Source organism: Eublepharis macularius, chromosome 3 (genome assembly GCF_028583425.1).
Source record: "Eublepharis macularius isolate TG4126 chromosome 3, MPM_Emac_v1.0, whole genome shotgun sequence".
NCBI lineage: Eukaryota > Metazoa > Chordata > Lepidosauria > Squamata > Eublepharidae > Eublepharis > Eublepharis macularius.
The window spans coordinates 67016360-67156521 of record NC_072792.1 but is presented as its reverse complement, the minus strand read 5'-3'; the positions used below and the strand labels follow the sequence as shown (position 1 = coordinate 67156521).

The window sequence follows — 140162 nt, the reverse complement described above, 5'->3', positions numbered from 1 at the left end:
GAACCTCATTAGAAGCTTTCACAGGAAAATATTTGGAGGGACGTGTTTTTACAACTAATTGTTTGGCCTCTAATGTCAAGGTGACACACTTTGAAGAAGTTACCAGATTAGCTAACTTGCAAACTGCACCCTTAAATAATTGTAAAACTGTTGCTCAGGCTGGTTGTGCTCTTCAGGGTTGCAAATGGATATTGCAGCTAAACCAGGTTACACTTTACATTGGATGGAATGCTGAATGCTGGAACTCACGTAGAAATATCAGTTCCTTGAGTAAACTACTTCAAATAGATCCACGGTTAGTAGATTCAACTACCATCGATATTGGCTGCCAACGATGTTGGCAGTTAAGAGGGTGCATTTGACTTTTAAACAATTTATTCTCCCCTTAATGTTGCTAAAAATGAAAAACTTTCTATGATCCCACCATATCACTCCTATTCAGGTGTTTCGTGAGATTCAGCCATTTATTGTCAAAAGGAATGTTAAATAGCCCCCTCGGATAGGTAATAAAAGTGAATGGCCTATCAAGAAGCCAATCTCTAACCCTATAAAGGAGTCAATGTTCCCACAACCATCCAAACCCCTTAATGGATGCTGAATGCATTTCTTATTCCCCTCTTTGGACTTTGGCTAGCAATGACTTAGATGGAGTTGTTTGTAGGTTGGAGGAATTTGAGAATGTGTTGACCTGCTTATGTACGTCAGCTAAATGAATTATTTCCCACCCTTTGTTAGCAACAAATAATCCTCAGAAGGGAAACGAAGAAGAAAGGCCACTGATCTATGAGCTAATGGAGCCTCCAGCTATTTCCACCAAGGATTGTGAACCTAAGTTATATGACAATCTTTTAAACTGCAAAACTGAATCGACTTGCCTACTCAAGGTGGATATTATAAATCTTGCAGCAGCAGTCATCGTTGCTATGTTCATAGCACTCTTGATTCCATTATACCTGTAGCTGTAAAGTTGTTGGGTTTATGATAAATGTTTGTTAACTTGAAAACTAATATTTAAGTGTTTTCTTAAACAATTTTTTTTTGTAATTGCTTGCTAAGTCATAAAGGTACAATCATTTATTGACTTGAATCCCTCCTCCCAAACTCTCCAATTTAGAAAATTTAAGAGAAGGATTTCTGTAGCCTTGGTTCTGCTGGATTACAACAGCATTATCTGAACTGAATTGATACACTCAGCTTTGCCCTTCCAATTTCCCCCTTGTCTATTCACTCCTATGGGGGAGGGAGAGCTTTTTAAACTACTAAATTGCCAGTCAAAGTTCATAAGAGGTGTAGTTCTTATTTATTTAAGAAGGGTGTTTAGCCTGTGTAAACAAGTCATACAAATGGTTCTGCTAATGATTTATAAACACTATAATGCACAGAGAGAGACATGTTTGGCAACCATCTTCCTCTGGTCCTATCATTTTCCAATACTTGTTAAAAGACTACTTGGCCTGCTGAATGTTTAGGGTTGAATGTGTGTGTGTGTGTGTGTGTGTGTACATTTCAAGTTGTATATTCAGTTTACAATTAAAGAAGGCATGGTAGTTGGATTTTTGAACAATTACATGGAGTACCTCTCATTAGGACCTACTAGAAGTCCACAAAGTAAATTATTGTATCTTTTTAGTGCTTTTGATTCTTATCTATGGACCTGCAGAGCTACTTGTGATCTTTGTGATTTTGTACACAGTCAATGATCAGTGGATCTTCTAAATCAATGCTACCAAATTTCTATATTGTTACTGTGGTAGTGGTTCAATGTGCTAACTTATGGCGACCTCTGCTGGAATTTTCAAGGCAAGAGACTAACAGAGGTGGTTTGACATTGCCTGCCTCGGCATCGCAACCCTCTGGCCTTCCTTGGAGGTCTCTCATAAAACTACTAACCAAAGTGGCCCCTGCTTCTGACATCTGACAAGATCAGGCTTGCCTGGGTTATCCAAGTTAGGATATTGTTACTTTCGTCTGTGATAAAAGAAAATAATTTACTTTTAAACATAGACTATGTAACTGAATCTCTGCTGCCCTCTGCTGATATGTTCCAAAATCAGTTCAGTTTGAGCTTCCATTGAACTAAGTGGATCTTCAGGCTGCTTTACATGTTCATTTGATATGGTGAAGCCTCTTACTTTATAATAATAATATATTTGCATCTGCCACCACATTATATCAACACAAGATACCATATCATAACAAAAGAATTTTCATTAATTACCATTCAAAATGACTACAGATGCACAGTATTCAAGAGTATGAATATTCAGATGCGTAGGTGAGAAAGTCTCTCACCCCATTCTTCATCTTAAAATTTTAATTCAAATACAACATTGTCATGATGAGCTCTTGAATTTCAAGTGATTCACTATCTCGCCTGCTGTCTATGTGCCATAGAGTGTGTTTAGGAGCTGGATTGTAAGCAAAGTTCATCTGTCAATGATTCAGGAATTGCCATACTGGTAGAGAATCAGCACTGTGGGTTATTCATAGATTTACAAGTCCCACTCAGAATAAACCAGCCAAATTCACTGCCAGCCTTACCTGATTAATTCCCATATGTTTGGAGCCATTTCTGACTCTCTTAGTTTGCCAAAATATGAGCACAGAAGTGTTAAGTTGGTTCCTGTCCCCACCACTTTCCTCAACAAACTCACTGCCTTGCGGAAGTCACACTTTCAGCTTGTGATGAGAACATCTATTTGCTTTTTCAAGATAGCCACTTTGACCTTTTCCCCATTTAAGTTCCTAGCAAAAATGCTACATTGAGAATACTGGATATTGCTTCACTTAAGAAGAACACTAATAATATTTATATAGCACATGTCAGGTGCTCAAATTGCTTTGCCTAACTTATCTAAATTATTACAACAACCTAGTAAAGTAAATGTTGGCAAATCTGGGGAGGGATGCTGATGGTGGCTCTCCTCAGGGTGCCGACAGTGCGTTCTGTGCAGAGCTACTGCTTTCTAAGTCCATAGGTTTCAGTGGGCTCAGACGAATGAGACATTCTGCATGGAGTTGCACGGCTAGCGAATTGGTGCTTGAAGTGGTATTTGAGCCCTGGACTGAGTTCTGTCTCTCACATGCTTAACGTTACTGCTCCAGCGCTTGAAAAATAAAGGTGAACTGAAACCCCATTTTCAACCATCATGAGAAACTTCTGTCAGCAGAAGTGGAGAATATGCACTTCTCCCTATTGCTGCAGACCAGTTACTTTGCCGCTCGTGCTATTCCAGGATCAGCATTTTATGGAGATCTGCAGGCAGCATTGTATGGGAGAGGGATGAAATTCTGTTAGTGGAATTCTGCTAGTTGTACTGTAGATCTAAACCTTTATTTTTAAAGAACTGGTGGAGCAATGACGGGTTGAATCCTAGGTATCATTAGAGGATATCCAGTTAATGAGCAAGACTTCCTTGCTTGCCCTTTCCTACTGCAGCACACTGATCTCCCATCCTGCCCCTGGAAGTTAGGGTTGCCAGCTCCAGGTTGGGAACTTCCTGGAGATTTGGAGGGTGGGATCCAGAGAGGGTGGGGTTTGGGGAAGGGAGGGGCCTAAGCTGGGTATAATGCCATGGAGTCCACCCTTCAAAGCAGCCATTTTCTCCAGGGGAACCGATCTCTGTCAGCTGGAGATCAGTTGCAATTTCAGGAGATCTCCAGGCACTACCTGGAGGCTGGCAACGCTACTGGAGATTGGGGACCTCAGGAACAGCAGGGGGTCTGCAGTGGAAAGGGGAGAATCATCAAAATCACTCTTGCTTACAGTATTTAAAGTGCTTTATACTGATGGGAACAAGGACAGCCAGTGTGGTATAGTGGCTAAGGTAATGGGCTAGGATCTGTGTGACCCAGGTTTGATTCCCCACTTTACTATGGGTGGCCTCGGGCCAGTCAGCCTAACATACCTTGCAGGGTTTGTTCTGAGGAAAAAATGGAGAGGAGAATGACGGAAGCCACAAATTGGATGTTTCAGGCAAATTCATACTCTCTCGTAAAGGGAACTTGGCAATGAGAGGAGCTTTAGGTGTAGCACTAGGACAGTATACACAGCTTCTTGATATGAGGGCATCACTGGGGATGTCAATCATGTCAAACAATAAGAGCAGAAAAGAGTTGGAGAACGGGCATTGAATAATATATTTCTGACCTTGGACTTGAATTCAATAGTTAATTTATATTAATATGATGCAAATCTACTGTGGCTGTAATCAGTATAATTTGGATATAAATTAATAATAAATCAACAGTGATATTATTGCTATTTACATAATTTATTTAGAAACTTGCTATGTCACCTCCCCAGAGACCTGAGGAAGTATCACTGTATCTGACCAATTAGTTTGATGCTCATGCAATATCTGTTGTAAATATAAATGAAAGTGCTATTTACATCACTGACATTGAGAGAAATATATTTAATAACTAACAGTTTTGTAATACAGGCAGAGCAACCATAAGCAGAGTTACATCATTTGAAGTCCTTTGAAGTAAATGGGCTTAGAAGGGTGTATCTCTGCTTATGATTGCACTGGGAATCTCTTAATATTAATTCTTAGGAATTACCTGCCAAAGTTGAAAATAGATGGCAGGTTGGTGGCTTGCATGTGTAAGCTATATGGGCAGCTGCTGTTGGGGGAAAAGATCTGATCAGCTTCTATTTATTTATTTAACAAAAGTTATATCCCACCTTCCTGCTCTCACAAGGCTACCAAGGTGGATAACAAATTTTAACATACATAAAAATTACATTATAATTACATACGAAATTACGTTCTTATATGGTACACTTTTCTCATGAGACTAGACCACATCAAAAGGCATATGAGAGATCAATTTTCTGAATGTACCCCTATGTTAAAATCTATGTGTATTGGAAAGCCTAGAAATATTTTCATTGGAGTTAAGCTTTTCATGTGATAGTGTTTTTCACTTCCCTCTTGTGCATCCTGGAGAAAACGGGACCATTTGCACAGTTATCCATTTGACACCTCTAAGGAAAAAAATCAGATGTGGTGTAGATCTTGCATGCATATTCTTTAAAATGATTGCTAGTGGAAGGGACTAAAAATGTATCTAAATTCAGAAAGTTGATTTTACATTTTTTTTCCTTAAAGTTTGTTACACTAGAATGTCTAGACTAAGAGTGATTCTGCACACGTTGGATAATGCACTTCCAATCCTCTTTATAGATCATTTAGAACAGATTTTTTTGTGTGCGGAACAAAAAATCAACCTCAAATGATTGATAAAGTGCATTGAAAGTGCATTATCCAATGTGTGTGGAATCAGCCTAAATCTCTTTCCTGTGTTATAGTAATGCAAAACTGCAATTTCAATAAATTATATATATTCAATAGAAAAAGTTGGTTGTTCAGCTATCAGCAATTCATATTCCATTTTATAATTCATAAATACATCCTTAAGCCCTCCACCCCCCACAATAGAAAGCAGTGAAGCCAAAGGCTTAATTTGAGTTGGGGCTCCCCAGACCACAGCCTACCTTCTACAGTATACCAATCTGTCTTGATTACATACTCCAAACTGCTAAGAATCCCTTTTATTCTGTGGATGTGCCCTTTTGCATTAGATACTAAGACCCGTGTTCCCGCTAATGTGAGTACATGAGCAATTGCTCACAGATTCTGACTTCTCCACTCGCAGATTCTCAGCTGTAGCTCACAGGTATTAACTCTCAGATGGCCCTGCCCTTCCACTCACCTGGCGCCAGCAGGTGGGCCCAATAGGGATGGAGCCATGTCCCGCTTCTTCCTTCCTGGATGTGGCTGGCTTAGCCCTCAGGGCGGAGCCAGAGGGCGACTCCAGTCACTGCCTACTCTCTAGCTGGGGGACAGAGCAGAGCCAAGCGATGGGGACCAGCCTGATGGGATCCCCTCAGCCTCAGAGAGCAGAGGAGAGGAGGTGGCATCTCAGCCGCTGCCATGGTGAAGGTGTCGTTTAACTTGGCCTTGGTGCAATAGGAGGCTGGTAAGAAGAAGGATGAGGAGGGGAAGGAGGGCAGAGAGCTGGGCCAGGTGCTCATCATGCCCACTGACGGCCACATGAGGAGGAGAAGACCATTGTGGTGCTGAAGGAGGCTGGTTGGACTTTACCGTTGATGAGGCCTCCTTTTCGAGGGCTCTTCCAAAGCGGCTTTTACAGCAGACTTGGCCAAGAACTGGATCTGGCCACCCTGTCTCGGCAAGCCGAGCATCTCCATCTAAAATGCAATCAATGGACGTAGACCAGAGTAACTCTGCATAGGATCGCACTGTTGGGGGTTTATTTTAGCAGGGCCACTTTGAGGCTGGTTCCAGCTTGGCTCTCCCGTTTTCTTTTTTAAGCCGCCGCCTTCTTTGCAGGACCACAGTTTCACAGCCCTTCTTTGCCCCTCACCCCAAATCTGGATCTGAAGCTAAAGAGCACCTCCAAGGGCAGCTGTGCCTGACTTGCCTTCTCTCCTGCAGCAGAAGCTGAGGGAAGGCCTCCTTGTTCACAGAGGAGTCTGTAGGTGCAACATTAAACAGGAAGCCTCAAAGATTCTGCAAGATTTGAGTCCAGTGGCACCTTAGAGTCCAACAGGATTTTCAGGATATGAGCATAGCTTTTCAGGAGAGTCAAAACTGTCTTCTTCCGATACGAATAAAAAGCTTCTCAAAAGCTTATACCTTGAAAATCTTGTTGGTCTCTAAAGTGCTACTGGACTCCGATCCAGCTGTTCTACTGCAGACCAAGATGGCTACCAAACAGAAACTTTTTTGTATTGTCGAAGGCTTTCACGGCCGGAGAACGATGGTTGTTGTGGGTTTTCCGGGCTGTATTGCCGTGGTCTTGGCATTGTAGTTCCTGACGTTTCGCCAGCAGCTGTGGCTGGCATCTTCAGAGGTGTAGCACCAAAAGACAGAGATCAGAGAGATCTCTGACAGAGACACTGAGAGATCTCTGTCTTTTGGTGCTACACCTCTGAAGATGCCAGCCACAGCTGCTGGCGAAACGTCAGGAACTACAATGCCAAGACCACGGCAATACAGCCCGGAAAACCCACAACAACCAGAAACTTTTTTGGTGCCACAAAGTCTCCTCTTTCACTTTGTCCAAAACCAGTGGTTACTGACCAGTTCCAGAAGTTTAAGTTTTGATCCTGTTCACGTTAACTGGCTTGCAGCCTGCTGATGGGCCCAGTTTTAGAGTATCCTAATGATGATAGATCGAAGCATTCTGGAAATGTTTCTTCCTGTCATCCTGACTTCTTAAAAATTTTGTTTTCTGTTTGTGAGCTACCTCAAGCAGCTCTCTGTACAGGTGGTACATAAATATTCTAAAGAAAAATCAAAGCTTGCAATTCTTATTTGCATGTCCTATCCCTCTGAGCTGCAACACTGTGCAGATCTTATTTGCCCAAGAAAACTGGCAAATGGACTTCAGGCTATTGAAGTTGCATGCACAAAATTACTAAGGCGCCAGGTTTGCCATTCCTCAGCTTCTGTCTAAAATGAAAGGGGTAGATGAGCCACATTTTCTTTGTGACATGAAAAAGAGTAGAAGTCTACGAGAGAGATACTGCATTTGGACAGCTTTTATGTATTTTGTAATTGTCTAAAGCACAATTGTTCCAAATGTTGTATGGTGTCAGATTTCCGGGTGCTTGTATAGAGTAATGGCTAATTGCCTGAGCTGAGAAATCCACAGTCAGAATCACACCTGAACCACAAGAAAGCTAGTCAGCATAAATTTCCAGTGGTGCCTTAAAGACTAATTTTTATTTCGGTATACTGAAGATGAGACAGTCAAAGTGCAAATGGTGAAGTGGGCTATAAATTTTAACAAAGAAATAACAATGGAGGCGTGGGAATACTTGTGGAAACATACATTGAAAATCACGACATGTACCAATATTAAAGAGAATATTTACAAAATGATTTACCGTTGGTATCTGACGCCAAAGAAGATTGCGCTAGGGAACTCGAATATGTCTAATAAATGCTGGAAATGTAAAAAACATGAGGGATCAATGTATCATATGTGGTGGACTTGCGAGGTAGCTAGGCAGTACTGGGGGGAAATAATAAGAGTAATGAGTGAGATTTTACAATTTCAAGTTAACAAGAACCCAGAACTCCTGCTACTGAACTTGGGAATGGAAGACATCCCAGCACAACATAGGACATTGATATTCTATATGACGGCAGCAGCCAGACTTTTGTATGCGCAGAAGTGGAAAGTACAAGAAGTGCCAACTACTGAGGACTGGATTTACAAATTGCTGTACATGGTGGAGATGGACAAAATGACAAGAAAACTGAGAGACCTTGATCCAGGGCAGTTTAACACGGACTGGGGAAAGCTGAAACAATATTTGGTGAAAAAATGGGAGGTGGGAGGAGAACTGTGGCAGTTTGAAAATTATTGAGGTACACAGAAGGAGAGAAGTGACTATACCGAGGGGGTGGAGAGTTAATGGAAAAATTCTAAGCAACTTTATATGATTTTTAAGTATTATATTAAGTAACAATAGCGTTGATACTATGAGAATTAATGGGATAGAAATTAACTAATCTATATTTTTTGGAAAGATAACCGTATAACATAGAGTGAATATATACATACATACGTAAATTCAAAGATAGGTCTAATTGTTAGACTTATGGTATATGTATAGATAAAGAACAACATATAGAACAGAAGCCTAAGCAAATGACAATAAGTGTGTATAATATGTATGTGTATAGAAGTATTGGAATTGATGTATAAAGGGGGGCAAATTGTTTGTCCCATATTGAAGAGAATAGAAGGAGTAAGATAAAACACAGGTTATCAAAATGAATATTATTAGTAGTTTTAATGAAGAATATAGATTAAGAGGATTTTATTTATATGACAATTTATATGACAATTTATATGTGAAAGGAAGTGGAAATAGTGCTTAGAAGAATCTGAAAGTATATTATAATAAACAAATAAAATAAATATGAAGGAGTAGAGGGAAAGTGGATAGGGGGTTGGAAAACTGTTGGAAGTCAATAAAAAGGGGGGGGAAGGGAGGGGGTTAGAATTAGAAAAAAAAATTAAAGAATGTGATTATAATTGTTATTATATGTTTCTAATCCAATAAAAATTCTTTTAAAAAAAAGAGACTAATTTTTATTTCAGTATGAGCTTTTGTGAGTCACTGCTCACTTCTTCAGATGTGGAAATCAAACTTAGAATGCATCTTATGGGGCAGGTTGGGCGGGGTGGGGATTAAGATCAAGGATGAATTCTGTCATGAGTCAAGTGCAGATTCATTATGTGGATAAAGAAAATATGAGAATGATTCTCAGGTTGATTTCCATACATATCTGAAGAAGTCAGCAAAAAGCTCATCTTGCAATAAGGTGCCACTGGGTGTCTGCTTTATTTTGCAGCAATGAACTAACACAGCTACCTTTTTGCAATCAGCATAAATATATCCATTTTTATACAGAAGTATACTCTGATTTTTGTGGCCCTTTCACCTAATGGGACTAGATGGTCTTGAACAACTGGTTTTTATTGTTAATTTGTTTTGATTGTAATCAAAATGTATTACATGGTTTTTGGTTTTGGATTCTACGGAGGCTAGAAATCAATGAGTTTAGACTGGAGTAACTTGGTACAGGATTATACTGTAGATCTCTCCACCTACCTGCTGCAATCTTGTTGGAATAGAGGATAACATGGGCCCAGGATGGGATGCAGATCCTACCTAGCACATGTTCTCAGATATATTTATATTTGTATATCAAATAGTTGGGAAGGAGAAGTATTAATAACTTTACCTGCAGAGTAATTTAGTTTGATATTTAGAATCCATGTTTGAATGACTTCTTGAATTGTTGCTTCTAAGTGAGAAACAATACAAATTAGTTTGTAGTTTATGTTTGTATGTTTGTAGACTGATTTTTTTTTTTAAGGAGGAGCACTCAAAACTTTAATGAAAGTTGTTTCGGCTCACAATCTTTAGCTCACAACACTGCACAGCTTAGAGGGAACATTAAAGACACAGTATAGGAGGAATATTGCAGCACCTGAGGTGAAAGACAGAAGCAGCCATTCCTAGGTTGGCTGATTCCACACAACTGCATTTCTGCCTTTTTGCTAAAGTCTTATATGCCTGGGGAACTGTGAATTTAACACCAGTCTCCATTGTAAGTTAGAGCCTGTGAACCAAGTTCACTGAGAATCACTTGTGAAAGTGGTTCTGGCCTACTGAACAGGGGTAAGTAAGCTTGACAGATGTCATTGACCTTCTTGTGCACTAGCAGACAGCTGACAATATGCATATGGGAAAACTGCAAGTTAGCAGTACTTAAAATTAAATATAGAAAGAGGAACTAAGTCTGTGAGAGAATGGTGTGGAAAGATACCCCCCAAAAGTTGTCCTACTTTGTTTCATGATACTAAAAGTTCCCTTTTTATTATGTTTATCAAGGTGCTTTTTTCATGATATTTTGGCAAATGCTTAGATACGTATTTTGGACTTTTGTATATCTGACATAATGTATGTGCAAACAAGGTTTCACTCACTTAGGTAAATAACAAGTACTTGCTGTGTCCAGTGGAGTTCTGGTATAGGCTGCCTGATAGAACTGTGAGGCTTTGCTTCAAATTGACCAGAAAAAGGTCTAAGCCTTGCTTCCAGAAGAGGACAGATAATCCAGTATCTTGAAGGCTGTTTGCTGTTCATGGCTGTGATCAGGGCTGTATTCCTTGATTTCCTGCTGCTTTGTCACCCTGAGTTTAACCCTGAATGTGACCCTGAATTAGGCATGAGATACAGTTATTGTCCAACTGACAGGGTAACAGCAATCTCAGTATTACCAAATTCAACAGATATAAGTGGAAAGTTGGTCAGGAAATCCATTCGTTTTTCACTATGGACAGTATTTGGACACAAACCCACTCCTGAACCTGTTGTTTAAAAAGAGGTGGTATCAGGGCTTTTTTTCTGGGGAAAGAGGTGGGGGAACTATCCCTGGGGGCAACTCCCAGGAGGAGGTGGTAGGACTCTCAAAACGTGCACGCTCCCAAGACTGCACGATGACATCACTTCCAGGAAGTGACATCATCACACAGTCCATGGCTGCCCCGGGAGCGCTCCTGTGCTCCATGGGGGGGGGCGGTCCTATTCAGCCTGAATAAGGCAAAATTTGGCCTGGAATGGGACACTCCACTGCGGGGGAGCACTCCCTCGCCCAGCAGTGATCAGATCCTCAGGCCCAAATTGGGCCAAAATGGGCCCAAAACAGTCTGGATCAGCCTGGAACAGGCTGCTGCCACACCGGAGAGCATTCCTCCACCCGGCAGCGGCCTGAACCTGGCCATTTACAGGCCAATCCAGGCTGTTTTGGGCCCAAATTGGCCTGGAACAACCTGGAATGGGCTGCTGCCACACAGGAGAGTATTCCCATGTCGGGCAGCAGCCCAAACCTAGCAGTTTTGGGCCCGATCCTGGCCATTTTGGTCTGAAGTAGGCCCAATATGGCCAAAAGGGGCCCAAAATGGCCAGGATCAGGTTGCTGCCGAGCAGCGGACTGTTCCCCCGCCCAGCAGAGACCCAATCCTGGCCATTTCGAGCCCAATCCTGGCCACTTTTGGCCTGATCCTGGCCATTTTGGTCCTGAATTGGGCTGAAAACAGCTGAAAGGGACCCAAAATGGCCAGGATTGGGCCGCTGCTGGGTGGAGGAGTGTTCCCTTGCCAGGCAGAGGCCCAATCCTGGCAGTTTCAGCCCTGATTCTGGCAGTTTTGGGCCTGAGATGGACCCCAGAAGGCCAAAATGGTGCCAAAATGACCAGGATCAGGCTGGTGCTGGGTGGTGGAGGTTTTCTCCACCTGGCACCAGCCCAATCCTGGCTGTTTTTGGCCCTAAATAGCCCCAAAATGGCAAAAACTACACCTAAACAGCCAGGCTCAGGGCCAAAATGGCCTGGATCCGGCGGGTGCTGGGCAGGGGAACCTTCTCCCACCTAGCACTGGCCCAATCCGGGCCGTTTCTGCCCCATCCTGGCAATTTTGTAACCTAAATGGCCCAAAACAGGCCTGAAACGGCCCAGATCGGGGCTGAAACTCCCCCATCCGGCACCAGCCTGATCTGGGCCCAAATGGGCTCAAAATGGCCAAAAGAGGCAATTTTTTAAAATACCCACGTGACAACAGTCATGTGGGTATTTTAAAAAGGTGCTGGAATGCTGTTCCAGGGCATTTCGGCTCAAAAAAAGCCCTCGATACCAGTAAATTTTTCCTAATGGAAGCAGAGAATCTTGGAGGAGCCAGTTACTAGTATGCATTATTGTTATGACTGTTCTGAATTGCCTTCAGCAGGCAACCAGTAAAAAATTAAAATAAAGAAATAAATACTTCTGACCTTACTTTCAAATAAAATTTATTGATATACTGCTTGGGATCCAAAGAGCTAATTTAGGTACAGTCAAGGGTATGCCTGGACCCCAATGGCATATCTCAAGATGCTTACAAAATTTCCCTCCGTTCAGATGAGGATCATTATGCAACAGGTGAAGGTTCTTTGGGGGAAACACAAGTTCAAATCTCTCTTGGGTATATAGAACTGTTTACACTGTTCTCTGGATTCAGACATTTTATGAGGAATATAATGAGATTAATTTTGTCATATAATTACCACATTTCTCACAAAGGTTTGGTTTTGTAAAACAGATGGAGCACTGAAGCTAAAAAAAATAATAACAATGCCCTTATCAAGACTTCTTCAGCCGAAACTTGTAGTACAACAGAATTCCTTCCCACCTAAAAATTCTTGGCCTTGAATTCAGTGACATAACTTGAAACAAATTAATTTGCCTCTTAATCTGCCTCTTAAATCCAGCTCTTCTTCCACAGTTGGTGAGCACATAGGTCAAAAGTGATATTAAGTTTTATATCAAGTTTCTGAACTGATGGCCATGCACTGCATAGGAAGGTTGCGTAACTCACTTGTTCAAACAAACCAACTTTAAAAAAAGGTTTTCAGATGGTCTACTGCACAGTCTCCAGCACAGATCTTAATAATCACAACAGTTAATAATAGTAACAGTTAACCATGTGTTCAATTATAGTTTTTAAGGTTTGTTATTAATTATATAAAACTCTTAATAAAAAAATAGTAACAGTTAATCAGTCATCTCCCTCCAGGTTGCAGAACAGCAACTAGAAACAATATAGAACCAATCCAAACCTTCAGATGTGCAACAGCACCATCCACTGGTAGATGGTGCTTATATAACCATTATAGTTGCTTTACAATCACATTTTAACCTTTCCATGCTTTTCAGTGCAGATGTGATTTTGATTAGATTCCCTCAAGCCCAGTGCTCATCAGCTGTAAAAAGTGAAATGGTGATGAACAAGGGATTGTAGATTATACATCAGAATTCTCTACCATTGGGTTTATGTCACAGCTTCAGTGTTCCCTAATTAGATTCCAGTTCTTTCTGTACCAATAACTCCTTGTGTGGTTTAGGCAAGATATTCTCTTTCGATCTTTACCCTCAAGTGTCAGTATTACTGAAATAAATTCTATCAGAGTTCTGAAGGTAAAAGGTGGGAGGTGATAGCTCCCTCTTCCTTTAAGTGGGATCACACTGTGTCTTGAGCCCCAGTACCCTTCTCTCTTTCTCCATCTGTTTTACAAAACCAGTTCTAGACTAAATTATTTCTGTACAGTTACAGCCTGGAGTCAAAACAAAACAAAACTTGTCTAGTTTGTATAATTCACTGCCATCCTAAATGTAGGTATACCCTTCAACGTCCATTGAAGGGAATGGGCTTAAAAGGTTGCAACTCTGTTTAGAAATGCACTGTAAGTAATACAATATTTTACTGATCTGTAATACTCAAGAGAATTATCCTGACCATACCACGTCAGACTGGACCACTGCCACCAAATGTTACGTTAACCTGCTTGAAAATGAAATGTCATTAGCTCGTAATGACATTCTCCTTCAGTAAAAGTTACTCTTATTTCACTTGTGTAATTTCTTTGCTACATAGCTTAAATATACTCCGTCCTGAGAAATATTTTCCTTGAAGAAGCCCAAATAACAGAAAATGATATTTCTAGGACATAGAGATGGATCAAACATATGGGATTGCAGACCTACTCATTGGTATAACAATCTTTTGGATTGAAGGGATAATGTACAATACAATTAGAAAACAAAAGCTGGTGTAGGAATTATTGGGGCACATTTTCCCCCTAATTGATTATGAAGCCTTCTATATCAAAATATCCTTGGCCTCTGTACTTTTCATTGTCCATATTTAATCCCTCCCTGGAAGAGGAAATAGAGAGAGGATACAATTTATTGGCAGAATTATCTGTTTCCCAAATCCAGCAGACACTAGCCAGATAAAAACATCTGTTTGTCTCACAGTCAAAAGAAAAATAAATTGCCAGAAGGAAAATACAATATTTTGTTGCCATCAGCTCAGACTCTCTTGTGAGCTGAAAGCCGTCCTTGATTGCAACATGGTGGCAACAGTGAAATTATTAACAGAATTTCTATATACCAGTTTTAGATTTGCTTTCATCAAAAATTTATCAGTGAGCTCAAAGTTTATGCAAATCAAGTTGAAAGTACAAATGACACCATCTACCAGAGCAGCATTGCTCTTCCAATTGGTATTTTTTCATATTACTGAACTTCAGGTTCCTACAGCAATATGTCCAAAGCTACAAAATGATGTTCCTCTTTATACCTACAGTGGAGATTGAACTGGGTAGGGAGAATTTTTTAAAATCCAATGCAGGAGGGGTGATGTCATCCATAATCCAACTGGTTATCAAATCCTTCTTACAAGAAAGCCCTACTTCATTCTAACAAATAGGCTTTGCAACAGGGTAGAACCATCTTAGTCTACAGATAGGGGGATCATATTTTTGCATACCTACACACACACAAAAACCCTCCCTACAAATTTAAAAAAAACCTATATTCACCAAAAGTTATAGCCTAGCCCTTCACAGGTTGGTGTAATTTTAAAAAATAAATTATGAATCTAAGGGAAGCTAGATGCAGTATGGTTAAGCCCGGCAGCAGAATTGAGAAAAAATTAATTAGAGATTATGTTGCTGGGAGGGGAGCTCATGATCCCACTGCCTCTGGTTAATAAATTGGGACTGTTGCATCTGCACTTAGACCATTGAAACTTATCGGAAAAACAAGATATAAGGTCTAATAGTGCATTTCTAAACAGAGTTACACCCTTCTAAATCCATTGACCTCAGTGGAGTTAGAAGGGCATAACTCTTTCTATGATTACACTGTAAGTGTATCTAGGCATAACCGGGGAAAAAGCAAGAAACACATGCACATACACACAAACTGATTTTTATTATATCAGAAATGTATAGATCCAAAATGTTTTTTGTTATAAAACATAGGAAATCTTTTGACCTTATTTGTAAAATATGAACCTAATTCTAATTAAAAGATGACAGACATGCACATACACCGGTTACCCAAATACACAGAAAGGGGTTTTTTTGTTAAGGCGTAGAAGTCCAAGCTCGTAATTAATACCTTCCCATGCTATTGTAACACTGGGAAATGGCTTGGGAGGCGGGAGAGGAGCCCTTCCTTCCCCCACTGAGAAATGGCTTGGGGGGGGGGGGCTTCCTTCTCATCCGGAAGCATTCTGAGGCCACTTGGGCTCTCTTATTTTTTTAACAGCCATTTACTTTTTTTTAAAAAAAATATTTTTTATTTTTCAATATCTAACATACAAAACTACTACATACATACATACCCTACATAACAGTAACTACAAAAGACTACAATAGCACAAGGGATGGGAAGGAAAGGAGAAAAAAAAGAAAGGGAAGGGGGGGAAGGGGAAGGTAATCTACAAACACTAAACACTACGTTTCATGTTTTCCCTTCATACTGCCATTATTCAAAAGTTAAAGCTTTATATTATATTGATGGAGTGGTTGACCTTACTAAATGCAAATTACAATTTAAATTCAAATTAAATTTTTCTTCCCCTCCTGGGTCCCGGACGCAATTCTCTCTGAGCAGCTGCAGCCGCAGTGCTCATTTCCTCCCCCTCCCCCTCAGACTTCTCCTTTTCGTCTTGCTTGGTGCACTGAAATTCCGGATTTTTATCCTCAAAATCCCTTAGTTGATCTTCTGATAATAACTTGAAAGCTTGATCTTTGTGACTGAACCAGATTCCTTCCGGAAATAACCATTTGTACTTTATTCCACGTTCTCTCAGAAGAGCTGCGAACTTTTTATACTTAAAACGTCTTTTCCGAACTAGAAATGGGACGTCTTTCAATATCTTAACTTTATTACCCAAAAAGTCCAAATCCGCATTGTATGAATTATATAGGATATTGTCCCGGATCCTCTTAGATGAAAAATCAATGATGATCTCGCGAGGCAACTGACGCTTCATTGCATATTTTGAAGTAGCCCGACGGACTTCCAAAATGGCGCTTTTTACTTCTTCTTTAGTTGCCCTCGCGGGTGTCGCCAATAGCTCCGAGAACAGACCCCGTAAATCCTCATTTTCCTCCTCTTTCACATTCTGGAGATGCAAAATTGTCTGTGTTCGTTCCACTTGTAGCCCGATCAGCTGATTCTCCACCAGTTTGAGCTCTTTATTCGTAGCCTTCATGAGTGACGCACTTTCCCGAGCAGACTTCTCTGCCCCCCCCGCTGCTTCCTTAATGGTTTTCACTTCGCTCTCAATTAAGCCCACCCTTTGATCTGTTTCATTCAGTTTGTCAACAAAGGGTTTTATAGCTTCACCAACCGCCCTCCGCACTACCTCCTCCAACGACTCTCCCTTTAGGGCAGCCGAAACTGACTTGCCCAGGGCAGGACTTTGTTTTTTTGTTGCCATTTTAGGGGGGGGGAACCGCCAGCCGGATTCTGAAACTCAGCAAAGGGGGAGAACAAGCCTTCTTAGCTTCAGATCCCACCACTCCTTCACGTACGCTTGTAGTATCAGAAGGGATTCGCTTACTTGCAGGCTCTCGCCTAATTCTGCTCTTTGCCGTTTTCCATGGCCCGGCAGCACTCGAGGCGCCGCGCACGTCCGCCGGCCTCCATAGGGACAAACGGGCAATTAACCCCCCGCATTGATTCCGGGGGGCTCTTCCCGCAGCGTCCCGGACCCAGCCTCCCTCACTGGGAGTTTTGGGGGCTAATCTTCGCAGATCAGCCGCCCGGACAGGGTGCTCGGGCGCTTCCTCTCGAGCCCGCGAAGAGGAGCGTCCGACATGGCTGATAAAACGAAACCGAATCAACAGCCATTTACTTTTTAACTGCTGTATGGCTGTGGAAACCTGAGGTGGGTCTGGGTCTCTTTAAAAATCTCCACATATAGCTTGGCCCTAAGGCACAATAAGAGGATGGAACTGGTGCTATTTTTCTCAGATACATATTTTTTATTTTTTTAAGTTATTTATTGTCTGTCTTTCTCACTGAGACTCAAGATGGATTACTGAATCGAACCGGTTGGGGGCCCCAATCAGCCTGCTGTGAAGCACGCACATGATCCCAGGCCTGTACAATGATGTCACTTCCCATTGTGCCACAAAGTGCATACATGAGGAGCAACAAAAATGTTGCTCAAACAAAAGTTGCTCAACAAAAAAGTTTCCCCTTCATACCAGGAGGGGAAGAAGACCTGACAACCATATGGATTACCCAGTGTAAGTCAATACAATCAACAGCTGGGATGTTCAATAAACAATGCAATAGAGAATCATTGCAGAAATCTGAAAAGAAGCATAAACTCGAATACAGGAATACAGAGATGAAACAATGCTGAACAAAAACTAAATAATTTGACATGACATTAAACAACATGGATATTACCTAGTAGCATATCTACATCAACAGACAGTTGCCACTTAGTACAGTCTACAGGGCCTGTCACTTTACGAAAACATCTCTATGAATCACTTCCTTGCAGCACAGCCCTATCGCCCAAGTAAAATCCTTCCTGAAAATTCAGTTTTGCATAATCGGTAGAAAGTCAAAAGAGTAGGAGCTTTCCTGATCTCTTCAGGCAAGCTATTCCATAAGGTGGGGGCCAACACAGAGAATGCACAAATACAGGGAGCTGTTGAATTTGTCCATTTGCTGAGTAGTATATGTAGAAGGCCCTGTTCAGATGAGTGAAGCTGCTGGGGTGTAGAGCATAGGGGGAGAGGCAGTCCTGCAGATATGAAAGGCCAAAGCCACAAAGAGCTTTGTAGGTGATAACCAGTAACTGATGGGTAGCCAATGAAGTGACAGCAGAATGGGAGTCATATTTATGCTCTGCCTAACTCCTAATAATAATCGAGCTGCGGCATTCTGCACCAACTGGCGTCTCCAAGTTGACTTGAGGGGAGTCCTATGTACTCATTATGGTAGTCTAGTCTAGTCTTGATGTTACCATAGCATAAATCCAGGTGGCTAGATAGGCCATGTCAAGGTAGGGGGCCATCTTCTCAGCTAGACTGAGTTGGCAGAATGCCTCTTGTGCAGCTGCTTTTACTTACTTCTCTAACAGCAGTGCTGGATCCAGTATAACCCTTAGGCTCTTAACTGAGCCTGCAAGGGTAAACTAAACCCCGTCAAAAGTGAAAAGCAACATGAAGTCATGCTTGCTTTAGCACTTTTAATTTGATTTCAAATGGTTTTACCTTGCTTTGGAACTGCAGCATTATTTTTCTGCCATGAACCTGTAAAACTCCAGTGATCTTCATCCAAAGTTCGGTGAGCACTCTGAGTGCCGGCAAAACTCCCACAAAACATGAAACATTCGCTTCAGTGCACTGATTGGATGAGGATTATGAGCACAATAGGAATGCATGCACGGAATAGGAAAGCCCTTGCTCATCCACAGATCTCTTGTGTGTGGAACTGCTGGGCTAGGGCAATTTTCTGTGACCCCATTATGAGCAGCTACAGAAAGAGGAAACGGTCTGTGGGAATCCACAATTCCATTTGTTATGGGAGGCCATTAATGTTCTATGTACCCCTAGCAACCTGAATCCAAGCTATTCTTTTATTTTGGATGGGGTGGTGGTGGTCCCAAGATTTTGTGACACCACTTCTACCAACAAAATCTAAATATTTGGGAAGCAATATGTTCTCCAGACCAGTATAGCACAGCTTTATTTATTTAGAAATATGTATTCTCCCTTCCCCATTTACTCATGGTAGCATTTTCTATATGGGTAGCTGAACTTACAAGGAACAAGAGAAGGAAAGAAAAGAACTTCCTCTTTGACATATTTACATTATATAATTACAAACAGCTGAAAAATGAAACTCATGCAGAATAATGGTCCAAGACTGTTCATATTATTGATTTATTAAGGTCACCTCAATATTTAAATGACATTAATACTTTCTGTGGATGGTTAATGGGCAAACACTCATCAGGCAGATGGCTAGAACTTGCTGATAAGTCTGTGAGTATTGAAGGGCCTGGGCACATGGCAGGTACCAATGTATCAAACACTTAGTGTCAAACTAAGTGTTGTGGTGGCAAATGTCAGAGACAACAACCTATTTTTAGACAATACTTCACACTCTGCAGGGGAACGCTGAGGAATATAAAAACAGGAATATTCCTTAAAATAATTTTATACAAACTAATGCACATTTGTTGCAGAATAGCTCAACAAATATTTTTCACATTATATAGACTCTACTCATACAGCAGAGTTATACATAAAACAAAGTTTAGTACAGTTTATATACAAATTAGTTATCTAAAGACAGACATTTTAGGTATGTCAGCTTATTGCCTGCATTCAAGTTTCACAATGTGATTTTCAGATTTTCATTATATCTAGGTCACAATGTTATAAAAACTTGTTTTAGTACAGTAAATAATATAATAGCCATTCGTGTTACAAACTCAAATATCCAATGTTAAGTGATCTTCAGGGCACAGGCCAGAAACCAGTATAACAGTGTCCACTCCAATTTCTCCTGTTTTACCTTTCCCACGTTCTGCCTCAAAAGTGATCTGATACAAGGGGGAAAAAACACATTGATAAAGCTGTGTCTACCCTAGATAGTTACTGGATGTTCAGAATACTCATTTGTCATGCCATTTGCAAAAAGGCTAGAGTATTATCACAATTTTAAAATATGTGCATTTAAAGCCATTGAATGTCATGGCATGCAATCTCCTTATATAAAAATAGAATACGTTCAACTCTAATATAAGGACTAAGTTAGTTTTCATAGCGGCATCTTCTATTGTCATTATTTCATATATATTTCATGATACTGTTGTTTAGGGTGAAATGGGTTTATTTTTATTTACACTAAAGCCCTTTTACACTGAACAATATTAGGGGAAATGATTGTGCCACTTTGACAGCTTTAAAAACAACTTTCCCATTAATCTTCCCCTCACCATGTTATACAGTTGGCCCCTCCTTTTTTGTTATTTATCTCTGCAAAACCTGCGCCTTCTGTTGCATGAGTATGGGCCTCTAAAGATATATATCCTTCGTGTCCCCTCACCCTGTTATGGTTAGGGGTGTACACCATAAAAAAAATTCTGGGCAATCTGGATCCAGATTTCAGGGATCCCTCCCCCCATGCAGGATTCCTGAAATCTGGAAAAGATTCTCTGATCTGGTTAAGACAGATCAGAGAATCCCAGATGTATTCGGCCATTATTCCCTATGGGGAAAACTATCTGAGGGCTGGGGGAGTCAATTTTCAAGCAACCTCCACTAAATTTGCAAGGAACCTACTTCTAACAATCCTATAAATACCCCTCAAGTTTCAGGAAGCTTGGACTCCAAAGTTCAGTTTTATGGGCCCCTGAAGAAGATGCCCACAGCCACTCTCCATTATTCCCTATGGGGAAAACTATCTGGGAATATCTGGGCAAAGTCCACCAAATCTGCAGGAAACCTACTCCCAACTGTCCTCTAAAGATCACCCAAGTTTCAGGAATATTTGGACCCCAGAATCCAATTCTATGGGTCCCTGAAGAAGGTGCCCCCAGCAATTCTCATTGTTTTCTATGGGGGAAACATTTCCAAGCAGACTCTCAAGCAGAGACACACAGGGGCAAGACTGCCAGTGACCAAAGGCACACTTCCAATTGCAACCTCAACCCAGGGAAAGCCAAACAGAACCAAACTAAAGTCCCCCAAACCCAAGTGCCCCTTGTACAAGCTGCCCAGGCACTCTCCATTGTTTCCTATAGGGAAACATTTCCAAGCAGGCTCTCAGGCAGAAACACACAGGGGCAAGACTGCCAGTGGCCAAAGGCACACTCGCAAATGCAAGAGGAATCCCAACAGAACCAAACTGAAGCAAGGAAATGGATGGAATTCATCCCAGAACCAAAGTGAATCAAGGGAACCAACATCAAACCAGAAAATCATGCCAAAACAGAGAATGCCACCCAAACCAAACCGAAGCAAAGGACACTGTTGCAACTTGGCCCAACTGAACCAGTGTCACTCACAGAAGTCAGGCAGACAAAGAGAGCCCCTGCACAGATTGGCCACTCACCCCCCTTCCTCTACCTTTTTGAAAAAAAGGAGAAGCCCAGAAAGGAGTCAGCCAGAGTCTGAAGCCATGTTTCTTAGCTTTACCTGGATATACCCGAATTTATCTGGAGGCCTGGATCTGGTTTCCTGGATCCAGTTCTGGATTCTCTGATTTGATTCGGGAAAGCCAGAATTAGCCAGATCGACAAAATTCTGGCCTTTTCCCCAAATCCTAGATCTTGATTGCACACCTCTAGTTATGGTCTCTGAACTTAATATCCTGGTTAGCAAATATATTCCAATCTAAATAAATTATGCTGAATTTTCAGGAAGAGAGGGCCCTGCAAGCTTTGTTTTATGCGATGTATTTATAATGTATCTTTCTTCACTGAAACTCAAAGTGGCATATGAGGCTACAGTACTAAGAACATTTCGTAGGAGTAAGGCCCTTTGAATAAAATGGGATTTACTTCAAAGAAGGCCTTCTTAGGATTTTTGCCATAGTTCTCAAATGGGACTCCCATCCCAGATCTACTTTTTTCCAACAAGGCTGCCCCATCATGTGCTTCAGTATCATGTCCCAAACTTTATTATATCTCAGCAGGATTCAAAGTATCTGATTCAGTAGTCAGCAATATGCAGCACACAATTATACGTTACCCTCTTAGCATTTAACTTACATCCATCGATGATTCAACCCCCACAGATACTTCCATCTGTCCAGTCTTCCACTGTTCATCATCTGTCATGCTCTGTTCCCAGGAAGGAGTATGGCTATCATTGCCTGCTATTACTCGTAGTTTCCCCACTTTGTCTCCTGCAAGCCGGTAACTAAAAATGAGACAATAGATGCCCTTTGGCTTAAGGTCTGTAAGAAGAAGTTTCAAACGACCCACGTCCTTCTTGTGTCCCATGAAGGCTGGAACTGCCATGTAATATCCATCACCTGGAGATAAATATGGGGGTTTAGAAAGAAATAATGATACTTTTTAGTGGGTAAAGTGTGCTGCAACACAATATTAATCCCCAAAACATTTCTGTGAACTGAAGCTTTTAAGGGAAACAGAGACAGAAAAGAATAAAAGGCCTGAGGTCATACACTAGGGTGGAAATATTTTTCCTTGTTATTACATGCTTAATTAAATGGAATCATTTCAAATATGACCTGTACTATGCTTACAGTCTTTCTTACATCACATTGGGATCTCATATTTTTGCAATACTTCCACAAGTAAAAAAGAAAAACCTTCAACAGAACAAACCAGGCCATTGGAGAAAAATATAGGTCCCTTATAGGTCTGTACACATGTCAACTTAATTCTTCTTCTTCTTCTTCTTCTTTTTTAAAAAACACAATTCCATTAATCATACTGAACGTCTCATATAATGTGTCCTCCTGCTCATCAGGGTCTTTCTCACACAGCCTTAAACTTCCAAGAGAAAGAACAATGTAGGAACTGATGCTCAAAATACAAAGCCAATTTAGTATTTTAAAAGTATAATATGTAGCCCTCCTTCTCTTTCTGACCTTAGTGTGTCATCTTTCACCTTATTTATATTTTGTGAAAACAGTGGGCTTATATCCTATAAGGTCACCCCAGGTGAAGCCTCTGACCCAATGCCATAGTTCTACAGTTGCAGAAAATCATAATGTTAAAATAAAATATGCAAGAAATATACAGGCCAGAATAAAAAGGCCCATGTGTCTAGGCATGAATACACAGTGGGACTTTTCCACCATCTTGTTTCTTACACACTGAAAAAAAGCTGTTCCTTGAACATTTTTCTGGAGTAAGATTCCATGTAAGGAAAATCAGCAACTCCTTTCCCCTTTCCACATGCAGTTTTTTCAGATAACGTGCAAGATTCTTTGGTTTCCAGCCACAGCTAAATACCATTATCATGATCTGCAGGATTCCAGTCAAAGTCATCACTTGCATCTTGCTGCCAGGCACAAGTCCCTTGACTGAAGCTGCAGTCGACTGAGAAATGAGTTGCGGTTCAGAAAAAGGAGACAGAAAATACTATGTTACATGCAAAGTATGGGTAGCTTTCTTTTTTTTTTTTTACTAGAGCTGTGCCTTTAGAATTCCCAATATGGATATAATCCAAGAAATAAATCCAAAATGCAGCAAACGTTTCAAGAGCTGAAGAAAGCACAATCCAGAACCATGGGTATGCACCAGGCTCTCACAATTATGATATATTGCGCTAAGACAGTGCACAGGGCTGTTTCCCTTAGACTAACATGTAATGGTGCACTTGAGAAATACGAACTTATGCAGGCATGTAAAAGGAGAAAGGAAGGATAAACATGTTCTGTGGAAAGATAAAAGATTTGATAAACAGACTCAGAGATTTTAGTAGTTACCAAGCTTAAAATTTTGTTCCAAAACTTACTATATACCCCAAGTGAATAAGAATTGCCAAGAAAACACATAATATCAGATGAAAACTACTGCTGTAATTTAAAAATTGCTCACCTTCCAGCTCTGTTTTTTCAACTTGAATTTTCCTTTGTATGGGGAGAGGACCAAAAGCAGCAGCTTCTTTGGCTAATTTGTAGATAAAAACTTGATTCGTTAAATAAAGACCCGCCCATGAAATCATAGTTCTGCATATCAAATCACTAAGATTTCACAATACTGTCTAAAAATTCACATGACACAAATTGCAATCCTAATAATTTCCGGAGAGTAAGCTCCACTGAATAAAACAGAACTTGTTCCAGCTGAGCTTGCTCCCCCATTCATACTTGGGTATTTATTTATTTTATTCCCCATCTTTCTCCTCAGTGAGGATCCAAAGCAGCTTATATTCCTTCCTCTTCTCCATTTTATCCTCACGACAATCCTTTGGGCAAGTTAGGCTGAATGTGCATGACTGCCCAAAATCACCCAGCAGAGCAGGTATTCAAACCTGGCTCTCCAGCACTCTAACCACTACTCCACACTGGCTCTCAATTGTAACAGCAATTACAACAAAGGTTTGCATGGCAATATTTTTCAAAAACTACTTGTTCAAAACAAAGAAATGGCTAAATTATCTTCTAATCAACAGTCTATAGTATGAAAGCCACTTATAAGCATGCACTGAAATAAAACCAGTCAAGACAATAGGAACATTCTAAATATAACCAGTCTTTGATTATAAAACGATTCTACATTCAATTAATATTTGAAATCAGTGGTCCGGCAGAAACTGCTGGAGGAGTTTCAACTATGATCTTCATTAATGACTTAAACGTGTTATCTTCCATATATATTGCTGAAGATTCACTTGAATATTTTTATCCATAGGAACTGAAAATTTAAAATACTGAAACATCCATGCTAAAGCAAATGGTATCTTCAGAACAAAATCTAATGCTTCATTGTTATAATGGGCTTGATCTCGGTTTGATTCGGTTTGGTTGGTTCAGTTGGTTTGATTCGGACAGAAAATGCCCCCCCCCAGGCTCCCTGAAAGCCGGGAGAAGGTTTTCTCATTGAAAACAATGGCCGAATCAAGCCAAAAAGCCGAATCTATTACCGAAACGTGAATACCGAAATGGTTTCCTGATTCAGTTAAAACCGAATCAGATTTACCGAAACAGGCAGGCCTTGCACACCCCTACAAGCCACTCAGCGCCAATGCCATAATCCCATTGCCCAGGAAGCACTGAAAAAAAATGCACTCGTGCTCCACACGCATCCCCTTCCCACCGATGGAGTCAATGCTAAGGGCTCTCCTCTATAGAGCTAATTGTTTGTATGTGCCATTAAGGAAAACAATATGCTACCAGACACACCCCTACCCTCCTGCCTGCCTGGCCTTTGCACGGTAATTACCAAAAGAAACACACAAACTTTTTGGTGTGTGTGTGGGGGGGTAGTCATTACAACCTCATTTCCCCCATTTGGTCCAGTGTTCTGGACGCTGCTTTAAGGAGCCAAGCCACCAACTTCTGTGTATAATTTTGGCTCGTTTTTTGTTATGCACACCCCTACTTGCTTGATGCAATCCAAACAATCATCAGCTCACAGTCTAATCATAAGTGTCAAACTGCTGAACAGGTTTGCTGAGAAATTTATGGCATCCACAGTCACAAGTTAGCACAGTGTAATGCACTTGACATGGATCAGTCCCTGAAGACTGAAAGAGATTGGTGTAGAGTTCTGCTGTCTATTTCTTGACCACAGAGGGCTTCAAAGTGCATATAATTCCCATTTTTGCCTTGGCTGCAAAGCTGTAAGTACTGTGGATAAAGGGCAGTATGATTGAATTCTCCTTTGATTGCATTATTTGAAATCTTAAGGCTATCTGACGCAGCCATCTATAGCTACCATCTCTATCTGCTATTATGCTGAGAGAAGAACATCTTTAAAACCAACCCCTGGTGTTTCATTGTATTCATTATTATTTAATTAAGCATTATACTTATTGCCCGCTGTTCATCCAAAGAGCTCAAAGTAACTGATGTATGGTCACCCATCCACGCATTTAGTTAGTTTCAGCACCAAACCTAAATCAAATGCCTTCAGATCACTCTCTGGGTTATTATCTTTATATATGTGGATATGACAAAGAGATGCAATTTTGGTGTGAGTATGCAAAACTAATCTCATCCCTAATTCAACCATAATTTAAATTTATACAAAGCATTAAAAAATTTATTGAGGTAATTTGGTACAGAATAATGTGGGTTAACACTCTGCAAAGCTGAAAACAGGCAGTTCTCTTCCAAGATCATATGCAAAACTTTTGACAGATGTTGCTTATAAAACAAATTCCATAATACCCTTCATTCCTCTGAAAAGACACATTATACAGACACAGAACAGGCCCTCAAGTTATTAAATATGTTAAGCAGAACACGATTCAGGAAATACTATATATGCTATACTCTACTGCCAAAAGCTTGTCTTCTCTAGTAACGCTGCAAGATTCAAGTCACTTAAGCCTGTAGCTTGAATCACTTACATTGCAATCCTGAGCAGTTATTCAAGTTTAAGTCCATTGGTTTCATTAAGTTTAGAGTGGAACAGCTCTTGTACAGATTGTGGTGTTAGATAATAAAAAGACATGAATCTGATTATTGATTCAGGGGCAAAAGAGTGTGTGTATAAGGCTTGAATTTTGGTGGTGTGTGTTTGTGTGTGTGTGTGTGTGTGTGTGAAAGAGAGCGAGAGATAAATGAACTAAATAATTTACTAAATTACAGAATGCTTTCAGATAAAAGAAAAACTGCCTTGAAAATACTTTACCTTAAAGGAAAATTATTTTGTATTCAAATCCTTCATTGACAAGTACTTTTCAGGGCTATATTTTAAAAAAACCATGGCTTTACCAATGTCTTATGAAAAATGTCATTAATGAAAATCTGCTTTAACTCAGTGATTCTTAACACAGGCCAGCAGGTGATCCACACATTTAGAAGTTTTGTGGGCACACGGGGGAGACTGCAGATTTTAGACAGCCCCCTTTCCCCACTTGCGATGGCTTCTGAAAGACTCATAATGTGATGAGAAAAAAAATCTTGGTCTAAAATTACCAGACATTCACTGAATGCTCAACCCACTAATACCCAGTAAGAGTATCATCGTGTTTCCAACACCTAATTGCCAGCTTTCTAGAATGAAACTGAATTTAGTCCAACTAGAACTGCTTCTACTACACCTGCAAGCTACCTACAATTACACATTTCAAACTCTGATAAAATCTTGCCTAGAATTCTTTTTAAAAGACAAAAACATATTTTTCTCTAGTTCTTAGCATATCTGTTCCTTTTCCAAGAGGATGTCTGACATTGCTCATTATATATTTAGCAAATTTAGCAAGAATCTAACTATTCACATGGATTTCACATGCCCAGTGAGGGCATACTGACATTTTAAAAATGAAAGTCAGTGTATTATCTGAATTTTACTTGAGCAAGAATGCTACAGTTGTTTTACACTTAGCAGGTCAAATTACAAAAACTGTAATTTGCTCTACCCTGCATCCTACAACTCTGTGTACAGAAGGCGTAGCTCTCCCCCATTCCTTTCCATTGCTATAGTTCTTTCTGAACCCTAGAGAGATCAGTCTTGTGGGTGCAGAACCCACGTGGAAGAATGGCCATGCTGGTTGGGAGGGCTGGAATGAGGAGGAACATGGAGCTGAAGTTGTACCTCCTCCCTGTTGCTCTAGTCCCTTCTTGTTCCATGGCTATTCCTTGGCATGGATCCTGCAAACTAGGGATTGGACTTTCTAGGAACAGGAGAAAGCTGCAACAATGGAAGGGAATGTGGGAGATTTCCATGTACCTTCCACATGCAGATGGTAGGGTACTGCCCATTGTTTTCAGATTTTGACAAAGCCTGCAACCCTAAGAATGCTTCCATGGGAGTAAGTCTCAGTGAATAAAATTACTTCTTTGTGGACTTTCTTTGGATTGTTTCCAAAATGTGTGACAAGAAAGATTCCCCTGAATTCTTCATTGCTTATTTCTTACTGAGATTTAAAGAGCCTATGTGCACAACTGAAGTGTAGTTCATAGAAACTATGGAAACAAGGAACAGAATCTCATGAGTAGCAACCTGCCAACAATCCTTTAGACTTACTCTCTTTGAAAAGCAGTCCTACCCCATCCTGCTATGGCAAATGGGTTTGAAGCTCCAGAAGCTTCTGCAACAATTTGTGATATTATATGGGATCCATTGGATTGTATCCTACCACTCTACTTAATTTCCTGAAGAAGAGTTAGTTAAATTAGAGGAAGGTTTCTTAAGCTAGAGGCACATAAGACTAAAGTGCATCCTAACTCTTGGGATTTGGAGTGCAATCTTAAACAGATGCCCTACTAAGGCCACTGGAGTCAATGGGATTAGGAAGAGTGTAACTCTACTTAGGACTGCATTGTTAGTAGCAATATTCAGTGCAGTAGTACATGTGAGACATATGTGGGAGTGAAGTCAGAAGAGATGGTCAGAAACAGATCAATTGCGTCGATGAGCCTAGTAATTATTAATAATCTCTGGGGATGATTTGTTTCTATTGGAATAATTCCCACCGTTCTCATTTCTGTGGGTTCTTGGCATCCGCAAAAGAGAAGGCATTTTGGCGAGACATCTGAGGGGCAATGAGATTAAGATGACAAACACAGTACAGCATAAATATTCAGGGTACCATCTGGAAAAGCTTTTGTCGTATTACTTTGCAATACTCTCTGGCCTCTGAACAGGTAAATAAATATAGACATTTCAATAGATTATGATGCAGGACTCATAAAGAAACATTTTAGTGAACAATAACCAGACCACCAAGTCATCACAGAACAAAAAGCTCTAATCTATACCATTAAATGCACCCACACCAGCTACTACTGCATACAAGCCAGTATTCAGTACATATTTTCCTTAAAGAAACACCATTTTCCTAAAACGTAGAGAGTGGAACTAGGCATTACAAAAGACACATGGCAGCCAACAAAACTGGCAGCTTTGCACCACTTTCACCCTTTCCTATGTGACATTTAGTAGTAAAAATGCAATACTTGATATCCTCGTGGTTTAAATGTCCCCATTTCCAAAAACAGCAGCTAATGAAATTAAGGCCGTTTCCATACATCCTTATAGGCACGGCCCACCCACAGAACTCTGGTGGCTTTTCCGCAGGCTTCCTCATGTCTACATTTGCAAAATGTATGCATACAGTTTTATTACTGCCTTTTCCATGTGTTTACTGGGAACGCCGTTTCTCTAGTGTTTTCTTCTGCTGCAGGTTGATGGAGCAGCTCTTTCCCCATTCTTTGGCATATGAATGCTTATAGGGCTCTGAAGAATCAACCCATCTACACCCAACTCCTCTCCCAAATCTCTTTCCCTTTCAGTTCAGCCACAGAAGCCTCCTTGCAAAATAAGCTGAATGTAATCTCGCATGTGCCAAGTAAAAAAACATTTGAAAGGGAGGCAGGCGACTTCAGGCTACGATGATGAAAGTGCCCAACCTCCCCTCCAAAACCACTTTTGTAAGGGGCTGTTTGGAGGCTGTCCTACGACCTCACCGCTCAAGGTAAGTGCTTGTGGGGAGTTTCTGTGGAGGATGAGTTGTTGGAGTGACTCAGCAAAACATGCACCTAAGGTGGAAAAAGGGCGGGAACAACTGGCTGTATGGAAACAGCCAAAGTGAAGAAGTTCAAAGCACTATGTTATCACATTGTATATTTTATGAACTAGACATTAGGGATGAGAAACAGACACAGGGTTACTATTTTGGGCAGCAGCCACCATACATCTCTTGTAACATCTAGTTCTGTTCACAGTTGGGATAACTTTACTTGATGGCAAATTATTACTTTGTCACTGTAGTAGATAGTTTATCTTCAAATGTTCTACAAACTGAAGCATAGGAAAAGGAAAAGGTTAGAAACAATGTCATAAATACTACTGGCCAAGTCCCCTCCCCGGTGTGGATACTTAATCCTGTTGTTTGAGGGCACTTGGTTACAAATCAGATGCTTTTGCAATCGCCCACTGTTGCAGAAAAATGTGAAAACCAAGAAAAATGGAGGGGAGGGGATTAAGCCCTGTGAAAAACGAGATTACACTGTCTCTGCATGTGCAAACAATTACCTCCTCTTCCAGATGCTGTGGTCATGAAGGAAGGCGCTGATGTATTAAGCCTGGGAGGAGGCTACTTCTACTGAGATGCAAAGAAGACTGGGAGGCCCTCTCAGTGGCAAAATTCCCCTTTGCCACTATAGGAAGGGGCCAAATGCCGCAGATGCTGTATGCAAGCTGCCTGGAAGGTGCAGGAGACTTCTGCCATTGTCATCCCAACAGCAAAGCTGCACTCTACCAGGCTGGGGGGGGGGATGCTGTTGCCGGGGGCGGGACCTAGCTGGGGCAGGGAGCCTAGCATGGGAGGTGGTGGAACTTGTGATGGAGAACACGGAGTGGCAGGGAAGGGGGAAGATGCCACTGCCACTACCAATGTGCAGTCTCCAGGGCAGTTAAACTGCAGGCAGGTGGGGAGAGCTAGGCTGGGGGGCAAGCCAGAGCTGCCATGAAGCCATAAGTTAGTGGGAGAAATGGAGCCACCATTGCCAAAGCAATAAAGCATCAGGAGGCAGCCAAAGACCCAACAAGATGGGGAGGGGGCTGGAAACATAAGGCTACAAAATCAAAGCAGGAGGCAGCTGAGGGGGGAAAGGAAGCAGCCATAGTCACTGTGACAGTAATGCTGAAGCTGGTGGGGGCGTTAGCCCAGTGTGGCTCCCTGCACACACGCACGCACGCGATTCTCACACCTGACTAGTAAGTCAGTTGTCCAAGCTAGCCAGGCTGTGGAGTTTTCTGGACTTAATTCCCCTGAATTGGTCACAGTTCTGGGAGAGTGTCCTGAACCCTTGTTAGAGAGTCCACATGTGTCTAAAGTTATACATAAAAGGGAGTCCATGTGGTAACATTGTCTTACTAAGCCATAAGCATAGGAAATTCTCTGGGAACAGATATGAACATCTTTCTTTCAAGGACATTATCATTGCTCACATCTAGAAGCCCACCACATAGTTTGTATTACCCATGATGCTACAGAAGTACATGTCACTCCCCCACCCGTCCTTGCCCATGACGGTTGTGAAATCCATGTTTAAATTGATTAAATGAGCATTGCATGCACATACTCTTTGGGGACCACAGAAAAGGGGATTAGACTTGCATTCAGTGAGCAAAGGACCTGATACTCAGATATCGAGAGGCAATGGAATACCACTGCTAAATTGGGGTATTAAGACTGGGCACAAATGGGGATAGGGTGCCACCACAAAAAGCTGTCCATGTGGTGCTGGACCAATCAGAATATTAAACTCTTACAATGGAGGCTGCTATATTTGAATAGATTCTGAAGAATCTTCTACCCAGTGGGGGTGGGGGGAGCCAAGATTGGGTCTTTGTTGTTGGAGAAAAAGGCTTTGTTGAAGAAGCAAATGGATGCCAGCAAAAGTCATCATCAGACACCATGGCACCCACAGGCACCACATTGGTGATTTTGAGCTAAGATTTTGATCAAAGGTTCTCACGTTCTACAGACTTACAGAAGTAGGACCTCCAGTGGCATCAAAAGAAGTCCAGCTGAATATCTACACTTTGAAGGATTGCTATTTTTGTTTTAAAGTTCACTGTGAGAGCAAGTGTGATGTGATGATAGAAACTATCAAACCAGGAGCAAGGAGACTTGGCTAAAATCAACTTTCTGCTTATGAAACTTACTCCGTGACCTAACCTATCTTATAGGTTGTTATAAGGACTGAGTACAACTACATGCTCTATTCTGAGTTCTACCGAGGAAGGATCGAATAAAAACCCAAAACATAAAATACAAGTTTAAATAATCTTTCTGCACATATATGGGAAATCTTAGCTGTGAACGAGGAAGCAATTGATTCAAATCTTACCTCTCCCATGAATTCACTATGTGGTTACTGGTAAACCATTATGTCTTCGTTTCAGCTGCTCATTTGCAGCATAATAATAATTACCTACTTTATAGAATTGTGGGAAAGATTGCTAAGATAATGTATGTGAAGCAGCTGAAAACTCAAAAAGTACTGCTATAAATGCTGTATTTTTAATATTACTAATTTTGATTTCTTATTGTTCAATGCAGGTAAATTCAAAGATCAGTACTAACAAACCTATTCAGAGTTAATGCTCAAAATCCAACATAAACTTACACACTTGAAAGAAATATTAATTTGAAACTTACAAAAAACATCTCCTCGAAGTTTCTTCTCAGGGTTACTCTGGTTTTCAAAGTCTTCTCTTTCTCCTTCCCCTTCTCCTTCTACTCTCTTACCTCTTCCAGCATCTTCAGAGCCTTTCCCCCGTTCACTATAGGTACTTTCTATGTAGATGCCATCGTCATAGTCTAAAGGCCTTATGTGAGCCTTAGAAGCTGGAGTCACAGGAGCTTCTGGAATCACATTTTTTATGTCTTCCTGTTTTTTCACACTGTTCTTCTGCATAAGAAGTTTCTTGAATTTCTCTTTGGCAAGTTCAGAAATCCTAGGAATCTCTTTCACAGAATTTTCATGAATAACTAGAACAACCAATGAAATGTAAAATATGCCTGATTTAGTTGATGCTTTATATCTATTGAATTTATAAACAATATTTTGATGTTATGACATGCCCATTACTAATAAATTGTTGAAGAGATGCCAATGAATGCCTACTAAATGTAAGGGTGTCTCCACAAAAATACACGTATAGTACAAAACTTGAATCATAAAGGATGTTGTTTTCCTATACAATTCAGTTATCAGTCAGGCAAAAGTAGCATCAGACTACAGTGGACAGGATAGTTACTTGCATTTGTTTACTAAGGAGAGGAGAAGAAAGTGCTGGGAATAATCCTCCACTAGTGCCTCCAGCACTGGCCCTCGAAAGATGTCCCATAATCACAAGTGGTGGTAGACATGATTCAATACATTCCTTCATTAAGTAGTATAAGATGTGAATCAGCTCCGAGTCTCTCTGTCTTTGAAATATCTGGATAAAATTAATACTGGCCTCATTCTGGCACAGTTCCTAGTTCTAGTGGTGAAGTTTCTCATACCCTGGGGTATCCAAGGAAGCTGAAAAGCAATTATTAACTTTAACATAAATGTGCTTAATACAAAGGATGAAACAAAGCTGAAATGAAGTTATTCCAGGTGCTGATGGACACATCTGTCCTCACCCCAACAATTAATAGCTGTAGCCCATCTGTTCCTAGAAAAACCTGACATCATAATTTTTTAACTCGGGGGAATGCAACTGAAAACAGAACAGGGGCATTCAGTATAACATACAGTGATAATCTGGGTAAATCAGTAACACAGGGCATATCTTTGAAAAAAAATCTTTTTAACATGTTGCAGTGATTAATGTCTCCTGAACTTTTGCTGCTTCCACATGAGGATTTTTCACTCATGGACAGCAGGAGGCTCCCACAGTCAAGGGCACAAATTGTCCTGGGCACTAACTGCCTGGCTTCCATGTTTTCCTTTTTCACTCCAGAGAAAATATAAGACTATTTTTTTTTCAGAAGTAAAAGGGAAACTGCAGGATGGCTGCAGGATTCTTCCATCTGGAAACTCCCCCATATCTATCATGGGAGGGGGGCAGACATATACTCTGCCTTCTGATTGACAGAGCAGACCTCTGCATTCTCCCCACTCCCTTTAAAGCCCTGAAAAGGGCTTTTGTGTTTCTTTACCAAAATGTTACAGCACAGCAGGAAGAAAGAAAGGAAAAAGCACTTTAAAGGGCTTTAAAGGGGAGGGTGTGGTTGAGGGAAGGGCTCTGTGAAGTGCAAGTGTAACAAGGAGGAGCAGCAAGTGGGGGAGGCAACGCAGCAAGCATCACTGTAACTGGGCGCTTTGGGTGCTGTTCCTGCTTGCCAGCATGCCACTTGCTGTAGTTGACATAGCAAGGGTGTGTTTTTTGTGCGCTCATCTGGAAGCAGCCTGATAGAAACTAAGCTTATTTTTCTAGAGAACTCTTCTAGAACTCTATTAGAATGGTGCACATTCTAATTGCACAGTTTCTTGCGGATTGAGCTGCAGGTCTTTAAGCAAGCAAAAGAAAATTGCAGGTTCAGTCTTCCCTATGGATAATGCTTTTGGTCAAATTTTACTCAGATGTATTCATGTCAAAGCTTTGTTAATTGCCTGCTCAGTGTAATGTTAAAAAGGATGCACTGCACAATTTAGCTAGCGTGGTTCGCTGAATCTTTATTCCGAGTATGGCAAGGAAAAATTAACAGGAAACCCCCAATTCCCAACAAAGTTCCTCTCAGCCATTGGTAAGACAAACCCCCACTGTTTCAATAAAAAGTCTGTGGAGATTTTCAAGCCAAGGATGACTGCCGAGCACACTCAAACATCTGCTTGCAGTTCCCGCTTCGAAGTCTTCCTACAGGAATGAGATTTTCTTATAAACTCCACATAACTGATCTGGTTTCAGAAAGCAAACAAGGCATTGCTGTGGTGCCCCATGGGGGTGGTTTTCAGTGCAAGCCTGCACATGCCACATTCCTTAGCCAGACATAGACACGTTTGAGGTGTCACAGTCCACATGCTGAGACCAAACCAGGTCCAGAGTTCCCCCCACCTCCTCAGCCCAAAATATTTTCATTCTTGGGTCCTAGCAAGATAAATCAGTTCAAAATGGGAAAAATGTTCATTCCTCAGGCTATCATGTATGCAGTGTCTAGACCAAATTGATGGAAAGGTATGCAAGAAGGTGGCAATATAGCAAAGATCCACATAGTGTAATTTTAATCCCCCCTCGGGTGTTAATTACATGAATGTGTCATTAGATGTGTGCTAGTGCACTGTTCAGTGAAACTGAAAGGTTTCTCTACAGTTTTGAAATCATCCTGTGAAAACACTTCTTCCACAGAAAGTGATTGATTCATGGAGTTATTAATGCTTTCAAGGACAATGTTTTATCAAGATGATAATTACCAAGGGACAGGAGTTTTCATACATTAATGATAGCTGCCAACCAGACATGGGAGAGCACTCAGGGCTTGTGATCACAGCTGATTTTCTGAGCAAACCAGCAGGACCAAGCAGCCTCCAGTCCACAAGTATAGCTGGCGTTTACTGGGGATGAAGTGATCCAAGTGCATTTGTGTTGTAGTGCTGAACAATACAGCAGTGTTATTGATTGACCCTTGAGCTGATTTTTTGATGTGATGATGACTTGATAAACACTTGACAACATGGTTTGGTTTTACCTGAGCAAGCCTGAGGTTTGCATATCACTATGTCCTGGCGAGAATTATACTGTGGGGTCCCACAGGGATCGATCTTGTCCCTGATGCTTTTTAATATATATATATATAGGAGGTTTGGGATTGGATGCCACCAGTATGCTGATGGACACCCAATTCTATCTTTTACTTGATAAGCAACCAGAAGCAGGCATCTCTTCTTTTACCCAATGTCTGGATGCGAGAGTGGAATGGCTACGGGGTAGTTGGCCAAAATTAAATCCTTTGAAAATTGAGGTCCTATGACTGGGAAGGACTTCAGCTGTGGGGAATTTGTTACTCCCATTTCTCAATGGAGCCCAGCTTTCTGCTGCGGACTCTGTGAAGAGTTTAGGGGTTTGGCTTGATTCGAAGCTTTCCATGGACAACAGGTGACCATGGTGGCTAGAACAGCATTTTTCCATCTTTGCCAAGCCCGATAACTTTCCCCATATTTATCTCAATCTGACCTTGCCACATTGATCCATACAACGGTCACTTCTTGTTTAGACTACTGCAAGTCACTATGTAGGGCTACCCTTGAAGACACTGAAGACTTCAGGTGGTGCAGAATGCGGCTGCTAGGTTGCTAACCAATTTTGAAGCATCTGCACTGGTTACCAATTAGCCTCCAATTATGTTATTCACAGGGTTTTACAGGCTAGGGTTGGGACTAGAGCATTTTAAATTATTTATGAGGTAGTTTTATTGTGATTTTATTGAATATTATATTTTTGTATTGTTTTTAACCATTGTAATTGCTGTGAACCACTTTGAGATCTTAACTGAAGAGAAGTGGTATAAAAATTGAATGAATGAATGAATGAATGAATGAATGAATGAATGAATGAATGAATGAATGAAATGTCCCATGTCTCCTTTTGCTTGTTGTGATTCCTTATCTTAAACAGAAAACCATGATTCTACATCACATTCTGACGCCTTCCAAACCACAATATAAAGCCACCATTAGATCACAATTTGTAATTCATATAAAGAGATTAAGGGTGGTACCCCACAGTCAAAATTTGGGCCATTTTTGCCAATTTCTCCTGTCACAGCCTAGCCCTCACCCAGGGCTGTTCCTGTGGTTCCCTCTCTCCCAAGTGCAGCATTTAAGGGGGCATTCTAGGCTAGAGCAGGAGGAGGGAAGCAAGGAATTCATGTTCCACAGTTGGAAATTCCATTCTGCAGAAATATGTGGGATCTAACCCCGAATGTATATTATAGTTTGCTGGTTTGGATGTAACCAAAAACTATGGTTTACTGCATAACAGGAGAAAACACAAAGGAAAGAAAACACAACGGATCACATCTTGATTATGTAATACCAAGCCACAGTTTGACTTTGCAACTGAACTGGCCCACCGATTATTGAAGCCATGAAATAGAGAAAAGAAAATAATACCATGGACTAGGGTTGCCAGGCCCCCTTGATCTCCCAGCGGGAGACTGGGGCCTGGCTCTTACCTTGGAGGAGCTCGTTTGCGCGCGCACACACTCCTGCAAGCGTGATGATGTCACTTCTGGGAGTGATGTCATCACACAGCTCCCGTTTGGGCGCTGATCGGGCCCGTTGTGGGCCCCTGCGGAGCGCAGGAATGCTCCCATGCCCCCACAGGGGCCCACAACGGGCCCAATCCGCACCAAAACAGGCCCAATCCGTGCCCGTTTTGGCATGGATTGGGCCCGTTTTGGCACGGATTGGGCCCGTTGTGGGCCCCTGCGGAGCGCAGGAATGCTCCTGCGCTCCACAGGGGCCTCGATCCAGGCCAAAACAGGCCTGATCCTGGGGCTGCTGTGCGCGGGGGTGCGCAGCACTGCAGGGGGGCACGCATGGAAGGTGCATGCTCCCCCGCTGGCCAGGTAAGTGGGACCGGGGGTCTGGCAGCCCTACCATGGACAGCAATAATTATATAGTCAACTGCAAAGCAAAATCATGCCAATACTCACTAAAGTAAATTAAAAAGTTAAATATTTCATTTGTAGAGGAACAGATTTTTTTTTCAAATCACCTTTGAGGAATTTTTTTGTTATAAATAAGAAGTTTCTCATGTACACAGCTTTTGTAGGGCATCAAGATCTGAAAATATTTGTTGGATATGGTCCAAATGTCTGTCTTTTTTGGTTAAACTATCATCAGGGTTACATTACAGGGTCAACCTTGCTCAGCTTCTGTAATCTGATGGGCTTGGGCTACCTGGACCATCCGGGTCAGGGCAAAATTTACATAAGGAACAGAAAACAAACTCATACAGGCCAGCAGCAGACTATTCTTTAAAATTCATTTCTATGTCTGCCAACCTCCCAGAATTACAGCTGATCTCCAGATAACATAGATCAGCACCTCTGGAGAAAATGGCTGCTTTGGATTCTAAGGCATTATACCTGGCTGAAGTCCCTCACCATCCAAACCCCACCTTCCCTGGCTCTTACCACCGTATCTCCAGGAATTTCCCAACTTGGAGTTGGCAATCCTATTCATTTCACTAGGGAGTCAAAACAAACCTTTATCAAAAGCTTTTGAGAAGGTCCGTAAGTGAAAATACTCACATTCTATTAAACCCACATTCTCTAGATATCTGTTGGACTGTAAATTGGCCCTTTAGGAATTCAGCATGAAACTAAGCAAGAAAGGAAGGATATTTCCATAATGACAGATCAAAGCTTGCTTCCTGTTTTATTGAAGAATGGGCACCTATGTTACTGTATAAAGTTTTTGGTGATGTTCATGTGTCCTGTTTACTATGAAACTAAAGGCTTTCCCCCCCACTCCTCTGTTAGTCTATTACTGGATATACATTTCTAGACTGACTCTTAATGAAGCTGATCCTTAAAATAAACAGCAGAATTAATAACGTCCTGCTTCCCAATCATACTGTCTGGGTCATAGAACAGGACAGAGTACAGTGCCAAAGACAAAGACACAGAACAGTCCCTCCCCATCCTTCAAGGAGAGTGGGCCCAACCAATGGGACTTTTCTTGCAATGCACTGCTTACTTACCAGAGCACTCAGATCCATTTCCTCTGTAGCCCAATTTACATTTGCATTTGAAGGAGCCCTGAGTATTGAGACACTCTGCATGGAGGTCACACTTCTGTGTATTTGCTGTACATTCATTTATATCTATAGAGACATTTGTTATAAAAATAAATAAAAAAGGAGAGATATTAAAGTCATAGATTCATAAATGTCACCTGCATGCTAGGAAAAAGTTGCACCTGTGTATTCTTGCCTGTCATACATTTGTTAAAGGATCAGGAACCTTGTTGAAAAGTCAGGTCCCAATAAGTCCCTGCCAATCCTGAGATAGCTGATTATTCATTTGATATTCAGTTTGATGTAACCGGCCTACATTTTACATTCTAAGCTGTATATCAAAAGTACTTTTAATACTGTGGTGTGCTACAATGAGGTCATACTACTCCACTGGAATTTCCACATAATCCTGAATCCCCTTAGGTACAGAAGAAGGTCTGCGGAAGAGAAAAAAAACCTCTTACGGCTTCTCCTCCACTGACTGTGAAAGCAGGAAGAGGGCCCTCTCTTCATACTACTCATTAGGACTCCAGTTAATATTTATTTGGGAAGGTTTATAATCTGCCTTTCAATATAAAACATATCGAAGGGGAAAAGAAGTAAAAATAAAATACTATCAAAGGCAAGAGTAAATAAAAAACCTTCAAAAAGAACAGTAAGCCCAACAACAGCTAATAAAAAATTAAGTACATTATAGCAGAATCTTTCAATGTCTCCTGCCTCAGGATAGCTGAGGATCTAGATGCCTCTCCCACCCTCCTGCAAGATTACAGCCCCCTCATCGGCCTCCTCAACCTGCAAGAAGGACAAATAAGGGAAAGTGGAGCTGAGCACAGATGTAATAATTCCCTTTTCTACCTCTACTTATTAATATTAGACAACAGATACTTTGCAAACTCTCAAAGTCTTTTAAACAAGCTACATGCACAATGGCCTCAACACTTCAAAACTCTGTAAAAAGACAAACTGAAGTTTTGGTGGCAGGTGTAAAATAAGCAGACGCAAAATCCAGTTCTTACCTACACAATTATATCGGCCATTCACATACTTCATTTCATACCCAATCTGGCACTTGCAGTAGTAGCTTCCAAATGTGTTGATGCACCTACGGTTGAAAGAGCACATAGCTTTGCCAGTAGAGCACTCATCAATATCTAGGGCATGAAAATGAAATCTGGTAAGGCCAAGAAAAAAAGTATCAGGAGAGATGCAATTAGAATGCAACAGACATCACTTTGAATAAAATGGGATAATGCGATTTGCTGGAATCACATCAGTTATTCTAGTAGCGGTATCCAAAATCTATAAATTGAATGTTGTCTTGATCCTGCTTATCTTTGTGCTAGATCAATGAAGAGAAGAATAAAACAATAGTGCAGTAAGAAATTTTATTCTACTCAATTTTATTTCCCTTGAGCCATCTCTTAAGTATTCCTAATGCCTTGTTACAGTGAGAACACTCTATGGGCCAAGCTACAAGTGACGAATGACACTTGAACGGCAAGTGAACAGACTCACATATATTCCTCCCTGTTCACTTGCATTCCACTTGCCCTCCACTCGATCACTACCAGGGCAAGTGGAGCACAAGTGAACAGAGAGGAATACATGTGAGTCTGTTCACTTGCCGTTCAAGTGTCATTCGTCACTTGTAGCTTAGCCCTATGACAGTGTTTTCCAACCTGTGAGTTGGGACCCAAAAGTGGTTTGCGAAGTCAGTGAAAGTGGGTCTCAGGCCAGCTGTCCATAATGGCTGCTCCTGTCCTTTGCACTGCATTCTTTTTCTCCTCTCCCTCCTTGCCAACTTCTCACATTCTCACCTCCTCCTCCCTTTGTGACAATAAGGAGGTAGAAAAGCTGTCTAGTAACTTATAACTTTACAGTAGTAAATGGAAGGAGGAGGAAAAGGCTTGAGAGCAGACAGGAGCTGTTCAGCACTCTGTGGGAAAATCAGAGGAGAAAAAGCAGTGTGTGCATACGTGGACTCTGTCTTGGTGCTGCTCCTTCAGCAGCATAGCCTTTTGCCCAGCCCCCTGTATTACTCTGAGGGCCAAGCTAGAAGTGACGAATTACACTTGAACAGCAAGTGTATTTCTCCCTGTTCACTTGCCCTCCACTCAATCCACTTGCTGTTCAAGTGTCATTCGTCACTTGTAGCTTGGCCCTCTCTCCTCTTCCTGCTCTGGGAGATGTCCCAAACTAAACCCCTCATCACCAGCCCCTCTACCACCACCTGTTCATCTCTACCTCTCCGCCCCACAAGCTACTTTAAACTCTGGCTCTGGCCTGGCTGGCAGAGGAGGAGAAGAAGACAACAGAGAAGCCCCTGCTCTCAGGTACTTGACCTCAGGAGGAGCCTTAGGAACTCTTTACTTAGAAGAAGACTCTTTATTATAACTCATTGTGGTGCAATGGTTAGCGTGTCAGACCACTACTCACTTTGCCATGAAAGCTTGACAGGTGACCTTGGGCTGGTCACATGCTCTCTGCCTGACCTACTTCATAAGGCTGTTGTGAGGGGAAAATGGAGAAGAGAATGATGTAAGCCACTTTGAGTCCCTAGTAAGGATAAAGGTGTGGTGTAAATGATGTAAACAGCTAAAGAAATACACTAGACCCCTTCTCCCCATGCGTGGAAGCAAAGACCTTTTTCTTCACTGCACATGCATGTTGATTGGTAACAAATCAAGTAAAACAAGTCCTGATGGTTACTAGAGTGAGGTTCTTAGAATCTTGAGGGACTTACAAGGATTAATGGAGAAGGAGGTGGGTGGGTCAAAAGCTGGAATGTAATCTCCTTATGCAAAGACTGCATACTTCAGAATATGGGGTGTGCAGTGCCAGTAATATTCGGGTTTCCCGCTTCAATGGTGATAGTCTTGCAATGGGGGAATGAATGTTTTTGGTTTCTGCTTTTTTTAAAAAAAATGCTTAACGAGGAAAAAAGTGCATGTTAGCACTGGAGAGAAGGAGTGCACAGCTGTCAAAGAGCTGAAAAAACTCAACCTCTTCTGCTCTAGAAGACACAGGCTGTCCTGTGGTATGTTAATTATCAGTCCTATTGGAGGTGTAGCTAAGATACAATGAGATTGTCTCTTGCTATTTCATGCTTGTAAGGCACATTTGTGAGACAATGAGAGACAAACTAAGTTGGTCCCACCAGTACAAAGCTTCCCGCAATGATCTGCAAATGACAGAAGTTGTTCTAAAAAAGTTCTAAAGAAAGCTGGCTCAAGCATAATGAACTGTGTCTTGGGAAGTTCTTGTTTCCCATCTCACCTCAGCCAGATGGTCTTAAGCAAATCACCATCTTCCCACCTTGGCTCCACTTCTGCAATATGGGAAGAATGGGAACCTACTTGGGATTCCTGAGATAATTACTCAAAAATGCCTTATAAATAGCACCATCTATCCATCTGTTCAATGTAATGCTTGGGGTAGTTAAATCTTTGGAACTTTGCACGAGTAGGCACTGTAAACCAAGGGACATTAGTACTGCTAGGCAGTTAAACCCACAACAGTGTTGCTGAACCCTTATAAACTGTACAGTGCAAGAACTATGAACACTCATGGGGAGGGGAAATCCCCATCCCCCCTGCTCCTGTTTCCTCCTGTCATGATCTGCCTAATTGCCCATTCCTCCCTTGTCCTTCTTATGTCTACCCAATCTATTACTAATTGTCTTCCTTCTCAACCTGCCCAAGCACCTGTTTTCCTTTTTCTTGCCCACCTCACCTGTTCACCAGTCCTCCCTCCCTTTGGCCATTCCCTACCCCCCCCCCCCCATTTTCACACAATTTGTTTGCACAGTGTCTGCACTTGTGCAAACATTACAAGTTATGGGGAGTGGGATTTTAACCTGATCAGTTCTCCTGCCACAGTGGGAAAACAATAAAGAAGAGGAAACCCACCACTACCTATTAATTAGTCACAAGATCAAAGCTATAATCATTCCCCTTAGACAAATTGTCTAGTGTTGTACAATTTGCCTAAGATGTTTTATGGACTTATCTGATGATTGAATCACCTAGGGTGACTATACAAAGGCTATTTATTACAGATAAATTTTGTACTGATTGTAATTTATATTTGTATATTCTGTATTTACTGTTCTAACTACCACAGTAATTTCCAAATCTTCTGTCTAGAATTATAGTCACTCTTTAGTCCATTGTGTCTATGAAGCACCAGTCAATTCAGGCTGTTATGAGCAGTTTATGATGAGTACAATAAGGGCATAAAAACATCCAGAAGTACCTGTGCATGTTTTTCCATTTGGTGCCAACTGCAGTCCACTGGATGGACACAAACATCGTACATCATCTTTCACCTCTTCACAACCATACTGGCAATTCACCACAGCACATGTCCTAGAATCTTTAAAAGCATATTATTTATCAAAAGCCAGACTGGCAACAAGGAACAATGAATCAGAGGACAGCATTAATAAAAGAAATTATCTTAATAGCTGTTCCTCAGAATATGAACATTAGTGCATAGCAGAATGCTATATATGCAGCTGGAAATTTTCTTGCTGTTTTGCTTGCTGTTGTTCTCTCTGACGAAGAGACAGGCCTGTTCAATTTTAAAAGTGACTTGTTTCTTTGGCAAAAGGAATTGCTGGGGCAAAAATAGCTAATAAAGTTGCTGTTTCGTGCACATCTTCCATGCATCACCCTTTTTGACAGTGGCTATAAAATATTTTTACTTAGATGCTATCAGCCTTGCACCTTCTTTGCCTGCACAATTTTTTTTCATTCTAAAACTCTGAACCCACACCTGATAACTCATCAGAAAGAACCATTTCTATCTGTTTATATCTTGCTTTTCAAACTATGCAGTTCCATTATCAGATGACAGAAAGATCATACTCTTATAAGTGTATACTAAATTATGCCATTCCCCCCCCCCCCTCAATGTATATCTTTGAACATCTTCAACAATCTTTCTTTGGTTAGAAACTTCTCCATTACTCCGTCTAAAATCAATACTGTTCCACTGGGAAACAACAGTTTTCAAAAGATTTGTAAATGTCAAATGAATCTCTGCAAAGGAAACCATTAAAAATAGTTAATGACTTCAAGTCATTAGGGTTTTTTCTAACCCCCAAAGCTAGTGGGCTGAATTTGTAGGGAAGTGCTAATGTTTCATTGTTTGGTTTTTGATTTATCAGTAAAGAGTATCTAATTACTGTTTCCCAATGTATGCAAAAACAATTGAGACTCATTGGTCAAGATCTAAAACTAAAGGCTCTCAATTAACCTGGCAAATATTTTTTTCAGGGAATGGCCATGGCTGTGCAAAACAGCTCATTCTCTGTAAGCAAAAAATCCCAGGTTCATTCCAGACATTTCCAGATAAAGGATCTTGGGACTGAAAAAAATCTTTTGGTACTTGAGACCCTGAAGAACAGCTTCAAATGTTTATATTTCTATTTAAAAATATCAACAGTGGTAATATTCTTTAATGATAGACTTTAGTGGGCTGAAAAATTCATCTGGTATAAATAAATCAGCTGCTTTCCTCGGGTGTAGAATAGGTTACCTTGAGATTAGCTAGAACAGTGAAAAACAGTGAAATCTGGAATAACTCTGTTTAAGATTGCACTGTTAATCTTGTCTTGTGTCCTATTTACTGGCTCTTGAATACTATTTGTCACTTACTTGTGCAGGTGCCATCAGGCCTGAGCGTATACCCATTGAGACAATAGCACTTGTAACTGCCGTGAGTGTTCATACATCTGTGTTTGCAGGGGGGTGGTTTCAATCCACATTCATTTATATCTGCAGAAATCATTAAAATAAAATGAGTTTAGGAATCTGGGCACAATGGGAATACATCACTGGATTTTATTTCATGCCTTCAGTTTCTTATAGGAAAAGTAAATATCGGCAGGATATATCTGCGCTTGACTCTTCAAAGAAGGGAATTAAGCAGACTATCTGGTGATGTACGTGCAGGCACTAGGAACACAAATGTGAAGTTCCTGGAACACCTGACAGAATCCAGGAAAATGTCTTCTATCTGTAGACAGATTGGAACAGCTGTTTTCTTTCTTCCCTTCCTTATGCACCTTATGCAATGTTGGTTATCATAGACTTGTCATCACAGTTAAGAGGTTCTCAGACTTGGCCATGGTAAGTCTCTATAGCTCAACATTTTTACTGTATAATTCCTTGTGAATATATACAAGTTTGCTGGGCTATAAATCACATTTTTCTGCAACCTAGGATGGCCAACCCATAGAACAATAGAACTGAATGATCAATATGGGTTCATAATATGTTTTGAGTTTGCTAAAAGACAATTTCAAAACCAGAAGATAACTCACATTCATTCCTAGAATTTTCAATTAGGATACAAGGCAATTCCCACAGTAGTCTATGGGAGGGATCCTACAGTCATTCTTTTGGTGGAAATGGATTTTTTCTTGCCTTCCCCTTCCCCTCAGCAGCCTTCTGTGATCCTAGAAAATGCACTGATGGGAATCTAGGAGTCAAAGCAAACAAATCATTGTGATTTGGTGAGGAGGGAATGTAGTGAAAAGACCTGAGCAAGATTACCCATCTTCCACCAGTGGAATGTTTCTAGGATCCAGTTCAGAATTACAGAGGTTGCTAAGGCTGATGAATACACATTACAAATCAACTGGAAGAAGTGTGTGTTAACAGCAGGAAAATGGCAGCACCTCCTTCTGCAATTTGGGAATCACTATTTGAGCCGTAAATGCCTTCGTCATATGGTGGATATTTATTTAATCAAACTTTTATGGCAAGTTTTGTCTAACAGACATCCAAGGAGGCTTGCATCAATGATAAATACAGGATTACAATGATTAAAATGCTAATTAAAACAATATTATTCATAACGTTTATTTATTTGCTTTATTTACACCCTGCCTTTCTTCCCAATGGGGACCTAAAGTGGCTCATATCCCTCGTCTCTTCTCCACTTTATCCTCATAACAAATCTGTGAGGTAGATTAGGCTGAAAGGGTGCGACTGGCCCAAGGTCACCCAACAAGCTTCCATGGCAATGTGGGGATTCAAACCTGGATCTTCAAGATCCTAATCCAAAACTCTAACCATGTTGACTATCTAGCAGGTTTTTATCCTGCCCATCTTCCAAGGAGCTCAGGATGATGAGCATTGTTCTCTTCAATTGAATTTGTCAGGTTCCGCCAGGGGCGCCGCCCTGTGAGGTGCCGGCCTGCTTGACCTCAGCCTTAAAGGACCTTCAGGGAATAGGTGGGATCCTGCTCTTTGGAAGGAAGGGGGGTATACCTCACCCTCACACCCTCTCAGTCCCCTCGCAGGTCCCTTCAACCTGACCTTGTCCCAGCTGCCTTCCATGACAGCTGTCCTCCTACAGCTGTCGGTCTTACTGCTCCTCTTCCTCCTCTTCATCTCCTTCCCTCCACCTCCTCTCTGCTGTGCTCTCATTCCTTCTTTCTCTCTCCTCCACTCCATCACACTCCTACACAACCCACCCTGCCCTCTGGGTAGACTCCCCTTTCATCCTTTCAGCCTTTCCCTGCTCCACCTGTCAACCATGCCCTCCTCCTGCCCTCTAACCATGGCTCTGGCTGGCCCAGGCAGCTGCACCTGTGTTTGCTTGGCTGGAAGCACTGGGCCAGTCCACCTGTGTCTTGTTGGCTGGCTGCCAAGCCTCTCCTGGTGAGCTGACTGCTGGAGGCAAGCTTCTCCTGCAGAGTGCCTCAGGCAGCTCCACCTGGAGTTGTTTTGTTTCTGGCATCCCCTGGACCAGGCTATTGTCTTCTAGCTGGGCTGCAGGCTGTGGATGCTTCTCCCCTCTGGCTGGTAAGGTTTCTGCTTGGTTAGCTGCTGGCTGCTTCTCCCTGCTGCCTTTGCCCTCTCCCTCTGTCCTGCCCCCTCTGGGTTGCCCCCACTCTCCTTGCCTGGCCTCCTAGACTCCCACTGGAGGGTGGGACTAGCTGGCCTCTATCTGCCCCTTCTAACCCTCTGGCGCTTGGGTGCTTTTTTCCCTCCCTCCTGTGTAGGTAGGCTCTTGTCCTGGGCATCTGCTGGGGTGGCTAGGCGGCTGTCCCCCAGCTGCCTCCCGTCCCCTTCTCCTGGCAAGTCCAGGGGCTGCGCCTCAGACCCCAGACAGGATACAACAATTCTGTGAGGTAGGTTAGGCAAAGAAGAGCAACGGAGCTGAAGGACACCCAATGAGCTTTAAGACAGAGTGGAAATCTGAAACCAAGTCTCCCTGGTCCTTTCTGCTAGCCACTCTACCACAATAGCTTTCTAAAAGTTTAAATACTGGAAATGAGGTTTTGTTGACTAGACTGATAGCACTAAAACCTAATGGGATATCTCTACTATATTCCCACATGGGAGATTTCTTATAGTTTTTGTTTTGAGAACCAGTTTGGTTTAGTGGTTAAGAGCAGCAGGACTCTAAGCTGAAGAACCAAGTTTGATTCCGCACTCCTCAGCTTGAAGCCAGCTGGGTGACCTTGGGTCAGTCACAGCTTTTAGGAGCTCTCTCGGCCCCACCCACCTCACAGGGTGATTGTCATGAGGATAATAATAATACACTTTGTAAACCATTCTGAGTATGGCATTAAGTTGTCCTGAAGGGCAGTATATAAGTTGAACATTATTATTGTTTAATTATTTCCCAGGTCTCTTTCCCCATATTAATAATGTCAGCACAGGCTGTTTAGGAGGAGAGAGAACATACATTATGCTGTTCGCCCGTATTTTGGAAGGAGTTGGGAAATGGGGTGGGGGGAGTTGCATTTTGGAACAGCGAAGGAGGAACACACAACCTCCAAAGAATAACACGTTTTAAAAATGAAATAAAATATTCATAAAATAGCAGGCGCAGCTGCTAAGGGTTAGCCTCACTGCTGTTCAGCACTTGAGAAAGCACTCCTGTTTCTGAACTGTATATTGGGAGACAGAAGCAAACAGTTTTCTGAGAAACACTGTAATAAATGGGGGAAATACTGCAGAAATGCTGGGGGATCGTCACTCACGTACCAAATTCCACAAAAGCAATCACTGTAGCACAGGATGTGTTATAGTAGGATAGCTGCATTTCCCACAAACCCAACATTGGGTTTGAATGCTCAAGAAAGGCAAAATCTTTGCAGCTGAAGCATACTTCTCAAGGACTCTCAGCAACACACATGAAACAAAAGCACATTCAGGGCACTGAGCAGATGTCATAGAGAGACCCTTAAGAGGGCTTTGCACTGTGTAGCTTGCATTGCTTTACAATGCAAAGGGCTCTTGGGCTTCGAAATAATTGGTTACTATTGGTTTTTCTTATGTAGAGAGGTGCTTGAAGAGAAAATCCAGGAATAAAAATGGTTTCCTTCCCTTCTTCCTCATAAATTAAATTTGAACCACAAACAGGAGGTTTGAAAACCATTAAACAATTAGATGTTCCCATCTACAGAAAAAGTGCTGAACTTTGCATATGAAATCAATAGTATTTCTGCCTTTTCTTCTTTGGAAAAAATCTTAATATGTTGCTAATTTAAGATCTGACATCAAACATAGACAGTTTTTTTAAAAGATTATTTGTCTATTTATTTTCCCTCACAGAGAAAAAAATAACATCAACCCAGACTGCAATGAGAGAGTTTCCAACAAACACTCAGCCCTCATGGTCTCTCAGATTCTCAAAAAGGCCTGCCCCATGGATGTACCTTTCTACTGAAAACATTCAGGGTAAATTCTTAATGTGATACCCATCAATGTGTTTTTTAACATCCAACTGCTTTCCTGACTTCTTCTCGTTGGATAGGATTGCCAATTCTGGAGTGGTGAATTTTTGGAGATTTGGGGACATAGCCTGGGAAGGTGGGTTTTGGGGAAGGCAGGGAGCTGTCAGAGGGATGTGATGCCATAGAAAGCTGCCATTTTCTCTAGGGAAACTGATACTATAGCCTGGAGGTACGTTATACATACAAAACTCCAGCTGTGCACAACTATCAAACTACCCAGTTACTAGATAGGATTTATTCTCTGGAGTGTGATAAGTCTATTCTTAATTAGTGGATGGCAGTTAAGTAGATTGAATTAGAGAAAAAACAGTAATTAGACAAAAGCATTGATTTTAAATTTTACAAGGTAAGTTGTACACACCTTGACTACAGGTTTTCCCTACAAATCCAGGAAAACATTTACATTTGTTTGGCATCACACATTCTCCATACTTGCACCCATGTTCACAGGTGGCTGTAGAAAGCAAGAGAGAAACAGAATGTTACATTGGGACAGCAGCAAAAGATATTCTTTAGTTATTTTATTAAAATGTATTCATAAAAAAGACATTATTTTTTTACTAGTGAAGTGAGAAAAGATACTTTGCTTTGTCTGAAAAGTACCATGTTTATTCAAAAGGGAAATGATGTAGAATGTAAGATAATCCCCCTAAAAAAAGATTATACGCAAACTTTTAAAAACTGTATATGCTTGTAATTTGTATGCAGATTTAAGATTCCCCACACCTTGTTTTTCATGACAGTATTTGTGGGGGAAATGTTGGCTTTCCCTTTACATTAAGGAGAATATCACATTGACTTAAGGCTGCCATTTTAGTAATGTGGAATACAAACACCAGCAGAGACTTTGCTGCCATCAGTTATAAGAACGTTAACAGTAGCTGAGGAAAAGAAATAAAATACTTTTAATTAACACGGCAGGAAAGTGGGGAAAAGTTCTTTCTGATGGTGATTTCCCAGGTATGCAATGTTTTTCTTAAAGAAGTTTACCTGGCGGTTTCTATACTAAGTTTTAGGTGCTGAATCAAGTTTTAGTTGCTTGAGTTTATTATTACTATGCTGTTTATCTAATTTATCTGCCTTTTAAAATTGTTGTTTTACTTGACCTAATTTTGAACTGTTTTGTTTTATTATGTTTTATGGTCTAAATCTTGTTGGAGGATGCACTGGAATTTCCCCCCTCCAACAAGAGCAAGAGTCCGGTAGCACTTATATGACTAACAAAATTTGTGGTAGGGTATGAGCTTTCGTGAGCCGCAGCACTGAAGAATTGAGCTGTGGCTCATGAAAGCTCATACCCTACCACAAATTTTGTTAGTCTTATAGGTGTTAATGGACTCTTGATTTTTTCTACAAGTACAGTCAAGTTAAGGAAAAAATGGTCAGACATCTAAAGCTCCTTTCTTTTGCCCCATTTGGGCTTAAACAGGGTTTGAGGATAAGCCTGATAAACACTAAAGTTGCCCTCATTGAAGCTGCTGCAGAGAGGCTAATAAATCAAAGCACCAAACTTATCTCCTCTTCATAGACAGGTTAAATAATGTGGGAGATCTCACTGTGAAAATATATCTGTAATCTTAAAAATTACTTAAAAGTTTTGCAAAATGTCTTCAGAAGCAGGGTAAAAACAGTTTAAAAATGCATACTTCATGAACACATTTGCCTTGCTAAAATATCTGTCTCGTATGTCCTTTTAAAAGGGCTTGTTATATCTGAAGTAATGCAAATAAATAAAACCTTTGTCCAGAAACAACCACATTTAGTATTATTTGTTCCCTGTAAGATGCTGATCCAAAATTGATCTGTTATCCTTATTCTCTCTCTTTATCCTCCCTCAGATGTCTACTTCTTTCCTTTCTGTGTCCTATAAAATGTAATAAATATTCCTCTGAAAACATTTATTTCAACATAAGGTTGCAGATTTGATTTCCTTTGTAATCATTACCAGATCTGTTCCAGGCTACTATGCATTTACATTCCTCTGGACTGACTTAGACCTCATGCAGTTCCCCTGAGAATTATGGTGAGAATGAAGGAAGAATAAAAGAATAAATGTTCAGGCATTTGGACCTGAACATTTTCCAAATCAGAACCTAATATGCCACCCAAGCACCACAATGGTTGGTTGCCATAAATCATACTTTCTAACATACAATACCTTAGAATAATAATAGTCAGTTCGTAATTATTAGATTTTATTCCTACAGGGTATGACCACCAGAGAAGTTAATAAGCATCAGGATGTTTCAAATATATTTCTATATTTCATGCCAATATTAACTTTACTCTGATGTTCCTGTAGTGTTCTAATCAAGTATTAGCAAGAAACAAATGGGGAGCCTGCAAGGACTTGCAGAGGACATCCCATTTCCCTTTCCCTCACTATTTCCTCTTTCCATTCCCTGAAAGTTCCTATATGTGTATGTTATGTGCTATCAAGTCAGTTCTGACTTATGACAACCCTATGAAATAATGATCTCCAAAACAGACTGTCATTAACAGCCTTGCCCAGTCTTGTAAACTGAAGACTGTGGATTCGTTTATTGAGATAATCCATCTCACATTGGGTCTTCCTCTTTTCCTACTACCTTAAACTTTTCCTAGCATTGTTTTTTTTTTCCAATGCATCTTGTATTCTCACATTGTGACTGAAGTATGACAGCCTCAGTTTCGTCATTTTAGCTTCTAGGGAGAATTCAGGCTTGATTAGATCTAGAAGCAATTATTTGTCTTTTTGGCCATCCATGGTATCTGCAAATCTCTCCTCCAGCACCACATTTTGAATTAATAATTTTTCTTCCTGTCCTTTTTCATTGTCCAGCGTTCACATCCATACATAGTAACAGATAATATCACAATACGAATTCTCTTGACATTGGTCCCCAGTGACATTTAGTTATCCTTAAAGATCTTTTCTAGTTTCTTTATGGCTGCTCTTCCAAGTTTCAATCTCCTTCTGATTTCTTGGTTGCATTCTCCCTGTGGGTTGATGATTGAGCCATGGAACAGAAAATTTTAACAATTTCACTTTCTTCATTGTCAACCTTAAAATCGTAGAATTTCTCAGTAGTCACTACTTTTGTCTTCTTGATGTTCACCTGTTAACTTTCATCAGTAGTTTTTTTAAGTCTTCATTGTTTTCTGCCAGTAATGTGGTGTCATCTGCATGTCTCAAACTGCGAATGTTCCTTCCACTAATTTTCACTCTACCATCATCTATATCTAATCCACCTTTCCTTATGATATGTTCTCCATATAGGTTGAAGAGATACAGAGATAATATACATCCTTGTCTGACACCTTTGCCAATAGAAAACCATTCTGTTTCCTCCATATTCTGTCCTAACAGTTGCCTCTTGTCCAGAGTACAGGTTGCGAATCAAAACAATTAGATGTTCTGGCACGCTCATTTCTTTTAAAACAGTCTGTAGCTTTTCATAACCCACACAGCTGAAGGCTTTGCGGTAATCTCTAAAACACAAGTGAATTCTCTTGTACCTTCTAACAACTTCCATAAATGTGTGATATGACCTTTAGTGCCTCTTTCTTTTTTGAATTCAGCTTGAACACTTGGCATTTCTTGTTCCATATATGGTAAGAATCTTTGTTTTAAAAATTTGAGCATCACTTTGCTTGAGTGGAAAATTGCTGCAATAGTGTGGTAGTTGCTAGTTGCAATTCAGGTTTGAGATTCAGAGAAAAAGCCAAATGTTTACTTTCCTGGATCAAATGAGAGAATCCCAGATCCTATTCAGGATGCCAAATTTTTGACCCTGAATAAATTCAGGTAAACTTTGGAATCACTGCTGGGCTGTTTCCTTTGTTATTTCTCTGTAAAGATACACCAGTTCCTGCCTTTTTTGCTTGGGAAGGCAGGTCATTTTTCAACTAAACTTCACCCAATTTGCAGGGAACCTACTCCTGATTGTCCTTTAAAGACCCGCCCCCCCAAGTTTCATGAAGATGCTCCCAGCTGCTCTCCATTATTCCCTTTGGGAAAACTATCTGGGGGCTATCCAGCAGCAGCATGGGGCAAGGGATGGAAATTACATTTGACTACATGCTCATGGCATGTCCCCCCCAAAATCCTATAGTATTACCATAGAGTTTCCAGCGAATCATCTGACATCTCAATTAGAGTTTGGCCAGATGTGCTGTCAGCACATAGCCCAACTTCAGTGCCATCACTCACTGTTTGTCCCTGTGGCCAAAGAGGAGAGCGCAGGTGGGAAGGCCCTTCCCCAGAGACTGCTTACCCTAAGTGGCACTTGGCATGCCTAATAAAAAGAGACAGCTTTGAAAAATGTGCCGTATGAATATGGGCTAAATGTTCTGGTTGAATGACATGCCTGCCAAGTTATTCTTTGTCTGCCTGTGCCCCTCCCTTTGTGCTTGCTACAACAAGGAAACAGAAATTTAAAAGCACGATGGAGAAATAAAAACTGAAAACAAAATGCAATCACAGACAGTATGGCATTATGAGCATAATAGTGACATCTGTTTCAGTTGAAGGTAATTGCATTTGGATTAATAACTCTATGGAGCTTAAGGGACAGTTTGGTTTTGGTTTAGATCTTCTCTTAATTTTTTTAAAGTCTGAATGCAGTTCCCTAGTAAATATTTTGATTACAGATTCTGTACTCCCTTTCATAACATAAGAGCTTCCCTGTTGTAAAATTTAGTTTATTTTAGTGCAGAATTGCAGGGGGCCTTGGCCGTTGTTCAGAACTTTCCAAGCTTAACACAACTGAATCCTGTTGTTTCCTGTAATGTTCTTCTGAAACATATTCAACATCAACATCTGGTGGATTTAAACCAATTTTGCTTCGGATCATTTAATGATATTCCATTCAGCAAGGAATCCTGATCAAAAGTGGCTTCATATGACCAGAACTGTGTAATAAAGTGAAAACAATGCAGCAAAGAATGCCTGCGTCTTAACGTAGATGTCCAGCATACATCATGGCAGGCTCAAACCAGAATCTGCCGAAGAAGAATTTAAACAGCTTTTAAAACTGGATACTGCTTGAAGATGGTTCATACACCTTTGGGGAAAAAAGGAAAAGCAAAAGAAATAGCCACTTGTTTCTTTAAGCAACGTTTGCATGCTATCATTCTTACCCCAGCAAAGACTGGAGCTAAAGTAGGGTTACACAAACAACACACAAAATTATTAATATGAAACTTCTCCGTTCAACAGATGGGGATGCTTTCAACTGCCACTGTTATCTGAAGTGCACATTAATAAAGGTCTAAGGAGAAAAGACTATTTTGACTGCTATCCCCCACTGGATAGCAGTCTGGTGATCATATCAATTATTATGTGAATTCTAGTTCATCACACCAGATACCAAAAGCTAAATTCATCAGGACAACAGATGCAATGTCTAAGAAGCAAGAGGACCCCTAAAGTCAAGACTTTACGAGCTCACTCAGCCTTGCCAGAATCCAGCTGGGGAAAGATTTTAGCTTCTCCCTAGTGTTTACACTATCCTTATTAAAAGATTAGAAGCTATTAAATAATCATAGGGCCTTCGTTAAACCAGTTTCCCAGAGGTTTGAAAATCGAGCAGCAATGCAGGAAATCCTCTTAAGCATTGTGTTGAGATGGTTAGAAAGCTAGAAACTACCAGTTCTCTAAAAATGTGCATACGTGAGGACAACATATGCCATTAAATCAAAAACAACTGTCTATAAATATTTCTGCATGGCTTGCTTCAAGGTTGCATTCTCTCTGTGACTTCTTAATTTATATGCTTGCAGGTTTGGATAAATGTTAAGTGGGAAAGAGATACAATAAAACCACATTGATCTTAAGCTGTAGTTGCCAACTCTTGGACAAAAAATCCTACCAAAGAGTAAAGCTCAAAGACATCTCTACTCATCAACTACTTAACATGTTTGCAACAAGTCTCCTGGTACTGAATAATAGTACCCACCCATGTTATCAGGCCCTCCAGTATAACTCAATCCAGATCTCCATCATGCCACAATTCAAAAGCAGAAAAGTAGTTTTCTACATGCAGAGCTGATAACTCAAGAAGGGCAAGCTACAGAACACAAGTCAAGTCACATATATGCATTATATAATCAAGAAATTGGGCATGACGTAGAAACACACAGAGATTTACACTTGCATGCTATCTTGAAAGGAATTAAGAATGGAAACAGATTCCTGATAGAAACAGTTATATCATTTTTTAGTGTATGTACTTGTGTTGGATACCAGGGAAAGGATAGGGTTCTTTCCAGTTTACTCTCCATCTAGTATATAATCTGGCTAATTGGTATTGCAAACTCTTAGACTGATAGTTTTAGGGGGCTTCAGTATCCACTCTGAGCAAAGTTGATGACTTTTTGACTGCCTTGGCAACTATGGGTCTATCCCAGGATATACTGGAGCCAACATCTGAAATGGTTGATAGACTGGATTTATATATGTACTTATTTATTTATTGCATTCAGCAGATTTCTGGTGATCTGATTAAGGGTTTTAAATGTGTTTCCCATCATTGAAGAATTTTACCTAAAAAGGAGACATTTGTTATGTCCTCTTTCTCTCCAAGAACCAACGAGTTTAGAGAATGCTCAGGCTCAACTGCTGAAGCCTTGTTCAACGCAGAATATAACTAAAGGGAATTAGAAAGGATTGCTCCCTGATGTCTTTTTCCTCCCACCAGGATACCCCTGTATTATGGTTTACAAGGCAATCAATGGACTGAAAAAGAAGGGAGATGGCTGTAACACTGTTGATGAAAGATTTGTGTGGAATCAGACAGAGTCCACCACCAATTGAAATGAAACCAATTAAAGGCTTCTGAGGTGGCAGATATGGCAACAGCCTTTTTCTCCACTACCCCTGCATTAGCTGAATCTCATACAGCTCAGTTGTTTAAGGTGTTTCATGATCTTTTGACACAAATGTTTAGACCACTTGAGGAGTCAAGTTCATCAATTAGCTGTGGTGATTTTGGCAAATTCTTTTCTGATAGAGCCTCTTTTTTCTACCTGATCAGGAAGCCAGTTCAAGGGGAGATCCTATGTTTAGGGTGTCAGAAACATTCTTTGTCAAAGTTCTATAGATAGCTTCACTTTGATTTCCCTGACTAATGTGCTGAAGGCCACTTCCTAAAAACTGTATCCTGTCCCCTCTTGGTTAAATAAATCTTGCCAATAAAAGTGAGAAGGGGAGTACCGCTAGCCAAAATGGTTAACATTTGGTTGAGGGAGTTGTGCAACTATTCTCTCAACCAAAGAAGTGAACCATCTTGGCTAGAGGTAGTGATCAGAACTCTTCCTTTAAAAAAAATTCCTTGGTGAAAAAGGATATGGCCAATGTTTGTATTTGTGTAAACTTGTTTGTATTTGTAGTTGGTTAATTTGCCCTATTGGTTTGGTTAAGCAGGTTCCCCCCCCCCCTGAGACTGATGGGCTTCTGATTTTAATTAAGTTCTGCATGGAGAGGTGGTAAGGTTGCCAACTTCCAGTTGGGAACTGAAAATCTCTCTGGATTACAACTGGTCTCCCAGACTACGGAGATCACTTTGCCTGGAGGAAATGGCTGTTTTGGGGGGTGGAGTCTATTGCACTACACTCTGCCGAAGCCCCCCATCTCCAAACCCTGCCCTCTTCAGGCTCCACCCCTAAATTGCCAGGAATTTCCCAACCTGGAGGTGGCATCCTTAAAGGTGCTTTTTATTTGGCTGTTATTTGACTGACTGGATATGATTCATAGGTTTCAATACACTGGTTTATTTTTCTCTGATTTTATGCTATGATTATTTTATTTTCATTTAAGATTATTTTATTTTAATGTACTGATAGGAGTTTTAAAATTATCTTAATGTAAACCACATTAAGATAATGTTTTAATGTTTTCATAATGTTTTTACTGTTTTAAACTGTTGTTAAACCGCCCTGAGCCCGTCTGACGGGGAGGGCGGTCTAGAAATGTGATTAAATAAATAAATAAATAAATAAATTACACAATACTTTTTTTAAAAAAAATCATAACAAAGGCTGCTTACACACAGTCACACGAACACACAATGTTAAGAATGTGTTCCTGTTATAGCATACATCATGGCATAAGTGACAGTACATGGTCTCTTAAATACTTAATGTTATCCAGTGCTATAGAAAAAATGATATAAAAATGATGAGAACATTCCTTTCTGGCATTAAAATCTATTCAGTTAATCCTTTTTGGCTGCAGTCAACCCATTTTTTAAAGTTCTGCCTAAATCCTGTTTCTTTATATAAAGTACCACTGCATGAATTTAATTTCCATATGTCTTTCTTAGTAGAACCTCCGGCAAGCCCATTATACAGTGAATTTTTTCAATTCAAAAGTAAGCATGTACGTACTGTTACCTTCGCAGTGCCCTTGGCTGTTCCTTTTCCAGCCGTAACAGCAGTCAAGCTTAGAACCGTAGCGACAGACCCCAGGCTGATTCACAGGTAAGAGTTGCCTGCGACCTCTTGAGCTGGACATAAAATAGAAAATTAATTATAGCAGAGGAAATAACAGAACCCCTATTGGTACAACACTCTGGACAGATATCTGTTCACTGACTAGGAGGGCCACATTAACTTCATAGAAGAGAATTGTAATAGACCCGTTCTTGAAGCTATTTACAGTGCAATTTACAGTCCATTGACTGCTTAGCATTGCACGGTTAAGCACAAGATGTATGTTCATAGCTTTGTTGATGACTGATGCTAAGTGGCATCTTTCCCACCCTTCCTTCCTCTACTGAGACTTATAGCCTGCCCAGGTTGTTTTGGGTTTTAGAAGAAGGAATCATGGAATGGCTTGTAAATTTAGACTCGAGTCTCTTCTCCCTTGAATAGTTAGACCACAGACATCTTGAAAGGTCAGCATGGGCTTTTAACTATGAATGTAATATGAACCTTCAGAAAGATAAAATGAGAATGCAAATTCAAAGCTTCAGCAGCTTCTGTTATAATATGAGCTATCAAGTAATAGCCAGTGTTATAGTAGAATCACTGGCCAGGGCCCAGAAAAGTACCTTGGGTACACTCAAGGGATTAGGAGCACCTCCCAGGAATGTTGACTTCTTTCTTTAAACAGCTCCAGTCAAAAAGCTTCAAGGTAAAGTGGGAATTTGAGCCCACATCTCCCAGTTCCTGGTCTGACACTTTTACCACTATGCTAGCGTGGCATTTATTTGGGAGGGGGAATGCCACTGTATGAGAAGCACAAGCTCAAAATCCCATTGCATGCCAATTTAGCTGTGTGACTGTTTGGAATCCAGCTACTAAATATAAGAAATCTGCATAATACTACTGCTTCTATCAAAAGCATGGAAACCAGTATTGTATTTAGTGGCACTTATTTCAAAATAAACTTCTTTATGACTGGGTTGTCATAATGGCAAAAAGATACTCTGTAAACAAGAGAGGGGAGGTTTGGTAATGAGTATAAAGTGTTGATTAACAAAAAGGAAAATGTGGATACACACTGAAATTTATAACTATTAAGCCACAATAATGCTTGCTGTCAGAAACATCCCTTTATTTATCCATACACAAATCAAAACAGCTTAACGTTTTCTGCAATGAATGCTACTTTCTTTCTTCTCTGTTACTGTTAATTCAACTCAGTGGTCTCAAACAGCCGCTAAGAGTTTATGTTTAGGTAGTTAATGAGAAGCTATCCACATAATGATAGGCTTATGCAGTTGTTTTGTAATGTTTCCGTATTTCTGTAACAGCAGCCAAAAATCTAGTGACCCTATATGTAACTCAACCATACTCTCCATACTCAAAGCGAACATGTAATTGCAACCTTAATAGTATTGAATCCATTGACCACATGCTTTTAAGCTGTCAAAATTTTTTAAAACTTAGATAGGAGCTGATTTCCCCCCTAATTATTAAGTAAGGATTCAGTTTCTCCAACTGCCGAGACTTCCAGGCTACTGAGCAATGAATGTTACTAAATTGATAGACAGATGTGTGCATGTATGTTATGTGCTGTTGCCAGCTCTGTGTTGGACAGCCCAGGCCAGCAGACTGGGCATGAGTGGCTTCCCTCCAGTAATCATTGGCAAGGTCCCAATCACCCCTCTGATGAGGATCACCAGACAATCCCATGCTATCTGACTTGTCTTCCCTGCACTACAACCTGAAACTTGCAGGACTTCTGGCTCAATTTCCTAGTGGATCTCTTCCCTGCCTCTAAACTGCTGGAACTGCTGCTAGAGGGTGATTGGCCTCTCCTGGCACCTCTTGTCCAATGTGCCCCCCTCCCCCGGCAGTCTTACCTACAATGTGCAGTCAGCCTTCCTCAAGCTGCCCGTCCACCCTGACTATTTTTGTCTCCTGGGCTTCAAATTCAAGGGGGCCTGGGATTTTGACAAAACCATGCCCATGGGTTGCTCCATAGCTTGCGCAGCTTTTGAGGCCTTCATCACCTTCTTGGAGTGGGCAGCTAAGGGCTGCATAGGATGTCCTCACGTCACACACTACTTGAATGACTTTCTGACAGTGAGCCCGGCAGGTGGCATGGCCTGTGCTGATTATTTAGCTTCTTTCCAGGCTCTGGCTGGAACTGGGTGTTCCACTTTCTCCGGAAAAGATGGATGGCCTGGCCACCTGCCTCACCTATCTAGTTTAGAGCTTGACTCAGTGGGGAGCTGTTCTTGCCTCCCTACTGGCAAGCTTCTGGTCCTCAGGGAGCTCCTACCACACACCCTGTCCCACCCCAAGGCCACACTCAGGGAAGTTCAGTCTTTAACTGGGCACCTCAACTTCACCTGCCAGGTTGTGTGTCCAGTGCGGGCCTTCTATGCCTGCCTTGCCAATCCACTGCCAGGGCTTCTACCCCCACCACCGCATTTGGGTTTCCAAGGGCACCAGGGCCAATCTCCATGTCTGGCTCACATTACTGAATAGCTACATTGGGCTTTCGCTCTGGCAGGGGGCCTGGGAGCCAGGGGCCAAGCTGCATGTGCTTTCTGATGCATTTAGAAGCAAGGGCTTTGGCACCTATTTCCAGAGATGGTGATGTGCTCAGAGATGGCCAGAGGCGTGGGCCCGGTCGGGCCTGTGTTGGGGCCTAACCTTCCTTGAGCTCCTCCCCATCCTGGTTTTGGTTGATCTGGAAAGGGCAGCTCAGGGATTAACAGGTCTCCTCTGGAGCAACAACCAGTCTGTGTTCTGAACAGGCAGTTCTCACACTCTGAGTGGGTCATGCGCCTAGTGCACAGGCTAGTGCTGGCTTGCTTATCTGCTAACATATTGTTTTCAGCTCATTACGTATCAGGGACTGATAACAGAATCATGGATGTATTGTCTTGCTTCCAGACAGAGAGGTTCTTCACCCTTGTCCTGGAAGCCAACTGGGATCCAGATTTCTTTTCAGAAGACCTATGAGAGCCTGGCAGTGTAAGATATTGCACAGAGTATTCGCTTCAGTCACTCCTTCCACCCTGCATGCCTATCAACGGGCTCTGCCAAACTTCCTAACCTTTGCTGGTTCAATCATGGGCAGGGTCTCCCTGCTCACATCTGAATGCATGGTCCTGGCATATCTGGCCTCCCTCAGAGAGAGGGGTTTGGCCCCAAGACCATGCATGTGCACCTTGCTGCCGCTACTTTCTTCAGCAAGGCTGGGGGTTTCCCTGATCCCTGTGGTTCCTCCACTGCATGTCGGGTCATCAAGGGCTGGCAGAGATGCTGCCTTTCCCCAGCGGATGACTGAAGACCCATTGTATGGCCTATCCTTAAATGCATCATCAGTCACCTCCCAGTGTTTTGCCATTCCCCGTTCAAGACCGACTGTTCAAGGTTGCATTTGCCTTTTTCAGGGCTTTCTGGGTCAGGCACTTGGTGGCAGGTTCTTGGCACAAGCCTCTGGGTGCACCTTGGGATGTGGGGATATGGCTGTCCGGGGTCAGCAGGTCTACATCTGCCTGTGCCAGTCCAAGACCAACAAGATGGGGCAGGGCACACATTTCATCTTGGGGCCCACCAAGGCATCATCCTATCCCATGCAGGCACTGTTGGCCTATCTCCAGGCTCACCCCTACTGGTCCATGTCAATCATTCTCCCCTCTCCTGCTTCCGGTTTGTCAGCATCCTTATGTTCTCCTTAGCAGCAGTGGGCTTGCCCGCCAGTGAGTTCAGAGCCCACTCTTTTACGATTGGGGTGGCCACAGTTGCCTTGGACCTGGTCCTTCCCACTTTATGAATCCAGGCAGTGGGCAGATGGAAGTTGGGCATATACAAGACCTATATCCCGATCTCACTCTCACTCCCTCTTGTTTGTACTTCCCACAGGGCAGTGGAGGATGGTGTGGGTCTGCCAGCACAGCATTGTTCATTGGGCCGGTCATTATGCAGCAGAGTCAGGATGGGGTTGACATCTGGGACAGCAGGGGGCTGTTGCAGTGAGCTGGATCAGCATGTGAGAGATGCGATGGAATGCTTTCCTCCCCACAGTGCTCCAACATGCACTGGACTCAGGACCGCCAGATGCTTTAGTCATCCAGCTGGGGAAGAATGAATTGGGTTCACAGCCTGGCTTGGACCTGCTGCATGCTGTTATCAAAGACCTGGGGTTGGTGCAGTGACATTTCCCAGGGACACAGCTACTTTAGTAGCTCAAGAGACACTCATAGCAGGGCACTGCTTCGCCCAGGAATGTGGTCTTGGCCAGGTGGCAGGTGGTCAAGGTAGGTGTGCATTTCGTGAAAGTGTTAGGGGGTTGTGTTATCTTCCACCTGACCATTTCCTTCTGGCTCGAGGACTTGTATCAACCTGAGGGGGTGCACATGTCCAACTGGGGGAAAAGGACATTTGGTTATAGGACATTTGGTTACAGGACATTTGGAACAGCCTCAGGATTGATTGCAGCTTTAGGATCTCTAGCAGGAGCCATTTTGGGACTCTTGCGATGGTTTAGCATTGAGCATGGATCCATTTTGGTTAATCACAGCCTGCGTGCTCTGTTTCCCCAGAGCAGGAGATCCTTTTTATGGAATCCTGTGGGTGATGCAGAGCAGTAACCAGCCCAGTTCGCAGTTGCTCACTCCTTGGTGACAGGGGAACCATGCAAAGTATACGCCAAGGTGCATTCCCACTTACTGTCATCCCATGGTGAGTCTGAGGGTGTAAGAGGTTTATCAGCTGACAGGTGGGTCAGCCAATTGGGGATCTGTGCCCCATGCGGCGTCAAGGATCTGGTAAACTATAAGCAATAAAATTGTGGCTTTTTTATCTCCAGTCATGGTCTCTGTGCTTTCTGTTCTCCACTCTAGCCCTCTCCCCTCAAGCTGGTAAAGCAAGTGAAATCTGGTGATTGGCTTTCTCTCTCAAATTAAAAACAAAACCATACAGGCATCAAATAGCTCTAGGTTTGCTTGAATACATTTTCAGGACTAAAAAGCAACCCAGAAGAACTTCAAAAGGAAACAAGGACCCGTAAGTGACATTTTTGTATTGTAAAAAAAGCAACAGACTGGTCAAAAGAAAGAAGATGACCGTTTGGATGCAATCAACCTATTGGAGAGGCAGAGATTAGCAGAGTAGCATAGACACAGTTCACTTCCTCCTCCTTCATCTAGATGTAGATCAGAGACACTGCTGATTTCTACTCAAGTAAAGTTCAGCAGCAGATCTGTAGTTTGCCAACAGAATCAACCTGGATCAGACCCATACCAGTCAGTGGTGAAATCCAATTGTTTTTACATCAGATGAGAACAAATAGCCATATGACCTACTCTCCTGAGCCTCTAACAGTGAAATCCTATGCAGTTACTCCAGTCTAAGGCCATTAACTTCAATGGGCTTAGATTGGAATAACTATGTTTAGGATTTCTCTGTTAGGGTAGTTTGATATGCAGCAATTAAGATGTTATAACAATATAACTTATCTCTTGGGTGGGTTTTTTTGTAAGAAAAAGGCTTAAGGTCTATTATCACCACTATTCGTTTTATTTTTTTTAATTATTACAAAGAGATTATCTTACTATTATAATAAGCAATACAATAAAAAATGTTGAGCAATGACTTCGACTGGCTGTAAAGTGAAAAGCAGTATTCGGACTCCACCACTGTCACATGGAAACAAGAAATTACAATTAACCATTGATCTGTGAGTGACGTTATAAAACAAAAAAAGAAATAACTAGGATGAAGGACAAAAAGAAAATTGTATTCTTTTGAGAATACAAAAGAATTCAGAAACTTTGCTGAAGAGAATTTACTTCTGAGTAGTTTTATAATAGGATCTTGCCAATGGAGACAGGTTTTTTTATGGGGAATATATACTATATAAAATACTGCATGGAACCATCATTTCAGTTTGGCTTCTAGCTGAATGTGGAAAACAGATTCTTCAGCAGTGAGGGGGGATGCGTAAAATTATTTTGGCCTAATTAAGATGGATTATTTTAAAATTTTATTGCTAGCTTAATTGGTTATGTGCTTGGTTATTGGGTTTGTTTGTTGATGCTTCTATGGTAAGAGGCTTTAAGACCACATTCGGTGGGACAGTGGACTATATATACCTTTTTGTTTTGTTTTTAATGATTGCATGTCAAGATTTTGTTATAAGTACATACTGAAGCTGGTTGAAATCCTGGTGGGCTTATCACTATGCTAAGTATCTCAGGAAGTTTTAGTGACCTAATAGGTCAGGCCATAACCCAACAAAAGCCTCCTGTATCAGCATGGCACGAGGAGATTATAATGCCACCCAAACAAAGAGAGCTTTGATGTATACCAAGTACACCCTACAATGTTGAGGAGGGCCTAGAGTATGAAGAGGGCACTCCCCACTTCTTCTCCCACCCCTTCCCACTGGGTATTTTGGGTCCTCACCACCGAAGCAGATCCCCCAGAGGCTTGGGACACTGGTTGGACTCTGTGCTGTGAGAGGATGCTCCCAGCTCCCCACCCCTCCTTTTCTCCTGTTTGCTCTCCAACCCAGCCTAGCAAGGAGATCATAGCTTATGCACAAAAGAAATGGCCAGATGCACAGGTGAGGCTCTTGAACACAGTCTGAGTTCTTAAAAGAGAAAGATCTTTGGTTGTTGTGGGTTTTCCGGGCTGTATTGCCGTGGTCTTGGCATTGTAGTTCCTGACGTCAGGAACTACAATGCCAAGACCACGGCAATACAGCCCGGAAAACCCACAACAACCATCGTTCTCCGGCCGTGAAAGCCTTCAACAATAGAAAGATCTTTATTCACTACAGCATAGCTTTATACTCTCAAGGACATATACATAGGGAAAAGTTATATAACAGCACAAAGGACTGTTGCAGAATTAAAGAAAATATAAACACTTGAGGCTACTCTCAGTTTTGGAGACTCAGATGTTACTTTGGCACCCCCTCCCTGAGATGGGGACAAGCCCACTGGAGCTTATGAAACAGAGGTAGAAGCCTCTCTGTTCCTTCCTTTATTCCTACTAGGGTTGCCTTCCTCCTCGTGGGGCCTGGAGATCTCCTGGAATTACAACTGATCTCCAGATGATAGAGATCAATTCCCCTGGAAAAAATGGCTGTTTGGAGGGTGGACTCTAGGGCATTGCCACAGAGGTCTCTCCCCTCCCCAAACCCCACCCTCCACTCCTAGTATCTCCAGGATTTTCCCAGCTCAGAGGTGGCAACCCTGGGGTCTCGCATGAGTAGGATTCTCAGGTGCCTGTTGGTGGTGGGCAAACTCCCGGGGGTTTGCCCCCTAGCCTGCCAACCCATCAGTGGTCAGTGAGAGGTGGCAAGATCCCGGAGGTTGCCCACCACTGGCAGATACCTCAGGAGCTCGTGCTGCATGCACACTCCCAACAAGCACGGCAATGTCACTTCTGGAAGTGACACTGTTGCGCCGGCCATGGGAGCATTCCTACGCTTCATTTTGGGCAGATTTGGGCCCCAAATGGGCCGAATCGACCCTGTAGGAGTGTTCCCGTGGCTGGCATGATGATGTAATTTCCAGAAGTGATGTCATCACACAGGCGCCGGAGCACACACATGACCTCACCACCAGCACGAAGTAAGTGCCATGTCCCCCCTCCTCCCAGCAGGAGGGTATAGGGACCTGGCAACCCTACATATGAGCCCATCTAACAGGGTGTCCAGATCTTTTAACCTTCATGGATGGGTTCCCCTTCTCCCAATCCTGAGTTTGGGAATGATAGTCCTCATGGATCACTGGGCACTCTTTTCTTCAATTAACTCAGAGCGCATTTCTCCTTCTTTCATTGCCCCACTCATGTCACCCAAACAGCCATCCATCTTGTCCTTCCCTGGCAGGTGGGCAAGGTGATATCTCCCATCACCCTTCCAAGCAGGCCCATGTTGTTGGCCTCCAGTCTTGAGCCCATGCCTGGGCTGGCATCTGCCATGTCCCTTTTCTAGTGCTGGAGCCTGTCATGGGGCCCAGTCGCATTTGTTAATCAGGAACAGCAGGGAAGAGAAAATGTTTATTAATTGTGAAATGTAGAATGAAAATCCCCAAACAATATTACATATTTTCCCATTCAACTAATGGGAAAACTCTATTATTTATTGTACTTTATCTTATATGGATTTCCTTCTGCATTTCCTGTGTTTCTGATTAGTTTTCCCTAATGCATTAGCTCTAATTTTTCCCTAACCTGCATTAGCTCCAATTTTCCTAAGCTGATTATAATTTTACTGTTTCCTGTCTATATTTTAAGCTTTCTTATATCCCTTTGTATTGTTCATCCTCTGGTGGAATACATTTTTTGTAAATATATTTAGTATCTATTGAAAGCTCCCACAAGCAGGGGGGGGGGGAAATAGTATGAAACCAGGAAGGGGGGTTGGCAGTGTCCCAACACTCTGCTATCAGTTCCCATGGTTCTGGAAGTGATGTCACCACATCATCAGGGGACACCAGAAATGCTGTGGTATTTAGACAAAACCAGAGCATGCCCAGTGACCCCTGGCAACATGTTGGTGTCACTTCTGGGCACTCAGGGAGTGACATCAGCACATTACTGGTGACATAGTAACATCATCGCAAACCCCAATCCCATAAATCCTCTCACTAGTTGCCAAGGGGAGCCTTGTAACCTTAACCCAAGGTCACCCAGTGAGCTTCCATGGTAGAACAGGAATTCAAACCTAAATCTCACAGATCCTAGTCCCAAACTCTAAACACGATACCACACTAGCTTCCATGGGGTGGCTACTGTTAAACAGTAGCTATCAACCTGGCTAAGGTGATTCATGCAATATGAGTGGTAGAAAGTCACCTGGTAGATGCTGGGCTTTATAAATGGCCTGGCATCCTAAGCAGAGTTACAATCTTTCAAGCCCATTGACCTCAATGGACTTAGAAGAGTATAACTCTGGTTAAGATGGGAATCGTGGGATTCGTGATAAATCAAAATCATATTTTATTACTCAAAGGGTTTGAAATCATGGCTCATACTCATAACCTTCTCAGGCTAGATTACAGCATACCTACTCTTTGCTGCAATGAATCTAATACATTTTTATAGCTGCAGCCAGGCAAAGAGGCATTCTGCACTGGAATACGTAGGTGCTAACAGCAGTAGCATAGACAGCACTTTGCACTGCATGAAGCCATGTCTTCTACAGTACTATGATCCCATGAAGCAGTACAATACCTCTAAGAATATCAGCTGCAATTTTGATTCTGATGGACCTGCAGCCATTTTCGCACATCTCCATCAGTAAGACTGGACTACAGAGCACCTTGAAAGATTGAGCCATATGTGCTATTGTATAGCAAACACATTTAGCAGTGCAATCTAAGAATATATTCCTGGGAGTAAGATCCAGTAGGTTTGTGAGTAGATCTACTTAGGATCGCTCTTGAAATCTTCTTTCATGAAGGAGCAGGTCGACAGGTGTGCAGCAAGCCAAAAAGTACAAGGAAATATAAAATGAAATTTTACAATATGCTGCTCAGAAGGATGTGCAGATCTTGATTTGAAGATACCTCTTCCCCCATTATTTTAATATTTATTTTATTTGCAGTATATATGTATGGATTGTCAATCATAATCATTCTTAGTGCTGCTCATATCTCATGAACAACTAAGGATGAAACTAAGAATTCCCCCCTGGCCACTACCAAAGGTGACAGGAATCTGTATGTGACCAAGATCCGTGTGTTACTGCTGGAATTATTAGCAGTTATTACTTCAGTGGTTATTAACTTAGTGGCAGATAAAAACAACTTTTTTTGAACAAAGATGGAACAAATAGGACAATAATAATACAATAAATCAAAACAAGAGATCAATTTCAATCTATTAAAATCAATGGAAATTTCATCACTGACTTCTGTGGGATGCAGATTGTTCTAGTAGGGCAGTCTTAAACAGAGTTATATACTTCTGCATCAAACAAGTCAATGCCCTGCATATTTCTAATATGACTGTACAAGATTTATGCTTCAGCATGCCCTCTTCAAAATATAACATCTGAAGCATTCACAACCTTAAACCGGAATCCCTTGGTGATAGTGGTGAACAGTCAAACTAATAGCTAAACAATTATGCACGACCATATATTTCAGAAAGCGTAGAATTTACATCAGGTTTCTGACTATTATTTTTTTTATTATAGCACTGTCAAGAAAAATCACATCACACAAAAATATTCATACCTTCATAACACGTAACTCCAGCTTGGTAAATTATTTGAATTCTGAGTCTCCAAGTGCAACTCTCTTATATTTATGGATTTGTTTTTATTAAAAATATCTTCACAAGCTATCAATAGTCAAAGCAGCTTACTACCATCGTGAAATTAATCCATATTAAAAACCAGTATGAAACAATCATAAAACTACCATATATCTAATGACACCTAAAAGAGCAGCACGAAAGAAGTGACTTGAAGATCAGTCACAGACTGGATTACACTGCACGTAAGCTCATTCTCCTCAACGGATTTAGAAGGGTGGTATAACTTTGCTCAAGACAGCACTGTCAGATACTGAGCTGTAAACCAAGGAAGAGCTGGTTAAAATATCATGTCAGCCAACTACGATGGCACTAGCTTCTGTCTTTCAACTTCCAACTGCCCAACAGTAATTTAGGATACTAATTGCTGAGCTACCAAGGATCATTGACAGGGGATGCATGTCAAGTGCTTTGAACATTCTAAAGAGCACTGCACATGCTAAACATTTTATGTGGTAGTCTGCAGGTCCTAAGCAGCTGTCAAGTGTGAAATCCACACTCTGCAGAGGTTCAGAAGCGCTGTCTTCATCATGATGTCTTCCAAGATCACAGGCGCTCAACTTTTCCCAGGACTGAGCTCACAAATGATTGATTCAAATTCACAATGGGTTGGTTCCAAGGTTGCCATTCTGCCACCATAAGGATAGTTATGCTGTTAGAACATTTCCACTGGCAGAGGAGGAGGTGGGAATTTTTGCCTACTTGCCCCTCTCACTGCAGACTTCACCCACACTATTCTGGATGACTTCTTGACCTCCAGGAGCAGATGTTGGGGTGGTGGTCAGCATGGTGCAGCAGGGAGGTGGGAAGTTCTGCTCAGCAAGCTTCACTCAGACTGAATAAAAACGGCAATGCGAATGCCTCTCTCCATTCATTTCTCCACATCCTGCTGCAATTTTATCAGAAACTGCTGTAACTCTTTTAAGAAGTATATTATACAAACACGACTTCCAACAATGCTTCCCTGAATCTTCAAAAATTTTCAATTGGTCAAATCATTGCTAAACCTGACGTTGGCTCCACAGTAAACTCTCAATGTAACCACAGCTTTGATCAAAGTCAAATAGCGGTTTGTTTTGAGCAGAAGAGCTACTTGGCATCGTGCTTGCTTGGGAACTCCTTTTCCTGACCAGCAAACTCCATCTCTTAGTCTCAGTGTGCATTAGTCAGTGATGATGGACATGCACTCTGCATAAGCTCAGAAGCACCCACATCTTTAAAACTTCACGTTAACTTTCAGAATAGGTACTGTGATAAATCCTGGCTCACATTAAGCCCTGATCTAAACTCCGGACAAATTCTCACACTTGTCCAACTCAGGAGAACCATAGAATCGAGAGAGGGCATGTCTGCGTAAAAAAACCACACCAGGCCACACTTTCCTGCCATCATTCAGCATCAAACATTCAGCTGCTGTGCTGAAAGTGGGATATGAACACAAGAAGTTGCCTTCTACTGAAATATCTGGGTCTTTTAAGTGCTGTTGGATCCGGATCTTGCTCTTCGACTGCAGACCAACACGGCTATCCACCTAATACTGACCTTGACAGACCAATGGTCTGCCTCAGTAGAAGAAGAAGAGAATGAAATCTGCAGTGATATTTCAAAGATACGAACTTTCAAGACGGAGCTTTGACTCTCCAAAGCTCACCTCGGAAAACTAGTTGGTCTTTAAGGTGCCAAAGGTCAGTACGGTCTACTCTGACTGGCAGTGGCTCTCCAGGGTCCCGGGCAGAGATCTTTCGCTTCATATACTGCCTGATGTTTCCAATTAGAAATACCAAGGGTTGGACCTGGGACCTTTTACATGCAAAGGGGGTGCTCTACCACTGAAGGGAATCCCCGCGGGCTTTCAACTTGTGATGGCAGCCAGCAGGCAGCCCCTCAGCGCCATCCCAGGCATTCTCCAGAACGGCCATCAAAGAACCAATGGACGGGAGTAGACCGCTGTGGAACCCCCGACGCCCCGGTCCCGCGTTTTGAGACTCACCTGTCCGCGTCAGCAGATCCACCTGCGAGAAAGAGCAGCCAGGCCAGCGCGAGGGAAGCGCGCCGCGCGATCCGCACCATGCTTGGAGGTGGGCGCTGGGCAGAGCGAAGAGACCGGCTGGCCCCGGGAACGGGAAGGCGCGCGGTGTAAGCAGGCGCTTCTGCCTTCCTTGCTGCGGCTACTTGGCGAGGGTTTCCTCCTCTGCTGAAGGCAGGATCCTCCGCCGCCAGACCGCGCAGCCACGCAGGGCTCGGCGCTTCTGCCGCGCCGCGGTCTACATGCTCCGACGGGGGGAGGGCCCGGGATTCGCGCTGGAGACCCCGCCCCAGCAACCCCCTCCCCAAGCGTTTCCAATGCGGATTAAAAAACAACTTCAGCACTAGAAAGAGAAATAGTAACGATAGGCGCAGAGCATTGGGAATCGAAGGGAGAGGCCCTTCTGGGGCCCCAGGCGAGTATTTGTTTGTTTAGTGATGAATTAATTAATACCAAGAAAATAGAAACATGAAGCAGAAGAATCAGCCCCCGCAAAGGCTGTCAGCAGCCAGCAGGAGAAGGAAAAGTAGAGATGCCCAAATCACTTGAATGTAATTTTCATGGCCGGGGGAGGGGGGTCTAAACGGTTTCTTCAGATCTCCCTGGCTGCGCCTGCATCGGGACTTAGAGCCGTTTCATTTCACTTCGGTTCAGTTTGTCGTTCTCTGCCCCGTCGCCATGCAGAACGGCGTCTCTTTGTTGCCCCCTGCCAGGCAAAGGAGGCCGGTGGGGGGAGGTTAAATCGAGGTGGCCGGGCTTCGAAAGAGCCCTCCCCCCGCGGTCACAATCCAATTCCCTCTCTTGCTTTGAACCGAAGAAAAAACGGGCACATCCTAATGGGACGGGGTAAAAGCTCGAACGAGCTGGAACGGACCGGTAGAGGCATTAAACAAATAGTGGTACCGGAAAGAACAATGGGATGTATTAAAGACATTGGAGAACAATATTCGATAAATGAAAATATGGAAATATCAGGCTTTCGTTAACCCTTTCCCTGCCAAAATGCTCCTGGAACACCACGGGATGGTAAGTAAATGCTTGTAGCACAAAAACCAGCGGGAAGCATTAAAGACACAGGAGTTCAAGGGACATACTAAAACCAAGGACACCAATTGCCCATAGACAATACATGCTTATCCTTAGAGAATGCATGATTGCCCATAGGGAATAATGGACAGAGTGCTTGCCCATGGATTGCATGCGCATCATCTAAAATTTTATATTTACAAAAATGGAGAACAGACTGCCCTGTTTTTCTTCTGTTCTCATACTTACAGAAACCTTGTACTCTGGATAGCACTGAGGAATATGGTGACAGAATTATATAATTGCAGGCTTGAGAAGGATCTTAAAGGGAAAGGGGCTGCTCTAGCAGTGGGAAGGCTAAGGCTGGGGCCAAGGTGGCAGTCAATGATTTCATCAAGAATATGAAATTCTGAACATGTTGTCATGAACGCAATTATCAAGTGGCCTTAACTTGATGGAATGTCTGTGATTATATGCTAAGTGAGATCCTGACTGAACCCTGTGTGTGTGTGTGAATGAGAGAGAGAGAGAGAGAGAGAGAGAATGAATGAATGAATGAATGAATGAATGAATGAATAAGCCTTAGATTGAGGATGAACATCAAGGGATCTCTTGCCTCAAAACCGCTATAACCTAGAATCCATACCTGGTGGTGTCTTTCTTCCTTCTTCCCACAGCAGAAGAAATTAGAAAGGCAACTACAGGGAATGGGTTGCTTTGGAAAAAAATCAGCTTTAAAGTGAATTAAGATCCCCTCATCAAGCAAATTATGGCCACAGCAATACTCTTTCATAGCAGTTTCCCATGGAAGGGTTTTTCAGCATTGTCAGCAATGGCATTCCAGGAACAACAGGATACTTAATGTTTCCAAAGCTGGCAAGATCTCCCCTGATAGATTCCCTGCTCCGTTTTCCCATGTAAACAGGCTCCAGTGTTATCATGGCATGCACCTGTGTTTCCGAATCCAATTTTTTCATTGAGTACAGTGTAATTAGGCACAAATACTGATGTAATCACCATCCAGAATTTCATTTGTTCCCTCAGTAAATAATACACACTATCTCCACTCCAAGACTCACCAATGTAGATTGTTTATACAATTTTCAGTTTCCTTCTTGTGATTAATGAAAGCAAAAGAATTAACCTCTCTAGAGGGTTATCTTAGCAAACACACTTGATGTCTTCAGCATTTAAGTAATTAAGTTATAAAATGTCTAGTGTTTATATCCTGGGCACAGTGTACTCTGCAAATAAGCGCATTGTACACCCATTTGCTATCTACAATTACTGTAGATTTCACAAGGTTGGAGAAATGAAAGCAGTCATTACCCAGTTTTGCTTTATATTTGGAAAGCACATAAAACCATTTTTAAAACATTGCAATGAAGTTGTGTTGGTGCATCAGGTGTCAGGTGTATTGTGTTCAAATGTAAATGACTATTACACAAAAGAGGGTTTTTTTTGTGAGAAAGACAAACTTTTTTATTTTCACGTTAGTCTCACAGAGGTGCGCTGAAAATGGCAGACAACTTGTGAAGATGCCCGTTCGCGGGGAGGGAGAGCTATAAATGTAATGAACCAGTCAATCAAGATGGCACATTCAGTTTTGCATGTACATACCTGGGCTGAAGGTGTATCAAATAGTAGAAAGACGATGATATCCGAAGAAGTGAGCAGTGACTCACAAAAGCTCATATCCTACCACAAATTTTGTTAGTCTTAGAGGTGCTGCTGGACTCTTGCTCTTTTCTACTGCTACAGACAGACTAACATGGCTACCCATCTTGATCTAGAAAGATGGTCATGATGATGATGAACCATAGTAGTAATCAAAATAATAATGGTAATCATTAGGAGTAACTGTTTTAAAGGTCTTTTCTACTCAAAAGGCAAGAAATAATGAACTATTAGGATTTTAATGAATTAGACATTGAAATGTGGTGGTGAAGAATGCCCTCAAGTCATAGCTGACTTATGGCAACCCCTAGTGGGGTTTTCATGGCAAGAGACTAACAGAGGTACCTTGCCAATGCCTACCTCTGTAGACCTGGTCTTCGTTGGAGGTCTCCCATCCAATTACTGACCAAGGCCAACTCTGCTTAGCTTCTGAGACCTGATGGGATCAGGCCCACCTGGGGTATCCAGGTCAGGGCAAACTTTGAAATACACCTGTATAAGTGTTCAGGGGTAACAATATGAAAACAAATCAGTTCTGTTCCCATACTGGTACTCTATTATACCATATTTGACAAATAATATAATGTAAAATATTAGTATATGCCACAAAAACAGGAAGGAAGGAGAAGTCTAGTTTTAATTTCTAGAGGGGATGGTAAAATTTCCTCTTTTAATTGTTAGATTGTTGGTGTTTCTGCTTCCCTGGGTGGTTTTTGACAATTTCAACAATTGTATCCTTCTGAATTGCCTGGAAGGTGGGTCTCGCTGGTGCTATGCTAGACTAATTTCATTTTTTTATGGAAAGTAAAGTTTCCAAAGGCAGCGCTGGATGATTTCCATTCAGCCCCTGGACTATTGGCCTGCAGTGTTTCATCTTGTCTTCTTTACTGAGTCATCCAGGGATTTGGGGTGAATTGTCATTGGGATGCAGGTGGCATTTATCCCCATCTTTCCTTGCCATCAAGATCCAGGGAAGCTGTGCGTGAGCTTAACTGATGTCCAGAAGCTGTAAGGGACTGGAATGAAATCTAGATGAAAAAAAGAAGTGTTAGAAGCTGGGATAAAGCTGATCTGAGAATAGCTTGCACTGCATGGGACGGTAGTCCCTCTGAATAAGCAAGCTTGCAATTTAAGCATGTGCCTGGATACCCTATTGACTGAATGCTCAGGTTACAAAGGTATGCATTTGTCCAACTTAAGTTGGTTGGCTAGCCAGCTCCAGCCTTTTCTAGAAAAAGTTGACCTGGGGCCAAAGTTGCACATGCCTTGGTACCATCCATTTGGAGTATCATATGGGAAGGTTGTCTTTAAAGACAGTTTGGAAGGTTCAGCTGGTTCAGAACATCAGTAGGGATATCAGGTCCTAGCATCCTGCTCCTTTGCTTGCCTGTAAAATGGAGTGCATGGTGACACTGTGCTGGCCCTCTAATATAATTTCCAGTTAAAAAAGGATGTGGTGATGCTCTAGAATTTACAAAAGCACTATGGTTTTATCATAGAGGTTTTGTGAATCCTAGAATGTCTAAATATCTCACTTCCATTTTTTTAACTGTAAGTGACTTCAGTTCGTCAGTTTGATGGCAGCGTGCTAGGCCCTGCACCCAATGGCTCATGGGGGTTGCTGGCTGCAGCCTGGCAACTCTAGCAGCCAGGGTACTTACAGGGACCAGCCTCAGTGAGCACACAACTCCCATTTTGTGCCAGTTCTATTGGCTGCCCATATACCATTGGACTCAATACAAATTGCTAGCATTAACCTTTAAAAGTCTGGCTCCAAGTACCTGGAGAACTTCCTCCATCACACATACCAGATTATGTTTTGTGGTTGATAGACAGTCTTTTTATAGGACCCTCCTGTCAGAGCAATCTGATCAGTGGGAAGGCACATGAGAGATTTCTCCACAAGTGTCCCAGTCTCACTCCACTCCCACCCTACACTGAAGGTGGTTTCTTCTTTAAAGGCCTTGTAGAGTCAAAAGAAAAAAAAATATTCTGGAACGCTTTTTTCTTTAAATTTGTACTCTTTGTGTGTTGTTTTGAATGGTTGCTCTCTATCTCTTAATTTTTTTGTATGGATTTTAATATTGTAAGCCTCCCTAACTATTTACTTTTATGTAGAAAGGAAGGTGTAAATACTGTTATAAAGAAAATAAGACATGCAGGACCAGTAGCCCACGCCACACTGTCTTGGAGTCTACGCTGTGCTTAACTAAGGAATAAACAAAAACTACATTCAGAGATTTATACAGATTACATAAATCAAGCAGATTCAGATATAATTCTTATTTTGCATAATTTATTCTGCTGCACTTAGCCATATGGAGCAACAAGGATCTACCTGAGGCATGGCATTTCCACTCATACTCTGAAAATCAGCTTCCTTTTGACTTCTGAGTTTGCTCACAGCCAAGCACCATCTTTATATTTCTTCATATCTGTAAAGACTCAACACTTCTGACTCTGAAAATGGAAGCTGAGATTCTCCGGATTCTGACTCTCTCTAATATTTTTTTGTTTGGCCATTCCTTGTGTAGAATTGCGGACGTCAGTTTTAAGCAACAGCAGCACTGTCGTTTGGGAAATGATCTTTAGCCATTGGTTGAGTGGCCTCACCAGTGGTCACCCATTTGCACTCAATAAGTAATCAGATGACACTTTGCCCCTCACTCTGAAAAAGAAATTTATTATATATATATATAGACAAACTATATACCTTCAGGATCCATGTGCTGGTCATTTCAACAAATCCATTGCACAATTAGTCATTAATTGTGAAGTATCAGTTAAAATTTAGTACTCTGCCATATCTTTGTGTATGTCAGTTGTATAGTTTAATTAAAAACCCAGCAAGGTGTAGTGGTTAGTGTTAAACTAGGATCTGGGGGACCCCAGTTTTGAATCCCTGCTCTGCCATGGAAGCTCATGGGGTGACCTTGGGCCAGTCATACACTCACACCACAGCCTACCTCACAGGAGAGGAAAGCAATGGAAGCAGCTTTGCATTCCCATTTGAGAGAAAGGCAGGGCATAAATGAAGTAAATAAATAAATAATAAATAAACAGAAAAGGCCTGCTACTTTCTTATGCCGAATGCCAATGCAGGACTCACTTCATGATAATCTACTTGACCTATCAATCATTACATTGTAACTTTAGCATAACTTGAACAGTGTGCATTGAATTTTCATTGCCAAATAGCAGTGTGCAGTGGATTCCCAGAGTTCTGCGGGTTGCTAAAGTGAAGCTGTGTTTTTAAGTAAGGTGTTCAGCAAACACATTGAACTCCCCCCCACACACACACACACCCAGCAACTTTCGCTGTCTGGGAAGAGAGCACAAACTTCCAAGTACTGCTGGCCAAGGGTTTGTAGACTCATCCCCAGTTAAGAAGAGCTGCCAGCAACTTTTGATCCCAACAGTCAGAAGCTCTGGCTGATAAAGATGCATGCGGTACGTGCCTGTCTTTCATACTGGCAGAACAAAACTGTATTTTGGCAAAGTCCCACCCCTGCGGTCCTTACTAGTTCTACTGACACAATCCTACAACAGGAATTCTCACTGAAGAGTGTCTCTCCAGAGAAAGCTGTGGAATGGATGCAGTCAATACAGCTGCTGTTCATGTTTGAGCTGAATTGAATGAAAATATTTGAGGTTAATTTTGACCTAACTGGTGACAGAGTTCAGAAAGCACCTCCTGTTTCTGGCTTTTCTACTTACTAAACCTACAAAGTTTGAACTCCAACAGATTTACCTTTGGGACTGGATGGAGTTTACGTTCTTCTCTACAATGCTCTTCTAGTCTGTTGTTGACAGATGTGGTCAAATGGCTGAAAGCTAACATACTGAAACTGAATCCAGGCAAGAAGGAAGTGATGCGGGTTGGGAAGACTCAACTTGGGGTCCCTGGAGACACACAGCAGCTGTGGGGAATGGTTGTTAAAAAATAAAGGAGAGCCCAAACGGCCTCAGGATGCCACCACAGGGGGGGGGAAGAGCTTCTTCCTTCCCCTGCATAGGTTGTTTCCTCATGTTATAATAGCACGGGGGGGGGGGGCGTATTTCCCTGTTTTTAATGCTCTGCATGCACAGACTATTCCACTTGGAGTAGCAAACAGAGAGGACCCTCCCCCCCTTCGCTATTTTGGAAATGGCTTGAGGGGGAGGTGGGAGCCCTTCCTCCCCCTGTGGTGGCACTCTGAGGGTGTTCAGGGAGATGCATTAGTAAAAGGATAGAGACCGTAGACTATACTACTCTATATTGTCTGTTGCTGTAAACTGCTGGGTCTCTATTAAGATTTCTGTTTGTTTTTAAATTCCTGCAAATTTGCTTTTCCATACATTATTGCATTATTTAATGTTCCAGCCTACTGATTGTATTGATTTGCTTATGTAATCCACCTTGAGTCTCACAAAAAAAGGTGAACTATAAATAAATAAATAACGTCTGCAAATCAAACAAGGGAAGGAGAATGCTTGGGCTACAAGATTTTGTAAATTAAATTATCAGTTTGAAAACGTGTAATAACTTTGGTGTATATAGAACCCAAACATGAACATTCAACATATAATATCCTCCCCTCACTTGAAATCTTATTAACCACTAGCATAATGTTTTTATGTATTTCTATTTGATCCACATCTGGAATTTCCGTTTCCAATACCCTTTTGAATGAACGAGACAAGATTTGCCTGTGGCTCTTGCTACAGATTTCTGAAAGTATATTTTTCCTGAAAGTATATTTTTTTGTTCTGGACTTGGGTTTACTTAGTTGCAGTTGTACTTGCCAAAAACATACTGAACTTTTACACAGCACACTGTTTTTTAACTGATAAACTACATAAATCTGAAACACGGAAAATCTGTTTATTGTGGATCTTTTGCATAGATATTTTCTGGTACAAAAAAATATTTAACACTTTGGGGGAAGTGATTCCTGCTAGCTTTGAACATCATAATATGTACTTTATATTAACTGATAGAAAGCCAGTGTGGTGTAGTGGTTGACTGATTATTTGGTAAAGTTCATTTCCACAGTCATGAAGCTCTCTGAGGATGGTTGTGAGCATAAAATGGAGAAGGAAGAAAGGTGGGATAAAAATATATTAGCAGCAGGATTTTTTTTCTTGGAAAAGGTGGTGGAACTCTCAAGAGGGAAATGAGGAAGAAACACACGGGATTCTTTGAAATCATATTATTTTCAAGCATTATTGCCGAGTATTTTCAAGAGGTGCCGGAACTCCGTTCCCCTGCGTTCCCCCTGAAAAAAAGCCCTGATTAGCAGCCTGAACCACTCTCTCTTCCACTGGATGGATCCTGTGGCCCCATGCAGGCCAGGCCTTCTTATGAAGGATCTGGCTTTCTGCACGATTTGATCTTCCTTAAGAAGGTGATTGGGCTGAAGCATAAAGCAAAAGAGTAAAGCCAGAGAGGCAAGCTGATGTGAGGCAAATTACAAGCAGATATTGAGAGAGAAATGAGTAGCAACTTGAGACTGGCAGAGCTGAAAACCCGGAGAAAGGATTGCATTCAGAAGTGGAGCAGAGGCAGAAGGAAGAAAAGAATCTGGGAACTTCATATAGCTGGTGCACCTCAGACAATGCTTACTGACAGGAAAGGGGAGGTTTTGTAGGGACAGAAAAGGGCACTTATTAATCACAGCAATGATGGGATGGAACAAGGAAGGTGGTAGTAAAGCTACCTGAGCTAGAGTTGCCAAATCTGGGTTGGAAAATTCCTGGAGATTTGGAGGTGGAGCCTGGGGAAGACAAGGTTTGGGGAGGGAAAGGAACTCAGCAGGGTACAATGCCATTTTCTCCAGGAGAACAGATCTATGTCATATGGAGATTGGTTATAATTCTGGGAGATCTCCAGGCCTCACCTGGAGGTTGGCTACCATATCCTGAGCCCAGATCAGGTGACCTATCATCTTCTACAGTGATACAGTGACTCAAGGAGAAGGATGTCTCCTAGAAACTCCATACTTTGACTCCACCCATGGATGATGACAGACTGACAGTCTCTAAGAGTCTCTCTACATCTGACACATGAAGAACATGTGTTGGGAGTTGCAATGGTAGCTGGGAAGGGTAGTTTTAAAAGGCAAGGCAAAGGCTTTGCTATACGCTGGAGCTGTATAAAGGGACTGTGAAATGTTAGAAGGGAAAGTTGGAAGGCAGCTCCAATCAATTTCAATTCTCTCTCTCTTTGAGTAACTCCAATAGTACTGCAGATAGCTAGGTCAACACAAATGGTTAATATTTTGTCCCTTTCTTAGATAAGAATCATTTGCTTCCCAAACTCAACATTACTGTATACTGTATGTACATATAGTGTCATTACAGAATACCCTTCTTCCACCTCCAGAGACCTTGCAGTTATTCCTGAATAGTCATATGTCTGCACTTGGCAGTGTTTAAGTACCCATTTTCCCCTCTACCCCTTCCTTTCTTTGCCCGAGTCCTCCTCCTAGGTGGCTATTCAGAATATTCCTTTTACATTTCTTTCTGTGTGAAACCCAGGAAACAATTACTGAATTCATTAAGCAGTGTTCATGTCTAAATGTTTTACCCAGCACCCCATGCAGAGGTAAGAGACCTCCCTGCACTTTCCTGGGAGAGCTTCATTATTTTTTCCTCATTCTAAACTCGGTGTCTAGTAGCTTGACTGGCTACTTACCACAGTGTTAGGTAACAAGCCCGCTAGTTCTGCAGACTTATTTATCCCTCCAGCCAGCCCTTAGTACTATCAGAATCTGCTTTCCAGTTGCGTCCCTGGCCTGTCCGTATTTGTGGAATTAGCATTCAGGCTCAGATAAAATGTGAGCTGTTCCTACTACTAAAACATGATAAAATGTGATTACTGTCCTACTAAAATGGATTTGAAATTGGTACCAAGAAACCTAACCCTTGAGCCATAACAATTTAACAGGCTTAAAACTTATGAAAATGTGTAATCTGTGGTGCATGAGTCCAGAAAGAGATTCTTAATAGGCATTAAAAATGGAGCATCAGTTGAATGAATGCAAGTAAGCTCTGGCATCCCACATTAGAGCCCTGTGGGAATGTTATGGGGCATACATGGCTGAACACTTGCAGAAAAGGGCGGTTATTTAAGGGCTAATCTCTGGGCAATTGAACTCGTAATTTTAATGTCTAGGCATATTTGTTTCTTCCTCAGTGTATCTCCATTAGCCCAGAATGTGGTATAGTAGGTAGACTTAATATATTCACTTTCAGGGTTTATTTTGTTATGTTATTTCTTAGCAATGTGGAGCTGCTTCTACACACAGCTGATTCTCCATGCAGCTCGCATTGCTGTAGAGAATACAGAGCTGTTTGCAGCGGCAACAGAGCACCCACACAGACATTTTCTTTCCTTGCCTGTCTTCCATTGCTCCCATTCCCCGCCTCCCCTTACCCCTTCTGTCATAGTGTTATAGCAATTTCTTCCAATAAAATTGAAAATAAAATAAAAATGCATCACTAACTATCCTTTCATTGCTGTCCCTAGGACTCCTATATCCTGATTGCGTAACTCGTGTTTAGGTACTGTAACATCTGTATTTCTAAGCCAAGCCGTATACATTTTCCTTAGATGCTTGCGTTTCTAGGTCTTTGCTTCCAACAGTGTTTCCTTTGCTGTCTTTTCTTCAACTCTCTCCCTTAACTGTCTTTGTCTTAACCCTTGAATATTTAAACTTTCTACCAGGCGTCCCTTGAATTTTTAAACTTTCTACCATCAGCTGTGTGGTTTATCAACCCAGCCTCTTCCAAGCAAGCCAGGCACTAACTAATTCCCTTTTTACACCAAACCTCCCTTTTCTACTTTCTTAACTGATTTTGTTTGTTTGTTTTACTTTACAGTCTGGTATTTAAACTAAAACCATAATTTTGTCACACATGTACACTTCTTATGCAAATCAATTCTTTGCTCATGATCACTCAAAGCAGGGCTCATTTCAAGGGAGAATGCACAGGAACGCAGTTCCAGCAGTTCTCCAAAGAGGTCACATGTCAGGTGGCCCCGCCCACCTGACTCTCAGCCATTTTGGGCCCGTTTTGGCCTGGATTGGGCCCAAAACAGCCCGGATCGGGCCTCTGACGGGTGGTGGATCACTCTCCCACTCAGCAGTGGCCCAATCCTGACCATTTTGTGCCCATTTTCAGCCATTTTCAGCCCCCCTTTGCCATTTTGGGCCCAATTTTGGCCCTGAATGGCCAGGATTGGGTCCAAAACAGCCAGGATAGGTGATGTCGGGGTGTGTGGCATACGCAAATCAGTTATACTAATGACACACTTCCGGTGATGGCAAGGGGCATGGCATATGCTAATGAGTTATGCTAATGAGTTCCTCCAGCTCTTTTTCTACGAAGTGACCCCTGACTCAAAGAAAAGCAATGAGCAGGCCAGCATGTTCTGGTTTACTCTCCTGTGTGTGGTGATTTCACTGCACTTAGTGTTGAGTATAAAGGGCTGAAGTTATACTTTTGTTGAAATTGGAAGTGTGGCTTAAATATTTCTTCTAGTTTCATCATTTCCACATATATCTTAATTACACAGGCTAGCTATTAGACATGCGCAAAACACAAACTGGAGAACAACACCAGCAATGAAAAATATATATATAATACAAAAGTGCAAAAGTGCAATAGTGTGTAGACAGTTTACAAAGTTCATAAATACAATACAATAATGCGATAAGGAGGTCTGTCGCCAAGGATAATTACATAAATTCAAACATATACAGTGATAGGCTTAACTGGAGGTGGAGAGTACAAACAGAGGAAAAACAGTCCATGTGTCTGTAGATGGAATCAGAAAGACATAACTAGCCGACGGGCTTCAGCTTTCATTCCCGTTTCGGATCTTCTTCTTCCAGGGCTAGTATTTATGGGCTGTTATGTCTGCATGCCTGCAGTCTGCCTGTCCTGCCTCACATTCCCATGTGAAGACAAGAGGGAAGCAACAGAAAGCAAGCTCTAGCTATTAGACATGGGCATGAATCAAAATACGATTCAAATTTTGTGACGAATCGGGCCAATTAGTGTTTCATGAAATGTGTTTCACGGGGCCATGGTTTTCACGAAATTCATAACTTTGGGGGCCGATTTGTTTGATTTGTGAATGATTTGTAATGCCAGACAGGTTGGCGCTGATCCATTGATTCACTAGGCAACATAGGCCTGGAATGTCTGCAGGCCGTTTGTTGCCATTGGAAACCCCAATCTTAGCCCACATAACCTTGATAGGCAGCTCTTCCTGCAAACTGGAGAGCTTCCATTCTGCTCTATACAGCAAGGAGCAGGGGGTTAATCCCCTAGGCAACTGAGGAGATGGGCCTTCTGTAGCCATGGGAACACCAATCTCATCCCTCCAAACCCTGTTAGGCAGATCTGTCTGCCAACCAGAGACCTCCTGTTCTGCTTTATGTAAGCATTTCTTATATAAGGCACAGCTCTCTGCCTCGTGCTTTTCAGTTCCAGTAGACAGAGGGAGAGGGAGGACCTATTGCTGTGATTTGGAGCGAGAGAGTGGAATTGGGAGCTTTTGGCTCGATTTGCTGTTGTTTTAAAAGAGACTGAAAAGCCTCTTTCTTATTTTCAGTTCTTGGCCTTGCTGGGAAGGTTGTTGAGTGAGGGTGCCTTCTTTCCTCCACCCCACCCAACCCCAGTCTCAGGGCATTTCCTGGCTCTGGGGCCTAACTTGACTGAGGCCTACCTGTTCCCCTTTCATTTTCTTTGCTTATATTCTTATTTAAGGCATTTGTTCTTGCTGGCTTGTTGGGTGATGGTGAGTGGAGGAGAGCCTGCTGAAGTCTCCCTGTGAGTTTGGCATTTCTGGGTATGAACAGGGCCACTGAAGTGCCCTGGGTTCTGATGAATCATGAAACTAACGGATCATTTCACAAAACGGGACAATTTTGTGAAAATTCATGATTAGTAATTTGTGGAATGCGATGAAATATGAAATACTCATTTCATTTTTTCCCATTTCATGCCCATCTCTACTAGTTATATTTTCCATTTTTTGGAAATTTTCTCTGCTTTTCAAGACCTACTTGTAAAGCAATTCCGTGCTTCATCCTCCTTTCCTCCTCCCCAGCATAAAATGCAAACATCTCACATTAGTTATTACTGAACAGTTTATATTACGTTTTCATCTTTAGTATCTATACTATAAATAATAGCATTAACTCACAACTAGGCTGTATTTTTTTGGCCATTTAGTATATTATGCAGCGGTAAGGTTGCCAACAGGCCTGGATAAAAGTCCTGTCCCTGCCATAGAGGATGAACGTGTGGAAATAGTTAGCTGAACCTTTTCATATAGCATGAAGGAAAATAATATCCCATTAAGCCTCTGTTAAAGGAAGGGTTTTTTTTCTCCAGGCAGTTGGCAGCCATATGTAGAGGCCAATCCAAATTTGCCTTTGAACATCCCAGAGCATCTTTTCACAGCTTACACTGCTCCATGTCCTCATGAAACATCTGTGACCCACTTTTGAGTTCCAACCTACATTTGAAGAACCACTGCATTTGGGCATTTATTTACCTGCAGATTGAAGCTGGTATCTAGCCTATTTGAAATTGCTCAAAGATCATGTTTCAGCAAAAAGAAACATCCTATGAGAACAGCCTTGGCCCCATGAAACTAGTATATATGGATGCAGCCCTGAAATGTTTTCAACTGGAATTCAATTTATGACACACATGGACCACTTTAATTTATCCTCTACCTCTTGCTCTGTAAAATACAGCTTTTATGTGGAGCAGATCTCTTCCCCAGAAGAAATGCGTTGGGTTTTTATAGATTTCATCATAGTCTAGGAATGGCAATTTTTTTTTTGTTAAAAAATTAATTCCAATGCCAGTTTGCATTTAGTCTTGGTTCTTTGATTGAGCTCTACTTCCCAGATGTACTGGTAATTGATAAAACAGCACCATGGTAAAAAAAAAGAATAACAGGAAATCAGGAAATGTAAAGTGAATAAACCCAGGCCATTTCCTATCCAGGTTTACTTTCCTCTATTTGTGTCTGCATAGTGTGCTGAAAATTGCTCTTTCCCTTGAGGAATGTTTGCATATTGTTTCTCTGGGATGTGGCCGTTTTCCTAGTTTGGTCAATTCTTTCCGTTTGTACGTTTGAAAGCTATTTAAATAGCTAGTAAGCCTACCCTAACGCTTTTTTTGCCAGTAAATGCACACAAACTTTCAGTTGATATATAATGGGGATGGATTATTGTTATAGCTTCTAAAGGAGGTATTTGGTTCATACAAGAAATACTGGGAAATATAATCACATAACTTACTGCTGCTAGCTAAGTAGTTCTGCATACATTTTGGCATGGTTTGTGGTACTCTTTCTGATTTTCTTGTGCAGCATCACCCATCTTTTTAAAGAGGTACAAGTGGCTGCTGGATGAAAAAAATGGCTCAAACCATTCTAGAGAAATCCACTGTTAGGAAGTAGGAGCTGGATGTAGGGATGCCATTCCCACCCCTGCCCCCACTTCCCTGGCTAGTGGGTGTGTGTGTACTTCCCCGGGGTGCTCCCCTTGGGCAGTGCGGTGCACCCCTGGACAGTGCGGTGCACCTCCATTTCAGGCCACAGCAGGCCCATTTTGGGCTGCATTGTACCCATGGTGGGGTGATTCAGCCACTTGTGGTGATTACAGTGCAAGTCAAAGGGTGCCCAGGGCGCCTTTTGACCTGCGTGATGATGTCACTCCCGGAAGTGACTTCATCATCATCACACCCGCCAGGAGCGCACACAAGGAGGAAACACCATGCAAGAGCCAGGCAGGAACCTGCGTCCCAGTCTCCTGCCAGGGGAGCGAAGGGACCTGGGAACCCTAGCTGGATGGTATCTGGAAATTCTGTGCTCAGTTGTATTTTGTAAGGAATTTCTTTAAGCAAGAGGACTGCATTCAAGAGAACACACAGAGAGACTTGCCCTGGACTCAGATTGCATTGATTTAAGAGGAGAAAGGGAATCCTTACGTTAGTGATTTTCTCCCCTTCAGATTTCTTGTTCTGCTTAAATGAATGGACCACCTTCATTGTGCTCATACTTCAAGGATATCAGGGCACTTCTTTATTTTATCCTTACAACATCCCTGTGAGGCCAGGCAGAGAGATTGTGACTGGCCCTATGCCATCCAATGAGCTTCATGGCAGTGTGGGGATTTGAACCTGGGTCTCTCAGATCCTAGTCCAATACCCTAAACGCTGTGACACACTGGCTGTCTTTTAATGCCATTCACTTGTATAATACAAATAGCCTGAAATGGGGAAACAGTTGTGATCTCTGCTCTTGACCTTCCTCATTTTTTTCACACAGATGGTTTCCTGCAGTTGGGGTGCTGAACTGTTCTGGTTTCTTGCTAAGCTTCCTCACAATGTAATTTTCTATTTCCTTGGTTTATTTGTCATTCCTCTGTGTCTTCTCAAATTGTATCAAAAGTGGTTTGTGAAAGCACAGAGAAATGAGGAGGAAATCACAGAAATGGGGAAAAAAAGATCACAAGGAAGCTTGGAGAAAACTCACCACAGGTCAGCAACCAAAAACACAGGAAAGTCTACGTATGAAAAGGCCTCTCAGACTCTGTAAATATCCATTTCAGTATCATATTTATTTGGGCTGAATCTATTTTGCCCTTCAGAACTTTTTCATCAGCATGATTTTTTGCTCTACTACATCAGTGAAAGCACTAGAGAATTTTAATTTTGATGTTTAAATACACTGGACCATTTTGTTAGCTTTTTATATGCATATCCTGAAAAGATCTTGGGCATATGAGGTAGAAACTTCAGTGTTTTTTTAATACCGATTTTTTAAAAAATACAGATTTCAATGGCATGTCTTTAAAAAGTAAATAATTATATACCAAGAAATATTGTATCTTTAGTGAGAAGTCCTGGTTGGAATTCAGCTTCTATATGTTTTATGTGAACCATTACATGACTGACTGCCTCGTAACTGATGCAGAACAGACTAAATGCTGTGCTTGTCAGAAATATATGATCAAGGATGACACCTTAACTCTTTGCAGATAAAATTTCAAATAATTTTTCTTGGCAGATTATCTTTCAAAACTGCTGAATATATCCTCCAAAAAGACTTGTTAGGAGAATTTTGGACTACTGATGGTTCCTTCTCAAAGACATCCTATAACTTCTTTTTAAGGAGTTTACTTCTGAACATTAAAAGCATCTTTTTAAAATGGAGGTGGAATTATGTGTAAAGCATAAACAATTTATTTCAATTGTAGTAACCCAGGGCTGGTAGGACCCAGGAGGAGAAGGGAAAAATAAATTAAAATGGGGACTGGGAGGATTGAATGTCATCCCTCCATGCCTTTTGGAAAAGAATTTTTATTGCAAGTAACAGTAATAACTCTCATCTTGCCATTTAAATGAAAACGAGTTCTGTCACCCCATCCATCAGCATACCGGGGATATCTTGAATATTAGCAGAGAGCTGTTCTAAAGTTTAAATGCCACAGTTAAGGGTTGCCTTGACAATCACTGCAGAGAAAGAGTGCTCAGAGCAGTTATTCTAAGAGTTCATTCCAAGGCCATGGACAAATGTAGCACTATTCAGCTGAGCAAAAGCTTCCTCGTATAAACTAATCAGGGCTGCTCAGCTGTAATAATAGCACAGCAATGCATACCAGCTTGTATTCTTACTAGTACAGAGGCAGTGAAACAAAAAAATATCCCATTGTTCAATCTGAAATGCAGATAGGGAAACAACAAGGAACAGTAAAGATAGTTTATATGTTAGACAACTTCTTCCTACTTACTTAAACTATTACATTCTAATAACCACAGGAGAAAAGGGCAATGGAATGTACCATATTGCATCATATCAGTATGAAGTAGACTTACCTGTACAAATGAAAGCCTACTGGCTTCCTCTAAAAAATCTATTTAAATTAACATATGGAAACAAAAAATAAAGTTTCCATTTACTGGGTGACCCTGGCCAGTCACACATCTTTAGCCTAACCCACCTAACATTTGTTATGAGGATGAAATGGAGAAGAGGAGAATGCTGTAAGCCACTTTGGTTCCCATTGAGAAGAAATGAAGTAAATAAATTACAGCATGATGCAGCCCAACCATAAGGAGCTTATCCATGCCAACAGATAATTGACACAGAAAAACCACAGCCTTTGCTAGGAACCCATTATGCCATTCTAGTCTTAGACAAAATCAGCCTGACAGGGCTGATTTATATATTATGGTGTTTACAATATAGCCTGTGTAACAGTCAGTTATGAGTTGCAGGTCCTCCTCAATTCCCACACAGGTGGTGCCTTATTTGGAAGTAGTCCATAACTTACTTGGAGAAAAGGTTTCAATCTTACCCCTGTGCCATTTTCCTGACCTTAAATGTTTTCTCACAATGTGTTTTCTGAGGGGAGGGCTTATTGGACTCATTGGGGAAAACTACATATATCCCAGGGAACATGTGGGTTTCCCCAATGAGCTAAACAGAATGTAAGTAAAATAATCCCTTGTTATCAGCTGGTATGTATCCAATGGGGAGGCATAGCATGAAACCTCCCAGAAATTGTCCTCCATTATCCGCTGTGCTTCACTGGCTGGTGATAGGTGTGTGGCATCTCTTCTGGTGCAAAATTGGAAGCAACATCATCATAGCATGTTGACGGTGGCACCAGCATTCTCCTTCCTGCTCCCTCTTAATTCCTTCCTAGTTTCCACTGAGGTGTGCAGGCAGCTCCTTTGGGCTTTGGAGAAATGTGTACCCAGCACACCATAATCCATACTCAAAATGTGTTTTCTGACAATTCTCCTAATGGCTTTATATTGTAACTAAAGATTCTTGAAATCCGAGAAACTTTTTGAGACTTTGTACTTTTTACTTTATAGTCTATAGTTAATCCTCTACTCAGGTTCAGAGTCCTTTTGAAAAGTAAGGAACTGCTCTTCAGAGGTTGTTAGTGATCGTGACATTGTGATTATCCACAGCTGTCTTTGCAGAATTATCTTTATTGCTTTTTAGAACTGCCTGAAGTATGAACTAAACTATTCATCTAAATACAAAATGACTCCTTTACATGTTATATAAATCTTGTATGTTCTGTTTAAAATGTTCTCCTAATCTGTTGCTTGTCTCTGGACTAACCATTTCTGATAACAGGACAAAGGTGGATTATTTGCAGACAAAATAGATGCAGTGTGTGATGGCGACCATTCTGGCATCAGTGATATGCTTACGCTGTTATATTTGCAAGATATGCTATGCATTGCTTGTTCATGTAAACCTTCATTTGTATGTATGGTACTATATAAATGATTTCCTGCATTTGATCTTGAAGGGCATCATATATACTTTAATACATGATACAGTCTGGTAAATGCATTATATGCATATCATTCCACACTCTGGCTCTTATGGAGAGCCAATCATGCACTAATGCACCATATCAGTTTCCTACTGCAAATGTTCTACTATCCCCAGTTGTCTCTGGTGACATGTAAAAACTGCCTGATCTAGATGGGAAGCCACTATATAAGGTTACCACACCATGTGTTAATAAATATCTGGTGGATTGATTTAAAAGACTGATTATCGTAATGATGTCTTCAGATTCATGTACTGAGGGGAGATAAGACTTCAAAGCCTGAAAGTAAATACTGGGAGAAATCCTTTGAGCAAGAATGAAAACAGTATATCCATCCCACTAGTTGATCTGTTTGGCCTTTGTAAACGAATGAAAGTTGTTGTAGAAGCTGCTTTGACATCTCTGTGTGTATGAGTTTTATGTGCTGTCAAGTCGCCTCCGACCTACAGTGACCCTATGAATGAAAGACCTCCAAAACATCTTATCATTAACAGATTTGCTCAGATCCTGCAAACTGGAGGACGTGGCTTCTTTTATTGAGTCAAGCCATCTCATTTTAGATCTTTCCCTTTTCCTCCCGCCTAGCATTGACTTTTCCAGAGAATCCTGCCTTCTCACAATGTGACCAAAGTACGATAGCCTTAGTTTAGTTATTTTCTAGGGAGAATTCAGGCTTGATTTGATCTAGTACCCACTTCTTTGTCTTTTTGGCTGTCCATGGCATCTGCAAAATTCTCTTCCAGCACCACATTTCAAATGAATCAATTTTCTTCCTGTCAGCTTTCTTCACCACTTTGACATAGAAACTATAATTATTGATGCAAGTGGACAAAGAACAATATCAAGTTTCCACTACCATTCCCACTTACTTCAGACCAGTCTTATTTCTAAGGACCTCCCTGGGTCTTATTCCTGCTGGATCCAATAAACATTTCTAAACTCATGAAATTGTAGGGGTACCTCATTTGATTGGGATGCCACAAATTTATTCACAAATGTGTTTGACAGCCAAACTCCCTGTTTGCCTGTGACAATCAGATGGAAGCTGATTACCCAGTGTGCTCGGTTTGTATTGAATAATTCAAATGCCTGCCAAACAGGTTTACACTGAGTTATTGCAAAACTGTGCATGTTTTAAAATGCTGCTGATTCAAATGGATAAATAAACAGCATTTATTTTTGATTGCTTTATGTGATTTGTGGCTGATTTAACGGCTTAAAGAATGTCTTGCTATCTGTAGTAGTGAAGCAGCAAGGAAGGGAAGAAATAGAACTCAACCAGGCATCTGAGAATATACATGCACAAAAAGCAGGGGTCATTTCGTAGAAAAAGAGCTGGAGGAACTCATTAGCACGACTCATTAGCAAATGCCACACCCTTTGACAGCACCAGAAGTGTGTCATTAGTCTAACTGATTTGCATATGCCACACCCCCTGACATCATCTATCCTGGCTGTTTTGGACCCAATCCAGGCCATTCAGGGCTGAAATTGGGCCCAAAATGGCCAGGATTGGGCCGCTGCTAAGCAGGAGAGTGATCCAGCACCCGTCAGAGGCCCTATCCGGGCCATTTCGGCCACAATCCAGGCTGAAACAGGCCCCAAATGGCCGCAAGTCAGGTGGGTGGGGCCACCTGTCATGTGACCTCTTTGGGGAACTGCCAGAACTGTGTTCCCCCTCGAAATGAGCCCTGACAAAAAGTCAATTGTGCTGTACTGTGCAGTTCCCTGGACTCAACTCCTTAAAAACAAGAGGAAGTACGTGATGAGATTATCACACCATTATTAAGTTAATCCTCTGAACTCACTGAAAAAGCTAGACTTGATTATCTCCTATCCGATAAGAATGCCAAGATTACCTATCCAGTAGCCAGATATTGTTTGCTGATATTCAGGTCTCGGAAATTACTAGATCTTAATTTCTAGATCTTAATTTCAATTGTTTTATCTGTTCTATTGTATGCCTTGAATTTCCCTTTTTAGTGTAACTGTGTTATGTGACTGGTCAAATGACTATAAATAAAGAACGATGATGAAAAAGGAGTTGTAGTTTGGCCCTCACACTTCTGGGAAGCTGCAGGAAGTTTCTAAGGAGACGTAGGAATGGGCTGCTGAATATTTCAGGTGGAAAATGCAAAGCATACATTAAGCTTTCAAAAATAGCTTGCAGACACGTTTAATAGCTGTCAGTTAGCTATAAGGGACTTTCATGCCTTTTAGCATTATCCATAGTAATTTTTTAATTTAATGCCTGCAGAAAATGTCAGCCACAGCCACATCATTCCTGCTCCAGGTCTCTGGCTGTGCTGTCTGCAGGTGTACAGGTTGGATGTTGCCAGTACTGTTACTGTTACTGTTAACCTTACAGTACTGTTACAGTACTGTTAACCTTTAGTCTAAAAATAAATTATCTGATCATTGCATATAGATTGTCCACAGGGCTCATTTCGAGGGGGAACATGCAGGAACGCAGTTCCAGTAATTCCCCAAATAAGTCACATGTCAGGTGGCCCTGCACACCTGACTCTCGGCCATTTTGGGCCCATTTCAGCCTGGATTGGGGCCGAAACAGCCCGGATTGGGCCTCTGATGGGTGGTGGATCATTCACCAACTCAGCAGTGGCCCGATCCTGACCGTTTTGTGCCCCTTTTCTGCCATTTTCAGCCCCTTTTTGCCATTTTGGGCCCAATTGTGGCCCTGAATGGCCAGGATTGGGTCCAAAACAGCCAGGATAGGTGATGTCAGGGGACATGGCATATGCAAATCAGTTATGCTAATGACACACTTCTGACAATGTCAAGGGGCATGACATATGCTAATGAGTTATGTTAATGAGTTCCTCTAGCTCGTTTTCTATGAAATAACCCGATTGTCCATATGTTAGGCACATTACATGCAAAGTGTCCTTTACATATATAGGATCAGAGGAATTATTTTGTGATTGAGTAGTCTGCTGTATACCTGGGCTCCAATTTAGCACATCATTCTGATTAGGAAGGAAAAACAAGACAGGGAGAGGGAGAGAAAATCTCAAAAGGAAATAATTTTTATTCCCCCCCCCCCAATATACCGGGCTAGAAAGGAAAGCAAAACATCTTACAAGGTTGCTGCAATACAGTATCACAGTCCTAGCAATCCTAACCTTGGTTGTTGCCGGGTTGGGGTGAATAGGGGATCCAATGGGAAACAGAAGGTGAAAAGAATACATACGTTATATTGCTGAAGGCTTTCACAGCCGGAGAACGATGGTCGTTGTGGATTTTCTGGGCTGTATTGCTGTAGTCTTGCCATTGTAGTTCCTGAAGTTTCGCCAGCAGCTGTGACTGGCATCTTCAGAGGTGTAGTACCGAAAGACAAAGATCTCTCAGTGTCAAACTGTGGAGAAGATGTTAGCAGGTAGTTTATATCTACTCAGGATTGTGTCATCCTGTAAGAGTTTCCCAGGGTGTGGAATGCTAATGGAATGCTAATGCTTCACTGTATCCTGAGGAGGTTCTTTTGCATATGGATTGGTGCTTGATATGCTAATCTTATCTGCAGGGCTATTGTAAGATGTAGAGTATTTTGTTAGCCTAGTGTTTTTCAGGACTGCAAACCATGCTCTATTCATTCTTAAAGTCTCTTCTTTCCTGTTGAACCCAGAGATCTCTATCTTTCGGTGCTACACCTCTGAAGATGCCAGTCACAGCTGCTGGTGAAACGTCAGGAACTACAATGCCAAGACCACTGCGATACAGCCTGGAAAATCCACAACAATCAATACATACGTTGCCATATCCTGAAGGGAAGAAGCTGAGGGGCTGTGATCTGGAGTAAAAGTGAAGGAAAGCTGGTTCAGAACAAAGGAAAAATCCAAACCAAAACCAGCTAAGAGGCTGGGAATCCAAAGTGAAGCGTTCAGTGATTCAGCAAAAGGGCAAAGGAAAGCCAGCCAGCCATGAGGTTGGGGAAGCAGGCTTAGATGGAAAACCAGCTATGAAGCTGGAGATCCAGGTAAGGAATGAAGGTTCAATGATTCGGCATATAGGAGAGACTAATTGCAAAGCTGGGGAATAAGATGCTGGTGTAAAGCCAGCTACAAATTTGGAGGGACTTGAGATGCCTTTTGTTTAGCAGCTGAGGTGTTTAAAGTCCATGTGGAATTCTGTTATTGGCTCAGTTCTGTGCAGAGTTTTGGATCAAGAGTGTGGTGTCTGGCTTCCCATTGGGGTATTTAAATTTTGAGCGCTGTTCTTAAAAGGAGGATGTTTGAGCATTAAACTAAGGAGGGGGATGTATGGAAGACCAAATATGGGCATGATGGTGATGTGAAAGGAGGACAAGTAGGTGGGACAATTGAGTTACCTGAGTGGAAGGCTAGCTCAAGTCTTGCCTTATCTAGCATAATCATTATGCTTCTTAGAGCATTCCAGCAGCTGGGCTACCTCTGTTTGAGAGTGTCCAAAGACATTCTTGTAAGATCCAGGAGCCCCTGATTTGATATCAAGCTGGATCATTTATCCAGATCTCTGGCTATGAAGTCAGGGTCTATTGCAGGTGCACCATATAGGGGCTGGGGCAGCGTTACATGCAAATTTGTCTCCCAGTTAAGTAATGCCTGTATTGTCAATACAAGGACTACCACATTCCCCTTGGTCTCAGCCTTTTAAGGGATCTCTGTGTCCTGACTGGTGTTGACTGTCTGTTATTTTTTGTATTTTCAATGGAATGTATCTCATTTTTTGTATTTTCAATGGAATGCTTCCATTTTTTTAATTCAGAGTGCAATTTGATACCATGTGGCCACACCCTGTGCCAGTTAAACATCCCACATGCCTTAACGCCTTAACATGGTGTTAAGGGCTGCGCATCCTATGGGATGCGCAGCCCTTAACGCCATGTTTGGAAACTTGTTTCCGCATCCTCTTTTGTTGTTATCATCCACTCTGCTGAAGAATTCTGGAGGACTCAAAAGCTTGCACACTATTTTGTGTCATTTTGGTTGGTCTTAACAAAAGGTATTACATGGTTATTGTATTGCCTGCTATGGACGTCCAGAAGACAGAAAAATGACTCCTTGCCTTTTATGTCCTAAATAAATAGTGGCCGCTTAAGTGTGTGTAATTTTTGTTTACTCATTTGCTGTGTACTTGCAAAGGAGGATCCGCTGCTCTCATTCTCTATCTCTTTTTATCTCTATCACACCCACAAACATGAGGTACAGCACTCCGCCTGCTCTCTTTACTTCCCTGCCTTCTATAAATGAGCGTGGCCCTTTCTCAAGTTAACAATAGGAAAATCAAGGTAATTTTTAAGCTTAAAGAAGCATCCTGTCTCTCTGTCATCAGTGCAGGGAGGAGTAACATAAACCAATCAATTTTCTGGTCATTAGCGCTCATTACTTGGGTTGCAAGTGGTGCTTATCACACAAAGAGGAAATCTGCTGCAATAGAATTTGAGTAATTACGGACTGCAGTGGGTAATTTATGACTACTCTCTTTGTCCTCTTTTGTAAACGCTATCGGAGGGTTCATCACTGGTCAGCTTGCAATATGCATTCAGGCATTCCAGAACCAAAGGTCTTACGGCTCAAAGACCAGCCAGTTTGCTTTATGACCAGACATTATAGTCCCCTCCCCATGAAGCAATTTGATTTCTTGCCAGCTTTCTGACAGTGGATTCAGTGTGAGGCTCTGCTGCCATTTCTAGATATTGGTTAATTAGATTCCCTCAGGGCCCCAAATGAAAAGCCTCTTATCTTTCATGAGTTTAATTTCTACTGTATCCATTCGTTTCTGTGAAAGAATATTCTTTGTCTGGTTCCCTGCTCCTATTTGCTCTAGTCCTTGAAATTCTTCTATATCACTCTTCCAAATCTCACCAAGTCTTATTACCTTCCAAAGTTAAATATGTTTTTTATTATTATTTATAGTCCACCTTTCTCACTGAGCCTCAAGGTAGATTTGTTGTCCTTTGCATATTTCTCTTTCACAAGCCTTCAGTAAAGATGCTGTCGTTCTGTGTTCATTCTTGATAGGGACCACCATAATGTCACTAATTCCATTGCTTACATGAACAAGAAAATGAAATATTCTCACTCTTTGGCCTAGCAATAAATGCCATCACAATATGCTTACCTTACATTTCTCCCTAGGGAAACCGCCATTTCAGATCAGGAATTAATTTCTGAAATTTCAGATCAGGAATTTGTTGGGGAGAGCGGCTTAACATCATTCAAATCAAGACCCTAATTTAAATCTCTTATTGCATAATATAGGTACAGTTGCCAGCCCCTGACAATGAAGGGGTGGAGACTTTGAAAACTGGCATTATGAGATACCATGATGTTACTTCAGGTTTCAGACCCAGAAGTGATGTCATGATGCCAGTGACACTCTAGGATTTCTCCTAATTTCTATGGTTTCATGTGATTTTTGGACATTCCTACAGCATCATACAATATTGTAATATCACTTCTGGGTCCAAAACAGGCCGTGATGTCATGGTTCCAATCCAATCCCAGCTCCTTCATTTTGTTCCTGCTACTTCCTCAACTGGCAGTGGGAGCATGGAAGCTGAGAGCTGGAGGTTGCCTCCCATAGTGGACGTGTTTGCCACTCTAATCGAATGCTTTCTGTATGAAGCACATAGAACTGAGACTGTATAAATTACATTGATGCAGGACCTCTGCCTCTAGGCCCTTGATAAAGATCCAGTGAAACATGTGGTTTAAATTACCACTCCACTGTTGGGCAAGGACCAGGGGATCAGCAACAGCATTCCCCAGAGAAGAGAATCTACTGTGTTTTGATTCATCTTTTCTTTTGCGGAGACCTCAGTAGAATACTTATCTGGATTCGCTTTTTTGCTCTCCAGAAATACACTTGGGATAATACTTGCAAAGAAAAAAATAATATTGTTATTGGTTGATGGGATGTTCACACTTTCTACAGAATGGCTACTGAATTCTTTATCATGTTATAAATATTTATAGAATGTCTTGTTTATTGTCTATTTATTGTATCTTATTAATATGAGTGATAAGTCTTCAGTTTAAATATGGACTGTCACTTTATGAGATAAACTATTAGATACAGTAGTTTCATTGTCTCTACCCAGATTGTGGTTATTCCACTTAGTTGTTGATAGTGGACAACCTGGCTGCTCTAATGGTACATGTAAGCAGGGCTTTTTTTCAGCTGGAATGCGGTGGAACAGAATTCTGGAACCTCTTGAAAATGGACACATGGCTGGTGGCCCGCCCCCTGATCTCCAGACAGAGGGGAGTTTAGATTGCCCTCCATGCTGCCAAGTGGTGCGGAGGGCAATCTAAATTCCCCTCTGTCTGGAGATCAGGGGGCGGGGCCACCAGCCATGTGTCCATTTTCGCCCAGGGTGATTTAAACTTTTAAAAACTCCCCCCTTGTTCCAGCTGACCCAAAGTGACATCATTGGTCTTGGGAGCACGCACGCACTTTGCATGTGGACATGTGGTACCAGGGGCACCACCTCCCACCAAGAGTTGCCCCCTGTGCTGGCAACCCACTGAGTTCCACCACCTCTTTTCCCAGTAAAAAAGCCCTGCATGTAAGGATGTAAGTAATGTGATTTTGAATTGAGCCAATAGCAGATCCATGGGGGGACATGAAAAAGAGCATGCAGGGCAAGACTGTAATTGCTTTCCCCTGCATACCACAGTTACAAGCAGAGAGTCAGTGTGGGTTGCAACAAACACAAGGACTTTGTAATGTGTAGCAAGAACTTTAGAGAAAACAAAATGCCGGGAGCTTTGTTCATGCCCATTTGAGACATATAGATTCATAACCTATGCAGCTCAATGCCACATCAAAAGTTAATGGTTGTGGTTACTTAATGGTTGTGGTTAGAGATGGGCACAATCCGCATTATGATCGAAAAAAAACCACGATAATGGTGATCGCGCGATCGTGACCCAGCGGATCGTGATCGTCCACGGCCAATGATCCAGCGATCGTGAGAGGCCTGGATCGTTGCGTTCGGGCTCGGATCGGGGATCCAGACACTCAAGCGCCAGCAATCTATTCCCCTGGCAACAGAGCCAGGGGAAAGCCTGAGCTCTGTTTGCCCTCCTTCTGTCACCCTGGAAACCCTAATGGAAGCCCAGCTTTCCTTGATCAGCAGGGCTTCCTTCCAACCATGGAGCAGCAAAGCAGTCACAAGTTGGGAGAAGACACCCAGGGGAGGGAGGGGGAAGTGGGTGTTCTGTAGCCATGGGCACTCCAATCTCATCCCTGCAAACCCTGATAGGCAGCTCTGATGGCCAAACAGACCTCCTGTGTTGCTGAATGGGACCTGAGGGGCGGCGGCTCGTCGCCGCCTCCCTGTGCCCGCCAGGCCCAGCAGCCGCCGCCACCACCCACCTTCCCACATAACTGGGAATACCAGCTTGCCCCGCTTTGGCATCCACGATCCACGATCCACAGCTCAGGAATGAGAGATGATCGGTGTGGATCGTTAATGCGGGATCGTTGTCGGCGCCGATCCATGATCAGCTGGATCGTTAATTTTTTTTTTGGATCGTGCTCATCTCTAGTTGTGGTTACTTAAAGTACATCAGGTGATATAGGTTTTTCTGCAGTTGCAAGAGGAGTCATTTTGAGGCTTATAAATATTATGGTAGGGGGGTCATGGTTCATGTGGAGAAAATGGTCACTTAGAATGGGCTAATAGCAAGAGGGACAATTGGAAAAGAGCTTCCTCTTTCCTCTTGCTCCAACTGAAAATCAAGTAAGATCCAATCCATTACCTCATGATTAAGTGAAAGTAGAGGGTAAAAACTGTTAGTAAAATTTCAGAGCCACACCTGGAAACCTGAATTCATCAGATTTGTGCTGATGAGTTCTGATTTCTCCTCCTCTTCCTTTTCAGAGATGCTTAAGTAGCTGGAAATCATTGCCCTGAGAACTCTGCTTCCTGCATCAGAAACAATTTTGGGGCATTGATGGCAATGTAGATTTTTGCATCCCTTGAGAGCATATTTTCAAAATTTATCCAAAATGTAACTTTCAAAATTTGAATTCCACTAGGTTTAGCAGTTTAGAACATTTTAGAAAGAAAAATTTCCCATTTGAAAGCTACACATCAACTTTATGCTTTGTTGTAATCCCATTGGCATGTAGCCAACTATCCATGGACTTTGCAAAGCAGAACTTTCCTGCTCCCATCCTCGCCTGCTGTCCTCTGGCTCTCAACATTTTGTTCCTGGCAATCAGTGAATCCTCGGGAACAACACAGGGTCCAAAGTTGGGGTCTACAGAGGAAGTTGGAGGGACCGGTAGCCACCAACACTCCCTTTCCTCAAATGAAAATGCCATTCCAGAACTGCATAGTTGGATACATGCCATTCTTATTTGATCTTTTGGAGACATATAAGAAGGCCAGGCTTGCAGCCATTATGCAGAATGTAGACCAATGAACATTCAGTTGACAGAACTTACAGGCTGTGCTTTAAAAAAAAAAAGACAGACAGCCTACCTAAAGGATGGAGGGAGGAGCAACTGTATTGCTAATTACTGTGGCTGTCAAATGCATTGCAAACTGTGCAGGAAGCTGGCCCCACTCCAGAGGAAAAGAAAATGCAAAGATCTTCCATTGTCAAGGAATGTTTGACTTTTTGCATACTTTGGACTGTTTTTGACAATCAAATAGCAATCATGGCGACATTAAAACAGTTACAAGGAATAAATGTTCTTCTAATTTATTGAAGTGACTGCTGTTATCTTGAATATTCATATGGTGTGTACTGTTTGTATACAATCAGAAAAGTCTAGGTTTGAATTTTGTATACAATCTTAGTCTTACTGTATACAGCTGTGCACATGCAATGAAAACATTGCACTTCATTTTTATGCAATATCATTTTACTTTTAAGATGTTTATCTGATTGTAAAGAGGGTGTGTGCTTTTGCAGAACACAGACAATGCTCACTGTATGTTTGCAGCTCAATTTTAGGCTGAGAGTCTGTTCAGGATTTCAGCCTTAGGCTAGCATGGAACCTTCTGGAGCCATGTTCTAGAATATATAATTATATATAATTCTAGAACATTGTTCTAGCCCATACACACATGGGTAAACTCACAGACCTGCTGGGAGAAGCTTCTTGAGCTCCAAAGAAAGTGTGAGGTGTTCCCTGACCCCAGCAGGCACCTTGATTTTCATACCCTCTTTCTGGCATGAGGGTGGAGGGGGAGTGCCTTCCCTCAGTCCTCTCTATGCTGCTGTGGAAAAACTCAGCATATGGGTAGGAGAGAAATCACAGTGAGGCGGGAGGGCAGGATGGATGACTGCACAGGTGACAGCTTGATGAACATCAGTTACAGGTAAGTGCAACTATGTTTTCATCTTCATGGTCACAGTGCAATACCACATGGATGAATGGCGTAAGCTAATTTACCCACAATGTATGGTGGGTGTGAAGCTCTCAATGAAACAGAAACTGTAAGGCTGCTTTTCCCACTGCTGTCTCTTCTGCAGAATCAAGGTCCAAAGAGGATGCCCATGTAGCAGCCTGACAAATCAAATCAATGGAGAGACTAGCACAGAAAGCCACCGATACAGACTTGAACCTAGTAGAACATGCGTGGACCTGGAAAGGACAGTCAGTTAAAGACAATTCATAGCAAATGGGAGATGCAAGCCAATGAGGACTGTGATGAGACTGTAAGCCTTTTCTTTGAACTTGAAAAAGCAATAAACAAATTTAATTCTTTCCTAAACCCTTCCCTTCTATATCTGCGGATATCAAGGGAATGGAGGGAATGATCACTATAATCTTGTGGGGTAGGGCAAAAAGTGGGAAATGTGATCTCTTGGGCCGAGGCTGCTTGATGGAGGCTGTGGCTGAACGGGCGCTGGCTCTCAGTCCGGGCAACTGAGCCACTGTCAATGGCCTGCTAGCCCCGCTATCCGTCTCCCACCGTCCCTGGTGGGCGTGGCTCACACTCTCCGTCGCTGCCACCACTCAGATTTGTACACCGCCTGACTGAGGGGCAATGAGACCCCTCCGGCTGAATTTCCGTACTGGGAAGTGAATTACCCAATCTTCGCTTGGGCCCTGGAGAATTGGCAATCCACCAAGGTCTAGCCTTATCAGTTTCTCCCAGGCTCCCTCCCTTCTTGTAGCGTGCCAAGTGGGGGAGGTTACGTAGTCAGAGCACCACAAGTTTCTTTATATTCAAAAAGTATAATTTAATAACTATATACAGAGCACTAGCACACAAAGCAGGTAAAGGCACAACACATAGAGGTAGACTCCCCTTTTCAGAACCCCTAGGGCAGAAAATGAAACCGAAGAGAACCGCCGTCTGCTTTCCCTACCACACTGTTCCCTACTCTACCTTAAGGGGTGGTGGTCTCAGGGAAGGTTCCCCCTTTATTTCCTTTCTGCTGCCTCCCAGGCCCTCCACATTTAGGGCCTAGGCACCCGGGTTTCACCCAGCAGCAGGAGCCTCTCCTTCAACCAAGAAGGTAACTAACTGTAGGAAAATATAGCAGAGTTTGTGCAAAGATTGCGCATTGGAAGTAATGAGAATAGATTCACACACACACTCCAGTGTAGCTCTGTAAAATTACTTTACTAAAGGATAAAAATTAGGGTTACATTTGGAGAAAATAATAAATTGCTAAGCTGACTACATCTTGCTAGATAAGTGACTTAGAGTAGAGGTGAAGTGGTTGAAGGAGAAGCAGAAGAAGAAGCGAACAAAGAGCAATAAAACTTCAGTATATAGCATCAATTAATTGCCCCCAATAAACTAACTGCCCAATAGAAAATCCTAATCTTACTTCATTATGCTTAGTGACTCCCCTTTCTATGGCGGGAATCTTACTCGAAGCTCTAATGGTTACATTCAAAGTATGTTTACTAATTAAGTAGGTAACACAAACAGTTTAGCTCTTTCATGACTAAAATGAAAACACTTGCTAAATTCCCACACTAACTTCCCCTCAGGATGGGCTGGGTATTTCTCTTCAGGCTGCTCCACCCCTTCTTTTTCCCGCACTTTCTTGGCCTGGGGCAGCCGGGAGTTGTAGTCCAGGAAGAAGGGCATCCCACACCAAGACTCCTACAGGCCCCTCCCTGGCCCCACAGCCCATCAAACCTCATGGGGAACATTCCCTTTTTCTTAAGACAGATCAACTGCAACCAGCACTCATCTCACCCTTGGTAACCATTTCATTACAGAGGTCTTTGCCCAGTCAAATCCCATCGTTAACAGAGCCTTTAAGGAGAGGCCTAGGGTGGTTATCTTATAAAGGACTGCCTTTAACCAGGGAGGTTGAAAACAACGAACTCTAGATGGGGCTTCCTTTGAAAGGTATTTGGAACCTTCAGTTGTACAGACTGCTGCAGCCAGGATGTTGACTGGAATGATTTGTACCACTCCAGTCCTGGCTCATCTGCACTGGCTTCAATTTGTTCCCAGGCACAATTCACAGTTTTGGTGCTGTCTAGAGATGGGCATGAACTGAGCTATGAAGCAAAGTTCGTCACGAACCAGGCTGTTTTTTGGTTCATGAACTGGTGGTTCATCGGAGCTCATTTCTGACAATCCATGATGAACAACTATGATTTTTAGAGCGGTTCGTTTGGTTCATTCTTTGGTTCATCACTGCAGACAGCCTGGTGCCAATCAATCTGTTACCTAGGCAATGGGGGGATGGGCTTTCTGTAGACCTTCTGCAGCCCCAGAAGTGATGTATGCACAAACCAAACGAACCAGTTCACGAGCCGGGCAAGTTCATGGCGGTTCATAGTTCATGAAATGCGACGAACCACAAACCACAATGAACCACCACTTTCCCAGTTCGTGCCCATCTCTAGTGCTGACATTTAAAGTGTAAAGTGCTTTGGGTGCCCACGCTTTCTGCAATTAGGTGGATGGTAACCCAGAAGAGGGTCTTCTCAGCAGGTGCACTAAAACTCTGGAACTCTCTCCTGGGAAGTTCACCTGTCCTCCTCTGTTGCCATCTTCCACCAGACTTTTTTTGTTTTGCTTGGCATTCCCTCACTGATCCCTCCCCCCTTCCCAATGTTTTAACTCTTGTTTTTATCTTTTGTATTTATTTTCTGGCTTTAAATTGTTCTAGTGATATATTTGTGTGATGGTTCTAATAGTTTTTAAAATGATTTTAATTGGTATGTTTTAGTTTGTTAGCTGCCTTGGTAACCCTATCAGGATAGAAAGGCAAGGTAAAAATCTTGTTAATATGTTATATTGCTCAGAATATGTTATATTGCTCAGAATAATATTACTATTCTTGTACCAACATAAAGGGACCATTAAACAGTGTCTTCTCCAATGTGAAAAGAAGTTAACTGTGTTTCAAGGTTTATCTTAATCTGATTTTTTAAAATATGTTTTTAAAACATATTCTCTAGTGAAACAAGAGTGACACCCAATGGCAGGTCATAGTTATGTTTTTATTGTAACTGCAATACATCGTATCCTCATCTGCAGCGTTAATTTCAAGCTGGTAGTATTAGTATTGGTTACTTAATGAACAACCTCATGCCAGAACACATTTCCTGACAGTAACTTCCTCTGTTATTTACGTTAGAGGGAGCAGCAAGTTCTGCCTGGAAGATCCCTGCTTGAGAAGCTCCTGAGCAAAAAAGAATGAAAAGGGAAGGCAACTTGTCTCTGCCTTTGCAGATTTTGGTATTTTCCATATGGGGACAGGCTTGCATAGTTTCCCCATTGTGCTGTGGCTGCCAGTACAGTGCAGCAGCATCAGGACTTCCACATGGCTTCCTTGTTCCCCAGTCAGTGGCTATTTCCACTGCTCACAGCCACCTGGACTTTTTCTTTTTTTTTATTATAAATTTTTATTTTTAATTACTAACCGCAAAGACTACAAAAAGGGAAAAAGGGAACAGGGGGAAAGGGAAGAAACAACATATAAAAAAAACACACTACATCTACAAGTATTGCATTCCCTTCATAATACAATTATTTAAAGTTAAACTTTCTAATATGCTATTAGATTGGTAGATCTTATAAAATACGAACTACAGTTAGGATCAGGTCTTCTCCCCCCCCCCCCCCCGCGTCTCGGTCACAGCTCTCTCTGAACAGCTACAGTAGCTGCGCTCACTCCCTCTTCCCCATTCCCCCCTTCAGATCCTAAATCTTCTCCTTGCTGAAACTCTTGAGGATTAAACACAAAGTCCCTCAGCTGTGCTTCCGATGTTATCTTGTAGGTTTGGTCTTTATAACTGAACCAGATGCCTTCCGGAAATAACCATTAGTATTTTATTTCACGCTTCCTCAGAAGAGCTGCAAACCTTTTATATTTGAATCTTCTTTTCTGAGCTAAAAATGGAACGTCCTTCAATATCTTAAACTTGTTACCCAGAAAGTCCAAGTCCACATTGTACGAATTATATAAGATGGTGTCCCGAGTCTTCTTAGATGAAAAATCAATAATAATCTCGCAAGGCAGCTGACGCTTCATTGCATATTTTGAAGATGTCCGGTGGACTTCCAGAATATCACTTTTTAACTCTTCTTTAGTTGCCTTTGCGGATGACGCCAAAAGTTCCAACAATCCTTTAAGTTTTCACTTTCCTCCTCCTTCACATTCTGAAGACGCAGTACCATCTGAGCACGATCCACTTGTAACCCTATCAATTGATTCTCCAAAAGCTTTATTTCTTTGTTTGTTGCTTTCATGAGTACTGCGTTTTCCCGAGCAGACTGCTCTGCCCCAGACGCTACGTCTTTAATGGTTTTCACTTCGTTCTCAACTGAGCCAACCCTTTGACTGATTTCATTTAGCTTATCAACAAAGGGCTTCATAGCTTCAATGACCGACCGTTTAACCACCTCTTCAAGAGACTCTCCTTTCCCTTGCAAAGCAGCCGAAACAGATGTGCCCACAGCAGGGCTCTGCTTTTTCGTCGCCATCTTAGGGGGGGGGAGTCCACCAACTAAGTCCCAGAACTCAATGAAGGGGAAGATATCCGAACCTTCTTAGCTTCAACTGCCACCTATCCTTCGCATACGCTTAGAATAACAGAAGGGATTCGCTTACTTTCAGGTTTTCACCTTAAATCTGCTTGTTGCCATTCTCCATGGCCCGGCAGCACGCGATGTGCTGCGCAAGTCTGCCGGCCTCCGTAGGAGCAAATGGGCAATTTACCCCCTGCATCGACTTCAGGGGGCTCTTCCTGCAGTGCTCCGGACCCTGACCCCCTCACTGGGAGTCCTGGGGGTTAACCCTCACAGGCCAACCACCCGGTCAGGCTGCTCGGGCGCTTCCTCCCGGACCTGCGGAGAGGAGCGTCCGACATGGCCGGGAAAACGAAACCGAATCAGCCACCTGGACTTTTTCAATATAAAAAAAAACAAATCAGCAATTGAATATTGTTATGTCATTATAACATTGTAGCTGGGTGGCTGCTGAATTCCCAGCTTTCATTCTTTTTAAAGCAAGTCTCTTACTCCTTTCATTGAAGAGATATGCCTTACTCCTTATATTGCCACAATGAAAGGGGCTGTGAGCGCCTTTCATTATTTTTAAAAAATAAAATTAAAACTGGGAATTCAGAGAATTTGATACTCAAATTATATAACAATAGAATAACAGTTTAAAACAAAACAAAATAGCCCCTGGTATTGGGGGGAGAAAATGACCACTTCAGAAACATGGGCAGGGAAAATGACTGTCACTTGGGTGGGACCAAGAAAATCTGAACTTTCCCAACCAAACAGCAGCCACCCAGGGTTTGCTGCAATCTTTCCCAAAACTTTACAGCAAAGCAGACTTGGGAAATATGGGCAGAAAGTCTGGGAAACCCAAGAGGTGGGAGTGTGCACGAATTCAGTGCACTGCTGTAGGGAAGCAGGAAAAAAACCTGCTTCTCTACAGCATTGAAACCAGGGCAAATAACCTTTGTGGAAACACCTTGTGATGAACCAATGGGAAGTAGCTGGGGGTGGGGGTGGGCTCTCAAATGCTTCTTATTGGCAGCTTAACCATTGGTTCCACTCCAAACAAGCCCGATGTACATCTAGAGCAAGATATTGAAACTATTTATTATAATTCAATGGATATTGGAAAAACATGCTTGTGTCTTTTATGGCTTCATTGGCTAAAACAATTTAATATTAACTGGAGCAGAAAACAGAATATTTCAATCAGTACCGCACAAAAGCTGATTGTGAATTTGCCAACAACAAATACAATAGTGATTGCAGAAAAAAAAGTTGCACTAACTGATCACACAATGATACAATAAAGGCTGATACAAATTATGCTGATAAGATCTGTGATGGCTGGTGGCTGTATAACATATGGCTTGTTGGTCAACATACTTTGTAGTTCCCATGACACTCATGACTAGACATGGGCATGAACCAAAAAAATTTAACAAACCAGCGGTTCGCAGTTCGGTGCCAACGATGATCCCGAGATCGCGAATCGCAACGAACATTTTCCATTGCCGAACTGGTTTGCAGTTCACAGTTCATAGGGCGCAGAATGGCCCCCATGGCACTTAGAGAGTCCATATTCCCGGGGAGTGTTTTGCAAGCTCTCCTACAGCCATCACCCAAATTTGGACAAGATTGCAAAATCTAAGGCCCCCAGGAAACTCTCACAAAAATCCAAGCTGAATTATACTCTCAGTCTCTCTTCCCAAAGGCTAGCAAGCGGCAAGCAAGAGCTCTGTCCCACTCCACTGCTCGCTGAAAGTGAAACCCAGCCTGGGAGCCCACGGCTATTTATAAGCACAGGTCCCATTGAGCAATGCAGGAGGTCTGTGTTTGGCTGTCAGAGCTGCCTATCAGGGTTTGCAGGGATGAGATTGGAGTGGCCTTGGCTACAAACACCCCCTTCCCTCTCCCTCCCCTGGGTGTCTTCTCCAAACTTGTAACCGCTTTGCAGCTCTGTGGTTGGAAGGAAGACCTGCCGATCAAGGTAAGCTGGGCTTCCATTTGGGTTTCCAGGGCGACAGAAGGAGCGCAGACAGAGTTCAGGCATTCCCCCGGCTCTGTTGCCAGGGGAATTGATTGCTGGCGCCTGAGTGTCTGGCTTCCCGAACCGCAGCCGAACACACCGAACCAGGCCTCTCCCAAATGCTGGTTCGTTGGCCGTGGACAATCACAAACCACCGGTTTGCGATCGCCAATTTCGTGGGTTTTTGAAGTTTGTAATGCGGTTCGTGCCCATCTCTACTCATGACCGGCCATTTTCTTCTCCTCATGCCACAAGATTAGTTGTTGGACTTCTCCCTCTTTCTATTGCAGACCCACATTGGCTGTAGAACTGAAGAGTGTATGCAACGATCTCACAATGTCTGCCATTTTAAAAACATTGCCGTGAGCCTGTGGAGAGGAGGGTTGGAGGAAAGTGAATGGAATAGCCAGATGAGAAAAGACATAGGCTTTTGCTTTCTCCTTCCTTTAGTTTTACCTAGCCCCTCCCCCTTCACCATTGCCTGTGCAAGTCTGAGTAGCATAGACAAGATAAAGATAGCTTTCCCTGTCAGGTCTTCTCTCTTCATCCATTTTTGTTTGCTTAAATTTCTTGCCCAACCAGCTCTTTTGGAAAGAGCTACTTGGCCCCTTCCTTCTTCCTCTACCCTATGCAGGAAACCACAGAGGTCACTACTACCTATAAATGAAAAAGATACACCTCTGCAAAGATTGGAAACATATTCTCACAGCTTGTTTCTATGCATGTTTTCTAAGTTCAATAGGATTCTCCCTAGTTAATCCTGCAGATACATTGTAGCTACCTTTCAGTCTGATTCTATGCATATTTACTTGGCAGCAAGTTCCGTTGATTTTAACAGGATTACTCAAAAATAAATATGAATAGGATGCCGTTCTTACAGTTCAAGTCTATCTGTGCTTATTCAGAGGTAAATCTCACTGCTCAGTGGCACTTACGTATGTGTATGGCATTGCAGTCTTGGGAATATAAATTTCCCTTCATACACTATGGCCTTGTACTGAATCAAATCATTGTTCCATCACAGTCAGTATTGTCTGTTCTCCGCCCTATTGTCTATTCTCCCAGGTCTCCAGTCAAGGTCTTTTTCAACCCCTGCCAGGGGTTGAACATGGGACCTTCTGCATGCCAAGTAGATGTTTTACCATTGAGCCATTCCCCGTCCCCTCCCAAGGTAAAGGCTCTGAAAAGCCAGAGGAGAACTAGGTGGCCAAAAATAGTGGAAGAAGAGAAACTAAAGTTCAAACTATTAAATCAGCATGGTCAGGCCAGTTACTTCATGGAATTATGGAGGCAAGATCACAACAGTTTCCCCCTTTTCAGCCAAAAGGCCAGAATCAAATCAAGTTTTGATCTTTCTTATTTGGATTCATGTCACTGCATTTCTGTTGTCAGCATTTGTACTGAATTTTAAAAGTGCTGTTACCTTTCTCCATTCTATGATTGCCCAGTCCACACTGAGAAATTCCTTGAAATGTGGGGTGGATCCTGGGAAGCGTGGAGTAGTGGAGGGGAGGAGTTCAGCAGGGAGCAATTTTTCATTAATATGCAATTGCACACCCTGAATAAATAGTATACATGACCTTGCCTGGAAGAAAACTATCATTGGCTCTTATTGGAATAGCACTGGTAATGGAAGATTCCTGGATTTCTGGAATTTTCCTATTCTGTATGTAAGCTCTATGTAACAAATTTGCAGTTGACCTCTTGCAGAGCTTTTCTTAATTAAAAATAATATTTCTTTAGTAAATACCATTATTTTTGCCTTGGGTTAATAAATCATCTTTTGCAAGCTTATCATGTTTAATTATTATCATGGCTTTAGAAGGACATTTTCAGGTGGATAGCCATGTTGGTCTGTAGTAGACAAGCTAGGTTTGAGCCCAGCAGCACCTTACAGACACAGGCTGCAGGGCTTTTTTTCTGGGAAAAGAGGTGGTGGAACTCAGTGGGTTGCCCTCGGCAAAAATGGTCACATGGCTGGTGGCCCCGCCCCCTGATCTCCAGACAGAAGGGAGTTTAGATTGACCTCCGTGCTGCTCAGGTGCTGCTCAGGTTCCGGAACTCCGTTCCCCTGCGTTCCCCCTGAAAAAAAGCCCTGACTGGCTGTATGTATCCCTGTTGATCCACATTTTTAAAAGAGTTTTTAAAATACCTTTTTATTGGGATCACCCCAAAATATGACAAGAAAAGCATGCAACATATACAAAGGAGGGGGAAGAGCAAAAATGATATTTCAGGGATGACTGAACAACCTCAGGGGGCAGTTTGAGGAGTGCAAAGACATCCAACCTAATGAAGAATTCTGAGGGAAATCTTGTACAGTATATGGTGACATTTTGGATGGTTCTAATAAAAATGTATTACACAGCTTTTGATTTTGATGGGCCTACTTGTTGTACATAGTGCTTCAAATTTAGGGATCCTTGCAGTTTTCCTGTAACAGCAATGTGAAGCAAATTGGTTTTCATGGCTTTTTTGAAGCAGGATTGAATCTCCAGCAAATAACTGACCTTTACTTTATTGGGTACATCTCTGATGTTTTTCATAGCAAAGATCTTTAGATTAACCATTGCAGAGTTCAACACTCTTAAACTGTGGTTGTCTGGATTTTTGCAAGCGATGACCTTCATGTTATTGTAGCAGATAACGTGCGGTATGGGATTCTGTATCGTTCCAATATCCCAGTACAGCAGAAGTGGCACATGTGCCAGTGCTAGATGGAATTAAACAAAATTATAGTCCCTGGTAGCTTTGCAGGTTGGAGGTAGCCTTATCAGATTTACTATAGGACAGTGCCTTGGGTATCTATGTAGAAGGGAGAATTTTGCTCAGTGCTGCTTCTTCCAGTAAGTATTAGTAGCAGCACCTGCCAAAATTCTTTCTTCTTTCCAACAATGAAAAGTACAAGAAAGTGTACTGAATCTGAAAATGTAAAGGAATATTCTGATGGTCATCACATAGACTTAAACATTATCTTTTGTGCTGCAAACACCATGTCTTCTATTTAACACAGATTGAAATAAGTACGTAGGCTGTTGAAGCCTCACAAGATACCTTTAATATAGGGTTGGAAAGGAAAATGTCAAATGAGCTCCTGACTGCATAGGAAGTGGGGAGGGGGCAGACATGTATGTATGTTTGTTTGAGAGGCCCTCATCAACAGCAGGCAAGACGGACTGATTTGTACAGAAACATTTTTCTTTCATCTAATGTTGAAATAATTGCAAAGAGGAAAAGCTGACAAAGCAGACCAGAAGGTGCAAATAAAAATTAATTGGGTTTTTAGAGAAAAAGATCCTTTATTTATCACAAATTTATCACTTAAAATGGAAGTGATTCTTTGGCAATTTATATTCTCATGCCTTTGTTAGCACACTCAGGTGGCGGCTATATATATATATGCAAGTTTTATCCTGCATGATCGCTGTTTTCATTATTTATTTTATTTACTTCATTTATACACCACCTTTCTTCCTCATGGGGAGAGAAGCTTACATTCTCCTCTCCTCCATTTTATCCTCACAACAAGCCTGTGAAGCAGGTCAGGCTGAGAGTGTGTAGTTGTCTCAAGGTCATCTAGCGAGCTTCCATGGAAGACTGGGGATTCAAACCTGGGTGTCCCAGATCCTAGGCCAACACTTGAACTAGTACTTTACACTGGCTCCTTCCTCCTGGTTCTTGCCATGTGGAAACTCAAACCTCAATGGTGCATCTCTAGATCCCACACTGGCTAGTTATTGTAAGTGGAGTGATGTTCCACATCAGGCATGATTGTGCTATTTATTGTGTTTGCTTGAAAACTCCTCGCTTTGCCTTGCTGGTTGAGCGTAGCAGGCGACAGAGCCCCCACAAATCATAATGCACGCTGTAATTGGCCCAGGAGAGGGCACCATTTACTTTGCTGTACATACTAGAAAAGATTTGGTTGCGAAAGCCAGAAGAGGAATTTGTTTCTTTGTTTCTCAGCCACGAAGACAAAATATTCCTTTCTGATGGATATCACCACCATTTAAAATGCGATCAAAGTGTGCACATGTGTTACAAACAAGAAGAACCTCTCGGTCTCGGTCTCCCAGGCCAAGGAATAGAGCCCCTCTGTAGAAGTTGGTCATAAATAAGCGTGCTGTTGCAATTCAAAGAAGGCAAAACTATTGCTGGTGGTATCAGAGGAGATGTTATGTCCGGCAAACAATGGAAGAAGGAGAGGGTGGGGCTGGGATGGCAAACAATCAGGAAAAACAAGACGTTTTCCTCTTCCGGTCTCATTTATAAGCCCAGGCAGAGGGCTGCCTCTGGATATAACCCAGGATACCTTGGTAACTTTCCAGTTGAGCAGCAAGAAAAAAGAATTGCCATATATCGACTGTGCCTCAGTATATTTGGTAAAGTGGTAATCTGTAACCATCCCATCTGAATTTATTTTATATGTCCTTATTATGAAGTTGCTCTGAGTTGCAGTTATAATTGCCTTATTTTTTATTTTTACTTTGTTGACTTGAAAGTAGACCCAAGGCAGCTTACATCATTTGCCTCTCCTCCATTTTATCCTCAAACCAACTCTGTGAGGTAGGTTAGGTTGAGAGTGTGTGACTGGTCCTGGGTTACCTATCAAGCATCAATGGCAATTTTTCCCCACAATAAAGGTATTCCATAAAACAGAACAAACATTCTTTTTTTTTTTGTATCAGCATTGATGAGAACAGAAACAATTTCCCATTTGCTTTCTTTGGATGTGGAAAGTCTCAGAAAAATGTAAATAATAATAATAACAACATTAGATTTATATACTGCCCTTCAGGATAACACTCAGAGTGGTTTACCAAGTATATTATTATTATCCTCACAACAATTATCCTGCGAGGTAGGTGGGGCTGAGAAAGCTCTGAGAGAGCTGTAACTAACCCAAAGTCACCCAGCTGGCTTCAAGTGGAGGAGTGGGGAATCAAACCCGGTTCTCCAGATTAGAATCCTGCCGCTCTTAACCACTACACCAAATGAAAAAGTATTAAGCAGTTGCAAAAGTCTATTAATAATTGTGCATACAAGAACAGAGCCACTGCCTCTCCAAGAGTGGCAGTGGTTCGTACAAAACTGAAGAAATGGTTACTAAGTTTGCACTTAAGCTTCAGTTTTCTTTGTACTAGCAAACTGGATTATCGATCATTATTTCTCTTCTTTCTTTTTGTACAAAACTATGTTTAGAAACAATAAGTTTATATTTATATATATGTATATAGTTAACTATTTACTTGCAGTTATTTTTCAACTTTGTATATTGAGTTTGAAATATTAATTTAAAAAAAAGAGTGGCAGTGGTAACAGCAGTATGATATAGTGGTCACAGCATTGGAATTTGGCCTGAAAGGCCTGGGTTCAAATTCCCACATCTATGAAGTTTCCTGCATGACCTTGGGCCAGTTGCTTTCACTCTCAGCCTAACCTACCTCATAGGTTTATTGTGAAGATGCAACGGGGCAGAACCCATGAGCTACTCTAAAGAAACCTAATATAAAAATGTGGAAGAGAGATATCACTGTCCATCCCAATAAAAGCAGCTTTTCTGGGAGATGAAAAAAAATCTAAACACTGCAGATAACAAAGGAGAAGGACTGGACTGGAGATCTTTTACTGGAAACCTGGTAGCATGAGTAGATGTTATAAATGTGCTATGTTCAAAGGAATTCTGCACCCATGGAATTCCCTTCTGATTGTGTTATTCATAGAAGCATACTGCAGCATTACACTCAGCTTTCTCAGATCTGCAGCTAGCCAGTTCCCACCAAAAGGAAAGGGTGGTTGTTTAGCCAAATAAGGAAGTAAGTTCCTCCTGCCTACGCAGTCACCATCTCTCCTGTATCTGTAAGCCAAAAAACAGAGGAGGACAAAAGGTTTCGCAAATTTGTCCTTTTGGAAAGGAGCAAGAGGGTTTTAGAGTGACTCAGATTGATGAATCAAGACAATTTAAATGTTACTGCTTTAACTATGCCTGTAGTCCTTTAGAATAGATTCTTGAAATTCAGAGAAGAAATTATTTCCAGCCATGTAGGCATTCAGAATGGTAAATATTTCATTTGTTAAAACAAGTTGAATTCACTGAGCTTAAATAGGCAACTTTTTCTTTTTCTCTTCTAATACAGAACCAGTGCAATCCTTACCAGAGTTAAACCCATTAAAGTAAATGGACTTGGATAGGGGCAACTCTGCTTAGGACTGTACTGGACTATAAGACACCAAACCCAATATACTCCCAGAACCATGGAGTTATCTACTAATTGAACTGATTAAAGCCTGTAGCTATAATATACGTGTGCATTAGAGATGGGCGCGAACCGAAATACGAACCAAAGTTTGGCATGAACCAGGCTGGTTCATGGTTCACAAACCAGCAGTTTGTCAGAGCCCATTTCTGATGAACCGCCACAAACTTTAGGCCAGTTCGTTTGGTTCATTTTCTGGTTCATCACTGCAGACAGCCTGGCGCTGATCAATCAGTTTCCTAGGCAACAGGGATTGGATTTTCTGCAGACCTTCTGCTGACCCTGAAATGACCTTCTGCTGACTTGGAAGTGATGTTTTCATGACCCAAACGAACCAGTTCGTGAACTGGGGCAGGTTTGTGAAAGTTCATGGTTCGTAAAACACGATGAACCACGAACCTCATGGTTCGTTTTTTTCCTGGTTCATGCCCATCTCTAGTGTGCATACATAAGCAATTGTTTTAAAAACAATTTTAACTGCACCATAATGCAGGGATAGGAGAAAGGAATGTATCAATGATGTCATGAACACTGTTCAACACATGTTGTTCAGTGGCTAGGGACTTGGGTTTAAATCCTCACTCTGCCAGTAAACTCCCTGGGTCTTTCTCAGCTTAACCCACCTCAGAGGTTGCTTGTGATAAAATGAAGATGACTCATGTATATTACTATGACCTCCTTTGAAGAACAGTGATATTAGAAAATCATCAAGAATACATACTCAAGATGCCTCTTGAAGCAGTTCCTGGAATCTCTCAAAAGCCATCTTGTGAGTGGCAAAAAATTAAATAAACATAAATGTGAAGAAGACAAGAGACCTTCAGCTTTTCTTTTTAAAAAAATGATTGAAAACCCTCTCTGTTTTCAGTGCACCTGCACACAGCCTTCCTGCTTATGTTTTATATAAAGTGCATACATAATTCTAGAGGAATAGCCATGTTAGTCTATTGTTGCAGAATAAAAGAGAAGTCCAGTGCAGGGTTGCTGGATTGCTCAATGTGGCCGGCAACATCCCATGCCCATGCTCTGGTTCCTGCCCTGCCACTCATGCCAAGTTCCAGGAGAATACTCTGACTTGTCAGAGTTTGGCCAGCATTTTAATTTCTTGGGCAACCAAAATGGTGGCCAAACACTCTTGGGAAGTGATATCATAAGAGTTCATGAAGACCTATCAGGCATTTGCAGATTGTCATGCTATTTTAAGGGGCAACAAAGAGATGAGGAGGGTTATCAAGTTCCTGGGTGGGATGGGGATGGCAGAAACAGTGACCACTTGCCATTACCTCAGGCAGCAAAATATGTTGAGCCATCACGGCAGTCAGAAGGTTACTGGCCCCACCTTTGCAGACACCAAGTCCTGGGTCCTGAGCAGCACGAGTGGGATGGTGCTAGAAGAAGGCAGCGCTTTCTCCCCTTGCAATACAGCCTTCTTTTCTTTCTCCCCCAACTGTGCTTCTGTGGGTCAGTAGATCTGAAGGAACATTGAGGGGAGCAATTTGGAGTCTGCAGCAGAAGGGGGAAATGAACAAACATCCTCCCCCCCCTCCTCTGTCAAGGGTTTCCTCAGAGAAACTGCTGCTGCAGAGCTGGCAGAATAACCCCTTAGGACTCAAGCCTAAGAGATGCGTTTAGAGTGTGAGACAGTGCCCCTCCCCTAGTGCATATGTGATTCATGTTCCTGGCCTTTGCAGGCTGAGCAGCTTCCCAATGGTACTCTATATCATCACTATTGTTTTTTTAATTTTCATTTTGAATGACTGCCGCTTTCCCATTTCCTCCTCTTTAGAACTGTATTCATGTCCCAGGTGCTCCCTAGAATGCATTTCTCATTCTTTGCATATAACCTTTCTGTAATCTGTACACTCCCAGTCTTCGGCCAATGGAAACAAAGGCCCCATACTGAAAAACTTTCCCTTAGGCCAGATTTTGTTATTAGTTCATTACTGATGTGTGGTGCTCTTCAGCTATGCACATTAGTTCTTTTCAGACGTTTTATTTTCTGTTCATGCATAACAGAGAGTGTACTATGCATAATTCTTCCAATATGTGTGGGATTTGAGTTCAGTGGCACCTTAGAAACGAACAAGATTTACAGATAGGCTTCCTAGTTGCTGACTGATGATGGGTGATCTCTCAGGGGTTTGCTTCATTGCCCGCCAATCATGTCAAGACCCCAGGAGATCGCTCGCCACCAGTAGGCAACCTGGGAAAGTGTACACTGGGTGTGCTGCTGGTGGGGTGCAATGGCATCATTTCCTGAAATGATGTTGTTATGCCAGCTGCAGGTATGCTCTCGTGCTTCACTGGGGCCAATTTTGGCCCCAAACGGGCCAGAATGAGCCCCGTACAAAGCGTGGGAGTATGCCTGTGGCCAGCATGATGATGTCACCTCCCAGAAGTAATGTCATCATGCAAGTGCTGGGAGTGCCCATGTGCATTGTGCTCACGTGAAAACAAGCTCCAACAAGACACAAGGTAAGTGCAAGGTCCCCCCTCCCACTGGGAGGGTATAGGGACCTGGCAACCCTATTTACAGAGTTTAAGCTTGCAAGAATCAAAGCTCCCTTCTTCAGATACAGGGATATCTGAAGAGAGTAGTTTTGACTCTCCAAAGGTTGTACCCTGAAAATCTTTTCTGCTCTCTAAGGCACCACTGGACTCAAATCTTGCTGTTGTACTGCAGACCAACACATCTACCTACCTGAAACTATCCAATATATGTGGTCACCATTTTGAGTGAGTGGGGAAATGCATGTATTTTCCATGTGTGAACAGCTTCTGTAAGAATGAATGGAACCACGTATTTTCTAAGAAATGTTTGTGCATATCCTAAGCTCATAACTATTCAATCTTCCCCCCTCTCTAGCTTTCAGGCTACAAGCGACCAAGTGGCTGGGGTGTCTGTATCCATGTGGGGGTGCTTGAATCGACTTGTAGAGAGCCCTAGCTATCCTTCTATTAATACTTCCAGTGGGCCAGTTGGACAGTCATGCATCCTACAAACACCTTCAGAGGTGTGACTAACTGAAAGCAGGGGTTCCATGTATGTGCACATATGGAGCAACTACACTGCCTCCTACAGCCTTAGCTTCTCCTTCTGCTTCAGCTACAGGTTTGGTATCTATGCATGGATGAAGAACAAGGGGCCTGAGTGGGAGCTGAACCACAGTCAGAGACCTTTACAACAGAAGATACCTTTATTATTAATAAACATCCTCTAGAAGCTAAAAGCACAAACGCATGAGACTCTGTATAAGAACGTTATACAGAGTACTAGGAAATAAAAGGCAAAAAGAATACTTGCCAAGTTCCACTAATTACTGGGTATCTTGTCATTTCTTTCTCTGAGAAATGGTTGCAGGACACCTGGGGCTTTAAAACAAAGATGGACATAGGCTTCACATCTGGTTTTCCTCCACCCCACTGCTTAGCTATCTTAACACTAAGCTAGCGAAGCATTTAACTCTTTCTTTTCCAGCTGGGAGGGATTCTGTGTGACCAGTCTTGCATTGGGGAGGGGACTGCCTGCACTCCATGTTCCCATCATTGGCCAGTCTAGCCATATCATGCAGTACTGGCTGTTAGAGTTTCTTGCTGGGTTATTAAAAGTAATCCATCTTCTCCTTTCCTGACAAGACAGCCAAATGGCTCTTCACCCCCCCCCCCACCCGCCCCAGTTTGTCACCACTCAGCTGGTTTTCTTCATTTGTGCATAGCATGGAGATTTTATGGCAGACGTCACTGAAGAGAGTGTATTTTCCAGGGGCAGTTAGTCCTCTGATCCATAACAACACATACCAAAGCTGTATAAATGCAGAAAATATGCATGTTTCTCCACTCACACAAAATGGTGGCCATGCTTAATGACCAGGAAAGGACTAAAGTGGTCACAACCTTATGAAAGCTTATGCTACAATAAATTCTTTAGTTTTCAAGGTGCCACAAGACTTTCCACTGGGACTTATGTACGGATCTCCAATGAACTAATGCAGGAAAATGATTGATGATGGTTATTTACATCACCCTGGATAAAGGCTAGACAACAGGACAATCATTTTTAATGCGTTTTGGTCAAGCAGTAGATTTTTGTTTTCAGTATTTGTAAAACGTGATGTGCAGAGACCAGAATGGTGATCTAGAAATTACATTAATAGAAGACTACTTTAGGAGTAGCTCTTTGTTGTAACACTGGCTGCTAGATAAAGTCAAAGCCACAAGCTAGAAATGTATGGGCAATAGTAGGAAATAACTTGGATCAATGCAGCTGCTGCTCACAGGAGAAATCTGTGTAACCTTTCCCTCGCCCTTCCCCCCAGCTTGCAATGGCACCATCCTCTGTCTTTGTCCCTATCTCCCAAGCATATCTGATGAATCTCCGTTTGAAGCAGGCAGTTTATGGCTCATAAATACTGGGGTGTGTCAGATTTTAACAGCTCCCCCAGGAAGGGCAGCATTGTTTCTATAGTGGATATACATGCGCCTCTTAAGATCTCATCTCCTCAGCATCAAAAATGGATTTTAATGGTCATGAGCAGATGGCGTTCATGAAGGAGAACAAATAGATTGGATTATAATTCATATCCAATAGGGCAGACAAAATAATCTGACAAAATATATGGTGCTTTTTTTTTTAACTATTCCACGTTGACTGTTCTGAGACAGTGAAAAATGTCCCTGTGAATCTGCCGAAGACTTATTGAATTAATTGGTAGGAATGCAGATATTACTGGGACACTCCAAAATGTTGGAAATTACTTGCAAAGCCAGATTGCAAAATTCCAGTAAAATAGATTTTTCTCTTTAGCTCTGAAGAACAAAAAGAATGGAGACATGTAATGATCCATACTCTTTTCTCTTATATTATACTGTTTTTTTGACAAAAGCCACACCATTCTGGGCATCTGACTCACAGGCACCTGGTAGGAAATGTAGAGGGTTAAGGCCATTTCTCACAGGTTTCTGTTCATATGCGATTATTCAGAAGCACACAGATATCTCCAGCCACCTCAATACTTGTAAATGCTAGCAATAGTTACAAACAATGACATGGTCCTGTGTACCAGGTATGCATGCCAAACGTACAGGATCCTCATAGTTTTAAAAATGCAAAAGTAACTGATCCTGTACTTAGAACAGTATTGGAGCACTTGCACTTTATTGTTAATAAGATACAGTATATAAAACATTCTGGTGCAACATTTATAAAAACGGTTTGATCAGCACATGGCACTAAGAAGTTTGTTCCTTGTTTTTGCAGAGACCAAGTATTGAATTTTATTAGTTCATTCAGAAGACTGTGTTATTGTACATGAATTATTACTGTATGATACCTTATTAAATTGTAGTAATGGTTGTATGGATTAGCTTTAGTTTTGTTACTGAAGATTGAGCTTAGTAAGACTTCATGAGTCCTGTTTTGCTTTGTTACCTGTTACCGCGATACTCTCTTTTTTGGTTGCATAGCATTGCTACAGCAGCTACCTTCTAAGCGGGCTTCTGCAATGGTGCTTTACCAAAGTCTGACCTGTAGCAAGTATGATAATACTTACCTTACTTACTTTTGCTGAATCTCAGTGACATCAATGGGCTTAAACTCTGCTTAGTATTGCACTGTCAGTCTCTGATAAAGCACAGGAGTAGAATGGGCTAGTTTTTTTTCCTGGTGAGTTAGAGACCTGTGGTGGCCTAGCCAATGGGAGCCCCAGAAGAGACTTACTGAAGTATATTCAGCTGCTCGGAAGAGCTGGGAGTGGTAGGTGGGTGCAGGAGAAGACCTATAATCTGACTGTCTTTGCAGGGGAGGATACAAGTTAGAATTGGCAGCTGGTCTTGGAATCCATTTGCCTGTTGCAATGTACCTGCCAAGCAGGGGAAGGGGCGGAGAAGTACCAGGTCAGGTGGGTGGGCCCTGGCCTGGCCCACACAACTTAGATGAGGGGTGGTGAGGGTGGAGGAGCAATACACAAATTGGTCAGGCAGGGGAGGGGAAGAAAGCGGAGTGGATTAATGGAATAAAGATGGGGGTGGGAGCTTTAAAAGGGAGGTGGACTTTAAGAGGATATTAGTGGATGAAAGCAGCAGTGTGATGGAAGGATGAAGAAAGGAGGGGAAAGAGCACAGGATGAGTAGAAAGGTGAAGGAGAGAGAAAGTGAGGCTGGGGATGGTAGTGCAAGACTAAGAAAAAGGAGGAAGGGGCGAGAAGCACTCCTACCCATGAACACACAGGAGATGCCAGGCCTGAGGGTGGCTGTTGGGGCACAAAAGAAGATGAGGGAAGCAGGGGCAAGTAAAGAGAAGCATGCCAGCAGCTTTGTTTGCCATCTCCAACTTGGGAAATTCCTGGACATTCGGGGGTGGTGCCTGGGAAGGGCAGAGTCTGAGGAGGAGAAGGAACTCAGCAGGGATGAGGACTGCCACTTCTCCTAGACTGTTTAGTATATCACACCGCCCATCCTCTAAAGCTGCCATTCCCCCCACCCCCCAAAGGAACTGATTGCTGTAATCTGGTGGTCAGTCATAATTTGGGGAGAACTCCTGTCCCCACCTGGAGGTTGGAAACTCTCTCAGGAGCCATATATGCTGCTTGTATGTAAAAGAATAAACAGAAGACCAGGCTTACAAACATTTGAGCTGCCAGTTTGATTATGGGCCATAGTTTTGCTGTCAACAGAGATGTTGACACACATAGCACAAAACCTGCTTTGCAATTTAATGTTGAGTATATCCATGGCAAACCTTCACACCTGGCTGTAAATCATGCTCCTCTCCTCAGGGTGAAATAGCTGGACCTTCTGAAGTGATGCCCCATCCAAGTCTCATTGACTTCATGGCACTTTAAGATAGTTTGAATATGCACTGTCTTGCAATACTGGAAATCCAGCCTTTCTCCATTAGCACTTTGTGAAACTGTCTACACTTGCAAGCCCCTCCCCTCCTTGCTTTCTGACAGTGATTCTCTTCAAACGCTTTAGCAGTTTGCACTGACATTTTCTTTTTCTTTTTAACTACATTAACTAACAATACAAAGGAAAGAAAGGGGAACAAGGGAAGGAAAGAAAAAAAAAACCAACAACATATAACAACTACACTACACAGAATGCTTTCCCTTCATACTGCCATTATTAAAAAAAATTAAAGCTTTGTATAGTATTGATGGAGTGGTTGACCTTACAAGATGCAAATTACAATTCAAATTCAAATTAAATTTTCCTCCCCCTCCTGGGTCCCGGACGCAGTTCTCTCTGAGCAACTGCAGCCGCAGTGCTCGTTTCCTCCCCCCCCCTCAGTCTTCTCCTTTTCTTCTTGCTTGGTGCGCTGAAATTCCGGGTTTTTGTCCTCAAAATCCCTTAGTTGGTCTTCTGATAATATCTTGTAAGCTTGATCTTTGTAACTGAACCAGATTCCTTCCGGAAATAGCCATTTGTACTTTATTCCACGTTCCCTCAGAAGAGCTGCGAGCTTTTTATACTTAAAACGTCTTTTCCGAACTAAAAATGGGACATCTTTCAGTATCTTAACTTTGTTACCCAAAAAGTCCAGATCCGTGTTATAGGAATTATACAGGATAGTGTCTCGGATCCTTTTAGATGAAAAATCGATGATGATCTCGCGAGGCAGCTGACGCTTCGTTGCATATTTTGAAGAAGCCCGGCAGACTTCCAAAATGGCGCTTTTAACCTCTTCTTTAGTTGCCTTCACGGGTGTCGCCAATAGTTCCGAGACCAGACCCCATAAATCCTCATTTTCCTCCTCTTTCACGTTCTGGAGGCGCAAAATTGTCTGTGTTCGTTCCACTTGTAGCCCGATCAGCTGGTTCTCCACCAGCTTTAACTCTTTATTCGTAGCCTTCACGAGTGACGCACTTTCCCGAGCAGACTTCTCTGCTCCCCCTGCTGCTTCCTTAATGGTTTTCACTTCGCTCTCAATTAAGCCCACCCTTTGATCTGTTTCGTTCAGCTTGTCAACAAAGGGTTTTATGGCTTCGATAACCGCCCTCCGCACCAATTCCTCGAGTGACTCTCCCTTCCCCTGCAGGGCAGCCGAGATTGACTTGCCCAGAGCGGGACTTTGTTTTTTCGCTGCCATTTTAGGGGGGGGGGACCGCCAGCCAGATTCTGGAACTCAGCGAAGGGGAAGAACGAGCCTTCTTAGCTTCAGATCCCACCACTCCTTCGCGTGCGCTTGTAATAACAGAAGGGATTCGCTTACTTACAGGCTTCCGCCTAGTTCTGCTCTTTGCCATTTTCCATGGCCCGGCAGCACTCGAGGCGCCGCGCACGTCTGCTGGCCTCCATAGGGACAAACGGGCAATTTACCCCCCGCATTGATTTTCGGGGGGCTCTTCCCGCAGCGTCCCGGACCCTGCCTCCCTCACTGGGAGTCTTGGGGGCTAATCTTCGCAGATCAGCCGCCCGGTCAGGGTGCTCGGGCGCTTCCTCCCGGACCTGCGGAGAGGAGCGTCCGACATGGCCGAGAAAACGAAACCGAATCTGCACTGACATTTTCTGACAGAATGGTTGACATTTGTTTCCTCTTCGCCTCTTAGAAGGGGAGGTGAAACTGACAGAGCCTTCGGGAGCCTTCGGGAGGCAAAAAAGAAATTAACAAACCCTCTGAGCAGCCTTCTCCCTGGCTCACGAGAAATTGACAAAGCCTTGCGATCTCTTTTAAAACTCAGCTTCCCGACTAACATTGTGACTCCCTTCATGTGCTTCTTCTCGTGTAATTCATCTCTTGTAGCTTGGCTCTCACTTTGATATTTACATATAAAAGTCCAATAAAATTTATAGGCAGAGAAGTTCTAAACAATGCATTGAAAATTAGGCACTGGAATAACCAAAATACATATTTTGCTTAGGCTATTGCTGTTATTAGACTGGTTTTGTTTTAAGAATATGCTTGAATGGTCATGGGTTGTGCTAATATACAGAAATACTTCTGTTATTTTATTTTGTTGACAACAGGAAACCTGATATTTGCCAGACCCAATCAATACACAGCTCACTGTGTTATCTTCTCTCTGTGTATTACATTTTAGATTACATATTTTAAGCTTGTAGTATGGCCCTCATTGGCCATATTAAAACACAGTACAACATATTCAGCCATTAAGTATTAGTGACAGATGTCAGAGACACACGACATCAGTTACTTTCTATCTGTTCAATGTGAATGTGGGTATGGAATTTCAGAAGCAGTGCCTCATAGCCATTCTTAAGTAGCTCAAGTGCTGGACTCGGAGGGAAGGCACACTCAGGAGCTGGCCTTTGGAATGGAAATGGTTACTTACAGCAGTGATTGGCTATATTTACAAAACAAAAAGGGTAGTCCATTAATTTGGGAATGGGCGGGCTTAAAACACCAAATGTATGTAGAGATAACTGCATGTCACCACAGATCACCTTAACAGTGATGTGTTGGGCTCATTTCAGCGAGTGAAGGGAAACTATGTTGGGGTGTGGCCAGTTTATTATAGTGTTATCCCAAACAATGGAACAGTGTATGGAACAGTGTATCCTGAATGCGAGGGGCAAATGAGTACCAGCGTTAATTAAGCTGCCAGAATCATTTACTCAGTCAGCAAGATCTCAAGATAAAGACAAATATGGAAAATTGTGAAAAGCTAGTGTTGTTTAGTTTTTGATAATTTTAAGTGTAAGCGGAGGGAGAATGTGGAGGAAAATGATAGCAATGTCACAAAATAGGTCTTGAAGTTCTTATAAAGATAATTTTGGCATCTTTCTTTAGACTCTTTATACTGAGCATAAACACTGAGTAATGCTTTAATAACAAAGATAACTCAGGGCCTAAGTACATAGCACATTTTTCCCTGGATATGGCCCCTGCAGAAATGATCTGGGAGTTCCATGCTGAAATGCTCTATTTAAACTTCCCCATTGGGGCAAATAAGCTCCTTCGGGCTATCTTAGGTCAGGAAAAAGCTCCTCTCCCTGCATACTGCAATCCTTGTTAGACCCCCTTTTTCCTTGTAAGCAATTTTTAAATAAATGTTTGGAGCTCCATCCAAAGAAATCCTAAGGATTGTGTTGTTAGGCCTCCAAGACTGCTTAAAACACAGTATTCCCCCCCCACCCCACACACAGGGATCTCTTCAGACTATGATGTTTATATAAGCCTCTTAACCTTCTTATAAGAATAACTCTATAGTATCTGAAGTGCACTTCATTGGTTCAAGCCACCACATGAAATTTTGGGGCTTTATAGCATGCAAGAAAATGTGATTGACGCTATTTCTCTCTTTGCTGACAGCAGATCACTTTATGGTAATCTTTGTGGGCTTTGCACAGAATCTGACTCCGAAGAGTCTGAAGAGTGACTACATTCCAACAGCAGCAGCTTCAGCACACCAGTCCCATGTGAAGACATCAACTTTCAGACGTGTGACATGTCTTTATTCCTCTTTGCCAGAACTGTATTTTCAATTTGTACATAGTTGTTTAGAACTACACTATTGTTGTAGCCATGAGGTATGACTTTTAACATTACCATCACTACTAAAGGAGACAAGACCCAATCTTAATGCTCATAAAATAAACATTGATTTACCTGCTTGGCTTTTGTTCTTGCACTTGTACCCTTGGCCTGTGCTGTATTTCCCTGAGCATTTGTACCCTACTAAAAAGTGTTTATTCTTGTCAAAACAAATGCTGTAAAAAATGTATACAATGCCTGAAGGCAGTGATGCAGTTTGCTTGCTTGATGACTTTTATAGATCTGAATCAGGAGAAAAGACTTCTTTTAAAGCTCTCTCACACACACTATTAGCAGTCGAACCTACCTTCATGTTAACAGGGAAGCTTATGAATATGGCTATATCATAAGCTCCTCTCCTCATGTGTTTTAAAAACACAGAAATGGTGCCTGGCAAGGCAGGAAATGGCTGCCAACTCCTAGCTGGGAGTTAGAAAATTACTGGCATGTGAGTCATCAAGCGAGACTAGCTTTCAGCCCCACACAACCCAAGATGTACATAGATCCTTAGACAATAAGGTCTTCCAGGAGTTCCTGAATTAATCACCTCCACATCCTGCCTATCTTCCCTTATCTGCTCTCCCATTCTGGGCTATGCAGGGATCTAATAAGCCTCACTTGTCCCAGCCACTGCAGGTCATCAAGCACCTTTTTACTTTCAGTCACACCCAGGAAGGCTTAATCAAACCTTTCCCAGTTTTATTGTCTTTCCGCTGGAGACAGCCATTATTGTTTTGGGGCAGAAGACACAATCCTGCCCTAGAGTACATTCCACAGTATACTCACCTCCACAGTTTTGTGTGTATTGTTTGAATCTGACACCCACCCTCAGACATGTGTCTGAGCCTCTCATTTCCTGCCATGAAGCACTGGTAACTCAAAGCTACTCTCTCATGACCACCCCTTGTCTTCTGGACTGGTAATTATCACCCAGCCCTGCTATTCTCTCCACTTTTCCTTTTTCTTCTAGTTAGCTCTGTGTGAGCTGTGTGTTTTGTGTGCAATTGGTCTTTATTATTTTATAAATAATTGTTTTTTGTTTGAACATCTGCTTGTTTATTAAAGAGTTCTCTAGAGGAACGATTCCAAATACACAGGTGAAAGATCTTGCTTGTTACCCCCTCTTGCTGCCCTTCCTTGTACACTAATTCCCTCAAACTTGCAAGAAGATCCCCATTCAGGTAACAACACACCCTTAGTCAGGACAGGAATACACATAAGTCTTTGCTGAAAAAATTCTCTCAAATCAACGTTAACTGGACCCACGTACACAGCAGATGATGTAGCTGAGGTATCTGGTGCACAGTCTGGTCCTCTATTTGGGTTGGTCTCTGAATCTTGGAGTTGTGAAAACCATCTTTTGTTAACTTGCTCTTCTCCATCCTAGGTGGTTAAATATGCCAGGAGAGGATGTGAGAGCCGCTGATTACGACTGGCAGTAGACTAAGCCAGGGTGTGTTTCCAGGGGCTTTGAAAGAGACAATTATTTTCCCTTTACTGAAGAACTTTTAAAAAATAAGAACTATGTAGAATGTTATATACTGCGGTGGTAGAAACTTCAGGATGACACACATCTGCCCTTGACCTCTTTCAGTCTGGCTGCAGGCCTGTGCATAATGCAAGGCACATTGACAGCTCCTGTCACTCTGATAGACGATCTCCACTAAATATGGATAAGAGATATACTTCTTTGTTGCTGCTTCTAAATTTGTCTGTGGCCTTCAACACAATCAATCATTTAACACTAATATTCCTCATGTGCGCTATTTCACATGTATCTTTAGATATGTGTGGATTCTCTAACTTGGGGTTAGGACAGTCACCCAGAACCAAATGGAGGGGTAGGGATCTCATTCCCTGGTGGGGGTGGGGGATCCCTTGCTTCCACCCTTCACTCCCAGCCACTATTTACCTGGCCAGTGGAGGGAAAGGTGTGGGAATGGGCCTCCCAGGCACACTCCCAGAGTGGTGTGATGAAATCATTTCACAGGAGTGGGGGCACATGCATGAAGAGCATGCTGGGAGCAGTGAAAAGGTAAGCACCGGGTCTCCCTTCCCACTGGGAGAGTAAGGGGACTTGACAACCCTGGGAGGGTTAAGCTCAGTCAGAGGAAAACTTCTTCCCACTTCTGCAGCCTGGCTAGTTTGACACATTCACACCAGTTAGGGGAAGTAGACCATGTGGCTTAGGGCTCTTTATCCAGATAGTGAGCAAGCACTATCAAAATGCTTCTATTAGGCTACCAGTGACCAAGAAACAATCAAATCCTCCCCCCGCCCCAAACAAGAATTAGAATGTATTTAGGGGAATATAGGGATATATTTAGGGGAATATAGGAATACATGATTTGTACGGGTACTTAGGCATAAGAACAGTGAAATTATTGTGTTCAGAAGGGTACGCATACAAAGAGTTACAGGAGAGGAGAGGAAAAGAGGAAGAGTCCAGTAGCACCTATAAGACTAACAAAAATTGTGGCAGGGTATGAGCTTTCGTGAGCCACAGCTCACGAAAAGAGAGAGGGAGAGGAGATGCAAGAAAGCCAAGCTGCTGGCTAAGTGAGAATTCTGTGCTGGGGAACAGCAACAACAAGGAGAGACATGGAGGCTTAAAGAAGAAAGGAGAGTTTGTAAGAGAGAAAAAATTAACAGAGGAGATTACCTGTCCTCAGTCTGCTGAGCTGGGTGGAGTACATTGCTCGTTTAAATGATCCAGAGATTTAGAGGACTTTAGGCAGAGCGTCCATAGGTCCCAGGTAATATAAGAAGATGAGGCACTCTCCTTTGTGGCAAGGAAATGTCTTGGAGTCCCAAAGAAAGAAAAGTAGCTTTGGTTGCCTCTGCACAAGCAGAAAGGAAGAAACCACTACCAAGCTTTGGTTGGTAGAATGCAACACTTATAGGAGATAGCACAAAAGAATATCAATAAAATAATTATAAAGTACAGGAGTTGGGGATGAGTCCAGGATGAGCCTCTATGAATTTCCTGGCTCTGACTGAGTTAAGGGTAGGGGGCTTTTCAGAATGGCGGCAGAACAGGATCACCTCCAGGCAGGGTAGACAAAAGGGCTGGCAGGATGGAGGCTTCACTCATGCCTGAGGCAGGCTGATAGGAGACATTTAGGCAAAGTCTGTAAAAGTCACCAGGTACATCTGGGGTTTGATAGGAATTAGATTTTGTATTCAGGAGGACTTGCATTTGCTGATGAAATTATATTGATAGACTGAGGTGGGTGCCCAGCCTTATGGGTTTGGGACTTGGAGGAACTTTTCCAGGAGTTTTGGTCCTGCCTCAAAGGGAAGTGCTGGGGGAGTGCTGTTCCATCCCTCGGCCTCTGGCTGCATCTTACTCCTGATGCTTTTTAACATCAGAGCTTCTGGGAGAGGTCATCTGGAGATCTGGTCTGAGTTGCCACCAACATGCAGACGACACCCAGCTCTACCTTGCATTTTCAGCAGATCCCAGAGAGGCTGTGAAAATGATGAACAGGAGCCTGGAGGCAGTTTTGGAATGGATGAGGGATAACAAGCTGAAACTTAATCCTGACAAAGCAGAGGTGCTTGTGTTTCTGGTAGGCGAAGGCCTGACCCAGGAATTGGGATATCTCCTATTCTGGTTGGGGTTGCAGTCTCCCTGAAGAAGTGGGTTCATATTGGGGGTACTGCTGGGCACAGACCTTCTGTTGACTATTTGGGTGCCAACCCAAGAAAGGGTCTTCTCAATTCTAGCACCAAAATGGTGGAACCCTTTCCCAGGGAGATTGGTCTGTCTTCTGCCAGCAGGTGAAGTCTTGTGTTTTGTTTGGCATTCCCTCACTAACTAACTGTTATTAGCCCTGCTCCCTGAGAAATATATTTTAAATGCTTCAGGGTTTTTTTTCAACCTTTTAATGTTTGTTGCCTGACAGCATCCCCAAGGCAGCATAAACATTTTTTAAATAAAATAAATATCATTCGCTCAACATGGGATTTTTGCATTCTGTTATTACTTTTATATCTTTCTGTCCCTAACCTCAGAACTTACTCAGTCCACTTTACAAATATGATGACACAACATCATGCCCAAAACAATCTATTAGTACACTAAGGAACAGGGATGCCTGTCCTCTGGAGAAAAAATTAAAAATGGCTGTTGGGAATATGGCATGACATCACCAGTCCTATCCAGGAACAGCCAATTTTTTTTTGTCTTTTTACCCAACAGTTTCCGAAGATTCCTAGAAAAGCATGACATCACTTAACAGGTTTTTCCAGAAGTTATATCACAACATTGCCAAAGGCTGTCCCCCTATGTCTCTGTCCCCCCTGGTTTCCAACTGGTTGCCAGGATGGGCCTGGTAACCCTATTAAGGTGTCACACAACTGAAACATTTGTTCTCTTAAAAGTGTAACACATTTAAGAGTACTGGTCAATCTGGCTTGAAAGATGTATCCCTCTCACAGTGTTGCAGAGGCTGCTGGGGCACAGCTGTAACTTCTTTTTTATTTGCAAATGGTGAAACGGTTGTGTCCTAGCATCCACTGTGCTATTTAAGGGCTTTGGGTAACCTCTCCTGGGTAGTGCAGAGGGAGCAGTTGGGGTGGCAAAATTTTCCAGGCCAATATGTGCCACAGTGCCTTTTCTCTTTTTTTCACCTTTGGAAGAAAAATGTCAAATGACAAATCAAATAATGTTACAGTGCCATGGTTACAGAAACACTGCTAATTAGTGCGTTGTAGGTTTTTTAGCTGTCAGGACACAGCACTTTGCAAGGTACAATAAGACACATTGCCTATTCAGAATGCAATTTAGGAAGAACTTTAGACAGTTTTGATTGAAAGAATATTACATCCAGTAGTACAAGGCAAGCTGGAAAAACCTTCTGCTCTGCTGGGTAATCGCATATGCAAAGCACGGGATGTGATGGTTATTGTTTGTCAACTAAATGTGAATTCTAGGATACATGTTGGAATATAAAAGTGCTTGCTATAAATCCTTATAATACAGAATCACAGATTGTGGTTTACAGCTCTATGGTGCACTGTCAGTTTTTAAAATGTTGTTACAATGACAAAGTATTTCTTCACAAAAAGGATTCTAGGTGTGCATGTGTGTGCGTGTGTGTGTATACAGTGCTTTTTTTCTAAAAAATGTTTAGGGGTACTCTCAGTTTGACTCAAGAAAATTGCCATTTTATAGTTCAAATAGGAAAACATAAATGCAGTTAATGGACAAAATTACCAAGAACATGCATTACCTCATATTACACAGCTCACAATAACTTCCAGATTGGCATGAGGTTGTGTTCACCGTGAAAAGAAATGACGACAGAAGACTGTTGGTGATGAGAATTATGGGTATCGATATTGCCAATCAAGCCCCTCTATAGTGACACGTGCGCACAACTAAAGAGTTTTGGTATAGACAAACTCTTTGCACTCTTTGCGCAAAACATACACAAATACATAAATTGGTTGCCGCCATCGAGGGTAGCAACAAGACTGACCAATCACCGTGCTAGATTCCAACTACCAGAGCCCCAAGTGGCTTAGAGAAGACTTGTTTGTATTTGTCTGCACCCTAATGATCACCGATTATGCCTGCGATCTTGGTGACGTTTTCGATGCTCAAATACATTCCATTTTTTGTAAGACGAACAGCGCTCCTAGTGAGTTTAAATATAACGAAACATCTTTGTTGCCAACATACGCTACATAAAACTTAACAAATCACTTAAATATCCATAATATGTTTGGAGTTGGTTTAGCGGGAATTCCAATATTTTAAATTTTTTACTTTCTCCTGTTAGATTCACAAAATGTTTAAAGTACACATACTACTGCATCCCCCCAGAAAAAAAGCACTGTATATATATGTGTGTGTGTGTTTTTCTGGGTCTTATTCACCTGATAAGTTTGTGTAGGTTGCTGTTTCTTTCAGTGGCTGCTGTCCCCCCTTCCCACCTCACCAGAACACATTTTTTAAGAAATACAAGGATTTTTGTTCTTGGCTCAAGCAGACAAGACACTGTGTAGTGGCAGTTTTAACACATGAATCTGAAAACAGTAATCTGTGAAAGACTTTTTTTTTTAGAATAAACAAAAATATTCAGAGACAGAGACATACAGAGAGATGCAAAGAGATTCACATACACAAAGTTTCTTAGCTGTGGACCCACAAAAACGCTATCAGCCTAGAAAGTTGGTGAGTTGTAAGTGCATACACTTTTTCAGCACACATGAAAATACCTTTACAGACTAAATAATTTTGATGGAAGGGCAGTGATAAATCACATGATTTTTCTTGAGCTCAGATCACAACTGCAAGTTCACTTGTTTATCTAACCACACTGCCTGTTTGATTAGAAGCTCTGCATCTCTTGTTTAGGATAGGACATGAAATTTGTAATCACTGGTGTCATATGTAACAAGCGTTTTATAGGACAAAGAACATGTTACCAAGAAAAAGAAATCCCCAGTTACCCCACCCCCCTCAAAATCATAAACACGGGGATTTGGATTGGGACTGTTGCACAAGGGGAGGGGAGAAGTTGAGCCTTCCCCAGTGGAATTTGCCCCAATCTGAAACATTCTCAGTAAGTCACTGGGGATAGCAACATCATTCCTGAGTGGGGCAAATAAGGCCTTCTGGTAAGGAGTAAAATGGTAAGGAGTAAAATAAAATCAGAGGGAGCTGGAGAAACTAGACTTCTGAAGCCTCAAAGAAGTTAGCGAATTCTGGAAGGTGGGATCTGTAGATGTGGGGGAGAATTTCCAAATCATTCCACCTGCAATTCTTTGTAGACCTCACCTTGTAATAACAAATGTATAGAAACCAATTACATTTGAGTACTGGATGCTGAGTCCAAAGTACATGTGCCGATTGCACATATACTCTGCGATGTGTGTACACACTAAGGCCATTTTCATACTTCCTTATTGTAGCGTCATGCTAGCACCAGCCTTTCGTTTTATGCGGGTTTTTTCAACACTTCTTCGTGATTGTCTCATGTATGTGCCACAAAATCTGAATCGATGTTCCGCTGTAACTTCCTCCACTTTTTCCTACTTGTAATGTTTTTTTCCCACCTTTTGCCCTGTGTATGAGAACACAAGAACTGTGGTTTTCCCCTGTATCATGAAAAAAGAGTGTTCTGGCCACAGATGGTGTGAGTCTGTCTCTCACGTTCAACTGTCTCCAGTAGGCACAGATGACAGCTGTTGATTGCCACCCTCTTCTCCACACTGCTCATTCATTTTTCGAACTTGTTAACTGAGATTAAAGAGGTTTAACAATAAGACTGAAATTTTTGAGAAATTATCTACTCTTTTCTGCCCACTCAAACTATCTTGATTTGGTCCTGGACAAATGGCAACTGTTGTGTGGCTGTACTGGTCCTAGACCTTTGGACACATTCTGTGGTTGTCAGTAGATGTTTTGCAAGGTTGGGAGGAGAGTGCTTTTAATCCTAATTACAGCCACCCACAGTTTCAGCTCTCTCAAAATTGCAAACCACCTTTTACTGTGGGAAAGTTAAAATGTGATATGACTTCGCATCACCCGTCGCTCCATGCTGGCAATGGTGGCGCAGACATCGTCCAGGGTGGTGGCTGATTTTCTCTGTCCAGGGTCTCCACTGCTGGTGGAAGGGGTGGCTTCCTGGACACCAATATCCCCAGGAGTGGCACTTTCATCAGCTGTGGACCCAGAAATATTATTGTTAAAACTGGCTTGTAAAGACAACTTTATTTTGCCACACATCAAAAAGAATGGGGTATTTATTCCTTGAGGACACCACACAAGAACAGCAGGTATCAAAAGTGGAGTCTCCCCAACCCATGGCGTAAAACCTTGGGTCTCAGAGTGGGGTCAATTGTCAGCTCAATTGTTATAGTGGTTTGTGAACCACTGTTTGTGACTTGGTGACACGGTTATTCAATAGGCAGCTTTCCTCCTGTTTATCGCCCTTCATGACAGCAGTGATGCACTTTTCTGTTTGTGATGTTTAATAAAAACAGTTTACATTTGAAAAACCAGCATGGTCCTGTGCTTGTGGGGCAATGAATGGAGTGTGGTTTGGAAAACACATCAGAGCAGTGTGGGTGAGGGGCTTAGATGGTTTTGATCGGAAAATTGATCATTTGGTGTTCATGACATGGATTTTTTTTCACTATACACTGTGATGGAAAAAGCAGGGGATGTCACTTTCAAGGTGAGATCCATACCAGCCCCAGCCAGGGATGCCCCTGGCTCCTCCAGCTCCTTTCATGAGGGATCGTCACCCTCCTCCTACAGCTGCTCTTCCTCAGCTGCTGGCCGCTGCTCTTCTTTCCTTCCCTCCACTGCCCTCTCTCTTCCATGCAGGACAGCTGTCAAGAAAAAGTATTATTTTACTTCTAACTGATATAGGACAATTAACTTATCACTCTTTAAGGAGTGCAGCAAAGTATTGTGGCTTTCCACTTTGTGGCTTTCAATGCCCTCGAGGCATGTCCTGCCATGCCTCGAGGGCATTGAAAAATGAGGCCTTGACCCGTCTAAACTTTGAGCAGCATTGCTCCAAGGTCCTGGGGAATCCATGCTGGGTCAACTTCAGGACCACCTCTCCCCATATGTTCCCTGGAGGTCGCTTCGATCACCTAATAAGCAGTTGCTGATGGTCCTTGGCCCCAGGGAGGTCCATCTGGCCTCTACCAGAGCCAGGACCTTTTCAGTCCTGGCTCCAACCTGGTGGAACTCTCTGTCTGAGGAGACTAGGGCTCAGCGGGATTTGTTATCTTTCCGCTGGGCCTGCAAGATGGAGATGTTCCGTTGGGCATTTGGTGGGGGCTAGGCTGTCCTCTTGCCGGCCATACCACTGAAGACCATCCACCACCCATGCAGGAGCTCATAAAGTGTGACACATACTTATATCCACTATCTGAGAAATGGAGTCCCATTGCAACTGGATGAGCGAGCCACTCAACATAACATAACTTTTCCTAGAGAGCAGTCATCCTCGTCAGATGCAATGATGCCTCTGAAAAGGAGAACTGATGCTCCAGAATTATTGTTCTGTAATGATTTCTTATAATCCTTTTAGATGCTACCAGTTTCTTAATAAAGTTTTTTGGAACTGCATACTAAGGTACGGGACAAACTATTTAGGAGTCTAAAGTAAAGATTGCCATCACCCATCTTTGCTTACTCCTGCAAAGATTTAAGACCTTCTTGGTCAATCAGAGCTTGCACGCTTCCCAAGATTTATGATCTTACCAATTCCTCAGTAACCAGCACTTGGACTTTTGCTTTGTAGTGGGATGCTCACCTGCGAAGCATCCACAATGAGGCCAACACGTGCAGTAGTTTAGCACGCATGTCATGGAAAGTGTTTTCTGCCAGACACCTGTCCGTTAGCATCAGCGTTTGGCAGCTGTTCCTCCCTATCATAAAACCCCACCTCATCCCATGGTGGGTGGATACCAGTGTTGCGATGAAGCATTCTAAAACCAATGTACCTCATTCAAGAAAATGGGGGAGAAATAACATAACAAAACCAACATTTTACTGAACAACATCACACTATTTAGACTGAGAACATATTTACAGTTTAGAATTTGTCAACTATCAACCGGAAATATAAGGTGAGGAGAAGAACCCACCAAGATGGACAACAAATAAGTAGTCATCATCTGGCATTTGCATACATAAATCTGGCGAAAGTGTCTCTAACAATCTTCCCTATCTCCAGGTGAGATCTGTCCTGTTCTAAGACAGCCTCCTCCTCATGCGGCACTAAGACAGGGGTGGGATCTCTCCGGTCACAAAGGTAATCGTATCCCTGCTTTTCACAAATATTGTGCAATATGACACAGACTGTCACCACAGCCACCACGTTCTCCTCCCTGCAGTTTAAACAGGTGGCAAGACACTGCCATTTTGATTTCAGGCATCCAAAACTGCTCTCAACTACATTTCTAGAGCAACACAGTGCACGGTCGAAATGCTTATGAGCATCTGTCTCAGCATAAGTTCCGTAAGGCTTCATCAGCCACCTGCAAATAGGATATGCGCCATCCAAGATGATGAGCAGAGGTACTGTCACATCTTCCAAATGCAGGCTCAGATTCCCAGGAATAAATGTTCCCACGTCCATTGATGCGCAAATCGCAGAATTCCTAAAGACAAAGGCATCGTGGTTTTTCCCACTCCATCCTATTTCAGTGTCAATGAAACACCCTTGATAGTCAACAGTTCCTCATCTCCTCCTCCTATACAGGAGTATAGATGAGAATTTCTTTCTATTACCATACTGCACAGGGCTGCCTCCGGGAGCACATATTGGGATATGGGTCCCATCTATGGCCCCCACACAGTCGGGGAACCTGAGCGCCACAAATCCATCCATCACCTACGTGAAAAAAAAGGAGCACTGTCAGTTAAAGCCAATAACTCAGAAGCGTGCCTTATGTCCATTCTTATGTCTATACATAATACTATACTTATGTCTAAACACTGGTATATCGCTATACCAAAAGCTTTAAAATAATTTTTTTTAAAAACTCACCGAACCAACCCCACCAATCTTGGAGAGCAGCTCAGACTTAAGTGCGTAGCACATCTCCAAAACAGCGGTACCAACGGTGGAAAGTCCAATCCCAAATTGATTTTTGGCCTGCCTGTAGCAGCTGCCGATGGCCAGGCACCAGATTGCCACAGTGACCATTTTCTCAACAGTGACCAGATCCTGGAATGAAGTTTTCTGATGTTCCAGATGCAGTCTCAGAATACGGACGATGTCTTCAAAAGTTTCACAGGTCATCCTGAAGCACTCTATCCATTCTTCGTCATCCCAGGTGCCAAGGAAAATTCTATCCCACCAATCCTGGCTTTTCAGGGTGACCCAGCACTTCCTTGGAACATGTTCTTCTTCCAGAGTGAACCACTTATCTCGCAGACATTGGCACCTTTGGATCACAAGCATTTGTCGTTGCTTCTGCCTGCGAGACAGTGCATCTCTGAGGCAGACATAGTGTTTGTGCCTCCGCATGATGCGTCTTAGGTATGCCAAATGCAGACGCATGGTCATCTGAATTATGCTCAACACTAATCTTGCCACCACAAGGAAAAGAGCTGCATGTGGTGCCATGGCCAAGCCTCCACAGACACTAGGATCCTCCACAACAACACGATTTCGCAAAGCGGCAAAACACCACCGAACAGTTCAAATTTGCCCACCTCAAGAAAAAAACGAATGGAATGTATAGGAAATTGGCGGGCAAGCCAGCAACCAATCCTGTGAGTGCAGGGTAGAGTCTAGATCGGGTTTGCAGATAAATCAGTATAGTGCTGTTCTCCATCATGGAGACAAAAAAATTGTGGGCATGTACAGGATCGCGTCATTGATGACACTCCAGACCCTTCAAGAGAAAGTTGCGCTTTTTCGAGACGCGTGAGAACACTAGATGGCGGGAGACAGTCACGTTTTTCAGGGTAATATGGACAGAATGTGGAAAATGTGGCATTCGGAAAGGCGGGATCAAAGTGGAAAGCTAAGGTAGTGTGAAAATGGCCTGAATCAATTATGTTAGAAAGAATTCCAGTACACAAACACATACAGGAAAAACAGACATTTTTACTATTGTCACAATAGCATCTTGAGTCTAACAATCTCATGCAAGTTACAAGTTCTCCTCAATTCTTCCATGTGCAGTGCTTGATTTAGATTGTGACTGCAGCATGCACTAAAAAGGGGTTTCAGCTCTTTGCTCTGCGCTATTTTTCTGACCTAAAACAGTCCATGGAGGTACTATTTGGCCTGTTGGGAAAACCCACAAGTGTACACATGGCTTTTCCCAATGAGCAAAATAGTGATCCCCAGGACTGTTGCTGGTTGTGAATATGACACAGAGGGGAAGGCTTAATCTCCTTCTCCATGCATTCCACAGCTGCAGTCCAAACTGGGAATTGCGCATACAGGAACTAAGAAGAGCCTGCAATTCATGTCTGTTTCACCACAAAACATAGGGTAGGAACCTGGGGCCCAACCTGTGTTCTCTGTAATGTGTGAATTAGCACTGAAGTGATTTGCCTTGTATAACGTCCATTGCATACAAAATAGCACACAGGGCAGTGTCTCCTCCTGTTGTGTGTTTTGGTTGCAATCCAAACCTTACTTACTTGGGAATAAACCAGACTGAATTAAATGGGACATAGCTCTGAGTGTATGTGCTTAGGATTACCATGTTTGCCTGTGGATACATGCATATCATATCAGCTAAAAGTAGCACATACATTTCAATTGCTTATTAAATAAAGGCATAGCTTAACATAAGGTGGGTATGGAGCACTGGACCCAAGCACAAAATTGTAGTGTGAGAAGTACATCTCAGATGATCCAATCTTCTGTGCTCTGGGAAGCTATTTTTTTCCTGACTAGGTGTCCTTTTGATCTTAGATAAAGGTGAGCTATTTTATCTTCTCCATGCTTATTTATTTAAACCTGAACTTGGGCATTTGGCATAATAAGAAGAAATGTGAGCTGGGGCTGACAGCAGCTTCCACAAGAGTCAATCTGATGAGCGAAGTAAAAGCAATATCCTTTCTGAGGTGAGTCAATCTTTCTAGAAAATTGCTCAGAATTTTTTTTTAAAGTGATGGGCATCTTGCACTTTCAGCAAAACCAAAACTACCCTAATTTTAACTGCTTGAAAGTCCTGGCAGTGATTGCATTGAACAGCATTTGATGAAAGATAAAAATAATTCAAGCAGGTCTGAAATATTTCTCTGCCAGGGCCATGGCTGTAGAACTACAGCTATTCAGTAGTCAATATTATATTAATATGGTGAATACATATAGCAAGTCTCCTGAAATTACTGGTTATGTCTAGATTCAGCGCTGTTGGCTCTCCCTCCCTGCCCACTTCTTAAAAAAGTAAAGTTTTAACAGTTCACTAATACTGGGCTGTGTTATCATATTGTGTAAAAATGCAGTTCATTTTTTCAGTGGCTTAGCTGCTAATTTGGGGAAGGCAATGGCAAACCACCCTGTAAAAAATCTGCCAAGCAAACATTGTGATGCGACGTCCCCCCATGGGTCAGTAATGACTCAGTGCTTGCACAGGGGACTACCTTTACCTTTACCTAGCTGCTAATTAATAAGAGAGAGCCATCAGAATTTTGTTAAAAACAAAGACAGACATCCTATCATATTTGACCTACAAATAATGTACAGCTCATCTATAAAACATATTTAATTTGCATAACTAGTTTTGTGAGGCTTCTCCCTCACTAGCGCCCTCAGCTAGCACACTGCCATCCTGCTGGTTGCCATCAGTGGGTGTCCTCAGGCCTCAGACCAGGCAGGGGAGGAGTTTGCTCCATTTTGTCCCTTCTCCTGACTGGAGGGTTGACAGGTGGGGTCCAAAATAATATTTGACCCCTTGGGGGGTGGGCGGGACTTACAGGTTTAAAGCAAGCATATACTCCTGCCCTGGCAAGATGAGTCTCTATCAAAGGTGATGTTATTGTGCTGACCTCACTTCTGGGTGCTCAGGTTGGGCTCCAGGTTCCTACCCTATGTTTTGTGGTGTAACAGACATGAATTGCAGGCTCTTCTTAGTTCCTGTATGTGCAAAAAACCATCCTCTCTAGACCTGGTGCTGGAATCTCCCTCTGAAAAATACCCCTCATCTCTGACATATTCTGCCTTGCAGAATAAAATCCAGGGGGCCTCTGAAGACCAGCAGGAATTGCCAATGGAAATGTATTTTTAAAAGAATAATTCAGTTTTAAAAAGTCCATTAAAAGTGCAACAAATTCATCTCTAGTTCTATACATAAATAATATAAACATTATTGAACTCAATTTTCCATGCTAGTCAAAATAACATTCCATTTACATAACTTATCCAGCTTTTTAATAACCAAAAGTACAGGTTATTTTACTCAGCTGTACACATTCTTTTAATTTCTCCAGCTACTCCTCTTTATTTGGAGTCATGTTTCTTTTCCAGTAACCTGCACAAACGAATCCTGAAGAAGTTAATGTATTTAAAACAAATTGTTGAGTGTCTTTAGAAAGGACATTTACAAAATTCAACACAAGATTTTTATTAACAACAACATTCTATTTATATACTGACCTTCAGGACATCTTAACATCCACTCAGAGTGGTTTACACAGTGTGTCATTATTATCCTCACGACAATCACCCTGTGAGGTGGGTGGGGCTGAGAGAGTTCCGAGAAGCTGTAACTGACTCAAGGTCACCCAACTGGCTTCATGTGGAAGAATGGGGAATCAAACCTGGTTCTCCAGATTAGAGTGTTGCCACTAGAGAGGGGCATGAACCACAAAAAAACTGAACTATAAGGTTCGTGGTTTGTGGATTTTCACGAACCAGGAAGCACGAACTGGCACAAACTGGGGCAAGTTCATGAACCAGTTCGTGGTTTGTGGGGTTTAAATGCCCCTTTCTGGCTGCTTAGCAGCAGCAGGAAAAGGAGCATTTGATAGTTTAAAGGGCCCTTTCCTTCCTTGCAAGGGGCAGATCCCTTTAAACTATCAGCTGGCAGGTGGGGGGGGAATCCCCCCCACTGCCTGCCAGTTGATAGTTTAAAGGGACCTGCCACTTACAAACAGCAGGGCCCTTTAAACGGCCCAAACCACACCCCCAGCCCCAGCCCCACACTTACCTTGCCCAGCCGCCCTGCGGGCCCGCGGCGTCCTCCCCCTCCTCCTGTGAGGGGCGGGAAGGCCATTTTTGGCCTCTTTCACCATCATGCGGGCCCGCAGGGTGGTGGAGGAGGCCAAAAACGGCCATCCTGCCCCTCAAATGACCGCCACAGCCATTTTAAAAACCATTTTTAAAATGTTTAAAAGTAGCAGGGTGCTTTAAACGGCTCAAACCCCAGCCCCAGCCCCACACTTACCTTGCCCAGCCACCCTGTGGGCCCTCAGCAGCCTATGATTGAAGTCTGCACATTCCCCCTTCCAAATATTTCCAAAGCCAATAGGTTGGGACGGGTCTCCCCTTATGAAGACCCAATTGTCAGAGAGACAATGCCATTGCCTGGATAGCAATGGTAAAAGAAAGATGCACTCATGCACATTGTGCAAATTCCCTCTTCCTACCAACAAAGTTAATTAATAACATAAAGGCTCTCTCCCCTTGGGATCTGATTGGTGAATGCTATTAAGAAAAACAAGATGTGGGCCCAGTGCCTGGCTGCTGCTACCACCACTGTGAGGTAAGACGTGAACTGAAACAAAACACACACACTTTTTGGTGGGAGGGTGTCCTTACAATTTGGTTTCCCAGATTTGGTTCACCATTCTGGAAGCTGTTTTAACAAAACTAAACAGCAATTTCCGGGCATATTTATGGCTCATTTTTTCCATGTTGCAAACTCCTATTTTTTATTCCTTACGAAATAGTTCTAGAGAACATCTTCCAACATTTTCTGGCTTTACTACATTTCCGCCACGTATGTATAGAGGCAGTGTCAGCAACTCTACAAATCTAACAATCACCTTTAACCCCTTGTTGATTTTGGCTAATTTGTGAGAGGTTGGCTGCCATTGATCAAATATTTTTATCATGTTCTCTTTAGCAGTAATTTATTTAAAATGTCAAGCCTCTTTTTAATGCTGACACCCCAAACTCAGGTTCAATTACAGATTCCAGTCTATAACTTTACTATTTTTATTCTTGATTGCCATCTAAGTGTAACAAAAGATTACTTTTCTTAGAAAATAGATTCTCCAGCTATTACTAATTTTTCCACTGGAAATATACGTAACTACTTCCAATGAATCAGTGAGTATTGTTTTCTCATCAATGTATCCTTTCACAGCAGATTTGTACCCACCTCAGAAGCAATAACAAGTCTATGTATACCCAACTGGATAGTGGGCCCGCAGACTGAGACAGGCCTAGGCGGGAGGACATGCTCTCACTTACTTACTAAACAACTTCTAAGGAGCACCCAACCACAGAACACCTGACATGGCTGCTCTCCTTTACTTATTTTTTATTACTTGCCTTTTGGTTCTCCTCAAGTGTCCATATAGTCTTTTCAATACCACACATGCAAGAGATGTCCCCATCTTGAACTAAGCAGATTACCTGAAAGGTCTGTTGCTCATTACTCACCTCAACAGTCTTCGTGAGAAGGAAATCTCTATTACTGTGCCACACCGGGCTGAAGATCTGAATATTACTTGCAGTTTAGTGCCTGGAAAAACCAAAACCAGATTCCAACAGCTCCTGTGAAATGGAAAAGGGAGACAGACAGGATTCTTAGGGGAAAATGTGATTAACATCAGGGTGATGCGGCTGGATTAGGACACTGATCAGTTGAAGAAAGAGACTTAGTCTCTTTCTTCAACCAGCAGCTACAGGGGCAGTGTTACATTATTACTGTGAAGTTCTTGGAGTACAGGCTTTATTCTTCCTGCCTCCTCTTCTTCCATCTACAATTATTATCAGTCACACTCACAGAGGATAGGTTTAGCTCTGTAGAGACTGCCTTCCCTGATTTTCAGTATAGTATACCTTCACACCAAGCTTTGGGACAGCTTCCAGGGATGCTTGTTGTCATAGCTTCCCGTCTTCCTTTTCCAGTTGGCTCCCTTCTTTCTTGCAGAAACCTACAGATGTACAAGTCATGTTATCAGCATTATTTGTATGAACTCCTTGATTAGGATCCCACAGTTCTCCTTGGGGTGAGGAGAGGATAGATTTCCTATCTCCTGTGTGTTTCCATATATAGGCTTCCTGCATGGAACATTCCCCTGCCACAAGAGAGTCTCTTACAACAGGAGAAGGCCCACACATGGGTGAAAAACACTAGCATTAGTGGAATGGATCTGCCGGATCTAACCCATTGTTTTTTATACTGCTACAATTGTTTCTCTGATGTTGCTGCCCAGACATCAGAGGATCCCAACAAGTTGCACAGGTTTCGGTCTGGATTAATGCTAGCCATCTTAGCTGGACTATAGGATAATTCAGATATTCTCATTAAAAAATATGCTATGTCTGCAAAGGAAAACAAAATATCAGTCACAGTATACATAACAAAACCAAGTCACACCAAGGTACAATCATCCTTTGAAAATATCTAACTTCTGGACTCTGTGGAAAACCCACAGGAAATGGTTCCCTCAGCTGTGTCAAAAGGATCATCATTAGAGCCAAAATGGATGAGGAAGGAAGCAGTTCCTAGCAGCAATCATTACTGGTGTCAAGCTGGAAACTATGCCTTTCCTATCTTCTTGTAAAGGTGAGCCACCTGTTAGAATGAGGAGGGCTTGTTTCCTTCTTGAAGATGGAGAAGTTCAGATATAGGGAGAGATGGTAACACTTTCCTCTATTTTAGATAAGGCCTTGGATCTGCCAGAGAATTTCTGCACAAAAAGGGGGGCAACTTTTACCCATTCTTCCCATCCATGGCAGATCTCCAATTCAGCCCTCATGCTTTTTATATGTAAGGCTGCCAAACTCCATGCAGTGGCTGGCGATCTCCTGGAATTACAACTGATCTGAAGGTAATAAGAGAACAGTTGCCCTGGAGAAAATGGCTGCCTTGGAAGGAAGACTCTATGGCATTATAGCCAGATTAGGTTCCTCCCCTCCCTATACCCCACCATCCCCAGGCTCCACCCCCAAGTCATCCAGACTTTCCATAGTTGGAGCTGGCAAACCTATTTTGTGTGTGTCCATCCGTCTCCCCACAGCCTAAAAATGCCTTCCGTGAGTATTGCACTATTTTTAGACCGTGGGGAAATGGTTTACTGCTGTTCCTGGAGGTCCCATCTCTCCCAGATGCAGTTTGGACTGCAGCAGGAGGGAGAAGGAGGGAAGTCACACCCTGTCCTTCCATTGGATCAAGTAGATCCAAACCAAGGGCGGCAAGTTAGTCTCATGAAAATTTTAGCTGCTCACAATACCTCAGCCTTTGACATGTGCAGACTTGTTTTTGTATGGCTGCTCACACAGTGAGGTAACACTAAAATACTGAGTGAACAACACCCCAGTGACAACCCTCCCCACTTTCTCAGCATTTGATTTGGTTCAGCATGAAAGTCACAGGGAGTCAGATCATTAATTAGCTACTTGAGTTGTATCTAACTGATCTGAGCATTTCTTCCCCCGCCAGTCTCCTGAATATGTTTCTCAGCCATTGATTTTCATTTCCATTAAAAGACATAAAATGTTCCGCAGAGGCTAGGATTTAATCTCCTCCAGTACCTCAGCTGGATCTGAGTTTTTGAAAATGGCTTTGAACATACATACTAGTAATTAACATGCATAAAAGGTTTCATCTAGCCTTAAATAGCACTGCAACCTTCCAGGCATGTTTTGATTTCTGGCAAAGGTCAAATTAAAGGTTATCTTAACTATTTTAAGTTGCATAACCACCAGAAGTCAGCTAGAGTAGAAACAGAGCAGTTTTACATAATAATCAACATAATGGCTGGTAAGGAATATGGATTTTTTTCTAGAAATATTGTAGGCCTAAGAAAGTAGCATTTATAATACATGGAATGAAAAACGGTTTAGAGAAACCAGCATTCACTTTTATAAATAACTGTACTAATTTTTGCACTTATGGCTTTATAAGTAGCCTGGAAACAGCCAACCTGGCCCTATCTTTTGAGGAGAATGACAAAACTTTATCAAGTGATCTTGCTTTTGACAGCTTACTTTTTTCTACTGGACTCTAACCATAGAACCAAGTGGTTAAAAACTTCCACATGGTTTTCCTTTTAGGTAGTATGTCCTTTTGATATAAGTGTTAAATTATAAGTAGCTTTAAATTTAAATAAATGTTAAGATATAAAATTAAGTATAATTTGTGTTAAGATAAAAGACTAACAGTGCAGTCCTATGGACAGTTACTCCAGTCTAAGCCCTCTGAAGTCAATGGGCTTAGACTGGAGTAACTCTCCATAGGATTGCACTGTAACAGTGCAATCATAAGAAGAGTTATTGCAATCTAAGCCCCCTGAAATTTTTGACCCAAGGATTGTTAATTAGAATTTTTCTAGTATTGTTAATGGTTATCTGAGTAGGCTCTAGGCTAAAGATTGAACTCTTAATTACAAAATAAATATTGTTGATTGATTTTTTCAGTGTCTAATTTAAACAATATAATAAGAGATGGTTCCTGTATGACCTTTTCACATGTTCATCTTTCAAAGTTATATATGTTATCAAGTGTCAGCAATGCCCCTCCACTCTCTACATTGGACAAACAGGTCAGTCCCTACGCAAAAGAATAAATTGTCATAAATCTGACATTAAAGATCACAACACTCAAAAATCAATGGGAGAACATTTTAATCTTCCAGGACATTCCATTGCTGACCCCAAAGTGGCTGTCTTCAAAGAAAGAAGCTTCATGGGCAAATTAGAACGTGAGATTGCTGAACTTGGATTCATTTGCAAATTCAGAACAATGGACTGCTGAACAGAGATACAGGATTCTTATTTCTCTACAGATGTTAATTTCCATTCTAGTCAAGCTGCATTGTACCTTTACAACTTTTTTGCTTCACTCCACCT

The 140162-nt window shown here is 42.2% G+C and overlaps 1 protein-coding gene across 1 annotated transcript; it reads right to left on the bottom strand.

Moving 5' to 3' along the window:
• Positions 1–19243: 19243 nt before the first annotated feature.
• Positions 19244–131639, bottom strand: EGFL6 (EGF like domain multiple 6). Its single transcript, XM_054974380.1, has 14 exons — positions 131157–131639; positions 130898–131000; positions 68787–69165; positions 56453–56565; positions 48441–48533; positions 43980–44099; positions 42574–42693; positions 39336–39470; positions 38281–38403; positions 32240–32572; positions 23995–24066; positions 23407–23493; positions 22192–22457; positions 19244–20019 (listed from the first exon to the last, which is right to left on the bottom strand). The coding sequence occupies exons 1-14, from the start codon at positions 131637–131639 to the stop codon at positions 19909–19911; spliced, it is 2538 nt and encodes an 845-aa protein (XP_054830355.1). The 3' UTR covers positions 19244–19908.
• Positions 131640–140162: the final 8523 nt, after the last annotated feature.

Excerpts from the sequence above, each read along its gene's own strand:
- EGFL6 (XM_054974380.1), bottom strand. The coding sequence starts at position 131,639 with ATGCGGAGGCACAAACACTATGTCTGCCTCAGAGATGCACTGTCTCGC. Across the intron at positions 48,534-56,452 it reads CAGCCAAGGGCACTGCGAAG|CCACCTGTGAACATGGGTGC; the intron begins GTAACAGTACGT and ends TGCTTTCTACAG. Across the intron at positions 23,494-23,994 it reads TGAAAAAACAGAGCTGGAAG|TCGACTGCAGCTTCAGTCAA; the intron begins GTGAGCAATTTT and ends CTCATTTCTCAG.